The 144,179-nt window shown below is 36.2% G+C and overlaps 1 long non-coding RNA gene across 1 annotated transcript; it reads left to right on the forward strand.

Moving 5' to 3' along the window:
• Positions 1-44,828: 44,828 nt before the first annotated feature.
• Positions 44,829-119,677, forward strand: LOC138141874 (uncharacterized). Its single transcript, XR_011163294.1, has 2 exons — positions 44,829-45,051; positions 118,639-119,677. It is a non-coding gene; the product is annotated as an uncharacterized lncRNA (long non-coding RNA).
• Positions 119,678-144,179: the final 24,502 nt, after the last annotated feature.

Consider the following 144,179-nt stretch of genomic DNA (forward strand, 5'->3'; position numbering starts at 1 on the left):
TTTGACTTTTTATCCTCAATGCCCAGAACAGTCACTAATCTATGTAGGAGCCACTTAACAAATATTTGTAGAATTTAAATAAAAAGTACCTTGGAATTTCATTATAATGAGAATTAATTATCTTAGGGAAATTGACCTAGGGATAAGCTGTGCAATATAACAGTATCTTGTATGTGTATAAGGTTTTGTTTTTTTTTCAAAATACTTTGATATGGGTTGATTCATATCATTCACATAATAATGTTCAAAACAAATGGGATAGTTACGATACCCATTTTAGAAATGAAGAAAACATGGCTTAGGTTAAGTGATTGATTCACTTCATTTAGAATCTGGAAAAGAACATAGATTTTCTCATGTCTTAATCTAGTACTCTTTTCCATTCACTGTGGTATGGTTGGGGGGAATAAGGGGAAACAACCCAAAACAATAACAATATTTTTTTTTAAAAACCACCTCACTTCCTACCATAAAGAAAATTTCAAATAACATGGGGCAAATTTAATAATCCCAAGCAGAGCCAGATAACTGAATGGAGAACACCCACCCACCAGGATGCCACCAGAAGAGTTGTTGATTATTCTTATTCTGAAAAACAACAGATCCCAAATGGAAAATGGCCTGCCACCAAAATGGAATTGAAATTGGGTGCCAAGGACCTGAGGCAGTAGGCCTCAATCTGTCTCTTTAATTGGGGTTTCACAGAACAATAGGACATCCTCTTAATGTGGTCATCAGCCACTTGAAGTTTTGAAACTTAGCAACATGAATCTGCACTTCTACATGGTCGCAGATTTAATGGGTCGCCTTTTGTAGTGTGATTTTTTTCCCCATCCTACAGACCTCCAACTAGCTTCAAAAGGAACCCCAGAGAGACTGGAGTGGGAAAGAGAAATACTATTTGAAGATGAACAAGTTTTGTTCAGTAGAAGAGCACCATGGCAAATCCTTACAAAATATCTGATCTGTTATTTTTCTCTTTTTATACTATGAGGGTTTTATTTAATTATTCATGTCTGAACATTTCCAGATACCAGTGAGAGGATTCCCAAAGACTATCTCAGTGTGCTTACCTGTCAAATGAAATGATTGGGCTAAATTACCTCCAAGGACCCTTTGGTTCTAACATTTTATGGTTCTAAATGAAAAGACCTTATGACAAGATGACAAAGTCACAGGGTAGGAAAAGGGTCTTTCTAGCAAAGGGATTCTCCAGATAAGTGCATCAACTGTAGAAAGCAATACTCCAGACCCTGTTACAGTAACATCCAGGTTAAATTGTTATATACTGGGCAATACCCTTATCTACTTCTATATGCTACCCAGCCCTTATGAGGTATTTGGCCTTAACTAAAAATAATAATCATTTATATTTATATAATGCTTTATATTTTGCAAAACACTGCCCTGGTAAAATGAATGTGAGGTAGACTACCCATATTTTACAAATGAAGAAAATGAGGCTTCAAAGGGTTAAGTCACTAAGGTACAGTCTCACCTAGTTAATAAATGGAGAACCTGGGAATGTTCTGTTTCCTTGCTCAGGGAGAATTGCACTATATCTTATTGATACAAATGGTCAAATAATGCATAAAATACTCAATTGAATGCAATTAGGTTTGACTGAGAAGTTATTTACCAGACAGGGACTTAGTAATGCCTCTTGAAAATGAGATTGCAACCCTTTGCTTTAAACTTCATACCATAATTGTTCCTTTAGGCAATAGGTAAAAAGAAACTAGGTTCAACTACAGAGCTAAGCTTCAGAAATCATGTGAAAGGACAACATAAACTTACACCAATTTTCTATTCTAGCCAGCTCACTGAAGTGTAGCCTTGGAATTGGAAGGGTCTTTGGAGCACTCCTAATCCAACTCCCTCATTTTATAGATGATGAAACTGAAGTCACGAGGGGGTAAAGTGACTTGGCTAAGGTAATGCTGCTAAATGGAAGAGAAGTAATTCGAACCCAGGTTCTCTGACCAAAACTGAAGCAGCTAGGTTGCAAAGTGGGTACAGCACTGGGCCTGGAGGTAGGAAGATGGATTTAAATCTTGGACACTTACTAGGTGTGTGGCCCTGGGTAAGTCACTTACTTCTCCTGACTCAGTTTCCTTCATAACAACAGCAACAATAATAGCATCTACCATCCAGAGCTGTTGTGAGGATAAAAGGAAGCAATATTTGTAAAGCACTTAGCAGAGGACCTCACACCCAGTAACACATTTAATAAACAACTGTTTCCTTTCTTCCAGCACTTTTCCTATTGTATTGATTCCTTATATCTTAATTTCAAACATATATCATTTACCTAGCTCAGAGAAAAAAGTCAGCACCCTGAACGTTAGAGAATACAAACAGAAGTTACAAGAAGACAAAAATACAGAGACAATAACACAGTTCAAAAGACAAGGCTTCCAGCTGTCTGACCATCACATACATACAGTGTTAGTTACCAGAGAGATAAGCACCAATACCTGGGTTTTCAAAGCCAGGGGTTTCAACAGCTGCCCAGAGTCTCATCTGGCCAAATCATACAACTCTTCCTAAAGTGAGCCCCCAAAGCAGAACCTCACCTCAAGGTAGCCTTTTCCAGGATCAGAGAACACCCCAACCCTCCTGACCCATTGCCCAATCACAGAGTAACAAGGTGTGGGCGTTCCTGAAAAACAAGCCTCCCACCACAGGCTCCCTGTGACCACATTTAGCCTATTAGGGAGCAGAGTATATTTTCAAATCAAGGAAGGTCCTCAAATTCACTTAAGCCTAACAAGGGGCCAAGGGGCAGGGAAGATCTTCAAATTCCCATTCCCATCACCCTCCCTCATTTTACCCATGAAGAATCTGAAATGCAGATGCTACATAGTTTAATAGTTGGTAGAACTGCGATTTGACATCCTCTGCCTCTAAATCCAGTACTCATTCCAATGTACCAGATTGTCACTGTGGCATTATTGAGGAAGGTGACTGAAGTTGAAACCCTTTATAGCCTTTCTCATGTGGCATAGTTTTAATCTCAAATTTGTTTGAAATTACATTTGGCAGGTGTTATCCTTTATAGCTTCCATTAGAATAGGGCCCTTCAGAAACAGAGCTATCAAGCCTTGGGGATGTTTATCTAGATAATTGTGGAAAAAATAGTATGGTCTGTTTCCTAGATTTGTTTATTTTTTTTAAAAGTCTCTAATCAGGCAGGTAAGGCCCCAATAGGAAGAAACATATTACATTTGAGCATGTAAGGGATAAGATTTTGGGTTAACCGAGGCTTTGCTGTAATAATTAGATTTACCATAATCAATAAAATGTGTGAGCCAAGTTTATTGAAGTGGCTATTTCCCATTGCATAATTTCCCTAGGGGACTTTTATTTTTAATTCAAAAAGAAAAATGGAATATTTGCTGTACCAATGCCAATGAATGTGTGAGGTTAAGTAAAGCACAAGCCTTCTTGCAGAAATCAAAGAGAGGCTTAGGACAATCCCCATATTGCCCTTCCCATAGTCCCCTATTCCCATAGTTGCATGTTAAGTGTGGAATATTGCAAGAGCTGGAAATGTTCACGATCTACACTGAGTAAGACTTAGTTATACATTGAGTATATTTTACTGGGGGATATTTGGTGAGTAAACTGGTAGTAGAAGGTGATCAGTTTCATCTCAAGTTTACTAGTTATTACTAGCATTTCTCTTTATTTGCTAGTATTATTTGACACACATTTATTAAGTGCCCACTATATACAAGGAACTGTACAAAAAGCACTGGGGATACAAATAAAGGCAGAAATAGTTACGACTCTATGAGTTCACATTCTAATGGGAGAGACAATGTGTAAACAATTACGCACAAACAAGACACACACACAATAAATGGGAGGTAATCAACAAATTTTCTCTTGGAGCACACATTTGCAGTGTCCAACAAGAACTTGCAGTTAAAAAAAAAATAATGACTTGTGGAATAGCACAATGGTTACCCCAATGACCTTGTTATATCTGTGGTGATTAGATACAGTATGAGGAGTCCCAAGACAACTGGAATGACTAGGGCCTGAGAAATTAGATGGCACAACTAAGTCCTGAGTTGAACCCTAATAGGGATAGGGCTAGAGAATGAATCTATGGTTTCAAGGACGTAGGAAATATCTACAAATGCAAATTGACTCCTCTGTAACTTAATCGTTATCCTAGACTTGCCCAGGATCACATAAGAGGCAGAATTGGAACACAGGTCTTTCACAATAAAACTGGCATTTATATAGAACTTTATGGTTAATAAGTGCTTTACATCTCTTATTTAATTGGATACATAATAGCTCCGAGAGGTAGGTAATGTTGCCTGTTTTCCTATGTATAAGGGTCCTGGGCAATAGAAAAGCTCAGTGACTTCCTGAAAGTTAGACAGCTAGGAAATGGAAAATCCAAGGCTAGAATTCAACTGTTTTAATTTCAGGTCCAATGTTCTTAATGACTTCCTTCAATAGAAAGCATTAGATACATTGCCTGACCTTAAAGCATTGACAACACGCTACTTCTGGAATTTGGCTTCATATTTGACTGAATGAACATTTGAGAATATATCAGAGACAATTGTGCAAATTACTTGTGACATGGGGGGGGGAGGAAACTGCACAATGAGAGAGAGCCCCATCCTCAAAGTATGCTGCCACACCACATGAGGAGTCTTGGTAAGCCTCCTTCAGGAGGTGTAGAATGTCACATAAGGAAGACCCTTGTCCCCACTTTAAAATATGCATAAACATGACTGGTTCTGTTCCTCTAACTACATGGTAAAGAAACAGATTGTTGACTCAGAACTAGAAGAGTATGTAAAAACTTGCTTTGGGGTCATCTCAGTCCTTTTTCCTTCCCTGGTATCCAGTGAGGGGGACGAATAGCAATGGGTCTTTGGGTGGGGGTAATACCTTGGCACTATTGTTGCTGAGAGGTAGTATCAGTGTTGAGATGAAGCCATGAATGAATTCATGGCCTTGACATTGCTACCGCCCCTGTTGTGCCTTTTCTTTTCTGCCTTGGATGAAGGAATATTAGAGATGGGCTAAGCTGTGGCTTTTTGAGTTTTGAAATGCTGGGACTAGAGTCCAGACCAGAGTTTTCCAACAGAAACTGGTTTGTCAGCATAGCCTAGGATCGAGCCCAACAATAAATTGACCCAATATACAAAATGCCAGGTCGTCCATATGAAGGATCAACTTCATTGGCCATGCTGTATGCAAAAATGAACTTGGTGGGATAAATATTTTATAGCTAATGCTTCAAAACTGAGCCTACCTTCCTCAGGGACCAAGGTGATGCAGAAGAGGTGTGCTCCAAGTTGGTGAAAGGAGGATGTTTATATTTGTATTTTTGTTATATCTTCTCAGTAAATTTTCCAGAGTGAAGGTCCAGGAGATACCATGTTAGCAAACCAGGGACTGAGTGATCTTACAAAAATATGAATATTGGGAGCCACATAGCCAAAGTGAAAGTAAGATCCAATCATAAACTGGGCAAGTTTAAGTATATATGGTATTCAGTGTGGAATGGCAAAGCTTTGGAAGCTTCATGAGGAGTGAGGAAAAAAAAATATGCAAATGATCAGACCCAGTAGCAAGGAAGAGAGTTGTGATGGGACCATGAGAAGGATATTATATACTTTTCAGCTAGCAGAAAATTGAATCGGAAGTCTCAAGGTTAGACATACATGGTGGTAGCAAGATTTTCATTGTCCAGACCTGTCATTGAGTTCATTTGCACTGATCCTTGAGCAATAAGCTTGTTATAGTGAAAAGCAGTTAGAAATCTATAGCAGCAAACACCCCAAGCATCCCCAGGGTTGATGCCACCACAGGTTCTTGGATCTGCCAATCAACATCTAGGTTTCAACATCTGGGTTTTTCAAAGCCGAGGGGGGTCTCTCAAAAATGGCTTCCCAGAATCCACATCAAATCACAGAACACTTCTCAAAGTGAGCCCCCAAAACAAAGCTACACACCAAGGCTTATATAGCCTTCTCCTGGCTCAGAGAATGTAGCAACCTTTTGGACCCACTGGCCAATCAAAACGTATCAACTGAAAAACAAGCCTCCCACCCCAGGCTCCAGGTGCACTTTAGCCTAGGGGCAGGGAAGATCTTTAAAATTTACATTCCCATTACAAAATCCCTGCCCAAAATAGTTCACTGAATATAAAAGTAAGGTCCTGAGGTAAGGCCTTCAGTCTGTAGCCAATCCTAAATTCATACTACATGCTATGAATTCTGGGTCCAGAGCCTCTGAATCTTTAATAATTGACTACAATGGGTAGATTAAGTTGAACATCATTTGGGAATGATGTTATATGGTCTACATTTCTTTACTTATTCATAGGAGAAGCTATAGGTGATGAAACAAATCAATCAGTTCCTTTCTAGAACCTCTGAACACAAAGCAGCCTATGGCTAGGTTTGGAAGTAGAACTGCCTTGGTGTAAGAGAAGCACATGCAATTCACATTTTTGATATATGCCAATTTCTTTTTTTTTATGACAAGGGCAAAAAACTACATGCAGTTGATAATGATTGGTCTTGTTTTTGTGGGGATCAATTTTATTCTGCTGAGGCCGTGTAACCAGGGCTTAGTCAAATAAAGCAATTTCAAAGAGGAATAAAGCTTCTATTAGTATGGGAACTCTGCTGATTATATTTTGGAAAATTCACCCTATCCATATTCCTTGGACAGATGAGATGGCAAAGCCTCCAAAGAAAGGCAGAGGTGAAGGATAGAAGGTTGTTCACTAAGAAGCAAAGAGAAGTTAGTACTTGTCTAGGACTGAGGGTCATCACAGTGGAATTTTGTAACCACCAGAGTAAGCAACCAGCTGCCAGAGTCTGATCCTTCCTACTAAATATGATCAGTTTAGTGGCTAGCAATTAGCCCTAGTAGTTAAAGGCAACAAGTACATTTTGTAAAAGTACATTTTGCTTTAGGAAAATCTAGGAATGGGGAGACATATTTGTAATCAATATGTGGACAGCTTTTTTCATCATTAGGCATGACCCAAGATGTGGCCCATTAGACATGGAATGGACTGTCTGAAGAACAAGGTATGCATTACTGGATATTTTCATGTGGATTAGTAGAAGGGATATGTGCTTTAGGTAAGGGTCGAATTGGATAACCCCTGAGATCCCTTCTAATTCTGAAATTTAAGAATATTAAAGTGCCATCTATATCACTAGAGGGAACATTCAGATCTATGAGATCACAATTTATTATTGGATAATAAAAGCAAGAGTTTTGATAAAAAATATTGATTGTTACTATGTGAATAAAGAAAGCATCTTTTTACAGAAGTTAAGAATATGATGACTCAGGCCAATATAGCTTTGTGATGAACCCTTAAGAAATCAAGGCATCATTGACATTTCATTGCTTGACTAATATTCTGTTGTCTAGTTTTAATTCAACTTTCAAATCTAGATGATTTCTTATTGCCCTTGAAATGTTGTTATTAATAAATTTCCTCACTATCTTTAGTTGCCCAATACTCATCAGATCCCAAGTATGATGGAGGGGAAAATTATCTGAAAAAACGTCACTTAATATGGTCATATCATCAACAACATATATTCCTAAAAACAAAGCGGTCTGGTAAATTGATAATTTTTTGTGAATATGAATCAATGTCTTTAAATAAATTCATGGAAATACGACTAACATTATCCATAATTTGTCAGGAGCAAAATTACTCATTTAAAAAAAAATTCTACAAGTGATACTGTCTGAAATTGTAGTTTTCCCAAGTTCATCCTTCATATAAAGGCAATGAAAACAAATAAATTGTTGACATCATGTTTATATAGGTGTAACAAAACATTTTATTTACTTTTTAGAAATCACATTTGTAAGATGGAACAACATGTCTTGGCAATTTGGGTGTTACTGATGTCTGAAACACAGTTATTGGCATGTAGTAAGTACTTAATAAATGCTGGTCAACTGACTATAAACTTATTACAAGTTCATTTCAAATCCTGGGTGGTTTAAGTTTGTTTACTTCTACCAGATATATGGTATCCTATTTCTAGGAAGAAAGGCATAATGAAGGTTCCAGAAGGGGAAAAAATATACTTGGGCATGAAATAGCTCTTACAAAATAATATTTTGATGCATTGAGTGTAAATGAATTAGAAACATATTGATTGAATTTTCCATCAAGTACTTAGTGGATTACTCATTAAGGGAAAAGGTCCTTGGCTAGAGGGCTTTTTTTTTTTTCCTTTCCTAAGCCAGAATTTGTAGAAGAATTGTTTCAAGCCTTCAAAGCTCCCTCCTCTCTTCTTAGGTTCCTTTGTGTAAAAATAGAAATAGGGTTGGGGTCAAATTGCCCTTTGAATATCTTTGACCTAATGTACCAAAACACTCCATTAAGATGATAATTATAATTTAGCAACAACATAATGTTATTCATTCATATTTTTATTTTGATCTTCTTAAAATAGCTCTTTGACATAGAAATGGGGTGAGTGTTATACAGAATCTAAGAGTTGGAAGGACCTCAGTGGCCATCTAATTCAACTGGTATCTGAACCATAATCCCTCCTACAACATACCCAGCAAGAAGTCATAGCTGCAGATCTCTAGAAAGTAGGCAACCTTTCTACATCATAAGGCAGCCCTTTGCACTTTTGACTACTTCTAAGTCTGAGCAATCTTTCCCCCCTTACATCAAACCTAAACACAGTTCTCTCCAAAATATATCTTTCGGTCCCAAGTCTGCCTTCTGGAGATACTTTCAGATTAGTTACTACATTATATAACTTTTAAGTTTTTAACAAAAAAAAATCTAAAATGAAAACAATGGCTTAGGATCAGAATTAAGTGAAATAAGGATAACCATCAGCTCCATAAACTATGTATGAAGGGCCTTGGGTTTGTCTCTTATACCTCTGATAAAAGTCATCAAATCCTTCTCTAAGATTTACTTAAGTCACCTCTGTATGTATCTTGCATGTGGCTATTTATTCACATATTTACATTAGAATATAAGCTCCTTGAGGACATTTAAAAAAAACTTTTCTTTGTATCTTAGACATACGACACTGACTAAAACATGTTCGGTTATTTAGTCATGTCTCACTCTTTGTGACCCCATTTGGGGTTTTCTTTGCAAAGATACTGGAGTAGTTTGTCATTCTTCTCCAGATCATTTTATAGGTGAGAAAACTGAGGTAAAAAAGGTTAAGTGATTCACCCAGAGTCACAAAACTAGAAAGTATCTTGAGGATTGATTTAAACTCAAGTCCTCTCGACTCTAGGCCTGGTGCTCTACCCACTGAGCCACCTAACCACAGCCTTTAATAAATGCTTGTTGAATGACTAATTTCATTTAATTGGACAGCTCTTTCCAGACAATAGTAATAGTGATAGAATGGAATACTTGTATTCCTTACACAATAGTCCAACTACCTCCTGGATGCTTTTGCACAGCCTGGTCCCTAAATCCAGAATAATCTCATTTCTTGCTGCCTCCTATGGGAATCCCTATCCTTCAAGTCTCAACTCACATTCCACCTCCTCCTATATGAGTCCTTTCATGATCCTGTCTAGCTGGTAGCACTCTCATATCTGGAAAGTACTTTACGGTTGTTTGTATATATTTTGTATTTGTTTATCTGGGAATGCTTTGCTTCTCCAAGTAGGATATTAAACTCCTTGAAGGCAGGAACAGTTCTGTTTTTGAGCACCTGAGTAGAATGCTTTTCTTTTAGTAGGTGCTTAATAATTACTTGTTGAATATAATTTGATTGAATTTAACAACTAGTGATTTTGAGGTAAAGACTGTCAAAATTATTTCACCTTTACTTACTAATGAACACTTTTTAATTAAACTAAATACTAATCTTGAAACTTTACATATCTCATTATATACTGTAATTAGTGTGGAGCCATGTGAACACTGTAAGTATAATAAGAAAATTTTCTTAAGTCCCTTTTAGTTTTGTGTGAGGGAAATTTGGAACAATACCTTATTTTCCTTTTCTTCCAAACCTAAAGCCATTCTTGTCCAAAAGACATTTTTTTTCCACTTTGACTTTTTTTTTAGCCATTTAAGATAGAGCAAATATTCTTTAGAATAGGAATCCTTAACTCTGTGTGCATGTGTGTGTGTGTATTGTGTGTGTGTGTGTATGTATGTGCATGTGTATTTTGAAAAGGGCACTCTTGGCAGTCTGGTTAAGCCTATGAAGTCCTTTTCAGAATGGTTTTTTAAATGCACAAAATAAAATAGCAGAAAACAGTTTTATTAAAATAGAAATGCAATATTTTTCTCTTTATCTATGCCCTGAAATCTGTTCATGGAGAAGAACTCTTGCTTTAAAGGATGTAACAATCACCTAAATTTGTGATTTTTCTCTTCTAATGATATATCAATAAGATTTTTATAATGACACATTGACAATGTTGAAGTGAATGTTGTCTAATAAATTAAAGTGATAATCTGAGGAACTGCCATTGAAGATCATGCAAAGGGCAATGGATAAGGAATGGTAGGTTTGACCAGACTCATTACAAACAAGGGAATGCAAAGGAGAAGCAATGTAATGGTTCTCATCAAAGGAATGCATGAGCCAAAAAGATGTACTGGTGATTTGGAAAGGATAAGTGATAATTGATGGACAAACTTTGTGGTCCAGTGTCATCCTTTCAATGGCAAGAGAGAGTCAGAAAAGATCCCATTTTTTGGTGGGCAATTGGGGTTAAGTGACTTGCCCAAAGTCACATGGCTAGTAAGTGTGTTAAGTGTCTGAGGTCGGATTTGAACTCAGGTCCTCCTGACTCCAGGGCCGGTGCTCTATTCACTGCGCCACCTAGCTGCCCCTGTTGTGATAAAATTGTGGAAGGATATGAACAAAGATGACAGAGAATGGGTAGTCATGCAGTGTTTGAAATCACCATCAATGAGATAAAAAAATATATTTTAGTATTTTATACTTTGAAGACAGCCTAAAAGGACCAAGGTATAATAATAAGTCTGCCATCTTTAATTTTATTACTACTCAATCACTATTTCATTTATTTAATAGCTTAAAGCAGGTGACATAGTAATCTAGCAAACAAATTCTGATGCAATTCCATGTATTCCTTGGGAAGGGCAAAAGAACTGTAGTCCTATAAAATCCTCTGAATTCAGAGGTTCAAAATAGTCAGCTGTAATCCTTTCTGGTAAATTTGCAAACAAATTCTATTTGCTATATTAGAAGAAAGATTGCCTCTCTGATTAAAAGTGAAAGCAAGGTTATGCAACCCCCTGTGATTAGTTCACTCTTACAGATAAATGCCAGTTATTTTGTGTTTGAGTGACTGTGTACATTTTTAAGGGACCTCATGATTTTCAGAGTTGCTTCCTAAAGAGCAGTTTAATTTGCTTAAGTGATTAAGTTTAATTGGGATGGCTATATGGCCCAGAGATAAGGAGATATGATTGTTTCCTAGGCCATGGTTTGTAATTTTCAGGTTTAAACCTTCTGTGAGTACTTGAATGTATTGGTGATTATAATTGTAGCTCACAACCTGAAGAGTTGAAAAGTTCTGAGGAACAATTCATTCATTGTCTTGTTCACATCTGGGTTAATGTTTTCTTCTTGGATTAGTCTGTACCACGATGTTCCTTTGCTCCTTGCCCCAAGATAGCAATGCCAATTTCCCTCTGTTTACTTGGAAGCTCTTGGAGCTGATGTATGGGTGCTAGCCACAAATTAATGGAATTCTTTCCAGATGCAATGTCTTCAGATATTCAAACAATAAGCCAAAAAACACTGAGCTGTTTTGGCTATTTTTTCTCTTAACTATGTGCCTTTTTCCGAGATGATGTAAACACAATTACTGGATACAAGGGCCATAACATTTAAGACATTTCAGAGACAGGGATGAGGTTGTTGTTGAAGGTAGGAGGTCAAAAAAATAAAAGCAAAACCAAAACAAAATTCTTAACCTGAAACCATGGAACACAGAATCCCGGGAAGGAAATTTAAAAAGAAAAAAAAATGCATGAAAACAAATGGAGCTAAAACTAAAAATTGGTCTGGGAATGTTGGCATATACTTGTAAGCCTTGTTACTGGGGATGCTGAGGCTGGTGAATCACTAGAGCTCAGGAGTGTTAAGAGGTAGTATGCTAAGCTAATCATGTATCCTGAGTATGGCACCAATATGTTGAGTTCTTGAGGAGAAGGGGTGAGCACATTAGGCTCCCATTGAGGGGTGAACTGGCCCAGGACAGAAATGGAACAGGTCAAAGCTACTATGCCAATTAGCTGTGGGATCAGCCTGTGAGTGGCCACTGCACTTTCAGGGAAGGTTAGGGAGATCAAAACGATAATAAAAATAAAACAAAAATCCCTAAATGAAGGAAGAGGGCAGGATGTGAATTATGGAATCTACATTCTTTTTTTTTCTATAATAGTTTTTTAAAATAGTATTTTATTTTTTCCAGTTATATGTAAAGAAGGTTTTCACGATTCACTTTTATAAGATTGTAAGCTCCAAACTTTTTTCTCCCTCCCCAACATGGAAAGCTTTCTGATATAGCTTATTCTGTCATAATTATCAACATAATTTTAGCATTATCATTCAGCTAGCCTTTGTGAACAGGATATAAAATGTATTAAACACTGATGGACTACTTCAGATGGAGAACATGTTTGTCACTAGGAAGCATCTTGGGACATCAAAGTATTCAATCAATTCTCTAAAATATGTGGCAATCAGAAATTCAATATCCAACTGTCAAGCTAGATTGTTTTGCGTTATAAAGACTAAAGCTTGAATAAATAGTGGAAAGTTGCTCAGAACTCACTGGATATTTGCCTGTAGAGATGGCTTATAGTGACCAATTGGTTCTGGAATATAGATGATCTTGAAGTAGTCTAGCACTGATGTACTAAAAATGACTATCAGTTGAGTTTACACATAGGCTTTTTTTTTCCCTTTACCTAAACCAGTAATCTGAACTTCAGACTGTGTGGCTAGGACTGAGATTCTTTCTGCTATTTGAGAGAATGATAAAAATATAGACAGAATTCTAAAGTTACTCAAAAGTAAGAACTACTGGGGTAGTGAGGTGGCGCAGTGAATAGAACCCCCGACCCTGGAGTCAGGAGGACCTGAGTTCAAATCTGACCTAAGACACTTAACACTTTCTAGCCATGTGACCTTGGGCAAGTCACTTAACCCCTATTTGCCCTGCCTTCCCCCCTCCAAAAAGAAAAAAAAGATTAAAAAAAAGAGTAAAAGTAAGAACTACACTGTCCCTTATATACCCATATCTTTTGGAATTTTGCTTTGATGCTCCTATTCCGTAAAAATCTTCCTTCCTAAAAATATCACATGACTATGGGTTCTGTTCTCCTAGAGGAATGATTGTAATAAATAAAAAGTTCCATTAAAACATTTGAGGGATCCTTAAATAGGAAGTGCATTGACCTGTGCCTATCCTTAAATAGGAAGTGCATTTACCTGTGCCTAAGTATAATAGAAAGACTAGGTCTCTAGTAATTTTTAGCATATTGATACAACTCAGTATATATTTCACAAAATCAAAGACTTGTAGACCTAGAGGAACTCTTGGACATCAACTGATCAAGTCTCACAGAACCAAAATATTTTAGAGATGGAAGGGGCAATGGTGGCCATTTACTCTAACATGTACACAAAATAAATTCCCACTACAATATGCATGGCTATCTCCAAGGAGAGGGAGCTCAGGCAGCCTATTTCACTTTTGGACAGCTCTAACAGTTAGGCAGTGAGATGGCTCAGTGGATAAGATGCTGAGCCTGACATCAGGAAGACCTGAGTTCAAATTTAGCCTCAGATATTTACTAGCTGTATGACCCCAAGGAAGTCACTTATCCTTTGTTTGTCTTAATCCACTGGAGAAGGAAATGAAAAACTACTGTAAGATCTTTGCCAAGAAAACCCCATCTGGGGTCATAAAGACTCAGACACAACAACAACAATAGTTAGGAACTTATTCCTGACATCAAGCCTGATTTCTTTGCAATTTCTACCTAATGTTTCTGGTTTTTCTTTCTGGAACCTTCAAATATTTGAGGACAGTACGAGGTGCCCCCCTCCCACAATTATCTTTTCTCAAATCTAAACTGGAGATAAAGTTACTTTGTGAGGCCCTCACCATTCTGGCTGTCCTCCTTTGGACATCCATCCATTCATCAATGTTCATCATAATTGGTAGAGCCCAGAACTGAGCAAAATTCTCCAAATAAGGTCTGATGAGGACAGAAAAAAAGTCAGAGTATCTGTAAGGGTTATGGGATTTAAAGATCTTCCATGCCCCATTGGACTTGCTGATGTAGCAGGAAGGGGTGGGGCAAGAGGAAGCAGAAGCCAAGCTAGAGTTCCTGCAGTGACTAGCAGTGGCATGACAGCAGCAGCGGCAGCGGCAGTGGTCGCGGTAGTGCCGAGGTGGAGGTGCAAACCCCTTTTTTGAGCCAGCCAGAATTTCTGCTAAGGACTACTGCTGAGGACTGCCAGGGGCCAGAGCTGCTAGGCGCATGCTTCCTGGATGCTGAGTAGTTGCTGTGAGTGGGGAGAGGAGGACCTTTGCCTGAGGTAGCCTGTTCTGTTTTAAAGGCTTGAGAATGTGGGTGCTTTCTACTTTATCTATCTGTGCCAATTTCATAACTACTCTGATGGCTTTGACTTTCTGGTTTTGGGACTCAGTCATTTGGTGTTTTAATAAATGTTCTAGCTTTATCCCCCATATAGAAAGTCTGATATATTTTGTGATTAATAACCACATCAGCATATTTATAATTTCCACAGGCATTGTGAATATTGCATTGCTGATACAGTATCACATCCCTATTCTTGGAAGGGAAACCCTTTTAATGAAACCTAAGATCTCAGTAACTTTTTTGGTTGTCACATGTATTGGCTCATTTTCAGCTTGTAGTTCACTAAAACTCCCAGATTGTTTTCAGATGATATATTGGAATTAGGAAGTTTATTTTTTTCACCCAAATATATGACTTTACATTTTTCTCTGCTAAATCCTCTTTTTAGTTTGAACCCAACATTATAGGCTGCCAAGAAGTTTTTGGATTCCAACTCTCTCTATCATGCAGTATGTTAGCTACATAATTGTGATTTTTGATCTGCCTTAAGTAACATCCATGAGATGTAGTTATAAAAATATTCTTTGTATTTGGTCTTTTACATTGCTAATTTCCAGAATGATCACAGCTTAAAGGGACCTCAGAGTTCACCTCATGCAACTTTTTCATTTTAGGAAACATAGGCCCTGAAAGGCTGAATGGGTTGTCCCAAGTAACAAAAGTAATGAAGAAAGGATTCAAGGATTTGATTTCATGTCCAGGGGATTTTCCAAAGTACCATGCTTCTTTCCATGTCATTTTGGGGTAATGCACAAAATATGTACTTTTTTAATGAACTGGGCTGTGGACCCTTAACAGAAGTATCATTTACTTCTCATACAATATGCCATAGGACCCAGCTATGTTAAGATCAAAGAAAAACTATCACTATTGTCATTTTCTGCTGACAGAAATGAACAGCGAACGAGACACTAGACTTTCTTGTGACAGTGATATTAACCTCTCATATTTAGACACCCTCACCACTATAGTGTTTGGGGGCAGCAAGATACTCTGCTATGAAGGGAAGGACTGCAACATCTAACAACAAAAACAGCTTTTGTATTACTTTTTTTAATATGTCATGTTTTTTCATTTGGTTTTGGATAATTATGAGGTAAACTTATTTCCCAAAGTGCTCATTTCTATTGATTTTAGGAACAATAATTTTTAGAATGAAATTCCATTTTCCTGTTCAGATCTTGCCTTAAAAGGTTGATCTAACATATATGGAATGACTGATGGTATATCCCTTTCTGACCAAAAATCCATTCTGAGTCAAATGATATATTTAGTGGCCAAAACACTATGGCACTTGGTATAATCAGAAACTATGTCCTGTGGTTCTCTACTGATTCTTGAACAAAATACAAACTCTTTAGCCTGGCATTTAAATGGCTCCACAATCTGGCTCCCTCCTACATTTTAGGCTCATTTTACCTCATCCCCCTTCACAAACTCTTATGTTCTGACTGCATTTTAGCCTACTCAACATTCTTTACTCATCTGTGTGCATTAGTAAAAAATTTCTACCATACCTGGTAGATATCTCCCTTTCCCCTTTGCCCCTTAGAATCTTCCTGGCAAGGCTCAGCTCAGGGGCCACCTCCTACATGGTGCCTTATGTCCTGGTTTGTTCTCAGATTCTCAGAAAGCAAGGATCTCCATTATTATGTTTGCCTTGCTCTGAACATGCTTTAGCTTATTCAACATCTTTTGAAAAATGATCTACACTGAACAAAGCACTATAGATGTGTTCTAATTAGGATGGAGTATATCAAGATTATAATGTCATTATTGGAAATTTATCATGTTAGAGATAGTTATTCCTGAGTCAGTATATAGGCAAAATTAGACCATGTTCTCATCAGAGCTAAGATCACAATTTATAATATACAAAAAGGAAAAGTAATAATGAGAATAATTATATTACATACAATTAATATGGAATTTTAAACAGTATTGAAAATGAAAAACAAATGGGGAATGGACAAGAAAAATGACATTGTTACCAACTGTAATAATTTCCTCCAAAAGTTAAACCAATGAAAATTAATTGCTGAAGTGAGGAGAGCAAAAGAGTAAAAAAAAAAAAACCTGCCTTAATCATCAAACATTCAACTTCCTTGCTAAATGAAGAGATGAATGCCAAAGGCAATATCAGGTTAGATTATAAATCCATTTAAAAAATCTGATGATGAAGAATGATAGGATGATTAAGTTTCATTCCATAAAGCAGAAAGAAGGAGGTAGGGAGGGTAAAACCAGTAAAAAAGAAAGTTTGGCAAGATACGGATCTAAGTGAAATCATAACTGGTACAAAGGGCAGCTAGATAGTGCAGTAGATAGAGCACTGGGATTTAATCAGGAAGACTCAACTTTGTGAGTTCAAATTCGGCCTCAGATATTTGCTAGTTAACTCTGTTTGCCTCAGTTTCCTCATCTGTAAAATGAACTAGAGAAAGAAATAGCAAACCATTTAAGCATCTCTGCCAAGAAAACCACAAATAGGCTCAGAGTCAAACAAGACAGGAAAATGACTGAACAACAACAATGACAATATTATTACAAGGGTATTCAAGGATGAAAAGAGAGATAAAACTCCACAGACAGAAGGGGGAAAAAGAGCTTGTGCTTAAACTCTAGGCAAAGGGAGTCATTGACTGGGTTTTTTTTGTTTTTGTTTTTAGAAGGGAAGCTACTTTTCATCAGAAAATGTAAATAACAATAGGGTGAAGGATAGATTGCAGAGGTGAGAAACTAGAGGCAGGTAGATAAATTAAGAGGCTAACACTACAGTCTGGGGAGCTAGGTGGCATGGTAGATAGAGTGCCAGGTCTAAAATCAGGAAGACTTGAGTTCAAATTTGGCCTCTGATGCTTACTAGCTGTGTGACCCTGGGCAAGTCACTTCACTCTGCCTCAGTTTCCTTATCTATACAGTGAACTGGAGAAGGAAATGGCCAACCATTTTAGTGTCTTCACTCCAAACACCCAAAATGGGGGTCATCAAGAGTTGAGCACAACTGAGATGGCTGAATAACAACAATATTGTAGTCTAGGAGAGCCTGAATAGGAGGGCCTTAACTAAGGTGGTGGAAATGGGTGATACAAAGGAAGGGACAGATGTTAAGTTACCAAGAAGACTTTACAACTGAAAGGATTTGCCAAGAGTGTGGTATAGTCAGGAGGAGGGAAATTTCATGCTTTCTTGATTAGGAAAATTTTAATGTCATCAGCAGAAACTGGGAAGTAAGGAGAAGAGGTAGGCTTGAGAAATAAGATAATTTAAGTGATATGTGTATACATTCATATATGTGTATCTATAGGTGTACATATAATACATACATGTATGTACGGCTTTATATACACATATACGTGCATATGTATATGTGTGTATGTGTGTGCGTATTCATGTATATTGGAAGTGTTGGTTACATATCCAGGTAGAAATATTCAGCAGGAAGCTGGAAATGCAGAACTACAGCTTCAGTCCTGTGCTGTACGTAAGGACTTGGGAGACATCTATACAGATTGATGGGAAGCTACAGAATCACCACAAGTAGAGAACCATGGAACTGGGCCTTGACACTAGCCAGGGTTTTCGTCTATTATAGCTCTCTTTTTTAAGACACTTGCTTCTCTTTTTCTTAGGGTTCTGCTGTAAACATGGCTTTTGGCCTACTCCTCCCCCCTTCATTACTGAATTACAAAGCCTGTCCTATTCTCCTATCCTCATCTGTTCTATATTTCCTTTTACCACTCCAATTGACTTTTTGAAAAACCCTTTTAAGGAACATCTTAGAAAGTACTATGAGTGTCCTAAGGATACTTGGATTGAAGTTATAAAGTTATAAAGCTCTCTCTTGAAAAAAAAATATCACTCATTACTCCTCCAGAGGGAAAAAAAGCAGAAGAATAAGCTAACTATACAAAAAATGTTCCCTAGGTACAAACAAGAATTTTGTGGTGTGTTGGTATATAACCTGGGCTGGCCTGGGCATGACCAATTTGACTAATGGTGGCACAATTGAGGAACCTTTAGAGCATGTGAGTACCAAGTTGACATCAGGTCCCAAATTTCTCTAGGGATAGCTCTATGTGGCTAGGGAAATTCAGTGTGAACCAGCTTTCTGTTACAAATAGATGCCAACTTTCTTTGCTCTTTCTTCTCCTTGTGGATTAAGAAAGGTGCTTGATGCATAGTAGATAGAGTGGTTGCCCTGGAGTCAGGAATAACTGAGTTCAAATTTGGCCTCAGACACTTAGCTGTGTGACCCTAGGTGATTCACTAGCCATGTTTGCCTCAGTTTCCTCATCTATAAAATGAACTAGAGAAGTATCTTTGCCAAGAAAACCTTAAATGTGGTCACAAAGAGTCAGATGCAAATGAAAATGACTAAACAACAAGAAAGCAGAATCTAGTAAGCTTTTTAAAATGTTTCAACTTTTGTTGACTGACTTAGAAAACTCTATGAAATGGTCTTTATTATGTGGATCTTGATGAATTTGTATTTGGAGATAATTGTGATTTTCATATGTACAGGTCATATGGCCTATGATAATGTAACACTGGCTATTTGGAGACTTTATTAAATGTCACTAGGGCAGTAAGTGAAAGAACTTTGCTTATGCCTCCTCAGAGACCATAGAGAACTGGTCTGAATTTGGGATGAAGACTGTTAAAAAAAATACCTGTGCCCATCTGTCAGGGATGGAAAATTTCGAAGGGGGCGGGGTGGGATGTGTAACCCAGAAAAATCTGGGCATGCCCAGTTCAACTAATGGAAGTGTCCATTGGGGGGGAGGTTTGGAGCATTTCTAGATTATCTAAAATGGAAGCCTCTACATCCCCTACCTTTGGCTGGGGGTACCCTCCTTTGCTTGACTGTCTGCATCTTTAAAACTAACAAGACCTTTTGGTTTCATTCTTCTGTCACCCTCTTTCTATTGTTCTCTCATAGGCTATATCCAGAGGGTGAAGATCCCAGTTCACCCACAGTGAAAATGCTATGACCTGGTGAGAAGGAAGTATTTTCTTTCCCCTTTCTCCTTTCTTTTACCCCAGCTCTGATTATGGGGGTATTTGTGTTCTGTGTTCTTTATTCTCTTTAGTTTTAGTTATCCAAGGTGATTCCTCTAGGATCCAGGAGTTTGAGCCATGGTGACCTTGGAGTCAGAATTACAGGTAGGATGATACAGCTAGCCAGCCCACCCAGCATGGAATCCTGGAGAAGTCAGGGTACCTGTGACTTGAGCCCAAGGGGGATCCTGGACTTGGACCTGGGACTAGGCTCTATGGAAAATGAGCAAAGTTATGAAACTAATCCCCTTCCCTCCCTAGAGATGGCATTCAATTGGTATAAAGGCAGGAAGATTATGCCTCCCACATTTTGGGGGATTAAATTTGTATATTTGTGATTATACCTTCTGAATTAAATATTCACTTGTGAAAGCTAATGTGGCTATCAGTGGTTAAATGGAACTAGGGACACCTTCCTATGATTGGGGGAACACTATCAGTTGGGGCTAGGGTCATTGGCAGAGAGCCTAGACACTTCAAGCTCCCTTAAAGGTACCAGAGAACCTTAAGGGCAGAGTACTATAACTTACCTGGCCTTCAGGCAGTAGTGCAAGACAAGGTAGTTACTTTGTTACAGATATAAGTACTATATTTGGGATCAAGGAAACCTATGCTTTACTCCTGGCTCTCACACTTTGGACAAGTTACATAACCATATAGCAAGTCCTGGTTTCCTCATATGTAAAATGAGAATAATAATAATTGTATTATCTGTTTGGCAATGCTGTGGGGAAAATGCTTTGTAAACCTCAGCACACTATATAAATATGAAGCAGTAATAACATTAATAATAATATTAACAACAACGGCAACAATAATGACAGGTTTGAAGGCCAATTGGATCATTTCCCACTTCTTATTAGTAGTCTACAGAACCCTGAAGGCACTATGAACTCCCTTCTTCTCAAAAATATTACTGACTCCCTGGAGAAAAAAGAAAGGAATAGAAGTTGCTGTAGGTTTGTAATATATTAGTGCTAGAAGATCCTGTGTTTTTCACATGCTAAATTTTCTCACCTAGAAGAGAATCTTTCCTGTTTTTATAAGTCACCAGAATTTAGTGCAGGTAAATTTCACAAGCATTTGTGAATGCCTACTAGTACAAAGCACTGTGTAAGGTGTTGGGGACCTAAAGATTGAAAGGAAAAGATTCCTCAACCTCGGTGCACTTGCATTCTGTGGGGAAAGGTTTCTATAGCTACACATTTTTATTAGTTTCCATATTTATTAATAAATACTGCCGGAATCCCCCCCCCATTTCTATGCCACATAGAAAGCTCATTTCTTTTTTTCTTTCTTCTTTGTTCTTAGGAAATAGGAAATACTTGGTACCTTCTTTATGAAGTCTTCACCATTATCATTACAATAATAACTTAGATCTTTGCTTTGATATGTTTTCATATATTCATCACAATTACTTCACCAGAGGAAATAAAATGTATACAATAATTAAAATATTATAGTAAATTAAGCAAAACATTTATTAAGCACTTATTATGTGCCAGGCCCATTAAATAACATTACTTAATATATTATAAATATTATTATGTTGTGGTAGTTAAGAATAGATTTTAATAATGAATTATTATTATGCTTCTAGGCATATAGTGGTCTAGAATGTAGGGAAACAGATAATGCATAGATGTGATACAGCTTTAAAAACAATGAGGATATAATTTTGAAGGCATTTTAAGGAGGGAAATACATTGAATGACTTAAAAAAAAACATCACTGACAGTATTTTACCAAGAAAAGATGATCAAAAGAACATTAATAGCAGCTAAGTTAATCAATAGTCATATAAAATACTCAAAATCACTAATAATTAGAGAAATGCAACTTTAAATAAATCTGAGGTATCACCTCATACACATCAGATTAGTTAACATGACAGAAAAGGAAAATGACAGATGCTGGAGAGGATGTGGAAAAATTGGTACACTAATGGACTGTTGGTGGAGTTGTCACTGGTCTAATCATTCTAAAGAACAATTTGGAACTAAGCCCAATTTAGAACTAATACCCTCTGGTCCAGCAAGACCACTAATAAGTTAATATCCCAAAGATATGAAAGAAAAAGGGAAAGAAGCAATATGTACAAAAATATCTACAACAGCTCTTTTAGTGATGTCAAAGAATTGGAAATTGAGGGGATACCTATTAGTTGGAGAATGGCTGAGCGAATTGTAGTATGATTATAATGGAATACTAATGTACTAAAAGAAATAATGAGGAGGAATATTTCAGAAAAACTTGGGAAGACTTATATGAACTTATGCCAAAGGAAGTGAGCAGAACCAGGAGAATATTGTAAACAGTAACAGTGAAAAACTACTCTGTTCAATACAATGATCCATAACAATTTCAAATGACTCATCCAGTGTCAGAGACAAAATTGATGAACTTTGGGTATAGATTAAAGTATAATTTTTTTTCACTTTATTTTTCTTGTTTTTTTTTTCTTTTTGCAACATGGCTAATTTGGGAATAGGTTTTATATGACTTCACATGTATAATAAGTATCAAATTGCTTGCCTTCCCAATGACTGGAGAAAAGGTTGGAAGGAGGGAGAGAATTTGGAACCCAAAACAAAAATAAAGTTATAAATGGAAAATACCATCTATGATTTTTATGTGCTATGTACTTAATTATGTTTATGTCATACTCACCCCCCAATAGAATGTAAACTGCTTGAGGACAAGGACTGTTCCATTTTTGTCTTGGTAGGCTCAGCACTCAGATCAATTCTTTGCACATAGTAGACAATAAATATTTGTTAAAACATAAAATAAATTTACAAAACAAAATAACTACTAAGATATATCTATGTTATCATCCCTATAAATTGATATATGATTATGGAATAGTCTTCATAAAATATGATTAAAAACAGGAAATTATTTTCTTTATCAGATGAAATTTTTAGCCACACAGTTTACTGAGAGGTACAATGAATATAGTCTTTCCATGGATTTATTGCTTTTTTTTTTCTTGAAGTTTGACTTTGTAGAGCAAAATGCAACCTTAAAAACATGCTTCCAATGAGGTGGAAGCATTTATTCACATCAAAAAAGATTCTTTGATAATTGCAATCACAGAGGTAATATTGCTTAATAACTGATTATCAGTAACAAACAAAACCTAGGACCAAGAGATATATGTTTACCAATGGTATTTACCACTCTTTTAGAGTCTGCCCTGTACAGAGTCCAAATGGAATAAGGATTCTCAATAGATAATGAGGTCCTCCAGAAGATAGCTTCAAAACCACAACCTCTATGCTTTCAAAATTGCATCATAAACACTCATTGTCTGTGAATGTTTGGATTACGTTTTTGAATGTCTTTTCCATTAAACATGAACTCTAAGGCAGTAATAAAATGAAATTTTCATTTATCCTCTTTACAATAATGGAGTTTTAACCTATTCATAATACTGTAGTTAGGCAAAAGACTTTTTTGTTGTTTTAATAATTTCCTGTTCATAGTCATTAGGTCTGCAGAGGCAACATGGTGTAGTGGAAGTGTCACCCTGAATTCTGGGGACCTGAATTCAGATCCTGTCTCTAGCACTTATTATCTAGGTGACCTTGACCAAATCACCTGGTCAATCAATTGACAAGCTTTTATGAAGTTTTTATTATCTGCCAGACACTGTACTAATTCCTGGGGATTCAAAGAAAGTACTAACCTCAAGAAGTTTACATTCTATTTAGTTTCCTTGTTCTTAATTTCCTTATTTGCAAAATGAGGTCTTTTGAGATCCCTTCCAGCTATAAGTCTATGGTCCTATGGATGTTGACTATGGAAAATAATAATAGTTAAACTTTTTTTTTTGTATTTGTATTGTTCTTTATTAATGCAAATCACTTGTAAATGATAGTATGCCAGGCCTGGAGTTAGGAAGACTCATTTTCCTGAGACCACATCTGGCCACTTACTAGCTGTATGACCCTGGGCAAATCACTTAACCCTGTGTGCCTCAGTTTCCTCATCTGCAAAATGAGCTGGAGAAAGAAATTGCAACCCACTTAAGCATCTCCTGCGAATGAGGTCACAAAGAGTTAGACACAACTGAAATGACTGAACCACAACATTATTAACCATATTTTTTTTTTCAGATGAGGAAATTGTGATTGTTCATTCATTTGTTCAAAGTAACAGAGACAGGAAATGTCTGACCCAGAATCCAGAGTCAGGGCTATAACTCTCTAGTCTGTGCTCTTTTTGCTATGATCCATTGTCTCCCTATTTGCTAGGTCCGGATTAGTTTCATAAGACCATATTATTCCCTTACTCTTTCCTTATCTATACTGAATAGTCCTAGGTTTTTAAATATTCTCTCATTAAGTCTTACAGTGCTTTTAACAACAGACTATGATTTCCATTAATTTCATCTGAATTCTGGCTAGTAGAGGCCATTCAGTAGGCCATGCATTCCCATTCCTTGAAGCCATTTTAGTAAATGATTAAGTACATAGTCTACTCTCACATTCAATACAATTTCTTTGACCTATGAAACAATAGAACTTGAAGTGTTTGGGTTCTATGAATCTATCTAAAGTAGAATAAATGATCAAAAGTCTCAGGGTAACTTAGCCCCTTTTTTATTTGTAAAGGGAAGAATGAATATGACTGTGAGAGAGAAGGAGAAAAGGGTCAATTTCAGATCTTAGCAGACATAACTTTTGAGTAGGGGCAATAAATCATATCAATATTATTGGACAAATGTCTTTCACAACTAAACCCGACCCAAGAGGAGGAGGGTTTTAAGAACATTAATTAAAAAAAGATAAATTTTAAGTGAATTTTTCAAAATGCAAGGACTAGAATAAATGATACCTTAAATTGCTTACATCTCTAGATTAATGATCTGTTGATTAATTAAACAGACTGAGGCCAAAGTTAAGTGGCTTGCCTAAGATCACATAGCTAGTGAGAAGTGAATCAGTCTCCAATCCAACACCTTGACTCCTAGCCCAGTACCCTTCTTACTACATATGCTAAATGATACATTTTATTTTGAACTTCCTTCTCTCTTACTTGGGACTGCTATATAATTCTGCTTTTTTAAAAATTATTTTTAGGACACTCTTTATTAGTACCTGCTGTGAACTCATAGTGAGAGACCAAAGCCTCGTTTTTCACTTAAAACAAATTGTCAAGACTAAATAATTCAAGGACTGGGTTCAGTGAACAAAATCATCATTTGTTTTCCTTTTAAACTATGTTTTTCCATTGAGATTTTTACTTAGTCTTGTGATGTAAGTAAGATACAACAAATATTCCTATGGGTGTGTAACTTAGATAAAATTACAATACTAATGAATATGTTCCCAGACATGGAAGTTTGGAAAGGAAATAACCTCATTCATTTCTAGTTGTATGCATGCATGCCATCAGTTAAAGCTAAAAAGATTTGTGAACAAAGTACATTAATCAGTACTATTTTAAATCCTGAATATCTTTGACGGTAACATTGATAGTTGGAATTCTGAAAGACAGATTCCCTTAAAAAGTAATTTACCCCGGAATGATGGTGGAGTGTGAAACAACCTAGGGGGACCTCTTTCCCTACCATCCTAAATAAACAAGTCAGCAGTCTTGCTAAAACAGAATCAACAGTGACAGGAATAGAATAATTTAAAGAAGCTTACAAAAGGTAGCTCTCACAGAAAAAAGGAACGAATATAAAACTGCACAGATTTTCACACTTAACCATTTGGCAGTTTTCCAGGTACTACCAAGGCAGCTAGGAGGCAAAGACAATAAAAGGCTGGGTCTGGAATCAGCATTTTCTGAGTTCAAATTTAGCCAAGTCACTTACTCTCTATTTGCCTCAGTTCCCTTGAGTGTTAAATGGGAATAATAACAGTATCTACCTTGTTTGCAAAGCTGCTAGAGCAATTTCTAGATACTATACAATAGGCCCTTTGTAAATGCATAGTCTCTCCTTAACTCCCCCTTTTAGGGGAGTCCCTCCACTCAGAGCAGGTTGAGGTGCATTGGACTCTCCTGGTGCTTCCCTCCCATACCTAGCCCACTGGTCTGAGTCACCAGACTGGTTTTTGTGGGTTTCTCACTGTGGCTATCAACAGTTTTTGGCAGACATTTACAGTTAGTTCTTTAGCTGTATTGGGGGTAGGGATTCCATGCCACACTCAAGGTAGGTTGTAATGAAAACCCTGAATCAGACTAGACTTGATGCTCAAGAATAAAGAAAGCTGGCAGCTGAGCAGTGTGGATGCCCAGGAAGAATTTGTTAGAGGAAGGAAGAGAGCAGAAATACACTCCTTGTCATAGCTGCTTGGTACAGGTGGAGACAGCAGACAGCAGAATGAGTGAAAGATGGAAAAGAGACACATTTGCAAAGGCTCCTTGGCTATTCTTGGATGTTATTTTTTGTTTCTTTGGAGATAGTTATGTTCCACGTCTCACAGTCTTATAACAATACTGATCAAGACTTTTTTTTCTTGAAAGATAACCCATGTTTCTAGGAGAAATTTGAGGTAAAGTGTGTTTTTTTAGAAATAATTTCCAATCTAGCTTGCTCCCTGTCTCCAGTTTCATTATGGGCCTGGTTTCCTATCTAATTGTACTGTCTCTTATAGATATGCATACTGATGGATACATAAATATAGGCTGTTCATCCAATTGCATGTCATAATCTGCGCAATTGATATTCTTCATCTACTTTGTGTAGATGATCAGGACAAACTCTTTTGAATGAAATTCTCTTGCAAGATATTTCATAATTTTCTGAGGTTGCATCGAGTGAGCACAATATTTTCTATAAATAGGAGCATCCAAAAGATCTCACCATCCACAAGGACTCCCTCTTCAACTTGTACTCAGCTCTGAATTTCCTCTATCATAGTACTGAATAACTTTGACAAGCTTGTATCTCCATGTTTTATGCTTCACCTAATGTTTAAGTCAGAGGACAATTTTTTCTATTGTTTTATCTTTCAAGTAATTTTGAATAATCTTGACCTACAAAAGAGAGCCTTTAATAACATTTTATAATTTTTTTAATGGTCAACAAATATGGGATTTGTTGATATCCCATCCATCAATCCAATGGGATCTCAGAGTCTCTATATCTTTCAGTCCTTTGTGTGATGGTAAAGATATCACTCACTATGGAATACTGTTTTATGAGAGATTATTAGTTACTAATACCTTCATTGAAAACATCCTTAATGCAAATAAAGATGGTTCACACAGAAATTCATAAAGATGAGAAAGTAGCCTTATAGTTTGGAAGATGTCTTTGTTCTCTTGGCCACTATTTTCAGAATTAATACAATCCAAGTTTTTGGTTTTTTTTCCCCCATCTTTGGTAACTTCCTTTCTATCTGATCCCTTGTGAATCAATCTCACATTGCCTTCATGTTTATTTCACCACCAGCCCAATTCTCCTCCATTATACCTATTTTGTCTCCATCCCAGATTTCCACTATTCCATTTGCTTTAATTTGGTTTTGTATCCCTTTGTTCTCTGAGGTGCCATTTCTACCTCCTACGTAAGTATATATGGTATGGTGATGCTAATGTCTAAATGTCTTCTCTCTACAGACCTTGGTAACAAAATCAATTTGTTATAAAACTCATGGCAAATGTTTTACATTTTACTTCTTTTTTTTGGCTTCCTTCCATTTTGATCTTTAAAAGATAAGAGAGAGAACAAGCATGTTAAATACCTACTATGTGCCAGGCATTGGGCTAAGTACTTTATAAATATAATTTTGTTGATTTTCCCAGATCTTTAGACCATAGGTCATTAAATGTCCTGTGCTAATTTTACTTAGTTGAGTCTTTATCCAAATTTCTATTCCAAAAACTTTCACCTTCCACAGTCCCTCTCTTGTTTATAACGTGATACCTCTAACAAACTTCTTCATAAGATTGAACGAATGAGTTTATATTCTAAATTTATATTGATTTTGGCTTATATTTATTTCTTCTTTGGAAGTAAATGAATTATTTTCTGGTTAAGGCACGTTTTAGTGCTTTTCTCATCTCCTGTGACAACTGACATATCCCTTGACCATATACACAATTGTGATTTATAGTGGTTTTTATTATCCATTAGCCTTTTTTATTATCAATATCTTGTTTGAATAGGTTCAGATTAAATTATTTTAATTGTATGCTATATTTTTCTCATCATTACTTTTTTCTAGTTTTATACAAATTATCTTTGCTTTAACAAGATGGTGGTTTGACTATAAAGACAGATGATTCAGGGATGAATTCCACATCAGTAATGAGTCTCTTCCTGCCAGAAAACTATGTTATCTGTAGTCCAGGGAACCTATTCCTAGTAAATTTCTTGAGTCATGCAGATTTTGGTTCAGTCATGAAGTAGTGTGATCTCTAGAAAGAAGGAGAAGGGAAGGGGCAGGGGTTCAAACTTAAAAAAAAATTCTTTACTTTTTTGCTCATTCTTCTTTTACTCCAAAGACCAAGGAAATCTTTTAAAAAACTTAGGGATGGTTCACATTTAAGGTCTACCTAAAAGAGATGACCAGGATCCCTCTTAGAGAAGTTGTTTAATATGGAAAGTAATAGTTACCTGATATGGCAGCTTATTTCTTTTAACAAAGAAGAAATGCATAGAAAAAAGCAAGTGTGCTTTGACAGATACTTAGAGAACATAAACTATAACCTATTGCCTATATTTTACTCTCTGGAGAGGTAAAGACTCCTGCAAGACTGCTGAGACTGTTTAACAGCTATTTCAAGTTCACCTCAGATTTATAATGTCCAAGTAGCAACTCAAAGTCTGTGCTTTCTGTTCAACCAGGCACACAAGGCTCATCTTCCCAGTAGTGGCCATGTTCTCATTTGAAAAGGGTAGAGTTGCAGAAGCACATACAGAAACATGTAATATTTAATCCAAGAACTCTTGGGCTCACAAGGTATGTAATCATGAAAGCTTTTGGTGTGGGAGTTCTGACTTCACTGTCTTCCTCCTGTTCCATGCTTTGATCCTTTTTGTCCCCAAAATAGGAGTGTAAAGTTGTGTTGCTCTGTTTGCTTTGCTTCCTTTAACTGCTCATGTTGCCACTCAATTTCTTGACTTTTGGGCTTTTTGCCACAGTAGGACTCTGTTACCAGACAGGGAAGCTTTGTCCCAAATATTGGGGTTTTCTCAGCTGCCAAAGGTATTAGTTGGGTGCAAGCTGGTCACATACCCTAGGACCTCCACCCTAGACTGTAATCCAGATCCAAGCAGGTTAAAGCAAGAGCAATTACTCCTCATGCTGGTTTCTTGGTTCCCCTACAGTTTGCAGGCCAGGAGCTGAAGCAGCCACATGGCAGTGGCTGCAGGGCTGGGGCACCTCAGCTGCTTCTTGCCATAGGGGCATAGGCCAACCGCACTCCCAAACTAATAGATCCCAAAGTCCACACTGCACTGACCTCTCACTTTGTCCTTAGCATCTATGTGTTGATAATTCTGGAAGCTGCCACAGCTGCTGGTGATCTGAAGTCCCTGCAGCCAGTGGCTGGTCAGGCCTTCCCTGAGGCTAAAACCTCTGGCTCAAGCAGGGCTGGGGTCAGTTCCCAGAGTGCTGTGCTGGCCACTTCCTGCTGGCCTGCCGGGCTGTTCTCAGTGGGAGGTTAGCTTCTCTGTGTCATTTTGTGGGTTCTGTAACTCCAAAGTTTCTTCAGAATCACCTTTTACATGAATTAGAGGAGGTGGGAAACAGAGCCCCGCAGAAGTCCTGTTTCTACTCTGCCCACAAGGTATGTAATCATGAAGGCTGCAAAAGTCCATTTCTCAGTATTACTGTTTAGTCACCTTTAGTTAATGAAAGAAAAAGCAGAAGAGACATCCAGAGATGTCAGTTCCCACTCAGGCTAATCTAAATAAGTACATATTTTTTTCTGTCCTGTGCAGATATATACATATATACATACATACATACATACACACACACACACACATGGAGTCTGGAAGGATCTGAAGGGACATATTCAAATGAGTTGGAGGAAAAAATAGAGAAAGACAAAATTTTTGTTTTCTCCTTTTTAAACCAAATAAGTAGCCAAATCTTGCTGGCTCAATAGCAAATCCTTTTTGACATTAACCTTTTTCTTTTATGGGAACCAGGGAAGAAACTAAGACTTATTATCATGCTCATCATTAATTTTTGACATTTTTATTTTTATATAATTTACATTTTCTAAGTATTTCCCTTTTTTCTCCCATAGAATTAACTTTTAAACAGAGAATATAAAGGAAGAATAAAAAGGAAAAATGGCAGTTTAGCAGAACCATCCAATATAGTAAAAAAATATGACATTATATGTAATAATCCACATGCATAGTTCCCTACCTCTGCAAAGAAGATGAAGGAAGTGCCTTATCATATATTTTCTTTGTAAGCATATTTTTAGCAAATGCCAGAATGTATGTGACTCTGAATGGAGCCAAAGTATGAATGCCCAGCTCCATGAGAAGTTGTTCCACTGCTACAAAAGTGATCAATTTCATTATTTGGCTTAATTATTTGGTACTTGCCATATAAATGCCTGCATATTATTTTATTTTGAAGGTAGTATACATGATGTAGAAGCATGAAGCTTCTGTGTAGGTTATACATATTTATCCTTTCTGATTTCTTATTACTGCCCCAAGCTTTCAAACATATATGTCACAACTGTCCTTAAATAGTCCCATCATTTCACTGAAATTTCTGACTATTAATGCATATGCTGATTTAATTTGGAGTGTTGCACTCACTTTTCAAAGACTTTTTGTACTTCATTCTCTGCAACCAATGTTGGTGCATAAGCTACAATTATTTTCATATGGACTTTTTGCATATATGTATAATTGGCTCTCAATCTGAGATGAAATAATGTAGCACAAGAAAAAAGATTTTTCATGTTAATATTGGGAAAGTAATAAAGCAAACTCTGCTAGCTACTTGCCTTTTCTCTCTAATGAGTATTTGTGAACCATTCCTCCATTTAGTTCATTCTTCTGTCTTTGTTCAGAGTACAAATATCAAATTTTATGTAATTTAGTCCCTCCAGTAATAGATCTATTTATTAATCATATCAATAGCTAGTACATATTCTTTAAGATGTTAAAAATATTCCACAAATGTTATCTCAACCCACACAACAATACTATAAGGCAGGTGTTATTATAATCCCTATTTTACAGAGGTGGAAACTGAGCCTGAGAGAAGTTAAGTAACTTGCCCTGAGTGAGGTAGGATTTGAACTCTGCTCTTTTTTGATATCAAGTCCAGTACTCTAGTCAATCTGTTACCTAGAAGCTAGCATCTCACATTTAGAGTACCTTTGTTATTGGCACAGACAATAAAGTTAATAGATAGTTTAAAAAAGTGTGAATCTTATTATATTCTAACCCATTTTTATGTTTTTGGACCGTTGTTGCTCAGAAAGGGAGTTAGACAGTGAGGAACACCTAGGAATGATCTATCTAGCTATCTATCTAGTTTGTTTATTTCACAGATTGCTATAATGAAAGAACTCATGGACAAACTACTGTTGATGAGCCTTTCTGCGTTTAACTAGGTTGTTACTCAGAAAGCTGACTCAAGGTCATAGTCAATGCCTTTTCAGCATGATAGAAACTGAGACAGTTTAAACCTGGTAGAGGTTTTGTGAACCTCAGTTATACTCCATGCAATTGAAAGTGGAAAAGTAGCCTCTCTCTCTCTTTTCAGTTTCAGAAAAAATCTTTGAAGATTTATATGAACTCACGCAAAGTAAAGTGAGTAGAACCAGAAGAACCTAGTGCATACTGACGGCAATATTGTAAGTATAATCAACTGTCAAAGATTTAGCTACTCCCATCAAGCCAACAATGCAGGACAATTCCAAAGGGTCCAGGATGAAAAATGTGATTTACTTACATTGACAGAACCTATGAACTCTGAATGCAGATTTAAGCATTTGGGGTGGGGGTGGGTTTGTCTGTGTCTTTTTTTGCAACATGACTAATATGGAAATATGTTTTATATGATTTCACATGTATAATAAATATCAACTTGTTTGCTTTTTCAAAGGAGGAAGAGAATGAGGGAAGGGAAGAATTTGGAACTCAAATTTTTTTAAAATGAAAGTTAAAAAATTTTACATGTAATTTGGAAATATTTAATAAGACAAATAAAAATATATTTTAAAAAGGAGGCTTAGCAAGGGTGAAGAATATGAGTCTCATTGTAGTATGCCTTAGTCAGATTGTACCTGGAATAGTGTGCTCAGTTTTGGGAGCCACTTAAAATTGATATTGATAAGCTCAGATAACACTTAGAGAAATGTAGTAAGGATACTGAAGGGCCTCAACTATGTGTTATATAATTATTGGTTATAGGAAATAAGATTATTTAGCCAAGACAGGAAGACTTAGGGATGTTTTATGAAGAAGAGATTAGACTTTTCTTTGTAATAGGGATATAACTAGGAGTAAAGAGTAGGAGTTATATAGAAGCAAATATAGACTTGATGTAAGGAAATATATTCTAACCATTAGAACTCTCCCAAAATGTTGCTTTAAGAAGTTGTAGGTTGCTTTGCATTAGAAGTATTCAAGTAAAGACTGGGGTGGACCAAATAATTGTTTTTCAAGTGTCAGTTATAGTATGTAAGGGTAATGGTTGATCTAGTCAATACCAGTTCAAGTAAGTAACAAGATGCTACACCTTGATACCTTTGTCAGGGAAGAACTAATCAATCAATCTATGGCTTTAGATTAAATTTGGAAAAAATTTTGGTCATTTCAGAAGTCACTGAAAGTCATTTGATGAAAAGAGATACATGGAAAGTTTATTTAGTGTTGGCTAAGTAACACATTCACTTCCAGGTCAAAACCTAGGAATTTAAGATTTAGGTGGACGCCTGCAGCCAAGTCTCTGAGGAGTCACTTGGTGGAAATGGGGTATGGGGAGGGTAAGAAGCAGCCTCAGCTTCAGTCTCTTTCCTGCTTCCCTTTGGCAAGAGAAGGACCTTATAAATTTCAGAACTTTGAAGGATTTTGGACTTTCCACTGAAATCCTAGTCTCATCAATATCCTCAGAACAGCTGATGTGTCACGTGAATTAGGAGCCAAGGACAAACTAGTAAACTAAGGAAAGGAAGCTACAAGACTATACACAGAGAACCAGTGAAGGTATATCATGCCTAAAGGAAGTAGTTAACAAAGAAAAGAATTTTCAGCAATAAGGAGCTCTGTGAAAAGGAGTTTTGCACATTTCATTTAAGTGTGAAGTCATTCCCCCCTGGATTCCATTTGTACTGAGATATTATCACTGTTCCTATCATGCCATTTTGGTAAATACCACTCTGTAAAAGTTAATTCTGTCTGATGAATTGATATCAACTGGTAAACACAATGGAAGCACACAGATGGGGGTTTATGAGCTACAGCACTAGCATCACCAAGCCCCAAGTGCTACTCCTAGAATCCTAGAAGGAGATATAGCAGCCCTACACATCCTTTTAGTGGGAGAAGGCAGAAGGATGGTCTACAAATAGATAGCCACTGAAATCACTTCTGCCTCTGATAGTCTGTGATTCTTCAGAAATACAATTTTTGTCTTAAGTACCAATCCTAGCAAATTTCAATAACTTAATAAATAAAGAACTTGAGATTGAAACTTATTTACTCAAATTGATTGAATTCCTTTATAGGAATGACACTGTCATGAACCATAAGCAATTAAATTGAATTGATCAGCAGAGGAACTGAGATGAATACTTTTTTATGTGTTTTTTTTTTAAATCTAAACTGTTTCACTAACAGGGAAATATTTTCCATGAAATATCCAGTATTTGTAAATGATGTTCTTGATTTTAAAGGTAAGGAAAATGGTAACATCATCATCATCAATAATAACTCCCTAACTATTGTATAAAAGCACCTATTATTTTCCACCAGGAGTAGCCAGAATCATATATAAATATAGATATAGATACGTACACATATATACATATACATACACACATACATATGCATGTGTGTATATTAAATAGATATATGCATATATGGTTTAGTAAACTTGTAACTATGAATATTACCACGATAGTCTTTGAGAAAACATAAAAGTAACAATAATACATGAACAACTCATGAATGTTTTAAGATAAACAAAATCTTATCAGCTAAACATTATGAAGTGTATTTGGGAGAGGGCAGCACACTTGCAGATTGGTGGTTAAAAAGAAACTTGATCTCTGATGCATTTCAAATCCATGTACCAGTGCCCATGTCAAGCTTTTTCAAAACTCCACATAAAAATAATTAGATTTTATAGCTTTTTTGTGGAATATTATGAAATACTAATTTTACAGGTGCATTATAGCAAACTACAGTTACAAATATCAGAATGCCATTAAACATAATGTACTCCTTATGCTGGAGTAGTTAATTTAATATTAAATCAATAAAACATTTACTAGGCTGGTCACAGACTTGCTTGTTGACAGCCGGCCGGGTTACTGCAAGCAATACTCTCTTTCCATTTGCTGGCCAATTTTAGGCAGCTGCGCTCCTCTGGAAGTCATGCCTTGTTGAATCCTGCTTGACTTATGACAAATAGCCTCTCTAAGCTTTAGTGACTTTGGAGAAACTCAAAATATTTAGGAACATTTATTAGCAAGAAAATGTAAAAGATTTAGTTTAACCACAGCTCTAGACTGTGTTGATGGCTAGGTATGGTTGGAATTGTTTCTCACTGGGTTGTCACTATTACTTATTGCTGCAATATATGGTGGAAGAGAAATAACCTGCGGATATTTGTAAAAATCTAATTATATAGAAATTCTCATTTTGATCCATTAAGATGATGAAATAAAAATCCTTTTCTTCTTTTATGTTCATCTATTAACCATTATCAGACAATATTTATTCAGTATTTCAATGTGTAAGATTCTGTGCTAAACTCAGGAAGGTATGAAAAGACATTATGAGACATGTATTTGCCTTCCAGGGAATTAGAATCTCATTAATGGATGAATTAGAATTAATTAGAAATTAATTAGAATCTCATCATTTACATAAAACAATACAGTATAATCCACCATAGCATGTATTAAATACAAAATGGGTGATATAGGTATGTACAATAGCAGGGAAGAGGAAGGAGAGATCCCTGTGGGTTGAAGTAATCAGGAAAGGCTTCTTTAATGAAATTGAAGAGATTTGGATCTTTAAGCCTATATAGGTCTTAGAAAATGGGAGTGAGGAAACAGGGAGAAATGGACATTTTATTTTATGAGTTATTGTTCATAGAACACAGAAGAATATATTAGTATGAAATACAATTTAATTAAATAATTTAACAAATATTTATTTAGTAATGCTACATGCAGTATTGGATTTTATTAGAACACAACATATTATAGGCAAGGAATTATGGAGATGACTCCTAATAAAAGACATTATCAATGAAATATTTGAGCTTAAAAGAAAATGGCCTATTATGTGGCTAGAGTAAGGGTCAGTGAAAACCCCACTGGTGTCCTCAAGATGTCAAGATGAAGTAAGAGCCCAGAGCATAATGAGTGACATCCCATGTTGTAAAATTATGGTAGGACACAGAACAAAGTTACACAGGATGGATAGGGATGAATGGGTTATATCCTGCATCATTGGAAGGAATATCCATATTGATAAGACCACAGATCTTTGTGAGTATTTGGGTATGTACAAGGTTTAAAATAATAATGATGATGATGATTACACTTTAAGTTTTGTGAAGTTCTTTATGGATACACCATTTAAAAAATTTTATTTCCACAACAACCATAGGAATTAGATGCTATTATCATTCCCCTTTTTAGTGGAGAAAACTGAGGCAGATGATGGATAAACAACTTTATCAAGGTCTCATAGTTAGTAAAGTATCTGGGACTATATTTGAAGTCAGGTCTTCCTGATTCCAAATCTGATGCTATGTCTATAGAACATATACCTACCTAAGAGCTTGGGGACAATATGAAAAAATAGTCCCTGCCATCAAGGGTAAGGGGATGAAATACTTCCACAAGTCAAGTCAACAAATATTTATTAAATGCCTACTTTGTGCATTCTGATAAACATTAGGGTTACAAAGAAAAGAAAAATTAGTCCCTTCCCTCAAGGAACTTAACAATATAATGGGAGGAGATAATATTTAAGCAGCTATGTACACACACGGTACACAAAGAATAAATTGGAGTCTTCTTGTAGAAGGTGGGATTTTAGCTGACACTTGAAGGAAGTCAGGGAAGCCAAGAGGTAATGGTGAGGAGGGAGAGAATTTCAGGCTTGGGGGACAGTTAGTAAAAATGAAAGAGATGTAGTATCTTGTGTGAGGAACAGTGAAGAGGCCAGTCATAGTATCTGTGAGCATCTAGAGGGGAGTACGATGTAAGAAGACTGGAAAGGTAGAAAGGGGTCATGTTGTGAAGGATTTTGAATGCCAGAAATAAGATTTTATATTTGATCATGGAGGAAATAAGAAGCCACTGGAGTTTATTGAAGTCAGATCTATGCTTAGGAAAATCATTTTGATAAATGTATGAAAGGAAGCTGACCAGAAGGCTGTTGCAATAGTCCAGGTGTGAGGTAATAAAGGCTTATACCAGGGTGGTGGCAAGGTTAGAAGAGGGAATACACATAAATTACTATAAGACAAATTAAACAATCATTAAGGACAGTGGAGAAGCCAGAGTGGCATTAGGGATCCAAGAAAGGAAGAATAACTTCCAACTTGTAGAATTTACATAAAAGGTGGCATCTGAGCTTGGCCTTGAGGCAACAAAAAAGTGTGTCAAGTGATGAAGTGATGAGGTAGAAATGGTTCATTTCAGGTAAGGAGAAAAAAATGAAGCCATCAGAGGACAGTGAGAGATCCAGAAATGTTTAGTACTCCAGTTTATCCAGTTGGTCTGGAACAGAGTACACAAAAGGAAATGCTGCGAAATAAGGATGGAAGACCATTGTATACAAACTGTATTTAGGAAACAGCAAGGAACCACAGAACATTTTTGATTAAGGGAATGACCCGAATATTAGGAAAATTACTTAGGCAACATTATGAAGGATTTTTGGCAACTGATTAGACATAGCCTGTTCAAGACAATGAGTAGCCTAGTTAAAACTGGGAAGTTCATTAAGGGAACTAATTTAGTTTGAGATTGAAGCAGAAGTTCTGAGTGAAAGAGAGCCCTAAATAAAAACTAAACTCTTTGAACTTTTTATTCTTTATGCTATCGATAGGCATCGAAGATTTTTGAGAGAGAATAATGTGTGCAAAGGGGTATTTTTTGGAATATTAATCTGAAAGTCCTACACTAATGGCCTCCTTCACTGCCTCATTGTGATGTGGAGTTGACTATGGGTTCTCACAGACTAAGTTGCAGAAGGCAAATTCTTAAAAGTCAAAAACTCATAGAATTTGAAAGTTCAAAGGGACTTCAGGGGCTATCTAGTCCAAGCCATATATGAAACCAATCCCCATGGTAACAAAACACAATTCACTCAACTTGAATGAGAGAGAATACACTACCTTGTAGAACACCCTGAAGTATCTGCCTTTTAGCTACTCAAAATATTAGGAATATTTCATGAGTCTAAATTTGTCTCTTTGCAACTTACCAAGGTCTTACCAAGCTGGGAGAAAGCAAAAACAAAAAACTTTAAACAAAAAAAAAAACCCAAAACAAAAACTTTAAACAAAAAAAACCAAAAAACACTTTCTATCATTATTAAACGAATTCAATTCAAGTTGATTTGTTTACTTGGTGAGGATTTTTTTTTTTTGCCACACAGATTCATGAAGAACAATTGTAAGATACAGAGTTATTGTGACCTGCTTCAGTGGTTGTGTGTCTCCACTGAGGAAATCATTGATCTTTGAAAGTTTCAAAATAAATAATTTTTCAGCAGTGTATGTTTTGGAAATAGAAGAAAATAGAGATTGGAAGATATTATTGAAATTGTCTAGGTATAAAGAGATGAGTGTCTGCATTGGAATTTAAAAAGGAGGAATGGTAAGGATGGTTTGAATGGAAAAATATTATGAATGGAGGATCAATATGATTTGGTGGTTGATTAAATATATTAACAAGAGATGAATCCGAGATGACTCAAAGGTTTCAAACTCAGCAATTTGAAAAACATGTTGGCAGTCACAAAAAAGGAACATCTGAAATAAGAGTTGGTTTTAAGGGAAAGATGGTGAGTTTGGGTTAAGACATACTAGATCTGGGGTGTGAGAGTAGGACGTTTAAGTGAAGTTATCCACCAGGGAGTTAGAAATCTTTACAGAGATCAAAGAGATTGCCTGATAGAGATCCTACCTGATTCACAAATCCCCTTTACTATTGTCAGTATTCCAAGAATAGTCTGGACAAGAGGTCATCCAGACAGTGAAAAGTACCTCCAGTAACCAAGAGATCCTTTCCTAATAAGGCAGCCCATTCTATTTTTAGACAGGTACAATTCTTATGAAATCATTGCTTGTACCGAGCTAGAAATATGTTTCAATCTATTTTTCATCCACTGGTCTTCATTCTGTTCTCTGGAACTGAAGACAGGATGAATAAATTCTTATTTCTCTAATTCTCCAAATAATTAATTCAAAATGGTAGCTAATTTCCCCCTCCCCCAACACACATATACACACATGTGTGCACACACACACACAGTCTTTTCCATTCCAAGCTAATGTTTCAATTTATTTCCCACATGCCATGATTTGTGGATTCCTTATTTTTCTTCTTAAAGAATTATACATTTTATTGATATCTTCATTTTTATGACATTGTGATTTCCCAATATATCCATCCCATTTCTCCTCCCAGAGAACCATCTTTGCCTTAAACCTAAGAATGTACAACAATTTCAGTGGTACTTGATTTCTCTGGATGTAACCCTCTTTGTCTCCATCTGAAAATGGTAGGTCTTCAGGGTATTTATTATAACTCATAAAGTCTTAGGTACCCACCGATAAAAAAGAACAAAAATAATTTAAAAAATTTCAAACTAAGTTACCAATGTATTAAAAAATTCTATATGCAGTTTTCCTGTCTTATAATCCGCCCCCCCCTATAAAAAATGTGAAAGGGCTTTCTCATATTTCTTCTATGTGACCAAACTGCTATTGTAATTTTGCTGGATTCAGTTTTGATTGATTTGTCCTTAAATATTAAAATTTTGTGGTCACTTAAAATGTTGTGGTCACTGTGTTATTTTCCTGGTTCTGCTTATCTCACTTTGCAACAGTTCACATAAGTACTCATATAATTTTCTGTAGCCATCACATTCATAATTTCTTACAACACAGTAGTATTCAATAACATTCATGTGCCACTTGTCATTCCCTGGCTGATGGTGTATACTTCATTTTCAGTTTTTTTGGCTAATACAAAAAGTATTTATATAAATATATTGGGGACATTTCTTTATGTCATTGAACTCACAAGAGTATACACCTACAGTAGACTCTCAGAGGCAATGGCTCCTTAACTTTTTAATGTCCTTACCTTTCTAATTGTGGTACTCATAACTGAAGTCATAAATACTCCTTATTCAGGTTTTCCAGGGTACGGCACAACTCTGTTATCATCTTCCTTACTCTGTATATTATTATTTCTATCAATGTAGCATGGAAGTGGTTAGACTTTAGAGGTAACTATATCCCATTTTTCATTCACATTGAACTTGTAGTCAATGAACATATAAATGTCTTTTCCCTACATGCCTACCTACTGACTTTTGCTTATGTATTCATTTTTTAAAGATTTGACTTTTCAATTTTCTACATTAAATTTCATTTTGTAGATTTGTTTAAATCAATATGCATTTAATTAAGCACTTAACCTCTGCCAGGCAAAGGTGCTAAACACTTTCAACATAAAGGCAAAAAACAGTCTCTGCCCTCAAGGAGCTTACATTTTAATGGGGGAGACTATACAATCAACTATGTACATACAAGATGGATAAATTAGAAGCAATTTCAGAGGAAAGATACTAGCATTAAAGGGATCAGAAAAAAAAAACTCTTCAGAAAAGTGAATTTGAACTGAAGGGAGCTAGGGAAGTCAGATGGAAGAAGAGGGCAGAGGGAGGGCATTCCAGGCATGGAGGATAACCACTGAAATTGGGAGACGGTATGTCATTTTGGAGAAACAGCAAAAAGGTCAGTGTTGCTGGATCATGGATTATGTGGTAAAGTAAAAGGAAGACTGCAAAGGCAGGAAGAGGCCACCTTGTGAAGACCTTTAAAAGCCAAGCAAATGATCTCTATGGATCCTGGAGATCATAAGGAGTCAGTGAAATTTACTGTGTAGGTGAGCAACAATCAGACCTGAACTTTAGGAGAATCACTTTGGCGACTCAGTGAATTACAAGACTCAGTCTTGTGTAAGGAGAGACTTGAGACAGGGAAAAACAAACCAAAAGCAATTATTTCAAACTATATATATGAATGAATAAATATTTGTTTACCACTTATTATGTATTATTCTAAGGCCTGGTGATACTAACACAAACATGAGTCCCTCTGTGACTTGAAAAAGCTTAAATTCTAATAAAGGAGTCACATACCCTTCCCTTGGGTAAGGGTGGGGGAGACCTCTGTAAGGGAAAGATATTTTGGCCTGTGAAATCACTCAGCAAGGTGAGTAGAGCAATAAAGTAAACTACTGATGTACTCCTTTCAGAGATAGGGTTGATTTAATTACAATTCTCAGAGGAAAAGATAAAAAAGAGATAGTGGTGGGGGAGGGATAAATGCTGAGCATTTGCTGCTTAGCAGCAGGAAGAAAATGTCCTATGTGAACATAAGGAAACAGCATTCAAGGCAGTATAGAAATGAATAAATTTAGTTCATCCTAGACACATCTCTGGTGATTCAGACTGGAAGTTAGAACAGGAGTAGAAGCGATGGTAATGTGTTTAAGTTAATAAAGCTTAAGGAAGCTTGAAAACACTTGGAATATCCTGTGTTTTTGGATTCAGATTCTGCTTCTGACCATATTAGCTATTCCTCTCAGATTTTTTTTTTTGATCTACAAATTTGGTAAGGTGCAATAATTGTGTTTCAGGAGGGAGCTGAGGACTAAAGCTATGAATATGGAGACTATCAACATAGATGTAGGCAATAGTTGAAACCAGGAGAATGAACAAGAAATCTTGGAGAGACGGTAGATCACAGAAAGGAGGACAGAGCCTTGAGGCATTCTTTTACTGAGGGAAAAGGAAGTGGCATCAGCAATGAAGACAAAAAAATGAGGTCAGATTAGCAACAGAAAAACCTAGATGGCACTAAGAAAAAAGGAGTTTCAAGGATGAGGAGGTCAATAGCATTAAATGATAAATTAGAGCTAAAGAAAATAAGTGTATTGGATTGGATGATAGGGGAGGGAGTACAGTATGGGGTAAATAAAGTATATTGAACTTAAAAGGCATATATTTAAATTCTGCTCTCCTATATGCTGGGTGACATTGGGAAAATCCTTTAACCTTTTTGGTCTTCATTTCCTTCATTTGTAAAATGAAGATAATAGTATTTGAAGACCTGCCTTACCAGATTATTGTAAAGAAAGCACTTTGCAAACATGTAAGTACTATAGAAACAAGAGCCATTATTCTTCTTATCTGTGTAAAGAGAAGAGAAGACTAGATTATTTCTACTGCCTTCCTTCTCTAAATCCAACTATGCTAAGGTGCTGGGAGAAATCAATTTCATCAAAGTGATTAGGATATAAGCTCAATTATATCAATTTTAAGAATATGTTGGTGGTGAGGAAATGGAAGTAGTAAATGAAGACTATACTGTTGACAACTTTGGAAGTGATAGGGAGAAAAAAAGGATGGTATTTTGAGAGGATAGGTCCAAATTGCTGGAATTTGTACTGTTTTATTTTTGTTGTTATTCAATCACTTTTCTGTGGAGTCTGACTTTGTGACCCCATTTGGGGTTTTCTTGGTATAGGCACTAGAGTGTTTTGCCCAATTTCCTTGTCCATCTCATTTAACAGATAAGGAAACTGAGACAAATAGTGTTAAGTGACTTGCCCAGGAGCACACAGCTAGTAAGTGTCTGAGGCTAGATTTGAACTCAAGAAAATGGGTCTTCCTGACTCCAAGCCCATCACTCTAGCCACTGTACCACCTATATAACTCTATCTCTGTCTCTATCTATCATCTATTTACATCTATACTTAAACTTATCTCTCTATACACATAGATACACATTTGGATATGGTAGACATCTATATGATATAGATAGAGACAGACATAAATATATGCATATGTATATATAAATATATGTATATCTATATTTACATATCTATATCAGATAATTTATATTTTCCTCTATTTTAGCTATATACAGACACCTATATAGATATACATAGAAAGATATATGTCTGAACCTATCCATTTATTTGTAGCTATAGATATGTAAAATATATTTATAATATTATTAGTTTGCAAATCTATATGTATTTATATATACATGTAGATATAGAGGTAGAGATAGATATATAGTTATATAAATATATTTATTTAGAGACAGGTGTAGTATATTTCTACATCAATGTTTATATATACATTTGAATATAGGTAGGCATTTACATAGTAATAAAAATACAGACATGTAACTATATACTTGTGCACATATATATATTTATATCTATGTATATATGTGTATAACCATGTCTTTACATGTCTATAGATACAGATCTGAATATAGATATGAAAATACAAATTGACATAAATCAATATATTTCTATATGCATATCTGTATCTGTATATATATGAAGTATGTGTACATATTCATATATAACATCATTATATATGCATATATGCATAAGCAGGTATAGATATAAAGCTAGACATATGTCTATGTCTGCATCAATGTCCTTGGCTAACTCTGTCTCTATATATTATCACTATTTTTTAGTGGAGGATATTTAGGCAGGCAGAAGATAAATGACTTGCTTAAGTCACATAGGTAATAAATGTCTCAGGTCTTCCTGACTCTAGGTCCAGCACTCTATCCACTCTATTCACTTAGCTGCCTATCATAAGAGAAGAGAGAAGAAAAAGCAAATGACTGAAGATAAAGATTTTCTTTTTTTTAACTTGTTTTTTTCAGCAATAGAAGAGAGTGTGGCTATAGAGATATAATAGAATCTTAATATTAGAGATCATCTAGTCTCATTTGAAATGTGGACTTTCTATGAAACCCCTGACAAATTGGAAGGGAAAATAGTAACAATCTATAGTTACTCTCTGCTAACAGGTTCCTTTTCCATTCCCCTAGAAAACCACAACCTTTTGCTGCTCAAATGTGTATCATTACAATATGCTTCCTCTCTCTGTCTCTGACTGTCTCTCTCTTCACCCAATGAAAAACAATCTCTCCCTATTGTGTATTAAGACAATTTTATTTATTCCGTTGACCCCAACAATCCCCTCTATATTGTGGACTCCAATATCTATATCTTTAATCTGTCTCCTATGCTCCAGTCCTACATATACAGACAGATGCCTACAGTAATATTTATCCCTCTACAATGTCTTGTCAGAATTTAAGATTTGATGTGTTCAAAATAGGACTCATCATCTCCCACAAACCACTATTTTTCTATTTATGAGGACTTAAAAACTTGGATTTTTTTGGTATTGTTTTACTATTCCATCTCCTTTGCTTTTCCACACTCAATCAGTTGTCATAGGGATTAATATCTCTTACAGCAGCCCCATCATTTCCATTTCTATTTCCATCACACCAATTTAGTCTGCTATTTCTTCTCCCCTTCCTTTCTATTAAAAAAAAAGAACAAAAAAGAATTAAATGTCTACTGTATGAAAGGTCCTTTGAAGACAAAGCTCCTTCTTCTTCCTCCCTTATGTGATAGTTATAAGTTTATAATTCATAGAATCAAATATTTAGAGGTTGATAGGACCATAGTATTTGTTTAGTTTTACCCACATTGAAATGAAATTATGTACTCACAAGTCATCATACATTTACAAAGGGATGTATACTTTGCCCTAACTATAACTATCACTAACTATAACTACACTTTACCCTAAACTCTAACTAACTTTGCCCTAACTATAACATACAGTAAAAATTCAGTGGCACTTAGTTTCTATGCATGTGACCTCTGTTTCCATCTGGAAATGCACCTTGGTCAGTAGATCTTCAGGGTATGGTGACTCAGGAGGTCTTGGGCCAACACCAAGTCTGAGAGGAATAGACTTCATGTGGCTCGGACATTTTATGCACCTAGATGACCAGAAAACTGACAAGGAAGCTGGAGTCAATTAAGTCCCAGGGGCAGCTTTATCTCCTTTTAGGTAAATAAAGCCTCCTCATGATGTGAGTAGGAGGAAATAAATTACCAGGGTAATGCTGGTCCTATCATAATAATATTGCATTTGTAATCCAATCACTAAATTCCACAGTTAGGGGGGAGTTAGATGGCCAAACTATACCTGAAAAAGTCTTCTACAATATCCCTTACTTGTATTCATCCAGAAACCACCTAAAATTCTCTGGTGATGGGGAACTCACTGCTTCCTTACAAGATCCCATTCTACCTTTTGGGCAAGTCACGTATTAGGCAGATGAATCAATTCATTTTTGAACTCCACAAACTGAATTTTAGAATTACAGGTATACCTCCATAAATGTGTTTTTCCCAGTAAAGTCTTGGAACATATAATTTGAAGGCTGAACCTTACCTCATGCTGGAAGTAAGACTGAGTTTCAAAGCGTATTAGAAGTAAACATGCTCATGTAATTACTGCTTGATCCTCAGCTTTTATGCTTTTGGCAAATACAATCTATCAAATTGGGATCTGTACTAAAACAATAACAACACATCAGCACAGTCTGTGTCTGAAAGTGATACAACTAACTCTATTTCTTTAAGACATACTTTGTAACCCCATTTTATGCATAAATCAAATAGTTTTCTCTTTCCCATCACGGAAATCTAAGTTAGGACATTTTAGCAAAGCTTTTGTTAGTATTAACACTTCTGCATAGAAGCCTCTGGTAAGTCTTTTCCATCCATTTTGCCACCAAAGGGGATACACATAGGAGTTCACTCCAATCCCTTGAACTCTTGACTCAAAATTCCTAACCCAGGGTTTGTCATAAGGAGCACGGATGTCAAACAGAGGCTTTCGGCAGGGATAAAAGCAAGAGCCCATGTGTGAGCTGGCTGAGAGGCTGCACACCAGCAGTCCCCACCCACGCTGAGCATACAGACCTTCTCTTCCTTCTACCTCAACAATTAGATTGTGGAGAACTTCTAAAGTGGTAAGAGGGGTAGAAGTTCTTTTATACCTTTTTTTTTTTCAGAGAGAGAGAGAGAAGGAGGGAGGGAGAGAGAGAAAGAGGGAGAAGGAGAGGGAGAGAGAGACACACAGAGAGAAAGAGAGAGAGAGAGAGAGAGAGAGAGAGAGAGAGAGAGAGAGAGAGAGATGAGGTGATTTTGACCAATATTTCCACACTCTTTTCATAGCTTTATTTGCACAGATGTTTTCTGCCAAGCCCTGTCATCAAGAAAGGGCTGCATTTAGTTTTCTTTTATTTCATTTTTTCCTTTTTTTTTCTTTTTGCTTAAGACCAAACAATTCAAAGAAATTATAAACAGTAAATCTGGTAAGCTGAAGGTCAAGCCCAGTGAATTGTAGAGTTTGTACTTTTCAGGTTTAATATTAGGATCTTATAAATTTCTAGTTATTTTTAACCTTTTCATAAAGGCAGGTTTGAAAGAAAAACAATTTCATCAAGTCTTGCTAAATAAATCTTTGAGGTGTTTTGTTATATATACTTTTTCATTTTATTGGCAAAAATGTACACCCAAAAAGTCACAATAACCTACTGATTTTTCTTTTGAAAACAGTCTCACCACTGAAAGGTTAAGTTACTGGGCCCAAAGATAAAGTTCCTTGAGTTAAAAGACTTCAGGAAACTCCAGTACTTCCCAATGATACTGCTCCCCATGCATCAATGCCAGATGTAACTCCAGTTTTCTGGGGTTTTTTTGAGTACGAATTCACTTGATATCTATTGAAACCAAATTCTGCAGCCAGACTAACACCACATTTATCATTGGCAGGTATAAATCTTAGAATAGTCTGTCAGCCCTCAGTTAGGTTAGTGAGTGGCTTGCAGTTAGTATTTTTTTGTATATTATATATAAACCAAGGAAGTCTAAGATTAGAAAAAGGATGTTGCCTCAGGATAGTTGTTTACACAGTCTTAACTTAGGGCTTATGGCAATGTTTTCTTTGCAGCCTTCAGTGTTGTTCCCCCTGGACACATAGAGGACACACCTTCTGTACCCTCTCCCCTGCACTGTCCCCCAAAACATTCTTCCCACCCGTGGTTGTAAGTGGATTCATGTTCCAACTTCTCCTAGAGCTTTCCTTCCCACACTTAGAGTTCTGAATTCTTGCAGAGCAGCTCACAGTTGTTCTGTTGGGCAATTAGTCACATATAATTTTCTTAATTATAGGTTAAGCTCTGACATGTGTCTATCGAATGAAGGTCGTGTTTTTATTTATTTATTTAGTCCTTAAGCTAAGGTAGGAGGGGATATTAGGCACCACCAAAGTCTTCTGTTTCACGTAATCCTATCCTTTACCATAAAAGCAATAGCGTTTTTAGTAAATATTTTCTGGACTCTGAAGGTTGGACTTTTGGTTGGTTTGTGGGTCACTTTAAGAATAAATGTGTGTATTTTTAATATCTGTATAGCTCCTTAAAGCCTATAATATGTTTTACATACAACACCTTAGCCAAAACTTACAACCACCCATTGAATTAAGTACTGTAGGTATTATAATCTCTATGGTTTTGATGAAGAAACTGCAGCTAGAAAGTTTAACTTGCCTAGAGTAATACTGCTAGTAAATAATAGAGGTGAGATTTGAATCCAAGTTTTGCCTTATTCTAAGGCTGGCATTCTAACTACCACACCATACTGCCTCTCGAGGCAATGGTGCAGTAACAATTTTCCTTTACTATGATCACAATCGAAAGTTTTTGCTAATTTATGTTGGTCAGAAAGGATTTCAAAATGGTCTCTTCCAAAAAAAAAAAACATTTTAACAAATGCTTACTAGGGAAGGCAAAGACTCCCTAGATGTTACCTAGGTAAACTTTTAATGGAAGTGATCTGTCTTTAGCACAATTTCAGTGATCCTTTTGGTGATTCCCTAGATGTTCAATCCACATGGTACAGGCTATACCAGAGTATAGAAAATACATCACAGTTCTTCCCTTATCCCCACTGGAAATTATCCATCCTCTACCAGGCGTGGGGAACCTGTGGTTTTGAGGTCACATGTGACCTTCTAGGTCCTTGGATGCAGCCTTTTGATTGAGTATAAATTTTACAGAACAAATTCTTTTGTTAAGAAGATTTTTCCTATGAAGTTTGAATCAGTCAAAGGACCACACTTTAGGACCTAGAGGACCACATGGGCCTTGAGGCCATAGGCTCCCCATCCCTGCATACCATGGCTTCGGAACTCTGTTCTCTCAATGTGATAATAGGTACATAATAGGTCAATTTGAATAGCATCTATGAAGACATATTTTAGTGGATCTGTGATCTCATAAATGAGGTTAGTTACTCCATCCTCTAGAACAGATTGAAACCCACCCATTCCTTTTCATCTTGTCTGATTCACTTCTATGAATCATTGTGAGAGGATTTACTGAATTTACTAGAAGTATTCTTTACTTCTTTTCATATTTTGTGACTCTAGTATAGCTGTCTAACTATTATCCCTAAAATTTTGCAACTTGACTGACAACAAATATTCTGGTTATACATATCCTAGATCAATGGTGTCAAACTCAAATAGAAATGGGGGGCACTAAATTGTACATAAGAATTAATGTTAGCCACATATTGACTTAGGAAACCCCATATTAACATTATGTTTTATCATATATATACATATATAATATATATAGCCTATATATATGTATATTGTTAACTATTTCCTAATTATATTTTACTGGTTCAGGCTGCACTTGGAAGTGTTGCAGTCTAAAATGCATGCCATGGGCTATATATTCAACATATCTATCCTAAGTGATAAATTTTATGCTATTTTTTGAATATAAATTATCACTATTAATAGTCTTCTACTTATTTAGAGCCCTCAAGAGTCTTTATAGTTTGAGTCAACTGCAGTACACATAAAATGAGTAAACCATTGTCATAGAGTAACCATGTGCTGTATGAAGTTCAAATAGAAAAAGGATTCCCATGGGGTGGAGCCAAGATGGCAGAGTAGAAGCACGAACTTCCTGTGGCTCCGGCTTCCACCTTCCCCAATCCATGTAAAAAGGGGACTCTAAACAAACTTTGGATCTGCAGAACCCACAAAATGACACAGAGAAGCTAACCTCCCGCTGAAGACAGCCCGGGCAGGCCTGCAGGAATCCAGTGCAGTGCTCTGGGAGCCGAGCCCAGCCCCACTCTGAGGCTTTAACCCCAGGGGTGCCTGACCAGCCACCAGCCAGAGGGACTCCAGAGTAGCAGCAGCTGTGGCCTTTTCCAGATTTATCAACACATGGATGCGAAGGACAAAGTGAGAGGTCAGTGCAGTCTAGACTTTGGGACCAGTAAGTGGGAGTGCGTGGCTTTTGCCCCCCGGGGCAAGAAGCCACTGAGACACAGCCACAGCCAGCCAGCACCATGTGGCAGCTTCAGCTCCTGGACTGTGGGGTGTAGGGGAACCAAGCACCAGTCTGAGGGGTAATCTCTCTTGCTTTAACCTTCTTGGATCTGGACTGCAGTCTAGAAGTGGAGGTCCTGGGGTGTGTGTCCAGCTTGCCAGGGTGTGTGGAGACCTCAGAGAGAGCACCCATTTACCATGTTTCTCCGATAATAAGATACTGTCTTATTATTTTTTTTGGAAAGAAAAACACCAGAGGGCTTATTTTCAGGGAAGGGCTTATGTTGTCCTGCCTCAGCTCTCCTCCGGGGCACTGCTCTCAATGGCGCTAGCAAGCAAATCACTGGGGAAGAACAGGATGACGCGCTCACTGCTGCAGCTCTGATTGGATGCAGCTCTGAGTGCAGCATGCGTTTCACAGGGGGGGAGGGAACGGTGCATACAGAGGGTACCGTAATGTAGCGTGTAGCACAGGGGATCGATCACCTTCACTACAGTAGCAATCTCAATAGGGCTTATTTTCGGGGGAGGGCTTATTTTAGAGGAATCTTACACAGTAAGGGGAGGGCTTATTTTCGGGATAGGTCTTATTATCGGGGAAACACGGTAATACCTCTGGCAGCTGAGAAAACCCCAGCATTTGGGACGAAAGCTCCCCTGTCTGGTGGCAGAGTCCTACTGTGGCAAAAAGACCAAAAGTCAAGTAATTGAGTGGCAAAATGAGCAGGCAAAGGAAACAAAGCAGACAGAAGATTCCAACATTAGATTCCTATTTTAGGGACAAAAAGGAGCAAAGCATGGAACAGGAGGAAAACAGTGAAGTCATAACTCCTGCACCAAAAGCTTCAAAGGAAAATACAAGTTTGATACAGGCCATAGAGAATCTTAAGAAGCAGATAAGAGAAGTGGAGGAAAAATTAGAAGAGAAATGAGAACAATGCAAGAAAATTATGAAACGAGAGTCAACAGCCTGACTGAGGAAAATAATACCTTAAAAAATAGACTGACTCAAATGCCAAAAGAGGCTCAAAAAGGCAATGAGGAGAAGAATGCCTTAAAAAGATGAATTTGCCAGATGGAAAAAGAATCTCAAAAGCTCACTGAGGAGAAATATTGCTTCAGAATTAGATTGGAGCAAATGGAAGCTAATGACTTTATGAGAAATCAAAATGCTGTTAAACAGATCCAAACAAATGAAAGAATAGAAGGCAATGTGCAATATCTCATGGGAAAAACCACTGACCTGGAAAATAGATCCAGGAGAGACAATTTAAAAATTATTGGACTACCTGAAAGCCATGACCAAAGTAAGAACCTAGAAATCATCCTCCAGGAAGTTCTCAAAGAAAACTGCGCTGATGTTTTAGTACCAGAGGGCAAAATAGAGGTTGAAAGAATCCACCGATTACCTCCTGAAAAAGATCCCCAAAAGAAAACTCCTAGGATTATAGCCAGGTTCCAGAATTCCCAGATTAAGGAAAGAATATTACAAAGCAGCCAGGAAGAAACAATTTGAATATTGTGGAAACACAATCAGGATAACCCAGGATCTGGCAGCTTCTACACTGAGGGATTGAAAGGCTTGGAATATGATATTCTGAAGATCAAAGGAGCTGGGATTAAAACCAAGAGTCACCTACCCAGCAAAACTGAATATCATGTTTCAGGGGAAAATATGGTCATTCAGTGGAATAGAGAACTTTCAAGCATTCTTGCTGAAAAAAAAAAAAACCAGAGTTGAATAGAAAATTTGATGTTCAGATACAAGAAGCAAGAGAAGCATGAGAAGGTAAACAGGGAAAAGAAATCATAAGGAAGTTATCAAAGTTGAACTATTAACATTCCTACATGGAAAAACAATAATTTTAACTTATGATACTTTTCTCAGTAGTTGAAGGGATTAGAAATATATATATGAGGGTATATGGGCATATGAATACATATGTGAATGTGTGTATATATGTTTACAGGTACACATAGATAAAGGACACAGGGCCAATTTAACAGGAAGGAATGATACTTAAAAGGTGAAATTAAGAGGTGAGAGGAATATAATGAGAGGAGATGGGGAGAGACAGATTGGGGTAAACTATCTCATACAGAAGAGGCAAGGGAAAATGGCTACAATGGAGGGGAAGAATAGGAAGGCAAAAGGGAGTGGGTCAACCTTATTCCCATTGAATTTGGCTTGAGGAGGGAATGAAATACACACTAAATAGGGTATCTCACCCTCCATGAGAGTAGGGGGGGAAGGGGATGAAAGGGGGGATAGGAGGGAGGGAAATATAGTCATTCTTTTATAATATATCTACTATGTTATTGTTTTGCATTAGCCACACATGTACAACCTACACTGAACTGCTTATCTTCCCAGTAAGCATGGGTAACAAGGAAGGAAGGGAATGAATCTAGAATTGAAAGTTTTAAAATCAAATATTCAAATATATATATATGTGTGTGTGTGTGTGTGTGTGTGTGTATATACTATTATTAATACCATCTTACATGTAATTGGGAAATAAGATATACAGGCACTGAGGCATAGAGATCCACTGGAAAAGTCGAAAGGGGTATGGGAGAAAATATGGGAGAGGTCATATTGGAGGAGGGAGTCCTGTGAGACTGCTATTTTGTGGTGGTGGGTAGGGGAAAAACAGGAAGAAAATTTGTAACTCAAAATCTGGTAGAAACAAATGATGTAAATCAGAAGTTAATAAATCATTAAAAAAAACAAAAAAAAGAAAAACGATTCCCTATTCAAGGTTAATGTTCTCTACATATATTGATTCATGGACAACATTATGTTGCTCACATCAAGCCCAGGGATATGATTGGTCATTCTTAATGAGGTCCAAGTCTATTTAAACCACATCAGTCTAGCCATTTATAATGGAAAAACAAAGTGAATGAAAAGACATATTGCCCAGCTAATGGCATTCTTTTGAATAGGTGACTCATTGAGCTAATCCATTCCTTGGACATACGGACAATGAATTGGTTGCAGACTTGAATTAATAGAGATCAAGTCGGATTGAGTTTAGAGAAAGTCACAGAACTCTCAATACTCAAGCAATTTGATGCCATAAAAGTAAATGTTATTAACATCAATGTAATCCTAGTTATGTTACATTGCTGTGAATCACAGAACATCACCAACTCAGAAGAATCCAAGTTGCAAATTAATTTTAACTCACTTGAAGTGCATGTTTTGAAGACTCTATGACTAATAATGGTAGAATTTTCAAGTAGAAAATTGGATATATATGCATAATTAGATAGGTTCTGAAATTATTTCATGGATTTAGTTGATGGTCTACTTTGCCTAAATGAAGGCCTAATAAATTCTTAGAAAAGTTAATACAGGGACAGCTAGGTGGCACAGTGAATATAGCACCGGCTCTGGAATAAGGAGGACCTGACTTCAAAAGCGGTCACAGAGTCACTTAACCCTAATTGTCTTCCCTTCCTCCCCTGCAAAAAAAAGTTAATACAGCTTCCTGAGCTATTAATTTATGTCCAAGAAGCAGCTTATTACTAGGAGAGTCTGTAGTTCTTAATTGCACAGATAGCTCTGGTTGGATTACATATTGAAAGGATGAAATGAAATGGATGAAGTAAAAGAAAATTTTTTAATGAGCAAAGCACTGTGCTAAAGGCTACAATAGAAAAGAAAACACAAAGTTAGTCCCTGTCCTCAAGGAGTTTATATTCTAGGGAAGAGAAAACCAAAAAGGGTAACTGTTCAGGGAGTAGCACTTTGGTCCATAAAATTACAGATGTTAGAAATGAGGTCATAGGTCATTATGTTGACAAATCTCATTATGTTGACAAATCTCATTTAGAGATAATGGATTTGTCCCTGGTTCCTGGTTCCAGAAGCGGGAAGAGAGAAGGAAAGGACACAATGGCAGTGGCAAAGTGGCTGGCAAGGAGGAGAGAGCCAGGAATTTGGGAGAGAAGTGATAGCTTAAGCATGGTAGTGGCTGGGGCTTTCTTGAAATAGTAGTCAGGGAGAGAAATTCGCCAATTAAGAGGGATAGGGAAGAGGTTTCTCCAGAGTGATGAGGAAAAAATTTCTAGAGAACAGAGAGAATAGGGAAATCTTCTTTTAACAAATACTTATTAAACATTTCCAATATGAATTACATTATGTTAGGCATATCAAAATTCAGGCATGCAGATGCAATCGACAGATGAAAAATAAAAACAGCTTATAGATCAAAAGAACAAACGTTATATCCTTCCCAATACACTATCAGACATGAAGAAAGCACATCATAGTACACAGATCAGGAGCCTTCTGTTCTAGTTCTAGTTATCTGACATTAGGCAAAATATTTCCTCTCTCACCTCTGTATCCTTATCCACAAAAGGAGATTGAATTTAATGATCTCTACATTTCTAGTATTCTCCGAATGATGGAAAGGAGTTATAACATTAAAGACCGATATTCTCTTTCATTCCACTCTGGTAGATTAGATATCCATTTACCCTATGATACACTTGACCATATTTTTGTTTTACCCATGGCAGATTATGGAATAAAACAGTCAAGAACACCCCTGAGGAGATTTACTTTTGCTGGCAGGATGTCAAAATTGCATTGATGAATTATGATGCATAATAACATTATACCAGGGAAGGAAAATGCTTTACCATATGGTTTTTTTACCACAGTATTGCATATCTCATACTGTGAACAAGATTTTTTCCCCTTAAAGAACTGGAGGGAAAAGAGGTATCTATTGCTGCTTTGTGCCAACTGGCTTTTGCTCCCTTTTCACTTTCTCCTAATTATAACCTTTTGCCTGTTCAGATATGCATGATCACAATCTATGTCAATACATTTTGGTTCTGCCTCTTCTCTCCTGTCTCTTTCTCTTGTTGAAAATAAGCCTCACTATTGTGTATTAAGATAATATAATCTACTCCTCTCACCTTAACAATCCCCTCTATGCTGGTCATCCAAAATCTATATTTCTAATCTATCTTCTATGTTCTAGTCGCACATTTCCAAATGCCTGCAGTAATATTCATTTGTTGACAATGTCCTATCAACACTTCAAATTTGATATGTTCAAAATAGAACTCATCATCTTCCTCTGCAAACCTATTCCTTCTGATTTCCTTATATCTCTTAACGGTATCAATATCCTAGTAGTTATCAGAGCTTAAGAACTTGGAATCGTTTTGACTATTCTGTCTCCTTTACTTTCCACACTCAATAAATTGTGCCAAAGTTAATCTCTCTTATAAAAGTCCCATCATTTCTATTTGCACTGCCACCACTCCAGCTTAGGCTGTCATTTCTTCCACTTCCCCCCATTCAAGAAACTAGTATTAAATACCTAGTGCATGCAAGTTACTTTGAAGACAAAAGTCCTTCCTTCTCTCCCACAATATGAGATATAGTTATTAGTTTACAATTCGTAGAACCAAATATATAGAGCTAGACAAGACCCAAGAAATTATTTAGTCTTATCCACTCGTCCTATGGATGAGAAAACTGTAACCCATGGTACTTAAAACCCAGGTACTTAGATGCTAAGTCCAATGCTCTTTCCATTGAACTATGCTTGCCTCCCCAAATAGCAAATGTCAAAGCATAATACTGCTTTCACTTATGTGATTTATATTAATTTATGCTGTTTTGTGCATATGTAAAACAACATAAGTCCAACTGCTCTTTCTAATTAGACCATAATGTATATGGCCATAAGGCACACGTATATGTGAAAAGAAGTCAGTAATATGTCATTGTTTCTTGCCTATGCTCTTGTAACTGATCTCTCCCAAATGGAATATATCTGGGAGTATGCTGGTATTTAACACCTGGCTTTCTAAAACAAAATATACATATAAAAATGACATACTTTTTAAGTTTAAGTGTATTTTTTTTAGCATTTTCTCCATGGTTTTCTTCAGTCTAGACAATGAAGAAAACAATAATTAAAGATGTGGTTTGTTGCATTTGCTAATTTCCAAAGTATAAATGCTCACCATAAAAATTAAACAATCATCTCTCTCAACATGGCATAAGTCAGATTTAGCACATTACTGATCTATCCTACAACAACATTGCCAATTTAAAATTCTAAAAATTACAGCTCAAATCATATCACTTGCCTGTTCAAAAACACAAAATCAAATCAAAACAAAAACATTCTCTGTGGTAAACTAAAGTAAGAATCTTTGTTGAATTATCTTAGGGAGAAGATCTCCCCTCAATCACTGGCATCAGGAAATTTGCTCCCCAAAATTTGGAGACAGAGTTAGCAGATCTTCAAGATATTTGATTATCCCTTGTTTCAGAGTGTTCTAGGAATTAGACCTTAGTGATCATCTCTTAATCTCATTTTGAACTTTGTTATGATACTCAGTTATGTTTTTGAGTTGATTAAGTTGTGAGTACCTTGACAGTTGTCACCAGATTTAATTTATCTCAGCTTCTTCCACGGTGCTCTGAAATACACTTTATAAAAGTTTATTGTGTGAATGAATAACCCATAGTTGCCATGTGGACTCATGCCTTCACTTACTCACTTTTCCTTACTACTGGGCATCTGGTAAGCATGCCGGTTTACTAGTCACAATCACCACTTGTCATAATCACCTGTTCCTGCCCAGACTGCCCACTAGAAACTAATAACCCCATTAATTATTATCAATATCTTGCCACTCTACAAGTAAGCCCACTGAAAAAACTGCCTGTACCCAATACCTATATTTCCTCTCCTTTTACTCTAGTTTAAGCCACCTATAGGCTGGTTTCTGACTTCATCATTAAACTGAAACTGCTTTCTCCAAAGTAACAAATGAACTCTTAATTGCCAAACCTACCCTTTCACTTGTTGATTTCTTTAACTCCCATGGAATCATTTATTATCACTATGCAGATGATTCCTAGGTTAATATGCATAGCCCTAGTCTCTCTCTCTCTCCTGAGCTCTAGTCCCACATCACCACTACCTACTGGACTTTCAAAACCTGGTGTCCCATAGGTGTCTCAAATTTGAGGTGTTAAAAAAAGAATTATCTTCACTACTTCACTTTCTCTCCATTTGAACTCTCCTATGATGGCTGATGGCATCACCCTACTTTGAGATCCTTTGACATCCTTGTTTCCCTCTCCAGAGGATCTGTCAATCTTTTAATATTCCTCCTAAAATAGGGCTTTTTGGAGTGAATAGAATATTCCAGGTATGGTCCAACCAAGATAGAGTAAAGTAGGACTGTCACCTCCCTAGCACTTTTTTTTTAATGTAACCTAAGATAAATTTCCCCAAGAAAACATCCATGGATTTTGTTTTCAAAAACAAATGTTTTTCTTCTTTACAACATGACTTATGTGAAAATATGTTTAATATGAATGTATATGTAGGGCCTATATCCAATTGCACACTGTCTTGGAGAGAGAGGGGGAGAAAATTTAAAACTGAAAAGCTTGTGGAACTGAATGTTTTTAACTAAAAATGGATTAAAAATTTAAAAAAAGGCGTTGAACTGGAGGCTACTTGAATATTACTTAGCAGCATAAGTTGTTTCTTCTGATATTAGACATAATTGATATTATATATTAGTACATATTCAATTCTTCTTCCCAATTTCAGCTTCCTAATTCCTCCACCAAACACTACATGTCTTACATTTTCCTCTGTAAGCAACTAATTGCTTTTTTTTTCCTAAAGAGATGAACACCCAGTTATGATTTACATTTATATAACACTTTGCTGGACAGGTATAGGGCAAATTTAAGGACAGTGCAAGGTCTCATCTTTTTAAAATATTATTTATTTATTTATTTTTAATGTTGTATTCTTCTTAATTTTGAGTTCCAGACTCCCTCCCTCCCACAGCTCCACTACCCACTGAGAAGGCAAGCAATGTGCTGTCACATACATGTGTGAAATCATTCAAAACATGCTTCCATATTAGACATATTGAAAAAAAGAGAAGAAAAAGAAAGTGAGAAAATTATACTTTAATTTGCCCTCAGTGTTCATCAGTTCTCTCTTTGGAGAGGGAATTTTTTATCATGAGTCCTTTAGAATTGTCTTGGATCACGGTATTGACCAGAGTAGCCAAGTTTTTCACAATTAATCATCATTACAATGTTGCTGTTACTGTGCATAATGATTTCCTAGTTCTTTTCACTTCACTTTGCATCTGTTTATACAGGGCAGTCATGTTTTGTTTCGTTTTATTTTTCCTCTTTCCTTCATCATTTCATATAGGATAATAGTACACCATCATAATCATATATGCCATAATTTATTCAGCCACTCCCCAATTGATGAACATACCCTCAATTTCTAATTCTTTGCCACCACAAAAAAGCTACTAAAATATTCTTGTACATTTAGGTGCTTTTTCTTTGATCTTTTTGGGGTACAGATGTGGATCAAAGGATCACAGCCCTTTGGGCATATTTCCAGATTGTTCTCCAGAATGGTAGGACCAGTTCACTACTTCATGAATAGTACATTAATATACATATTTTCCTTTATCCCCTCCTGCATTTGTCATTTCTGATAGATGTGAAGTCATATCTCTAAGTTGTTTCAATTTGCCTCTCTCTAATCAATAGTAATTTAGAACACTTTTTTTCATATGACTATAGATAATTTTAGTTTCTTCTTTTGAAAATTACCTGCTCTCATCCTTTGACTATCAATTGGGGAATGACAATTAATTTTAAAATTTTGACACAGTTCCCTATATATTTGAGAAATGGGGGCTTTACTGAAGAAACCTGCTATAAATTTTTTTTGCTAATACTTCATTGTTTAAGCAAAATGTAGTTTCCTTGATTATCTCTTTCAATTATGTATATTTTTGCTATTGCTTTGTCTGAAATCATGATTGCTATCCATGACATCTTCACTTCAGTTGAAGCAAAACAGACTCTGCTTCTACCCTTCATTTCAAGTCTTTTTGTGGTTTTCTGTTTCAAATGTGTCTCATACAAAATATATTGTTGGGTTCTGATATCCAATCCAATCTACTATCACTTCTTTTCTACGGCTTAGCTCATCCCATTCACATTCATAGCTATGACAACTAACTGCTCATTTCCTTCTATCCCATTTCCCTGTTTATCTTTTTTTCTCTCTTTTTATCCTGTACCTCCTTATAAGTCTATCTTACTTACAACCACTACCTCCTCCAATCCTCCTTCCTCCTCATAACCCCTTCCCATATATCTTATTCCCTTCCTCTCCTATCTCCTTATTAGGTAAGATAGATTTCTATATCAAACTAAGTGTGTTTATATATTCTTTCCTCTTTGAACCAATTCTGATGAGAGTGAGGTTCAAGCACTGCTTGACATCATCACCTCTATTATAAAAGCTCTTCCCTGTATACATCCTTTACAGAAGAAAAAATTGCCCCATTCAACTTCTCCCTTCTGCTTTCTCTCAGTGCACCCCTTTTTCTCTCCCCTACATTCTTTTCTGGAGATCATTCCAATATAATTTGACTCACACCAATGCCCTCTATCTATACCTTCTAACTGCCCTAAGAATGATAAAGTTCTTAGGACTTAATATCATCTTCCCGTATAGGAATATAAACAGTTAACTTCATTGAGTCCTTTTTGATTACTCTTTTGTGTTTACTTTTTCATGGTCTTTTCTTCTCTTTGAATGTCAAATTTTCTATTCATCTCTGACTTTTTTTTATTAGGAATGCTTGGAAGTTATCTATTTTATTTAATATCTGTTTTTTCCCCTGAAGGATTATACTGAGTATTGCTAGGTAGGTGTATTCTTGGTTGTAATACTAGCCCCTTTTCACTATGGAATATCATATTCCAAGCCCTCCCTTCCTTTAGTATGGAAATTGCTAAATCTTATATGAGTTAGACTGTGACCCCATGATCTTTAAAGTGTTTCTTTCTGGTTATTTGCATTATCTTCTCCTTGACCTGGGAGCTCTGCAATTTGGCTGTAATATTCTTGGGAGTTTCCATTAGGTGATCAGTGGATTCTTTCGGTTTCTATTTTACCACATGGATCTAAGATATCAGGGCAGTTTTCTTTCATAATTTTGTGAAACACAGTGTCTAGGCTCTTTATTTAACCATGGCTTTCAAGGAGTCCAATAATTCTTAAATTATCTCTCCTTTCTCTATTTTCCTCTTGAAGAAAACTTTCCACCCACCCTCCTTACCCAAACTAAAGCTTTGCCTTTGATATTACCTTCTATCTAGTTGGTATATTTCATTATGTGTATCTGTTTTGCATGCTATAGCCCTCATTTGAATATGAACTGCTGGAGGGCAGAGCCAATGTTTTTTACTTTGCTTTATATTTCCAGTATTTAACCCAGTGATCACTTAATAAATTAAAGACTGTTAAAATAATTTAAGTGAGAGTTGATGAGGGTCTGGACAAAAGTTATGCCTGTGTGAGTAGAAAGAAAGAGTTGAATGGGAGAGATATGGAAATAGAAATGGGAAGATCTGCCAGTTGATTAGACAAGTGGGGTGAAGAGAGGAAGGGGACAAGCATTTATTAAAGGCTAATATGTGCCAGGCATTGGGCTAAATGATTTATAACTATTACCTCATCTGAGCAAAAGAGTGAAGAGTTATGGATAATGCTGAGGTGATAAGCCTTGGAAAATAGAATGGTGCTTCCTTTGGAAGAAAAAGTAAAGTCTGGAAGATGGGTGGGCCAAAGGGAAAAGATAATTAAGTTCTGATCACAGAATTAAATAAGTGATAGAGCTGAAACTGGAATCCAAGTTCTATGAAATAAATACAGATTTCTTTTCCAGTGTACCATGCAGCCTTGGATAGTTAATATATTTGTGAAGAACAAAGAGGGGATATTTACCTGGTAAGTTGTGTTTTATCAGATATCTAAACAAGAGAATGGTAAGAACACTTATCACCTTCGATAGCTAGAAAAAGATCCAGGAAAGTTTAGGTTGTGTTTAACCACGGCAAACAGCATATTGGTTAGTCCAATTCCATGGAAACAAAGTTCTAAGATTAAGTTCTTCTGAACCTTGGTTTAAGCCTCTAGAAAACTAGCTATTTATTTTTAAGGTAGATGTTTCTTGAAAGTGGCTTAAACTGTATTGTCATTTATCTAGGAGCCTGGAAATGTAAAGGAAATGGATTATCACTCAAAGAAAGATGAATTCTCAGATTCTTCTATTTCAGCTGGTGGCAAAGGAAATCAGTTGATGAGTGATTAACCTAAAATATAGTTATAAATTCCAAATCGTTACATTTAATAGTTTACATGGCTAATTCTTTTAAAATTTTTAAAACAAAATGAGAACATTTCTGAAGCTAAATTTTCCACCTGGTGAACTTTCCCATAGGTTTCGAGTTCACAAAAATAAATAACCTAGACTGCAAGAAAAAGGTACTTTGCTGAATGTCAATCAGTTCAGAAAATCACTGAGAATACATAAACCCTATTTACAAGGATTTGTAGATACTGTTTACATGTAGAGAACTAAAATGGAGGTTAGCCCATGGGAGTTATTCTAAAATAATACTGTAGGTGAACAAGGCAAGTTGTAATTTTGGTGGATTCCATCCCAAAGTTACGTAGTAATGTGATTTTATTTTGGTGGAAGTATAGATGACATTTTTTTTGCTTTTCAAAACATCCCTTGAATTTCACCTCACAAATTCATTACTTTTAATTTGATGATTATCCTAATAGTTTCTTATTTTTCCTAAATATTTTCTTGTTCTTTTATCTTTTGTAAAAAAAAAAACAATTGCCATACCATTGGTCATTTATGAGAAATAAATGATAATTAAAAACTGTGGGTATCTCTGTTACATTTAAATGACAACATTCATTTAAATATGTATGTGTATATATACACAGACACACATAGGTCCTCTCTCTATATGTGTGTGTGTGTGCATATAGAGGTACATACATGAATACCTCTATATGCACACACATACACAAATATATCTGAACTCTAGAGCTAAGAATCCTTTTTTACTTCACAATGCTGTCCCTAATAGTACAGAAAGTATCCAGGTTAGGCCTAATATTAAGAGATGGGTAGAATTTTCACAGAAATTAGGTAGTAGGTGAGAGCAAATTCCTCCCTACTTCTTGCCCCTCCAGATAGAGAAAAATTTAATTGATGGAATTGTGAATTGATTCAACTGTTTTGTAAAGCAATTTGGAACTATACTAAGAAAAATAACTACAATGTTCATACCCTTTGACCCAGAGGTCCCACTGTTAGGTCAAATATGGAAAAAAAGTTCCCGAATATCCCAAGATATTTGTATCAACACATTTTGGGTTATTGAAAAACTGAAAGCAAAGTAGTTGTCAATATATTGAAGAATGACTAAACAAAGGTGGCATAGCACTGGGCCTGACGTCAGAAAGACCAGAGTTCAAATCTAATCTCAGACACTTACTAGTTGTGTAACCATGGGCAAGTCACTTAACCTCTGCCTACATAAAACTGGAGAAAGAAATGGCAAACCACTCCAGTATGTTTAAGAAAATTCCATGTACAATTGGTCCATGGGGTCACTGAGAGTTGGACAAAACTGAATGACTAGGCAGCAACAAGGTATTGGAATATTTCTGTGCTATAAGAAACTTATATAAGTGAACTTATCTACAGTAAAATAATCAGAACTGAAATAAATATCTATAATTCAAATGAGAACAATAACAACAAAAAGAAACTGAATGGTACTTAATCATAATGACTTGTTTCTTGTTTCTAAAGAAGACATAAGAAATGCCCATGCTCCTTTTCATTGGAAAGGAGGGAAACTACAGGTGTGGAATATATACTGTCAGGCTTATTTGATGTGCTGATCAGTTTTGCTGACCTTTTGAAAAATGTTTTGGTCAAGGGAATAATTCCTAGGGAGTAGAGGGAGGAAATATCCTGAAATAAAGGTGATTAAAAGCCAAATATGTCAACACAAATTAAAATAGTGAACAGTTAAGCAAAAAGTATACTCAGGAAATGGTAAGTAGTCTACTTTGCTTACACAATAGGGTGAATGTAAGGGAACACTGATAGATATGATTAGAAAGATAGCTTTGGCCCTGATTGTAAGGAATTTTGAATGCCAAACTAAGGAGTTTGGACTTTATTAGTAGACAATAGGGGGCAGCTGAAAGTAAAATTCCTAGAGGTGTGCCTTAGAAAGATTAATCTATTGGGAGTATATAGGATAAAAGAAAGGAGGGAGATATTAGAGGTGGTGAAAATAAGAAAAGGAAAGCAAGTGATACTTTAAAAAGATTTCATGGATATTGTATTAACTAGGCTTAGTGATCATGAGGAAAGGGAAAGGATTGAGTATGGTTTCAAGGTTTCCAGCTTGGATGAGCGGGAATATTTTTAGAAATAGATAAGTCCAGAGGATAAGTGGACAAAGAGGAAAATATGAGTTCCATTTTAGTTACACTGAGTTTGAATTGATGTTAGATCATCCAAATAAGAGGTACAAATGAAGCAGAGAGATAGAACCAGAGTTCAGGAAATAGATGAAGGTTTCTTAGCCAGGGATCAATAGATCTTAGGGGATCCATGAATTTGAACACTAACTTCTAACTGAAATTTAGCATTTTCTTCCATTGTGATTTTTTTGATATAATGAGAAGGGGTCCATAGGTTTCACCACACTACCAAAAATGTCCATGACACAAAGAAGTTAAGAATCCTTGATCAAGTACAATCCCCTCATTTTTAAAGTGAGAAAATTGCCAAGGAAAATAAGTGATTTGTTTACTAAGTTGAACAAAGTAGGTTTCTATGAATATCCTTTCTTATGAAGATCTTAAAAAAACTCTTCTGACCATATCCATAGTTTGTTTCGTATTCATTTTTGCAAGACAGATGGAAATGATTACTTGAATTTTATAAATGGCAGAAGTGAATGAATTAATTGAATGGAAATCATAGGAATACTGGCACAGTCGGGAAAGGCCTCAGGAGATCCACCTTATTTTGTAATTGCCAAACCATTATTTTATTTTATTTTATTTTTTGAATAAAAAATACTTCCTTGCAAATTGGAACAGGATCAGGGTCATCATAGGGCCATTGATGCTATCGTCATCCCTTTATTAATCCCCTATGAATTATTCCCTAAATAAATTGACAATAGCACATTTTGAATCTCAGAAGAAACTTCCCTTGAGAGTATATACAATTCTGGGGATTCCAGAAGTTAAGAAGTGTGCAGAGTGACAGGGAGAGGGAAGATTAGGCTTCAGACAGATGAGAATTCAATGACCCCCTTGATTCCCCTTTGGTATATATGTAGGAAGCAAGCATTAATTCTAATGGAGGGTCAAGCAAATCATAATTACAAAAGAAAATCATAGAGTTCTGGACTTGGAATCAAGAAGATTTGATTTCAAATTTTATCTCTAACACTTATTATCTTTGTTAATATGGAAAAACCTTTATTCTCTGTAATCTTCAATTTCCTTATATATAAAATAAAGAACAATATCTCACAAGGTTATTGTGAATCTCAAACGAGATAAGCTTTGAAATAAGCATTTGATAAATGTGCTTTCCAAAATTTAAGTGTTATACAAACATTATTATATGATTCTCATATTTTCTACTAGGTTCAGATAGAAATAGCCAGAGGACAAATCACTATTCTATCATTATTCTTACATATTTAATGTTCTGAAGGGTTATTTTATCGGTAAGCAAAATATTTACTTTCTGTAGTTTAATAAAAGAAAATTAGGATGTAAATTTATTTTCTGTACATTCACTGAAAAATATCCTCAGTGTGTCTTTAGTAGTAGACATGATAAGATAATTGAAATGTATCTTTCCTTATTCTTACTTCTATTAGCTTTCTCTATCTTTTGAAACCTTTCCTTGTATTAACTTAGAAATTGAATATTTTGGTATAGTAAAAGCTATTTAAATATTATTCCTAAATTTTTATGTATAAATACTATGTCTTGGTGATTACAGGTAACAGTGCAGTCTGCAATAATAATCCAGTTCCTAATCACATAGTTGGTTGAGTCCTCAAGGGTATTTTGAAATGTATACTTGTGATATAGGATTTGTTTTCTATCAGTTAATGAAAGTTCTGATATATAATTCCAGCCCCAGATCATGTCTTGTTAGGTATTCAGTAGATGGTAAAAAATTTTAGCCCATAATTATTTGTAACACAGTTTCTATCATTTCCTTGCATGATCTACAGGGATCACTAAAGTTCAGCCTCTTCAAAGATAATTCTTCTCTAGTTATTGGAGTAAATGAGACCATCCTACATTGCCATCTTAAACTTCTCAGTTTCCACAAACAAATCCACATGATTTAGTCATTTATTTGATGATCTTATCAATATATCTTTGACAGTTCATGTGACTGTTATTCATGAAGGAACTTTTTATTCTATTCTTGGATCTTCACCATGGAGGTAAACCACTTTCAGATATTTTTGCCAAATCCATTGACATAGGGTGATTATAAGATTTGACTATCACTTGGCCAAGTGATAATTGTTTCTTCCAACAGTATTTTTACAGGTTTTGTCGTCTTATTAATGTTCTCTAATATCAATTAATCTTTTTCCTCTTCCTTGATGATTAAGTACTTATCTTTCTATAGCTACATTAGAGTGACAAACCCTGTGTTATTAATGTATGGGGTTTTTGGTAGGATACTTTTTACATCTCCTATGACCCTGAGTTCTAAAAGTGTAGAGAACATTGACATTATGTAGTTAATAATTGATCTAAATATATTTTTTTCTATTCAGCTTTTTTTGAAAGTTTTTTTATTTTGAATAGCAAGCTTATTAACATATTCAGTCATAATTATCTCTTTCTCATTACTCTCTCATTACTTAATATGTTTTATCTAGAGGATATCTGGAAGAGAACAAGGTACAGTACTTGTAGGCAATACTTTTATTTATTAATACAATGTGACCTTGATATCCAAATTCAAAGCTTTCAGTCTCCTTGCAATATGTTGAGACTTTTACAATTGTTGAATACAAATAACATATTAATATCATTTATAAAAAAGACTCCATGGGATGAAAAGCCTCTTTAATAAGTCTTTTGGCAGAGTCATAGATCATGCATGGAAGTCAAATAATAGACTCTCTTTAATTTTGAAACCATAGCTCTTTTTAGGAGAGATAATAATGACCTTGGACCTAAGCAGAACGGCAGTGGTCTTAAACTATCTCTTTTGGAAAAATAACACTTTTTCTGTCCATTTTTCTTGACAGTATGATTTGGTGGCATGTTTTAAAAGGAGAATATCTTTCCATGTGGACATCAAACAACTTAACATTGTCACTATGCTTGGGTCCATTTTATTTGTTTGCAGTACATGAATAAATCATTAGTGTGGAACTAAGTCAAAAGCTTTGTGATAATCATCAAAAGCAATATAAATGCTGTTTTCGTTATTATTCCTATCATGACTTTAATTCTTGTCATCTTTATTTTTGATGGAATTCAGATAGAAATGATTGTAGGACAAAATATTAGCCTATTATTTTTTTATACTTTTTTTTTTAAAGCAATTGGGGTTAGGTAACTTGCTCAAGGTTACATGGCCAGGTGTTTCTGGGTGGGTACTAAGTGTCTAAGCCCAGATTCGATCCCCAGGTCATCCCAACACTGGAGCCAGTGCTCTTACTTGCTGTGCTACCTGGCCGCCCCAATATTATCCTATTATTGCTTTACTTTAGTATTGGGCAGAGAAAAAGTTTGTTCAGGTGGATTAAATATTTTTTTGTTACCTTCAGGATCAAATATAAAATTCTCTGAATTTAAAAGCCTTCATAACTTGGTCTTTTCCTACATTTCCAATCTTCTTACATTTTACTTCCCTCCATATATCCTGTGATCAAGGAATACTGTCTTCCTTTCTCTTCTTAGAACATGACACTCCATCTCCTAACTCCAAGCATTTTCACTGGATTTTCCTTATCCATGGAATGCTTTCCCTTCTCATCTTCCATCCTCACCTCCTTCAAATCTCATCTAAAATTCCACATTGTACAAGAAGCCTCAGTACTCCTTAATCTGAATGTTTTCCCTCTGAAACTTCTTATAATTTATCCTGTATATAGCTTGTTTGTACATAGCTGTTTTCATGTTTTCTTCCCCATTAGACTATTGAGAGAAGGGGCTATGTCTCTAGTATTTAATAGTCCCCAGCATATCAGAGGTACTAGTTACTAGACTAATTGAATGAAAATTTTGGATATAAGCTTGTCTTCAACAGTTTCACTGCTGTCCCTGGGAGAACTCTAGTAGCAGACAAGACAATGGAGAAGATATTTACTTCTTATTATATATGATTTTGATTGTTTCTGTTGGGTTTCTATATTTTGACAGCTTTTCATTTTACACAGCATAGATGACATGAGTGATCAATATGACAACATCAATTAAAATATGATTCTTATTTATTGTGGATTGGTGTTATTTTGAGGGCAACTGTGGACAACAAGTTTGTCTGCAATAATACTTTAATCCTACTACAATTTATTTGTTGAATCCTCAAGAATACATTAAGATACATGTTTGTAGTATGGGATGTCAGTTTCTCAGATATACCCAACATCTACTGTATAATTCTAGTCATTGATTGCGTCTAGGTATTCAGGTATCCAATTTTTTTTGCAACTTCCATTAAAATCAGTTTCTGCCATGTCCTTGCAGAATTGAAACCTACTTATATTTTGTAGTTTAGTTGTTTTTCAGTCTTGTACAATTCTTTGGGACTTAATTTGGGGTTTTCTTGGCAAAGATACTAGAGTGGCTTAGCATTTCCATCTCCAGATCATTTTACAGATGAGGAAACTGAGGCAAACAGGGGTAAGTGACTTGTCCAGGGTGATATAGCTAGTAGTGTCTGAGGCCGAATTTGAACTCAGGAAGATGAGTCTTCCTGACTATACCTTGAACTCAATCCACTCCTCGACCTGGCTGCCACTAGTTATACTACAACCCCTTTCAAAATCTACTTTTTAAAGATAATTTCTGAGAGCAACCATTGTCAAAAATCCCTTCCTTCCTCTAAACAAATCTACTTGACTTAGTCATTTGATTAACATTTTGTGGATATGGTTTTTGGTTTAGTTTCTATAGATGGGCCTTTTGGCTTCATTCTTGCATCTTTACTATTTCTGTACACATGCATGCAGAGGATATGGGATGTGTTCAGTAATGCCCTAATGTCTCAAAAAATAGTATTTTGTGCATTGGTTTTGGTATTTATAAGGCAAAACTTTGCCTTTAATGTAGATACTTTAGTTAAGTTTTACTTTATTTTGATGAATAAAAATAATGTTCTTCTTAAAAATTAAATATTATTCTCTGGGAACACACCCTAATGAATCAGTTTTACACACACACACACACACACACACACACACACACACACACACACACTCCACTGTTTCCATCTGGTGCTAAACCAATAATAGCTACATTTGATAGATCCAGAGGCTTATGCATATCACAGGCATATCAACCTTCACTACCTCCTTGAGAATTGGCATTCGGGTGTTTAAGAAGTATTTCCATTAAATTTTAAGTTTTTTTTTTATCATGCCATCTGAGAATGTTAATCAGTTCTTTCTCTTTATCCTTGGGAAGTGTTAATTTTTAAAAGCTGTCTTGGAGTGTTTGGTCCTATATTTTGTTAATATTGCTATTTTAAAATAAAAATATGTAATCAACTTCCCTGTTAAATGGATTAAAAAATTTTTACCTGATAACTAGTCAAGTTGATAACCATTTATTAAGCACCTACTATGGGCTGGACACTATGCTAAGCATTGAGATACTATACTAAGTGCTGGGATACCCTCTGGGATTATCCAGGTCTCCTTCATATACATGAATAAATGAATGTAACCTGTAGTTAACTAAGAAAAATCAACGGAACCTCACAAAGATAGTTTTCTGGAAACTTCATTTATCCAACGATACACCTAAAACTGGTTTTCTAGGTGAAAATTCTCTCAATTTGGCCATAGGAGAGAAAAAAAGTAAACCTTTTTTTCCTGTTGAAAAGACTAGATTTCAGAATCTCTCACACCTCCTCCCAAGAGTGCCCCATGTCATTTCCTCCTCCTTTCTTCCCAATATATCAGGTTTCTATTTTGAGATCTGTATACCCATGATTGTTTAAAAAGCAGCTCAGACTTCCAACTCATAAACATCACTTCCTCTGTCTCCTGAATTTATTTTAATGGCTGATATTTGAGCCCAGGGGATTGTTTAAACTAACACCATTGAGTCAGAAGGAATCACTTTTTCCCAAAGCTACCCTTAGGTCAATAGCATGAGGCAAGACCCCTCAAATTTCATTACCTCAGGATCAGATCTCAAGTCTCAATCAATCACTTCCCAACTTCTACTCTCTTGCCCCTCGTAGTCTCTCACAGATGATTCATATGGTGCCAAATCAATGGTATATTTGCTTTTCCCCTAGCTCATTGTTTTTATTTGCTTACATGTTCTCTGTCATCGTGCAAATCAAAAATTGGCTTTGATTTATTTTTTGAAAGTTTGGGTCCTTTTCCCACTGCTAAGAAAGACTCCCAGTCCTGTGTACCTTTGACAGGTGGAAAATGTCTTAAGTACATGTTGGATGGGACCATTTTTTTTCTAACTTAAAGACAAAGTAGTATTTATTTATGGCTTAAACTAATTCCAAAACAAAGTAATAGTCCCTGCACTGAATTATCTCCTTATGATACTCTGCTTGTAACAGATGGTTTTATTATTTAAGTTGAAAATGTAACATTGAAACCATTTCTAACTATTAAACTCATGCAACCGATTATGGGGGGAAAATGTTCCCTAGACCATTTATTTTTAACAGACCTTTTCCTCTCACAGGCTAACCCAATGCCTGTCAAGACTAATTTCTGCTTGGAAAACTTTAAGTTCGTCTACACTTATACAATGAACTGAAGGATTTCTGGATTCCATGAAGTGTACAATGACCAACAGTGTCCTAGAGAAGGAGGAGGTTTTATGCAATAAGAAATCCAGTTAGAATCAGCACACTATAGATACCTTCTGGTCCAGTCTCCTCATTTTGCAGATGAGGAAACAGAATTGCAGAGTCAAGTGACTAGTTTATGGGAACCAAGCTAGCCAGTAGCATTAGAACCCAGGTGTTCTTGACTTTTCTTACTACATGTTGCTTCTCTTGTTTTGCATCTTTTTTTTCTCCTTTCGTATGCTTTTAGAGAATATCTACCTTCAGGAGAAAAATAACTTTTATCTCCTAGTGTTTTTTGTCCCCTTGGTACAACTGAGATATTCACACTTGCATCCTTCCACCTGTATTCTTTTAAAAATTCAGGCTTATTTAATTTTCAGTTCAAAATTCTCTCCTTCTGAGCTCCCTATTCTCTACCTACTGAGAATGCAAGAAAAACAAACCCCATTACCAACATGTATAGACATGCAAAATAAGCTCCCCCATTAGTCATGTCATCCCCTCAAAAAAAAGAAGAGGAAAGGAAAGAAAACAAAAGAAGAAGAGAAGGGAAGAAAAAGGAAGAGGAGAGGAGAGGGAAAGAGAAGAGAAAATAGAGGATAAAGTGGAGGGAAAGGAGAGCAGATGAATGAGGGGAGGAGAGGAAAGAAATGAAAAGAAAAGAAGGAAAGGAAAGAGAAGTGATACTTTCATCTGTACACTGAGTGTATCAGTTCTTTAACTGGAGGTGGAGTATACTTTATCATAAATCCTATGGAGTTGTATTTGGTCAGTATGTTGATTAGAGTTACTAAGTCTTTCAGAGTTCTTTACAATATTGTTGTAGTATAAATTGTTTCCCTGGTCCTGCTCACTTCAATTACCAAAAGCTAATCCAAGTCTTCCTAGCATTTATTTTCTTCCCTGAAATTATCCCATTCATCCTTTCTTACAGCATAATAATATGATATAATATTAATATACTTAACTTGTTCAATCATTCATTAATTGATGAAAATCTCCTCAGTTTCCATTTCTTTGCCACAAGAAAAAAAAACAATTTTAAATATTTTTGTACATATGAGTTCCCTTTCTTTGGTATCTTTGGGGCATAGATCTAATAATTGTATCACTAGGTCAAAGGGTATGCTGACTTAATAGTTTTTTGGGTATAGCTCCAAATAGCATTACAGAATGGCTGAATCAGTTCACAGGTCCACTAACAGTCCACTGAAGTAGCTATTTCCCCACAGCCCTTCCAGCATTTGTCACTTTTATTTATTTTGTCACTATAGCCAAATCTTATGGATATAAGGCGGTAACTCAGAGTTGTTTTAATTTACATTTCTTTATTTGTGATTTAGAACTTTTTTATATGCCTATTGATGACAGTTTGAATTTCTTTCTCTGAAAACTTTTTCCTTGCCTTCTAACAGATTTTTATTTATATCTCCACAACTTAGCATAGTGCAATATGACATTAATATGTGCATGATAGCTTGATGTTAGATATTCATTGGAAGGCCAAAGTTCATTGAGTAAAGATACACTTTGGCATATTTTGTTGTTTTGTATGGATACAAGACATGGAACACAAAGGCCTCAGCAGAAGAATTGAAAATGAATATCACACAGAAGGCAAAAAAGAGTCATGTGGTAGGATTGAGAAGGATGTAACATATAGCAAATGAGCAGCTTTAAAAAAAACTGGAGTAAAAGGTGTATTCGGGAAAATGTATGATACTATTAGTAATAATAACTGATAATATGGCATTTATTGGTACTTAAATATTTTCAAAACATTTTTATAAAGATGATTTTTTATTTTCACAGAAATCCAGGGAGCTAGGTGCTATTATTACCATTTTACATATGAGGAAACAGCTGCAGACTTAGGTTAACCAGTGATTTGCCTAGGCTGACATAGTGTCTGATGCTAGATTTTTAAAAATCTCTTTTTTGTTTGTATTTTTTGAGGGGGGAAGGTAGAGCAATTGGAATTAAGTGACTTGCCCAAGGTCCCACGGCTAGTTTTGTGTTAAGTGTCTGAGGCCAGATTTGAACTCAGGTCCTCCTGACTCCAGGGCCAATGCTCTATTCACTGCGCCACCTAGCCACCTCTGAGGCTAGATTTAAACTTAGATATTCCTGATCTAAGTCCAGTAGTCTATCATTGCACCATGTAGCTACTGTTGTATCTTCTTAATAGTACAGGAAGATATATTGGTGATGTGATAAAGGCAAGCAATCCCACGGTTCTACTGGTATCCTTGTGATTTCAGGTGAAAGTAAGGGAGGTCCCCAGCATATTAGTAAGTAAGGGTAAGAAGGGAAGAAATGTTTATTAAACACCTACAAGCTGGTGGGCACTGTGCCTTTAAAATATTGTTTCATTTGATAAAAGAAGATGCTCTGTGGTGAACTTAAGGGATGTTGTAAACAAGAATCACATAGAATGAATAGGCATGCATGGGTTATGACATGGATCATTGGAGAAAACATCAAAGATGAGATCAGAGATGTATCAGATTATTTAAAAGTGGGATGTAAGGTTGAAAGCAAGATCACTTTTATCATGAAGGAAAACAATGATCAATTTTCCTAGTTCAAAATCTTTTCCTCAAATTTTATTTTAGAATAAAAATGCCAGAACACAAATACAGAATAGAGAAAAGAAACAAAAACATATCATGAACTTAAAATTGGAAATTAAATACAAAGTTAGAATGAAAAAAAAAAGCATATCATGTGCATAGCAGCAAATAAGAGAGGATTCAAAATAGGTAGCAATAAATTTTCATCTCAAGAAAGCCTATATGATAAATACTGCTTGTGTTGAAAGAACTGTCCATGTTTTCTTTGCTTCCTTGTGAATTTTATTCTATTCTCCGCTGTGCACTTGTTCTTTTTTTCCCCTCCTCCCAATCCCGCATCCCTGAAGGCCACAATAAAGTTTAGATGTGTTTCTCTATAGCTTTAGATATATTCATATCCTCCACCCTCCCCCAGAAGATTACAGTAAAGTTTAGATATGTTTCTCCATAGCTATAGATATATACATACACATATACATATATATATATATACATATATAGACATACTTTCCCAAACCTATTCTACTCCTGATCTTTGTTTTTATGTATGTCCATGTCTCTTGTTTCCTATCCCTCCTGCCTCCTCTACTTTACTTTTACCCACTACCTTGCCTTCCTATGACTTGCCTAGCCCCCTCCAAGGATCCCTCCCCTACCCTCTCTTTTCCATAAATCTAAACACCCTTCTATATCCCTATTTATCTCCTCCCCTCTAAAGATCCCTCCTTGTCCTCTCCCCCCATGCCCCTACCATTTTATTTCTTCTGAATTTAGAAGATTTTTATAGTGTTTTAAACATATATGTAATGTTCCCTCTTATACCCATTCCCAATGAAAGTAGGTAACCAGAACTACCAGCCTTCTTCCCCTATCTAATTCCTGTGTATTAATTCTTCCTCTTGCACCTCATCTGTGTAAAATAATTAATCTTTTAAGCTATTCCTAAATGGTTTTACTTTTTAAATTCATATCGTACTAAGGTTTACCCCAATCTTTCTTATGAACTACCCAACTATTAATAAGAATAGACATACATTTTACATATATAAAAAGTAAATAGTCTGTCCTTACTGATCTCTTATAATTGGTCTTTGCTATGTTCCTTATATTTCTATTGGCTCTTGTATGTCTAATCATCTATTAAGTTCAGGATTTTTTTAAACAAAGTCTTGAAGGTCTGAGAGTTTATCAAATGTCCATTTTTTTGTTCAAGATAAATTTGCAGGGTATGATATTTTTGGTCAGAGCCCCAGTTCTTTTGCTCTTCAATATGTTGTGTTCCAAAACCTGCAGTCCTTTAATGTCTCTGCTGCTAGGTCTTGTGTAATTCTAATTGTGGCACCATCATAATTAAATTACTTTAATCTTGATGCTTTTAATATTTTATCCTTGACCTTGGGATTTTGGAGTTTGACTATGCTGTTCCTATGAGTTTTCCTCATAGGATCTCTTTTAAGTCGTGATCAGTGGATTTTTTTTTTCTATTTCTACTCTACCCTCTTGTTTTAATGCTTCAGGACAATTTTTTAAAATCATTTCTTGTATTATTGTATGAAGATTCTTTTTTTATTGTAATTTTCAGCTAGTCCAATTATTTTTATATTTTCTTTTCTTGATCTATTCCCCAAATATGTTGTTTTTCTGATAAGATGCTTCACTTTCTCTTTTATTTTTTCATTATTCATATTTTGTTTAATCATTTATTTATCTCTTACAATTTCACTGGTTTCACTTTGCACAGTTCTAATTTTCAAGGTGTCATTTTCTTCCTTAAGATTCTGGATCTCCTCTTCTAGTTGGTTTACTTTCCTTTTATACTCTTCTTGTTTTTCATGGATTATTCTTATTTTCTTTTTTAGCTTTTCTTCCATCTCTGTCATTTGATTTTTAAAGTTTTTTTTAAAGATCTTCCATAAATTCTTTTTGGCCAGATGACCATTTGATGTTACTCTTTGTGGGTAATGCCAAGGAAAGGTAACTTCCCAAGGTTCAGAATACCAGCATAGGTGCTCTCCATTTTATTCAGTGACAAACCAAGAACAGAGAAGGTCAAAACATGACATCATTCCAAATACAGCATTTACTAAGTGTGATTAAATAATCTCCAAGGACTACCCCACCCCAGGACCTTCCATTCATTCAATCAATTACAAAGTCCCTGTTCTAAATACTTCTCCACCCCTAGGCTGTACCTTCATTTAGTCCACCACTTTTCAAATGGAGATTAGTTTCCAACCATAAGTAAAGTACATTCATTTGTTCAATCATAGAACACAAAAAGGTCAAAAGTTCCCCACCCCTGGATCACAACTGAATCTACCCCAGAGTTACATCAAGTTTAAGCACAGCACTTAATACCCAAATGGAGATCTTTTCTTCATCTTGACACGAGGTAAGTTCTCAGCAATCTTAGTTCCTGGGGAGACAAGGCTTAGCAAGGCCACAAGATACATTGCCAGTCTCTTCATTAATTCATCCTCTCTCTGCAGAACAGTTCTAGAACCCCTGAAAACATTAGCAAAACCCTCTCCCAGGATTTCTGTAAACATACAACAAGAAAATCCTTCTTCAGGGCTTCTGAACCAACAGAAAGGTTCCCAGACCCTGCAACAACAGCACTGTCCTTCACCAGTGGACAGTATTCACTCTGTGTCTGCAGGACAGTCTCAGGAGCTCTTAGCCAACAGCCAGGTTCCAGGACTTCTTCAACAAAAGGACTGTCTTTCACCAGTGGACAAATCTGGCAAAACAACATCAAAACAGACAAAGTACCAGCAAAACAGCCATGTGTCCTCAGTCCTTGGAAGCTCCCGGGGCAGGAGTCCAGGGCAATTCAAAGCGGCCCTCAGCAATCCTCTCAGTCTCTCTCTGCCTCCACGAGGGTGCTGCTTCCAAAAAGTTCTTCTGCCTCTCTCTTGTCTCTCCAAATCTATGTCACCGGCTCCTCCCAGTTCTTGTCTCTCTTTTTCAAGTCAACAAGTCTGTCCCACAGGTGGGATTAACAAGCTCTGGGTTTTAACACAATCAATTTGAAAACCAAGACAATACAGGGGGATCTTTATATTCCATTACTATCACATCTTCTGAAGATGAACCCCAGTCATCTCTATTCCCATAATATGTTTCTATGGTTAGATTCTTTCTCCTTGGCCTGTGCATTTTTTGTGGTGATAGCTTAATTATTTGTAGTCACCTCTATCCCTGGGGTATGGGAAATGGTGCTTCTTGCCCCAGATCTTCAGTTCTTCCCTCTAGCCTGGAATCAAAGCCAAACCTCCAACCTAAGTGCCCACAGCTGAGGGCTTTCTGCCCCACTGCTTCTGCACTCACCAGGCACATGCTGGCTCTTTCTCATCCCACCACTCTCCTTAGCACAGCTGGGTCTGGTGTTCCTGGTCAGCAGAGGTTTCCTTCACCTTCCCAGGCTCAAATGCCCAACTCTGCTCACTATCCTGAGGATAAAAGTTCCTGTGGCTGGGGCCAAGGAAGCTTCCCAAACCAACTAATCCCAGGGGTTGCTGCTTGTTGTTTAAGAGGCTTGCTGCTTGTTGTTAAAATGAAACCTATACTGGAGGTGTTTACTCTTCACAGGGACCAAACCTCATCCTGGGCTTTTTCTTCCAATCTTCTCAAATTGTCCCTGGAGGACCCTGGTTATACCCCTGTTCTTATTTATCTCCACCCACACTTTGTTTGCCCTAAGGTGCTATTTTAACTCTTTTGTGTGGGAAAATCTTGAGAGCTTGAAATTTTCTAACCTACTCTACCATCTTCCCAGAATCCTCTCTGTTCAAACTTTTAAAATGTGTGTATGTATATATGTGTGTGTATGTGTGTGTGTATGTAGACACATATTAGCACAAGCTATAAAATCCATGTAACATGTGTTCCTAGCAGCCTCCAACACATAAGATCTTCTGAAGAACCCTAAAGCTATGAGCTACCATAGGTAGCACTGTGGGAAAGTCAGAAGTCTTACTCACAGGGAAGTACATATCGTCTTATTACATAATTTGTGCTCAATAAATACTTTGCCAAACTGCCCAATTATAGAACCTATTGGTCTAGCCATAGGTCAGTGCCTATGAGTAGATGCTTAAAATGTCCTTTCTTTCATCACTGTTTTTTGGAACCTTTCAATCAATCACTCAGCAAAGATTTAATAGATGCTTATAATATCCTAAATTGGAAATCCAGTAGAATTTCACCTCAGATTTTATTAATTTGGTCAGGAGTTTTTGTTTCATCATAAGATTCAGAACTGGAAAGACACTGACAGATCATCTAGTCCAGTTCCCCCTCATTTTACAGATGCAGAAAATGGGTCTTAGAGAAATTAAGGGACTTGCCCAAGGTTATAGAGCAGAGTCATGAGTTTAAGCCCAGACCCAGTAACTCTCAATCCAGTGTTCTTTCCATTGTACCACACTACCTCTTCGTTAGCTCTAACTTGTCCTGTTTAATTATGGTTTATTAAATAAGAATAATCTAGATTCAACTAAAGGGAACCAATGAAATTACTTTCAAGCATCTTCAATTCTTTTAAATATATAAAATATTATTCTTTTCTAGTCATTAATCATTCCAATAATATAACTAGGAGACTTTTTTTCTGGTCAAGTTCCACTTTTAGTCATATGAAAGCAGCAGAATTTTATTTAATTTACTTACTATGTCAGCAATAATTTACTAAGTGTCTATTATATGCTAGGACCCGCATTAAGTACTGAAGATTCAATGAAAGGTACAACTAGCCCCGACCTCAAGAAGTTCACAGTCCAGTGAAGTGGCAGTATGCAAACAATTTTGTACATCTAAGATAACTAGATACAGGACAAATTAGAGGCTATCAACCAATTAAAGTATTAAGGAATAATAACAAGTATTAAGGAAGATTGGGAAAGTTTTTTTGAAAAAGGTGGGATTTTAGCTGGGATTTAAAGGAACCCAGAAATGCTAGAGTCAGAGATGAGGAGGGAGAGCAATCCAGGCATGGGCGAAACCAGTGGAGAATGACTTGAGTTGTGTGATGGAGTATCTTGTACAAGGAAAAGGAGGCTAGTGTTAGTAAATGAGAGATTATGTGGGCATAAGTAAGATGTAAGAAAGCTGGAAAGGTAAGAAGAAAGTAGATTATGAAGGGATACAAAAGCCAAACAGATGACATGTGTGATCATAGTCGTAACAGGTAACTACTGAAGTGGCATAGTCAGTCCCATGTTTTAGGAAGATCACTTTGATATATGAATAGAGAATATTCTTGTAGGAGGGAGAGATTTGTGTGGGTGGAGAGAATAGCTTGAAGGCTATTGAGACAGTTTAGACACTATACATATTGTTGTAACATTTAATTCTTTAGTAGATCATAAACTCGTTGAAGGCAAGGGCATTTCCTTTTTATCTTTATATACTGAGTACATAGCATTATTTCTTATTTTTAGTAGGCACTTAATAAATATTAAATTTAATTTTTTTGGTATTTATTAAATTTATTTGTTACTGGAAGATGGTCATGCATCTAAGAGCCAGCGTGGCTTCATAAAGGACCAAAGAATGATTGATAAGAGTCTTTGCCACATGACAAATCCAGGATAAATGCTAGAAATAGAACAGAGGTTTTTTTGAATAGTATTTTATTTTTTCCAATGACATGTAAAGACAGTTTTCAACATTCATGTTTTATAATATTTTGAGTTCCAAATTTTTCCTCCTCTTTCCCACCCATTCCCTTTCCCCAAGACAGCAAGCAGTCTCATATAGGTCATACATGTGCAATCATGTAAACATGTTTCTACATTAGTCATCTTGTGAAAGAAGAAACAGAACAAAAGGGAAAAGCCACAAAAAAGTGAAAATAATATGCTTTGATCTGCATTCAGACTCCATAATTCTTTCTCTGGATATGGATAGGATTCTCTGTAATGAGTCTTTTAGAATTGTATTATATCACTGCATTTCTGAGAAGAGTTAAGTCAATCATAGCCGATGATTACACAATATTGCTATTAATATGTACAATGTTCTCCTCATTCTGTTCACTTCACTCAGCATCAGTTCATGTAAGTCTTTCTAGGTTTTTCTGAAATCTGCCTGCTCATCATTTCTTATATCATGTTAGTATTCCATGACATTCATATACCACAACCTGTTTAGTCATTCTGTAATTGATGAGCATTACCTCAGTTTCCAATTCTTTGCCACCACAAAATAGCTGCTATAAATATTTTTGTACATGTAAGTCCTTTTCCCTTTTTTATGATCTCTGTGATATATACCTAGTAGTTATATTGCTGGATCAAAGGGTATGCAGAGTTTGATTGCCCTCTGGGCAAAGAAGAACAGAAGTCTGTATATAACATTCACTTATCTGACTATGGTCTTTGATAATGTCAGTTGTGAGGACTTGTGGAAATTCATGGCAAAATCTGGTTGCCCAGAGAAGTTCATCATTATTGTACATCAATTTCAAGACAGCATGCTCACACATGTTCTAGATAAATGGATGATGCTCTCAAGCTTTCCCAGTCACCAATGGTGTGAAGCAGGGATATATCTTTGCTTTTTAACATGATGTTTTCAGCAACATTGCTTGATGCCTTCAGTGAGGACAAAAATGAACTCAAGGTCAGGTACCACACTGAAGATAAATTCTTTAATTTGAAAAAGTTATGACAAACCTGAAGTGGAGGCAAAGTTGGTGTGTGACGTTTTGTTTGCAGATGATTATGCACTCAATTCAGGCTCTGAGGTTTATATGCAACAAAGTTTGGATCCATTCTCTGCTGCTGGTACTAATTTTGGCCCAACAATTAATACCAAGAAAACAGAGATTCTCCACCAGCCAGCACTGCACCAGCTATACACCAGAACCATTGATTACAGCAAATGGAGAAATTCTGAATACTGTGAATAAGTTCACTTCCCTTGGCAGTATACTTTCCAGGGATGTACATATAGATTATGAGGTTGATGCATGCATTGGCAAAACCAGTTCAGTGTTTGAGAGGCTCCAAAGGAATGTGTGGGAGAGAAGAGTTAGTAGATTGCCTATGAAACTGCAGGTCTACAGAGCCTTTGTGCTGACCTCATTGTTGTATGCCTGTGAAGCCTGAACAGTATACCAGAATTATGCCAGGAAACTGGACTGTTTCCATTTGAATAGTCTTAGAAAGACTCTGAAGATTACCCAGGGTACCAGAAATGATGTCCTTTCTCAAGCTGAACTGCCAAGTATTCAAACTTTACTGTAGAAAGAGCAACTCCAATAATCTGGCCACATTATTTGGAAGTCAAATATACCTTGCTCAAAAGAATACTTTAAAGCTAACTCACACAAGGCAAGCGTTCACACGGAGGTCAGAAGGAACAATAGGACACTCAAGGTCTCTCCGAGGAACTTTGGAATCAACTGTGAGACATGGGAGATGCTGGCACAGGACTACCCAGCATGGCATGCCCACATCAAAGAAAAGCGCTGTACTCTATGAGCCAGAGGAAAATTGCAGTAGCTCAAAAGAAATGTGAGATGTTCAAATTTATAGACATCTCTGCTCGAAATGTTCACATGGACTATAGGTGCCCGAACTGTGGTAGAGCATGTTGAGCTCATATTGGCCTAATCAGCTACAGTCACACAAATTGTACCTTGTCCCCAACATAGTGATATCATTTTGTCCATCTTCAACAACCATTAAAACTGATAGTATTCTATAATGTAGACTACTTCTAATTGAAATTGTTTCTTTCTTGTCCCAGATTATTTAAAGGATGTGTTTCTAAAATCTGCCTTCTGAAGTGGTAAAAGGAACTTCTGAAGTAGTAAAAGTAGTAAGGAGACCTTGAATAAAATGCCTCATGTCTCTGTGACTCGATTTCCTTAACTGTAAGGACTAGCCTATCTGTAAGGTCCCTTCTGGCTCAAATATTCTGATTCCTGGGTACACAAGGAAGTTTCTAAAGGGCTTTTTCCTTTAGTCAACAAAAGGTATATTTCAAGTTTTTCCCAGCAAATTTTCTTTGAAATCTTTGAAACATATAAATATGCATGTATGTGCATATGTGCATTGCTGATTTTTGGGCAGATGGCAATGCCATCATTATCCCATATGATATTATTTATAGTGTGCCAACAAAGTCACCCCTGTCCCCAAATTTAAGATTATCTCCAATTTATACTGTCTATACCTTATTCATATATAATTATTTGCATATACCCTCCCATATTCAACTGTGATCTCTTTAAGAGCAGGGACTTATTTTATTTTTTGTCTTTCTTTGTATCTCTAGTACTTAGGACAGTGCTTGATGCATAGTAGGTGTTTAATAAATGCTTGTTGACTTGACTAAAATATTGCCCCAAATGTTATTAAATTAGGCCTAAAACTCTATCAATAGAAATCATTCCTTCACATTAAGGTATGGTTCCCTGATAAAACATAAATATCTCTGGGCAGTATATTGCATTAAGGCTTATCAGTCATTTATATCAGGCTAGCAGCTTACTCTATATACTTAAGGAGGAAACAAACATTCCATCTTAAGAGTTGAAATAGTTTATCAACTCTAGCTGAGAGCAGGTATGGAGTTTGGGGAAAAACTTTCAGGGAGCTTGAAAAGCATTATGTTTGTGAAAGAGCACATAAGCACCCCAGGGGAATGTTTAGTCTCTGGAGGAAGATATTTTTCATTTTTGTCATGGTATCCCCTGGGTCTTCTCCATCGTTGGTGCTTTATAATTTTTTGTTTAATTAAGCGGAGGTTGATTACTAATGTTATGTAAAACATTTTGCAAACCTTTCAGGACTATATCCATGTGTAGTAAAATATTTATATAATCATCACTGTCATCATAATTAACGTTAGTGGTATTAGCAGTAGTAGTTGTGATTGTCTTCATTATCATGGCAGTAGCAGTAGACGTAGTATGGGTTGTTATGATTGGATCTTGCAAAGTATCAAAAACAAACATGGCTTGTGTTACCAAACAGGAAAGTTGTTTTCTCCTTATTAACAACTTGGAATCCTCCAGTGACTCCTAGGCTTCCATCGTTGCCTTGAATTGCATGGCATATCTTTCTCTATACTCCTCTAAGAATTTGTACTAAAGATTGGCAGTTACTGAAATTAATTGAGAAAAGCCAACTGAGGCCAAAGAGGCAGAATACAGATTCACTCCTGACCATTAATTTAAATGTTCGGTGAAAAGAAACATAGCCTTGGCAAGATCCTGAGAGGAAGAATCGGCAGAAGTGTTCTCATAATAGTTCCATGGAGAATTTTTTTCAAGCTAGCAACCATAAAGGCTGATAATAATGGTTCTAGGTTTATTACTTAGCATCACTTCTGTATGGAGGGAGAAATGCCATGTTACCAATTCACAACTTATTTGATTACAGTACTCACTCCCTCCCTGCCTAACTCAGTTTCTTTAAATTCAACTTTCTAGTGTCACTTACTGAATGCTGATGTTTTCTATATTTCTCAGTGAAGCTTGTGTGCACTTTGAATTATTTATATAAATGAAGTTGACTGATTAGTGCTCACCAATTCCTGGGATATGCTTCTCATTAGGTTTAAACTCAGTGATCTGCTGCAGGATAACTGAAGCTCAGTCAGATTCTCTCTCTCTCTCTCTCTCTCTCTCTCTCTCTCTCTCTCTCTCACTGTCTGTTCACTCTTTTAACATTATGATCAATTACTTAAGGAAACAGTCTGCATTCTGATTTTTGGATGATGAAATAATTTATTGTTAGAAAGATATTAAATTGAAAGACAACAAAGTGGCCCAAAGAATGAAGTCTAACAGAATTATGATAAGCCTGTTTTAATCCTGATAGACCCCAGGCTATGAATTTATACTAGTCCCTGAATAGTTGATTAGATGTCATATATTTGTGTTTGAAACTCTGATGGAATTTTTATGTATAAAATGTCTAATGAATTCTCCATGAAAGTCCTACTCTTATGTTTTATTGGGGCAAGGGGGTGACTTTGAGTTCTTGAAGACTATGCCAACAGAATGAAATTCTAACCTGTCCCTATCAAACTGGAAATATTTTTAATATAGTCCTGTTGGGGGGGCAGAGCCAAGATGGCAGAGTAAAAGTAGGAAATTTCTTTAGTTTGTGCCCCAACCACACCCAATACCTGTAAAAAAAAATGACTAAACAAATTTTAGAACTACAGAACCCACAAGATGACAGAGTGAAATATACCTCCAGCTAAAGTCAGCCTGGCAAACCCAAAGGAAGGGTATATCACACTGGGCTGGGTGTGGAGCACAGGCCAGTGTGGTCCAAGGGCACAGACCTATAACACAGACTGGCCAGAGCAGACCTCAGGGGAATTAATCACTGACAGTTGTAGTAGTTTCCAGACATCTCAATCCATAAATGCCAAAGAGAAAGTAAAAGGTCAGTGGGGAAACTCTGTTGGATCAGGGTAAGAGAAGAGTATGGTCTAGCCCTTGACCCCCGGGGTAGTATGGTTGCTTCCAGAGCTACAGGTCAATGGATGGTGGGTTGACCAAGTGCTGAATGGAGGGCAATTTCAGGAATCTCTTTTCTGGTGCTGAGGCAGGATTCTTTTGCTTTGCCCTGCTCGGATATGGGTCTTAGTCCTGGGTGAGAGTCCTAGGGTAAGAAGAAGTGCTGGTATGGCAGAGCTGATGCTGGATGTGGAGAGGGAATCCTCCTCACATTTCTGAGGCAGATGCCTAGAAGTAGCTCTGACAATAGTTGCACAAAGCCCCAGAAATTTGAGACACCACTTTCTACTCTGGAAGCAGAATTCTACCATGGTAAAGAGCTCAAAAGTCAAGTAATTAGCTGACAAAATGAACAAGAAGAGGAAGATAAATCAGACTATGGATTCATTCTTTGGTGACAAAGAAGATCAAAACATAGAACCAAAAGGAGACAACAAAGTCAAAACTCCTACATTAAAAGCCTCCAAGAAAAATATGAATTGGTCACAGGCCATGGAGGAGCTCAGGAAGGATTTTGAAAATCAAGTAAGAGAAGGAGAGGGAAAATTGGGAAGAGAAATGAGAGTGATGCAAGAAAATCATGAAAAATGAGTCAACAGCTTGCTAAAGGAGACCCAAAAAAATACTGAAGAAAATAACACCTTAAAAAATGGAATAACTCAAATGACAAAAGAGGTCCGAAAAGTCAATGAGGAGAAAAGTGCCTTAAAAAGCACAATTGGCCAAATGGAAAAGGAATTCCAAAAGCTCACTGAAGAAAATAATTCTTCAGAATTAGAATAGAGCAAATGGAAGCTAATGACAATATGAGTTATTATAAAATTTCCAAAAAGAATGAAAAAAAATGGAAAACAATGTAAATATCTCATTGGAAAAACAGCTGACCTGGAAAATAGATCCAGGAGACATCATTTAAAAATTATTGGACTACCTGAAAACCATGATAAAAAAGTCTAGACTCCATATTTCAAGAAATTATTAGGGAAAACTGCCCTAATATTAAAGAACTGGAGGGAAAAAACAGAAATTAAAATAATTCACTGATCACCTCTTGAAAAAAGATCCCCAAAAGAAAACTCCTAGGAATATTATAGCCAAATTCAAGAGTTCCCAGGTTAAGGAGAAAATATTACAAGCAGTTAGGAAGAAACAACTCAAGTGTTATGGAAGCACAATCCGTTTTAACTCAACATCAAGCAGCTTCTACATTAAGGGATCAAAGGACTTGGAATATGATATTCAGTAAGTCAAAGGAGCTAGGATTAAAGCAAGAATCACCTACCCAGCAAAACTGACTATAATACTTCAGGGGAAAATATGGATATTCAACGAAATAGAGGACTTTCAAGCATTCTCAATGAAAAGACCAGAGCTGAATAAAAAATTTCACTTTCAAATACAAGAATCAAGAGAAGCATGAAAAGGTAAACAAGAAAGAGAAATCATAAGGAATTTACTAAAGTTGATCTGTTTGTATTCCAGTATGGAAAGACAATATTTGCAAGTTATGAGATTTTATTTTCAGTATTAGGATATTTGAAGGGAATATATATATATATATATATATATATATATATATATATATATATTTGTTTATCTGTGTGTATGTATACATAGACAGAGGGCACAGGGTGAATTGAATATGAAGGGATTATATTTTTAAAATAATATTAAGAGATGAGAGAGGAATATATTGAGAGAAGGAGAAAGGGAAAGGATGGAATAGGGTAAATTATCTCACATAAAGTCAAGAGAAAGCTGTCACAATGGAGGGGAAGAGCAGGGAGGTGAGAGATAATGAGTCAACCTTACTTTCATTGGATTTGGCTTAAGGAGGGAATAACATACATACTCAGTTGGGTATTATCTTACAAGAAAATAAGGGGGAAGAGTGTAAGAGGGCAAGAGGATAGAAGGGAGGGAAGATTGCAGAAGGGGGTAATCAGAAGCAAACACTTTTGGAAAGGGACAGGGTCAAAGGAAAAATCAGAATAAATGAGGGGCAGGATAGGATAGAGGGAAATATAATTATTCTTTCACAATATGACTACTGTGGAAATGTTTTGCAGAACTACACATGTATAACCTATATTGAATTGCTTGTCTTCTCAATGGGGGTGGGTGAGGAGGGAAGAAGGGAGAGGATCTGGAACTTAAAATTTTAAAAAACAAATGTTAAAAATTCTTTCTACATGCAACAGGGAAATAATATATATATAGGAAATGGAGTATAGAAATCCATCTTACCCTACAAGAAAGGGAGTAAGGAGGCAATAGGGAGGATAGAAGAGAGGGAAGACTGGGGGAAGTGGTAACCAGTATGCTTGACATCTTGCGGTAGGGGATAGGGGAGAGATGGGGAGAAAATTTGTAACTCAAAATCTTGTGGAAATGAAAGTTGAAAACTATCTCACTTTAACCATTCTTAATTTAACCTCATATCATCCTTTTTGTTGCTGTTTTCAATTATATTTATGTGTTTCGTCTTTGTATTGCATATATTTACAGATTATTTCAAGTTTGTGAGAGGTCTCTTGTAGCAATGTAAAAGAGTTAAGTAAAAGTAATAAATGGTAATAATATAGTGATCTCATCAGAAGTTCATTTTATATCTATAGCACTACCCTTTTCTCTATTAAAAATAAATAACAGGAGTTTATTTTCTCTCTTTCCCACTCCCAACCCCCACCCCTTGTAATGGTAATGGGAATTTGAAGATCTTCCCTGCCCCTTAATAGGCCAAATGTAATCACATGGAGCCTGTAGTGGGAGGATTTTGCTGAACAAGTGGAACAGGAAGGGCTAGAGCAGGAAATTATTCAGAACAGTTAGTTTGGAGGGAGAGAGAGGATGCAGGCAAGGAGACAGCTAGGCTTGTGAGTGTTTGTTTGTGGGAAGGCCCAAGAAAGGGTAAGGCTTTGGGACAGTGTTGCTTCCTGCAGTGATAAGGGGTATTAACTTCTTTGTTGCTATGATGGATTCAGTTTTCTGGTGTTGGGTTCTGGCTTTCTGGTGTTGAGATTTGACTTTCTGGTGTCTGAATAAATGTTTTGCTTCTGTCTTCTATATGGAGTGTCTGTTACATTTTGCAATTCAGAGCTATGCTGGCATATTCATAGTTGCCTTTTGTGCTGTGAATATTGCCTTGGTGATTTACCACACTCCCATAAAAAAAGAAACCAAAATTATTTTAATGAATATGCATAGTCAGGCAAAATAATTTCCCCTTATGATGGTACACAAAAATATATGTCATTCTATATTCCAAATCAACCACCTGGCTTTAATAGTATGTTTCCATAATTGGTCTTCTGAAATAATGAATACTAGATTAACATTGTATAAAGTATGGTATAGTGGTTTAAATCCAATTTCTCCTGTACTGCAATCCAGTTGTCCTAGCAATTTTTGTCAAATGGTGCATCTTTATCCCAATATCTGGGATGTTTTTGTTTACTATAGTATTAGATTATTTTGTGTTTTATTCAACTGATCTCTCTATTTCTTAACCAATACCAGGTTGTATTAATAATAACTGCTTTGAACTATAGTTTGAGATCTAGCATTGTGAACTAGGTCTCCTTAATTCCTACTTATTTTGATTATTTCTCTAGAGATTATTTACCATTTGTCTCCTTCCTTATGTTTTTTTTCTTGTTCTGTATAAGAATCCTTTGGTAATTTGACTCATATGAGATTGACTAAGTAAGTTAATTTTTGTAACTGTCATTTTTGTTAAATTGGCTTGTCTTTTCCATGAGCAGCTATTATCTTTTCCTAACCATATAGGGATTTATTTCTGTAAATAGTTCTTTTTTCTCCCACAGTTGTATCAATCAACTTTTTGTGTGCATGTAATTGCTACTTCCACAGCCTTTAGAGTAGGGGACGAGACGGTTTTATATCTGGGCATCTACAGTGCCTTACAAATAGAAGGTTTTTGTTGTTATTGTTGTTTTTAAATAAATTTGTTCAACTCATGAAAGTTAAAATAGGTAAAATCATGACATATGCACAATAAATATAACAATGTACAACAACCAAAAGTTGAAAGTGAATGCTAGAAAATTATTATGTAAATCTTGACTCTAAAGAAGAGATATGAAAGTACATTTCCATCCTGGTTCATTGAAAGGTATGTTAACAACGTTGTGGAACATTCAATATAACTTCAACTTTTTTATATGCATTGGTTAGTTTTGTTCAACTTTGCTTCTTTTTTATTATAAGGAAAGAATTACATAGGAAAGAAAATTATGTTAAAATGATAATAAAATCTTATTTCAAATAGTAAATAAATGTGGATTGAATTGAATTGATTTGGTTAAAGGGGAATCTTCAAGACTCAAAACCATCTGAGTCATCTATAAGGCTTCTAGACACACTTATTGAAACTGATTCTTTTCATTGCTTAATTTTCATTCACTCTCTTTTAACACACTCCCAATTTTAAACTACTCTTGTGCTAATTAGTGTACTAGATTAAGAAAAGAAGATTATTGCAATGTCGTGACAACTTTCGACTTAGTCTACCAACTCATTATTCTCTGATTTGTTTATTATACATAATTAAACACTAAAATTTATTGACTTTTCATCTTGGGTATTTTTCAGGCATCAGGGTTAACTACACAAACCATGTCTGAAGCTAGAATATACATTTTTTATATAGGTAACAATGAGGACTTATATCTAATTTCTTAGCTAATATTAGTAATGCATTATCAATTATGTATCCATAAATATTTTTAAAGGAAGAGCCAAAACTCAGTTATAACATAATTATTGAAGAGTATATGTTGCATAGTTATACGAAACTTTCAAAGGCTATTTAGAGAGTATATGTCAAAAACACAAAATTCTAACAGTTAAGAAGATGCCACTTATATGAATGAAATCCTTACCTGGAGCATCCAAGTCTAACTCCAGACACATACTCTGTTTCAAATGTGCACCATTCATACTCGCATTACCAGGGAATTTAAATAAATCTCTTAGGAAAGAATTTGATCCAAAGATTTGATTACCTTAATCTCTAAGATGACAGGGTATACATACATACACACATACATATATGTATGCATATCAACTGTCCATGGAGTCAAGAGGGCCTAGGTTCAAATGTCACTTCTGTTGCTTAGTATTTGTGTAACTTGAGCAAATCACATAATTTCCCTGGGCCTCAGTTTTCTCATCTGTGAATTGAGAGGGCTAGACTACAGAAAGAATGCTAAGGTCCTTTTTAGTTTGAAAAGTATGGTCTTGTGATCTATAAAGTTGGTATCCCAAAAAACAAACATAATTACTTCTTTGGAGAGTATCCATTTGTGTTACTAATTAATTGAAATATTTCTATTTCATGTTCATTCCTATGCTGAATTTTCTAATTGTAGATTTCTGCAGGTAGCAATTCAAACTTCCCCTTCCCTGAAAATGTTAGCTCTCAATTTAGAAATAATTTCTTTCCTTTCCTTTCTAGCTAACTATATACTGTGTTATCCAAGGATTAGATAAAGGAAGTGGGAGCTGAGACAGTTTGGCCTAGGGAAGTGAAGATCTTAGGAAACACATTATAACTTTCACCAAATAGCTGAATGGTTTTCAAGTGGAATGGAATTATTTTCCTTTTCTATTGCTCACAAGTCTGGGAACTGAATCAATGAGTGGAAACTCATAGAAAGGTAGAATAAGTGCTGGATAATAGAAACAGACTTGAACATTAGGCAGATCTAATACAATGGCACTGAACAAAGATAGTGCAAAGTCTTATGTTTGGGTTAAAAAATAAAGTTCACAAGTATAAGATGGGTGAGTTGTTTCTAGATAGTTGTTTATATATAAAAATATTATCTTTGGGTTTTACAACTCAAGATGAGTCAAAAGTATGATGTATCAGCCAGCAAAACTAATGTGACTAAGACAGGAATAACGCAGAGACAAAGGGAGGCAATAGTTTTATTGAATAGTTTTACTCTCTGGTGAGACCACATCTTGAGTATTGTGGTCAATTTTGGCACCACATTTTGAGAAAAAAAAACATGGATTGACTAGATAACATCCAAGGAAGACAAGAAAAGTTATTAAGGTCATCAAGATCTAACTATAAGTATGAGCTGAAGCAACTGGAGATTTTAGTGTGGAAAAAAGGAAAAAAAAAACTTATTGGGAGCTCAGTAGCTGTCTTCAAATATTTTAATGATTGTAATGAGGAAGAACGTTAGACTTGTTCTGCTGACTCCCAGAAGGCAGAATTAGAAGTAATTTCAGACAGATAATTAAAGTCAATATAAGGAAGAACTTCCCAACAATAATGGTTGTTCCAAAATGGAATGTGCTACCTTAGGAAATAACAGTCTTTCTTACTAGAGGGCTTGAAGGAAAGGCTGGATGGCCATTCATCAACTGTGTTATAGAAAGGGTTCTTGTTCAGATTAAGATTGGATTAGATGACATCTGAGTTCCCATTCAGCTCTGTGATTCTGTGGAGATACAAGAAAGTGGATTAAAGCTATCCATCATGGAGAGAGCTTCTGAATGAGATACTGAGCTCATTGCCATTGGAGGTCTTTCAAGTGGAGGCTGGATGAACTCTTCTCATGTGTGTTGCAGAAAGGATGTTTAGGTACAGATTCAATGAGATAGCCTCTAAGATCATTCTGTTATGAGATTCTACAATAATTCATGTCTTGGAAATACCATCATCAGTGACAATGTCTTTTCAAACTTGGAATGCTTGCAGACTTTTCTTCCCAAATTAATGTATTTCAAAGCACTAGACATGTTGTATATATCTTAATTACAGCCTTTCTAATTAAGCATTAAATTGTAAGGGAGCTCCTGTCTACTTGGAACATGCTTATTCACCTAGGCGTGCTCCTGCATATCCTTCAACAGAGCAGAGAGCTTTGCCAAGAAATTCCATTTAATTAATTGTTTCCTCAAAACTTTTTAATGTTAACCATGCATTTCAGTGACCCTTTGACTCTATTTGAAATGTATGTTGGGAATCTAGTAATAACCAAATAGACAGATTTTAGAGTGTGACCATATGGGACAAGTATACTTGACTGATGAAAACCTCACATTGTGATATTCAAATAAATAAATGATTAATGGATTCAGACCCAGACAAAGGGTCAAACATAATTTTCACTGATATATTTTAGGAACCAAGAAAAGCAAATGCTAGGATAGGTCTGTTGCTTGTCTAGGCCCTTTAGTTCTAGTTATAAGCAGGGATGGGCTAGATGTCTGGGTAGATCCTTATCCCCTACCAGAGTCTGCAAGATTGAAATTGTCAAGATGGAGGCAAGTTGCTAAAAGAGCACTGGATTCTCCACTTGGATTGGCTAACAGTTGGCCACATGGCCTTGTGGATGATGCTCAAACTCTGTGTCTCTATTTACCCATCTGTAAATGAAGTTACTAAAAAAAAAATCTGCTCTGCCCACTTCATTGGTTATTAGGAACAAAGGACATAAATGATGGAATTTCATTATGAAAGTATTGTGCATTTTTAAACTTTATTTTAAATTATTTATTGAAGGAAAATCCTATCTTTTAATCATTTCTACAATGCTCTCAAGAATCCATGCTGGGTTTTAGGTTAATTTCTGGAAGATGGGTTTGTCAGTTATGGTCTTTTTCAGCCTGTCCTTCAATGACCAACTCAAATGATGAGTGTGGGTTTTCTGGAAGCAAAGGAATCCGTGCTGCTCTCCACAAACTCCTTGTTGGATTCAGACAGGAAAATCTGGACACTAAGGCAAAATACCAGATGTGCGGTTACTTAAGAAACATAAATTTGGTAAACCATCGATTTGGTTTCAAGCTTCCTGTTATTGAAATAGTCATACCAGCTATTTCTCATCAGGATAACAGCTGTCTCTCCTTGGGTGCCAGCACTAAGTCCCAGGTGTCTTACTGGGGATGGCTAAGTGTAGTCCTTTTTATATGCAGGCAAAATTAGTTAAATGACTTTGCAAGGACCCTTACAACTCTATGGTTGAATGATCATCCCCTGTGTATTTGAGAAAAGTCATATGAATCTTACTGGAATGACATCCTATTAGTGGAATATGCTTAATTTCTAGACTCGAAAGAAACATTTCAGAAAGGGCAACTGACATGTATAGATCATGTAAGGGTTTTGTTGTATTTCCTAATTTGGTCTTCATAACCTTGTGAAATACTAATTAAGTTATTTGCCAAGGTCATGTATGTGATGATTAAGATATGATTTGAACCCAGTTCTGTCCTGACACAAAAACGTAGACTAAGAATAGGAAGAGAACTCAAGGGCATGTAGTCCAAACCCTATCTAAACAAGGAGTCCTTCTGCAATGTACCTGATGAGTAGTCATCTAGCCTTTACTTAAAGATCTCCATTGAGTGTGAATCAACTACTTCTTAAAGCAGCACTTTCCACTTTGTGAAGCCTCTAATTATCAGGGAGGTTTTCCTTGTATCAAATTTCAATCTGCTTCTTTGCAAATTCTACTGTTCTTAGTTCTACCATTAGAAGCAAAGGAGAATATGTTTCTTCTCTTCCACCTTGTTCTTTCAAATGTTTGATGACCAATCTGACTTCTACTCCAGGCAAAACATCCTTTGTACCATTAATTGAGCATGAGAAGATTTCTAGGATCTTCATTGTCTCTGGAATTTCTGCTTATTGCTTATTGATGTCCCTCCTAGACCATGGTGCCCAGAATCCAGTACAGTATTCCAGGTACAGTGACCCTATCACTTCCTTAGTCCTAAATCTCATGCCTCTGTTAATGCAGTCTCAAGTCACATAGGCATATTGAATTTGTAAATTGCTAAGCCCAACCCCCTCTGTTTTTTAATTGGACCTTCAGCTTTTCCACACTTTCTTCATCTTAGGCTTGTGACATTGAATTTTTGAACCAAAGTACAATACTTTATATGAATTCTTATTTAATTACATCTTATCAGGTTCAATCCCAATTGTTGACCTGTCAAGTGAGATCTTTCTGAATTCTTTCTCTGTAATCTAACATATTAACTATTCTTTGTAAATGCAGTGAACATATCATCTATATCTTTATCCAGTCCATTAATAAAAAATGTAAAGTAGGGCATATCTCAGATCCATAGGACAGTACATTAGAAACCCCTTTCCAAGGTCATAGTCATCTAGACGGTACTAAATATTATTTGAGTCAATCTAACAATCATTTTATTTTATACACACATACATGTATTGCATACATACATATACATGTAAGTGTGTATGTATGTATGCATATATGGTATGTATGTATGCATTTGCTGTCATTCAGTCATTTCAGTTGTGTCCAACTCTTCTCGACCCCATTTGGGGTTTTCCTGACAAAGATGCTAGAATGGTTTTTCATTTCCTTCTCTAGCTTATTTTACAGATGAGGGAACTGAGGTAAACAAAGTTAAGTGACTTGCCCAGGTTCACAAAGCTAGTAAGTGTCTGAGGCCAGATTTGAACTTGGTGGCATGTTATTCTTCCTGACTCCAGGCCTCTTACTCTATCCATTTTGCCACCTAGTTTCCTCAAATATGTGGACATACAAACATTACACTATATAGTACTTTAAGGTTTACAAATGGTTATACTTATGTTATCTCATCAGCTCCTTACAACAACTCTGTGAGGTGGGTGATGCTATTACTCCCATTACGTAGATGAAGAATTTGAAGTTAAGAAGATCATTGCCTAGGGTTACACAGCTAGTAAGTTTTTGAGGGAGCATTTTCACTCAGGTCTTCTTTTTTTTTTAAGCAATTGGGGTTAAGTAACTTGCTCAAGGTTACACGGTGTATCAGCAAGCACCCCAGCGTCCCCAGGGTGGCTGCCAACACAGGTTCTTAGATCTGCTTTGTTAAAGGAAAGCAACTCAAAATGGGTTACCAAGCTTATTTTAATCAGTTAAATATGTATCGTTTACCTAGTTCAGGGGAAAAAGGTCAGCACCCTGAACTTCAGAGTATTCAGACAGAATTATCAAGACAGAGAAACAGATCAAATAGACAGGTTTCCAAACTGTCCAACCATTACATCCATACCAAATCAACATCTGGGTTTTTCAAAGCCGGGGGGCTCTCAACAACAGCTTCCCAGAGTCTCATCTGATCAAATCACAGAACACTTCTCAAAGTGAGCCCCAAAACAAAACCTCACATCAGGATATATATATAGCCTTCTCCTGGGTCAGAGAATGTAACCACCCTCTTGACCCACTGCCCAATCACACAGCATCAAGGTGTGGGCATTCCTGAAAACCAAGCCTCCTGCCACAGGCTCCATGTGACTACATTCAGCCTATTAGGAGGCAGAGTATATTTTCAAATCAAGGAAGGTTCTCAGAGTCTCTTAAGCCTATCAAAGGGCCTATGGGCAGGGAAGATCTTTAAATTTGCATTTCCATTACACACAGCCAGTTATTTCTGGGTGTGGTGCTAAGTATCTGAGCCCAGGATTCGATCCCCAGGTCATCCCAACACTGGGGCCAGTGCTCTTACTTGCTGAGCCACCTGGCTGCCCCGCACTCAAGTCTTCTTAACTTCAACTATAGAATTCTTATCCATTACACTACCTATATGTAAACCAATAAATCAATAAACATTTAAGTGCCTTGCACTAGGGATACAAAAACAAATATATAAACATGTATTGTTCTCAAGGAATTTACCTTCTATCAGGGGATACAATATGTGTAAACATAAGAAAATATAGAATACGCAAAAATGAAATATAATGCAGTAGCATCTAGGGGTGGGGGCTTTAGAAAAGGCCTCATGTGGAATGTTGTTATTTGAGCTAGCATTTGAAGGAAGCCAAGAATTCTGAGAAATGGAAATGAAGCAAGAGTGCAAAGATATAGAGACCAGAGATGTAATGTTGTATGTGAAGAACAGTAATTAGATCAAATTTGCTGGACAGTAGGGTATATTGAGAGGAGTGATATATAATAAAAGTCTGAATCCAGATTATGAAGCATTGTTACTGCCAGAGAAGAAATAGGCAAGTGGGAAGTACTGAAGTTCTTTGAGCAGTGGAATGAAATGCTTAGACTTGTGCTTTAGTAATAACAATACTTTTATAATTTGTGGAGAATATAACCAAGAAGCTGAAACAACTGGAAGAAGGGGGACAAATTAGGAGCATAATTCAATAACAAGCAACAGGTGTTGAATATCTGAATTAAGGTGAAGGTGGTGGTCATTTGAGTGATGAGAAGGGAACAAAAATGCTGTGTATATAGAATTGCCAAGCCTTGTCAACTGATGAGTTATGGGGGAGGGATAGAGAAAGGAAAGAGTTGAATATAATTCCAAGATCACTGATCAGGTAACTGTAGAAATTAGGAAGATGGGAAAGTCAGGAAGAGGGCTGCTCTTTGTTTGGGGGGGGCAGTAGCTGGGGTTAATCCTTTTTTGGAGATGTTAAGTCTGAGATGCCTACAGGTCTAGAAAAGCATTATGTTTCTGAATAATTAGTTTTTGTCTAACACATCTTTCCATAAGAATAAAATAGGAGAGTTTAACAAATGCTTTGCTAATTCCTTTAAATTTAGGCAAATACGCCCATAGCATTCCCTTGACCTACCAGTTTAGGAACCCCATTAAAAAAGGAGATGAAGTTAGTCTGGCATTACCTGTTCTGGACGAAGCTATGCTGACTCTTTGTTATCATTGCTTCCTTTCCCAGATATTGACTAATAGTCCCTTTAATAATACATTCCATGATTTTTTCCAAGATCAGTGTAGTTCACTTGCCTATATTATGCAGAATTCCTTGCCTTTCTTTACTCAGCACCCAGTGTTGTTTTTATGATAACATTATCAATTATATAATACTTTATCCTTTAATAGGAAATCCGTCACCTTCCTTCTTTGAGATCTCCTTTTTTTGGGGGGGTTCCCCTGCATTAATATAGTAGCTTCTTGATTATTAGTGCATATGCTTCTTTATTTGTTTAACGTGTAAGAGGTTGGAAGAAATAATAATAATAATTTCATGTTTATATAGAACTTTATCATTTTAAAAATGCTTTTCCCTTATTAATCCCATGAAAAAGATAGTACTGTATTCTTATAAGCATTCTTACACATAAGCACACTAAAACTTAGAGAATTTAAGGGCATAGGGTTATAAATTATTAATGAGTTTTTAAATCATTATTAATGAATTTAAAAAAAAAATATATATATAAGTATATATTTCTTCACATAACCTTTGCTATGCATGCCATTTCTCAATCAATAAACATTTCATCAATATTTGCTAGGAGGCAGCTAGGCAGCATAGTGGATATAGAACTGGGTTTGGAGTCAAGAAAACATGAGTTTGAATGCTCTTGTAGACGTTTGCTAACTGTGTAATCCTGTGCAAGTCACTTAAGCTCTCTTAGCCTCAGTTTCTTCACCTGTAAATGAGGAAAATATTGTTTGTCCCACGGCGCTGTTGTACAGATCAAATGAAATGTCATATGCAAAGATGTCTGCAAACCTTAAATCACTATATAAATATTAGCTATTATTGTCATCTGCCAGGGACAAGTGCTTCATAAAGCCCTCATGGGAACTTTTATCTTTTTAAGGATGCAAAAATAGCAAATCATATATAAGTCAATTAGAGGACAGATAATGCTACTGTGTCTCAGTCCAATAAAAATCCATATAATTATACAGTACACTGTGGAAGGCACAAGGAAGGCCAGAAGGAAGAGGTGCAGTTTGAGGAAAATCCTTTTTTTTTTAATTTACTTTTAGTTTACAACATTCAGTTCCACAGTCCCTTGAATTCCAAATTTTCTCCCACTTCCTCTACTCCCCCCTCCCCACCTATGGCAGCATGCAATCTGATATAGATTCTACTAATATCTTCACATTAAACATTACTCAAGTTGTAAAGGATTATAACTGATGGAATGAACAACAAGAAAGAAGGAACAAAACAAAACTGAAAAAGAGAGAGAGCAAGTAGTTTGCTTCAATCCGCATTCAGACTCTCCATAAATCACATAAAGGATGTGGAAAACCTTTTCTATCATGAGTCTTTTGGAGCTGTCTTATAACCTTGCATTGCTGAAAAGAGCCCAGTCTATCAAAGTCAGTCATCACAGATACTGTAATTGTGTACAATGTTCTCCTGGTTCTGTTCCTCTCACTCAGCATCAGTTTATATAAATCTCTCCAGGTTATTATGAAGTCTGTCTGCTTCTCATTTCTTTTTTTTTTTTGGAGGGCAATTGGGGTTAAGTGACTTGCCCAAGGTCACATGGCTAGTTTTTTGTTTTAAGTGTCTGAGGTCAGATTTGAACTCAGGTTCTCTTGATTCCAGGGTTGGTGTTCTGTTCACTGTGCCACCTACCCACCCCCATGATCCTCATTTCTTATAGCACAGTAGTAATTCATTACATTCATATACTACAACTTGTTTAGCCAATCCCCAATTGATGGGCATTCTCTTGATTTCCAATTCTTTGCCACCACAAAAAGAGCTACTATAAATATTTTTATACATACGGGTCCTTTTCCCACTTGTATGATCAGTTTGAGGTAAATCTGAAATGATGAACAGGATTTATATTGAGAGAAATAAGACTAGAAATACCACGAGCAAAATAAACAGGATAAAAATATCACCACAGCACAGTGAATTGACCTACCTTGATGGAATAGAGATTTTGTACTGAGGAGTAGTGGGAAGAAAGGTCAGAGAAATAGCAAGAAGCAGGTTGTAAAGGACCCTGAAAACTAGTCCGAAAGTCTGAATGTGATGGAATAGGAAATCACTGTAGATTCTTGAGCTGGGGAGCAACACGAAACCAAGCAGTGTCCTGAGTATTTAGGAAGGAATGGAAAGATCATAATTAGAGCTTTGAAGGGGCCTTAAACTCCATTGAGTTCACCCCACTCATTTTAACATGAAGAAACTGAGGCAAACAGACATTAATTGGCTTGTTCAAGGTCACACTATCCATAGAATAATGCTACTTCTCAAAGAGGGGCTTAAGTCAGGGAGACTAGTTAAAAGACAATTTAGAAGCTTGAGAAAATCAGGATTAGGGTGGAGACAAGTGGAATGTAGAAGAAAGGATGAAATGGGAAATTCTTTTAAAATGGAAGAAACTGTGAGGCTTGATCATTTTTGCTGATGGGTCAGCTATTGGAGCTTAAAAAATTCCATTTGTCAAACCAAGAGGTAATGGTTCCATATTGTGAAACTGCCAGTCTTTTGGGCTGCAAATAGACTAAAACTCCAGAATCTGTTCTTCTTCTAGTTAAGGTAGGAGAAAGTCTAATGTGAGTTGGAACTACACCAAAAAGGCAATTGAATAAGGGTACATGGGCTGCTAGATAACTTGTATATTTCTTACCTGCTTTTAGAGTAAATCTAGGTAGTAGCAGAGACTGTCCTACATGGGTAACAGGACAGTAACTTGACATTGGAGGAATTACCTGATCTTCTTTGGGACTTTAGCTTACTCTCTGTTTGACAACAGCAGGGGCTAAGGAACATACATTTAGAGCTATGTTCCTGTCTTTCCTATTCTTGGATGTGGTTAAACAGTGTTTATGTATATCCAGCTGTGTCATGCCCATAATTTTGGGTTTGAATCCAATGGTAACAGGCGGTAATAATTAATTCATTTATTCTTTACTATGCAGAGTAGGTACTGGGGACTTTGAACTCATGGACTAGATATGGAGATTTATTCAAATGACATGCAAATTAACATGCTGATCCAACTCCCTCATTTGTTTGCTTTTTTTGAAGAGTGTTAGAAGACTGGTTCAGAGAATTATATCATCAGCACTGACCCTTATTGGCCTTTATGCCCATGGGATTAAAACTGGATTCCCTGTTGCTTTAGAAGAGACACCAAATTAACCCTTAGTGATAACAAAAGCTCTTCTAACAAATGTTAGCCTGTCACCTCTTGCATTGGTAGTCCTCTGTCATTCCTTAGCTCAAGTGTAAGTGGTTTCATTCCTCTATCGTTCTGTCCACATATTGGCAAAAGTGTGAACACTCAGAGAGCTTCAGAAAAACAAACAAAAAAAGTGAAGGAATAAATAGGAACCATTGATTTCCTTCAACAGAAGAGCAAAGTGAGGGGTTTCTGTATCCTTTAGTATGACATTTTTTAAAAGAGATAAAAATAATGTTGGCTGAGCCATTGCCAAACATCCACTTTTAAAATTTAGTTCGAGTCATTTTCAGCTAAGCAATTTTGGCACGAAATGATGGTTGCCTATGGACAGAGTTTATAGTATGGGATGTTTGCCAAAATCCTATTACAACTTGCTTTGAGTTTAGAGTTCTTACCTTCTCACCCTCCAGAAAAAAAGGTGAAGCAGACTTTCAGCATATAGCACCTGACTTGCTTCTCTTTTCCCAGATTGTGCTGTGTACTGTGCTGTATGACCCACTGGGATTAGACTTTAATAAGACCAGGCACAAAAATTTGAAAATGTGATAATTCCTTTAAAAAATGATGAGAACACAAGTTGTGTTTTGTATTCCCCCCTCTCTCTTGTTCTTGCTCTCTTCCCAATGAACTAGGGGTTTTGACTCCAGGACATTTCCCTTTATAGGGCTTTTAGTCTATCATTACTGAAAACCTGATTTATGCCAAAGTTAAATGAGTCAGACAAAAGGAGAGCTCAACTTATGTTGATTCAGACTGGGGTATAGGATGCAGGGAAGTATTGTAAGAAGTCCCAATAAAATAGCTTTCTGTTCACCATACCAAATGAAGACAGGGTGAAATAGGTCAATGCTTACCTCACCTCTCTTCACCTCCCTCTCCTTCTTTCTGCATGTGTGTTTCAAAGGAGTGGAATTGTGGGTGGGAGAAGCAAGAACTGCCCTGTGAGCTATAAATACGCAAAGCCAAGAAGTGAGAGAAGAAAAAAAAAAGAAGAAATTTTTCTCATTAAATCCCATGCATGGCTTCTGCCACATATTAAGAACATCGAGTCAATATGTGGCAGGCCTCAAACCAAACCCCCAAAACCAAAAAAAAAAGGACCATAATAGAGATGTTCCTTGATAGATAGTCTCCTCCCTTAAATTTCCGGAAAAAATAGTTATAGTCAGTACTAACGTGGACCAAAAAAACCATGGAAAGATTGATGGAAATTCATTAAAAAGCCACACACATGAAAATAATTTTCACAGGAGGCCTCCTGCCCCACAGCTGTTCTGCATATTTACTTTGGATCTACTCTTTATGAAATGTGGTACCCAAAATGGCCTCAGCTTTGCTTGATAAGCTTTGTGTAATCAAATAACTTCCCAACACAATACTCCTCTCCCTTACAGGTCGCCATTTGGGTAAAAGGTAGATCATCCTCAGTCTCCCTTTTTCTTTAGACTTTATTTTAAGAACAGGCCTCCCTCACATCACTCATCTTCTCCAATTTACGTAACTCTTGGCCCTAACTCCACACCACAGAGATATATCTATGGCAATCACAGATGGAAGAAGGAAGCTGAGAACAGGCAGGGTCATTGCTTACACAATGCATTCAAACATAGGTGCATTCATTTGTTCTGGGGGAAGGACATAAAAAAAAATTAAAAAACACCAGCCAAGCCCATTCCTTGGTAGAAATATAGATGGATAAAAGTCATAAAATTGCATTCTGCAAAGAAAAGTTGCCAAGCCTCAGACCACAGAAATCACAGGATGGACTTACAGCTGCCTTGATCCTCAGTGATTTTCCTATAAAACACCCGAGCCAATATTAACCAAGTGGTTTATGTGTGTTCCAATGCACCTTGCAGAGCGGGCTGTCTGTCCCACCTTTAAACGTTGTGAAGCTCCATGCTTCACAGGCAGCCAACACATGTGCAAGGGTGTAACGTTTATTTAATGAATTTGGAGTCTCATGCCATATAAGGATGTAATCTGGAGTTTCTGGTGCTAGGATCATTGAAATATCCCCTGGCAGAGAACAATCTGGAGACTAAAACAGAAGAGCTAAGCTAGCTATTGTGAAAGGCATGTGTTCATGAAGGTCTGATCCATAACTTAGTTGTTAATTTTAATAATCTGCAAGGCCAGGTTTCTTCTTGTCTATATGAATGACTGAAGTGTTTCCGGGCCATTTCTGGCCAGAGAGGGAATTTGGTCCTTTGTGGAAGGTGAATTATTATATATATATATATATATACATACATATATATATATTTTTTTTTAGGACACTGCTATTGCCTATTCAATCACCTCCTAAAGGTAGCCCACTTGCACCCAAAGAATAACTTACTAATTGGACCAGACAAAACTTCAGGAAAGCCCTATTGGGAAGGATGTACTGGTGACATGATTTCACAGTCCCTTGCACATAATTTTAAATAAATGTTTAAGCAGAGTTATGATGCCCATTGATAGAAAAATTGAGTTATACAGAGATTTAAGGAGTCAGGTTCCACCATTATGAATAATTAAAATGAATATTAGAAATGAATAGGGCATTAATGATCTATATGAATAATTCACATTTTCTTCTCTCTCACATACATGTACAGGAACATACACAAATCAAAGGTTCTGGGTTTAAATTTTGTTTTTTCCATATATTACATATAAATATTACAATATTTGAATATTGAATGATTATTTTTACTTCTCTGGGGCTCATGTCCTTATTTGTAAATTGAAAGGGCTGGCTTAGAAATGTCATTAATGTCCCTCCCCACTCAAAATCTTCCTTACCAAGACTAATAATAATATTTTTTCTTCCTAATAAATGTTGAAAATGGTTCTATGTTTTAGGGAATCACTAATCCTTTAAATGATTCACCTTCTATACTGATTGCTGATGGATTGGAAGTAATACTTTTCCTTTGCATAGCTCATATCAACTATATTAAATCTTTAAAAAAATCCTTATGAAGAGTTCAGTAAAAATCTTTTTAAAGAGCTTCATAAGAATATTTATGAATTAGTCCAACCTTTCTGGAAAATACTTTGGAATTATACCAATATAGTGACTAAACTGACCGTACCCATTGACTCAGATATCTCACCACCCCAAAAAGACCAAATAAAGATTATACAAACATACATACATATGCACACACAGACATATGCACATGATTATGTGTATATATGACACACATGTGTGTATGTACATATACACACGTATGTTTATATCTATATCAGAACTTTGGTAGTAGCAAAAAACTGGAAACAAAATAGCTACCCATAAGTTGGGGAAGGACTAAACAAATGACTATGGTATCTACTCTATTGTGAGAAATGATAAATGCAAAAATCATAGAGATATGTGGAGATTTGTACAAAATGATGCAACATTGAGTAAGCAGAACCAGAAAAAGGACATATAAAATTATTACAACAACATTAGTGAAAATTACAACCAACATATGGAAACTTAATTCTGCATAATTATAATTACTTAGCTTAGTCCCAAAGAAGAGACATAAACATATACCTCCCTTCTTGACAAAAGTGGGAAGTATCAAGCATAGAATATACTTTTGGACTTGATTAATTTATTGGTTAGTTTGGTTGAAATGCTTTTGTATTCTCTTTTTAAATTCATCAGGGACAGCTTTCTGGATGGTGAAAGGAACAGGAATGGAAAGATATAAGGGGAAATTAAGGTGACAAAATCAATTTTATTTTCATTTTCACCAACAAAAAGTGTGTGTGCCTACAGTTGAATTTACTGATACTATATTACATTTTACCAATAGTATTCAGAAAAGCACAATGTAAAACTTGCTGAGAAATAAGTTTGCTTTCTGCTTCTAGAGGATCCTTAATGGAATTGATATTTTACTTCATTCAACATGGCAACAATTAAAATAGATGGTGTTTGCAAAGCAAATGGAGGTTTGAAAGTGCTTCACATACATTTTCTCCTTCTGTCTTCACGACCAGTGATGTAGATGCCATTATAAAGAACTTGACTTTGAGAGAGGTTAATTGATTTGCACAGGGTTACAGTTAGTATGGATTGAGGTAAAATTTGAATCCAGGTCTTCCTGATGCTAAGCCAGAATCATGTGGTTCATCATCTAATGCAACTTTCACTTATAACACTAGGATTTGTTTTTAGCTTTCATAAAACATTTTAAAAATAATTTTTAAAGGAGAAAAACAAAAAATTGACTTGATATGATCCTGAACAATTTGTCCTCTCCAAGGGAGATAGAATGTATGGTAAATAAGTCTTGTTTCTTCTTATGAATTAATCATTTTATTTTTGTAATTAAAAATTATGATACAGATATTTACACAAAATTCCTAAATGAACTCCTTTTTTTTTTTTCTAACTTCAAAGGGAAACACATTTGTTGAAAATGTTATTTTTCTAAACAGGGAAAATATGTGTGCATTAGGCCAAAGTAAATAATATGTAGCTCACATAGCTTTTGATCAGTTTTTTAAGGAAACACCTTGTGCCTATATCCTAAAAGGTCCTTGAATGATCTGATGTAAAACAGCCATGAAAATAAGCCTTGACCCTGAGGTCCACAGCAAAAAAAATAATAATAATAAATTATAGAATCAAGTTACGCTGCCACCAGGTGGCAGTAGATTCCTTGGGGTTGATGAATACCAAAGATAATGGGTATGACAGAGATTGAATATGTTTCACCTCTCTTTCCTATTCCTTCTTATTATGGATTTCATGATATTCTTTGTCACATGAAAAAGTTTTGAGTGTATGAACTGCAGTCATATTTTCGTATATTCCCAGCCCAATGATAGGAGGGATAGAGGTAAAAGGGTATTGTTTTAATTAGCGAAATTGATATTTTTGTGGCATTTAGGATCAATATCCTTAGAAAATTATTCTCATATTTAACTTTTAACTGAAAAAAATTAATTTCTATTCACTCTGTAATTTATTTTTAAGGTAATTAGGGAAAAGTAACTTAAACGTTCTTGCCTTTTGTATTCCTATATATATATATATATACACATGTGGTAAGGGGAAGGATAATTCTTGCCCTCTGAGTAAGGTTTGTTCTATGGAGTATCCCAAATTAATTACTATGTATTGGACACAGATATGAACTAGCGTAGCGTAGAAATATATTTGGTAGTAGTCTAACCCTAGTGGTAGCAATGATCTGTTAGAAAGCTATTGAGATCATACCATAGTGAGGTGAGTCATAGTTGCCTTGGTTTACTTAAAAAAGTCAGGACAAATAAAGCCGCCTTCTACATGAAACCTTCTCTTATAAACCATTTAACTTCTAGGGTCTTCCTCCTCCTGAAATTACTACACCTTTTCATTGTATGTGTATAGATACATATGTATGTAGGTATATATGTGCGTATATACACACATACACACACACACACACATATATATTTATATATATATATATATATATATATATATATATATATATATATATATAAAGGGCATTTACTATTGTGATAGAATAAAAACAATTGTCACATACACCCTGGCCCACTCTAACCCCCCCCCCCCAAATATGGACATACGTTCTTCTTGCACACACAGATTTAGAGAACACAGGGGTTAAAAGGGTAACTGATAGCTAGCTCCTTTTTACTGGAATTCTTTTTCTCCCTTGTGGCCTCCTCATGAAGTTACTCTTTCGGTATATTTATAAGCCTCTATGGTCTCCATCAGTCAATGTTCTTGTAGAGTCCTGAAGTCACCTGTCCTCTCTTTGTTTATTGTGTCCTTAGGTCTTGATCCAGATGCTATAATCACCATCTGTTATTCTGGGGGTACTACTAATGATGCCAGTGGGAAGTCCATATCTTCTGACTTGTCAAATTTCTTAAGGTCATCTTTTGACTTTGGGGTGGTAGGAAAAGAGTGAGTTCTGCTTTCTTTGAGTAGTTCTCAGTATCTTAGATTGTAATACTGAGTTGGGCTGTTATTGAAATAATGGACTCCAAACTCGTGTGCTATTTAAATATTTAGATAATATCTAAAGCCCCAAAGGTCACAACTCATTCTCTTCAACCAAGCAGAAGACATTTCCTACATCATGTTATATGATTTCATTCAAGGATCCAAGTACTTCCCTTTTCTCAAATTGATTAAGAATTTGTGAAGCCCAATTTATACCTTCAATTCTACAACTCAATTAAATTCCCCCAACCCAGTTTAACATTTATTGTTCTCAGAGTTCTGTTGATATATATTTAATAACCAGTTCTCTGGGAAAAATGTGTATATCACATACTTTTAAGTTTAATCTTCATTACTAACATTTTCTGCATCACTTTTTTTTACCTCTAGACAATCAACAAAACAATAAGTCAAGCCCTTATTTTGTCGTGTTTGCCAATTTGTGAAGGATAAATGATCACCCTGAAAATTTAACAATTGGTTCTCTGGACCTGGATGTGGCTCCAGTAACCCCCTCTCTGTCCTGATCAGTTGAACTGGAGTGTGTTTGCCAAATCCTGTATTCTTCTCTATTGTCTTGGGAAAGCTCAGCATTATCCTTTTTAAAATGTCTTCCCCATTTACTTATAACAAGAGACCTAGTAAGAGTATTTTTGGAAAAATTTAAAATCAATAAATTAATATTCTTTCATGCTTTCAAGTACGTAGTGATGTCCACTATATAACATTGTAAACATCAATAAATATTAGATACTTGGTTGGATGGGCACGAGAATTTGAAGAAATCAGGAAAGGCTTCATGTAGAAGGTATTACTTGAGAAAGAAGAATTATAATGAAGTGGAGATGAGGGGGAGTGCACTCCAAGTTGGGGAATAGCCAGTATGATGACACAGAGCTGGGAGATGGAGTGTTGTGTGTGAAGAACAGAGAAGGCCATATTGGCTGGATCACAATACATGAGTAATGCACAATCATCTTGGAAAGATTGCTGTGGCCAGGTTGTGTTGCTTTAGAAACTTAACTAGAGAAGTTTGGATTTTATTCTAGATACTATAAAGAGTCACTAGATTTTATTGAATAGGGGAATGATAATTATTCCTTAAAAATCATAGAATCATAGCACCTGAGAGCTGGAAGTGACCTTATAGATCATCCAGGTTGAAATAGGAAAATCTGCCAACTACTGATAGCATCTTTCATTGCCTTTAACACATGTCTATTGAATGTTGAAATATCAACAGCACCCTCAGAGGGATCTTTGTCAAATGATCTCACTGCTTGCCATTGACCTGAACTACCACCTATTCTGTTCCAAATTATTTGGGTCCCAAAGGGTATGGTGGTCATTATGGAAATCTCACAGACCCTAAGTCTTAGCTTAATGATGTGTGTGGCCTGTTCAAGTTTCAGTTCAGCTGTTTGACTACACCCTCGCCTGCAGCTGGACACCTGGGGCTTCTGTCAGCCACTGACCTGGTGTAAGTTGGTGATCTCACTCCATAAATAAATCTAATAACAAGTTTTAAGTCTTGCTGTCAGTTTGGAGTAAAGGGAAAGAATGACCTCTAGCTTTACTGGGTAGTTGGGGAGGGGATCTTCTTACTCTAGGCAAGCACCAGGTGACCCTTGAAACACCTCAGAGTCTATCAAAAGATTATTTCTGATAGCTTCTTTGTGAATCAGCAAGGATGGCAGATCTGTAATCAACCCATCCTTGCTTTCCTCAGGTGTTAAACCCTCCAGCTATTCCCTCTCTCTGGAAACATGTAACTTAAACCTTCTTAACCTGTCCTTATTTAAGAATTTGATCACCTGGTGCCAATGGTGTCATCCCAGTGGTCATGAGTCACTTCATAGTCATGGGAAACACATGAAAATAGGTGTTCTAAGAGAAGTCATCAAAGGGTAATCACCTGTTAAAAAATGAGGAGACACAAATTGCTTTGCCAAGTGAAACCTGAGGTATTCTACATTTCTTTATCTATATTCTCTTCCAGTTTCATCTTCTGAAGTCTCATGGACAAATGCCAGTAAATAAAAAAGAAATTAATAGCACAACTATCTGATGGATGTTATTTACCAAAGTATTCCTAATGATCATATTAAGATATATAGGAAGACATTCATCCAGAAAATGTCACGGCTTTCTCAGGTATTATCTTTCTACTGTGGCAAACTCACAAAAGAATCAAGACATGTAGAGTTACTCAAGCAGACTATGAACACTGAGCACACACAATGACTCCTTCAAAAAGCTGCAGAATAAAGAAGTCACTGAAGCATTCAGTTGAATCAATCTTCTCACACCACCCCCTCCCAGTTTCTTTTTAGAGTTAAAATGTAGATTAAGGATCATAATGTTAATTAGTTGACTATTTGTTAGCCCTTTGGTGGTTTGCATCAAATCCAGGAAGACCTATGATTCAGTCTCCAAAAGGACTTAGGTAAATGCTAATTGTTCAAAAGTTTAAAAAAGAGAAAAAGAACATTGCCTTTTCTTCATTAAAGAACTAAATACTCTTCTGTGAAGGTGCTTAGGTAGGGAAACTCAAGGTCATAGGCCTGATCTTTGAAGGAATAGAATAGCCATTCAGGCCTGGCAATTTCCATTTGCTACTCAAGTCTTCCTATCATCTACCCAACCTCTGATTCAAGGAATTTATGTATAAAACACTAAATCTAAACACCGGAAAAATGGCACAATACCCTAAGCTTATCCATATATTTCCTCCTCGTGCAGCTGTACATATGGAATGTTTGGCTAAAAACACTCCACATTATAATTATGATCTGGTAAAATGGAATTGTCAAAAACAAAAAAAAGAAATGGATGCTCTCCTCCATGGACAGGCCATGTGGATGGCTCTTCCCGTCTATTAAAAATCTAATCTTGAGACCACAACAGTATCCAAAAACACTATGCCAAATACTCTGAGGTTTCCAAATTTTGATATCAAATCAACAAACATCTGGTTAATTATTGATTTTATTTCCAGCTGAATCAAAGAAGCACAGATTTGGAACTGAAAAGGGCCTTAGAATTCATCCAGCCCTGTATTTTCATTTTTCAGATGAGGAAATTGTGCCTCACATAGGTTCAGTATCTGCCCAAGGTTATATAGGCAGTAAGTAGCAGAACTAGGATACAAACACAGGTCTTCTCTTTTAGTACATTTTGTGCTGAGCCAGCATGCTTCTTTTCTCTTACAGATGACTCTATCTATGTATAAAAGCTGGGGTAGTAAACTTGTTGGTCCTAACTGAAATAAACCTTTTTTAAAAAAAATTCTAAGGAACCAGAAATATATATATTTTTTTTCCCTCAGAGTATTCAATACCAGTGCTCAGAAATATGGAATGAATGAATGAACAGATGTTCATTAAATGCTGAATATGTGTCCAGGAAGGGATATACAGATTTTGAAAATTACAGGGAGGGCAAATGGATCCATAAGGGAATATACTGACACATACCTAATGGGAACAATGATAACTGATTTCATTAAAGTTTTAGACCCAACAGGTGAATAAAGCAATCCTGACAGCTGTAGAGTTAACATGGGATATTTATAATGAATTCCTATAGGTGGTGCGGTGGAAAGAATGCTGGGCCTGGAGTCAGGAAAACTCCTCTGTATGAGTTCAAATCTGGCCTCAGTCGTGTAATTAGCTATGTGATCACGGGTAAATCGCTTAACCCTGCTTGCAGTTTCCTCATGTGTAAAAGAGCTGGGGAAAGAAATGGCAAACCACTCCAGTATCTTTACCATGAAAACCCCAAATGGAGTCACGAATAGTTAGTTGAACATAACTGAAAAATGACTGAACTGAAAAAAACACAAAACATTTTATCTAAGAAATAGGGAATATCATTACAAGGAGTGATGGGAGTGAAGGTGTGAACAAGGAAAGTAAGGTTAATCAGGAAACATCATAGGACCACGGAAGTTTTAACCTGTGTTTTAAAGGAGAAAAGGAAAATAAATTTCTCATTCTCAAATTATTATTTCATAAAATGCTAAGCCAAGAGAAAACATGTTCATATATATGAATTGTTCAGCCTTGTGAATTTCCCTAATCATATGCTTGTGCCAATTATAATCATTATTTACAAAAATGGACAAAATAGCCTCTAATTGCCATGATTGCTCTATTCATTTTGTAAACAGTTGAAATTTACTTACCATACTAGGATTAGAATGGTGGAGTGTAAGCTCCTGAAGAGCAGGAACCGTTTCATTTTCTGTCTTTACAAACAATTAGCATGTCTCCTGGTACAATGTAAATACTTATAACTTGGTTGTTGAATTAAATTGCTTAAGTCTTAGAAGAAGGATGAAAGTTGGGATCTGGGTGCAGGATCCTAGAACTGGAAAGACCATTTGAGAGATCATCCAGTCCAACATTTTATAGAAGAAAAAATGAGGTTCCTTACTATCCTAAAGTTACCAAATCTTTTTTATTGTAACAGTTAATAGTTATAGACTCTGCTGCTTACTTTGGGAAAGTCAGTTAACCAATCAAGGCCTTATTTTCCTTCTCTGTGCAATGAGATTATACTATGACCCCTATGGTACCTTCCAGCCCTAAATCATAGGATGCTCTGAACCTAGACAAGGAAAGATATTGAGAACTAAAAGCCACATCCTATGCTATTCCTCCTTTAATAAGGAAACAAAGTCTTACATATGAAAGCTTAGAGGTAGGCCAGCCACAAGTACTATTTAAAGACCTTTCAAGAACAAAGCATATTTCAAAATTGAAAACCAATACCTAGGATCCTTTTGGCTCTTCAAACAATCATTGCTCAAATTTAGTGCTGAAATATACTTAGAATGGAAAGAAGTGAGGAAAAGACCCTTTCAACACAGAACTCATATTTTCCCTAGTTAGTCATTAGCAAGAGATAATAAACTGCATTGTTAGTCTGATATTCTAAGCCAATTGGTCTTTAACCAACCCAGCTGTGAACTATAGCAGAGATTAATACAGTGATGACTTATGTTAGGCTATGTGCACGCATGTCTATATATACGATATATGTATGAATATATACATGTATGTATTCATTTATTGTCTTCATATATGTTTGCATGGCTGTATTGTGCATGTATACACGTGTGTGCATTTTTAAGTGAGTCCACATTTTTTATGTTTTAAAGAAGATGATTGCACGCATTAGGGGAATAGTAGAGCAGAAAGAATGGCAGGTTCTGTATACTATTTGATTGTAAAATCCCTGAGGTGAAAGATTAAATCTTCTCTTTTCTTTATATCACCTATCTTTCAACAAGAGCTACCTTTATACTTATGAACGTTTTACAGAGATTTGGCAACACACTCATTTTCTATTTTTTATATATATCCCATCACTCCTTGTGATGATATTCCCTATTTCTTAGGTAAAATGTTTTGTGGGTTTTTTTTTCCTTCAGTTCAGTCATTTTTCAGTTATGTTTAACTAACGATTCATGATCCCATATGGGGTTTTCATTTTATAGCATCATATAATAGGTTTTACAATATGACAAATTCTTCAAAAGATCATTGGTTTTTATCAGTGTTGCTACTTCCTCCCCCTCCCCCCATTATTACAGATCTCAATTCCCTCACACCTTAACATATTTTTATAATGAGTCACTGTGGTCATCTTTCTCTTGATAACTCTGAATCAATATAGTTTAGGCTTCACATCACAGGAGATCACAATGTCTCCCTAGTTTGGTAGGAACTGCAAAAACATGTGCCACACTTATTTAACTTTGGAGAATCCAAGGTTAGCCACATACCAAAGAAAGACCTGGGAAGAGGACTTTAGGGGAAGAGGATCTATAAAATGCCTGGAAAATATCTTTGAATAATTGAAGGAGTTAATTTTTTTTCAATTATTTTCTTTGGATATCAGGATTAATTAATTTTATCAGATGGGTAATGATTTTTCCTTAAAAAGCAGGATTTGTGTTGTGGTACTGGAGAGAGGGAGATTAGGAACTGTTTTCAATTCTACCTTCACCCATCTATGCAAATTTGATGGCAGCACAATACATTTTAAAAAAATCATCAATAAGGAATTTATTCTGGGACCATGCTGGAGTTACTGGGTTTGAACCTGGTCTCAATTTGGGAAATTGGAGCGTACTGACTTGGAAATAGGAATTGGTAATGGAAACGAAGACATACTTAAAATATTAAAGCTTTGGATGGAACCCTGCTTCTGTACTGCACAGGGAAGTCCCACTGAAGTCACAGGGAGTTTCCTGTACACAGCTGGACAGTAGCAGTCTATAGTCTTCAGTGAGGATGTCAGTTTTGATGGCTGTGGAGTGGGGCTAGTGAACTCATTTGTAATAAGCAGTGAACTCCTTTTATTTTATTTTCCAGGGCAAGATTAGATCATTTTGGAAAGGCTCACCAAATAATCCTATAAAAAGAGATGAACTCACTCCTGATTTTCATCAGAAAATTTTGTTTCAGAAACAAAAACTCCAGTATCCCTCCTCAGGCTACTGGAAACAAATTTGCATTGGGCTCTTAGGCACATAAACATTTCTAGGCAAACTTCTAAAGGGGAATATTCTTGTTCATTCTGCCCCCTAAGGAAATTCACCTTGTCAGACTATTGTTACTTGATCAGTGGAGAGCATAATACCCTGTAGGCCAGATGAGGTAAAGAGCTCCATATGTAATGACTTTTTCTATTTGTAAAAAGAGTCCAGGCTTTTCTCTGAGCAGCCTTGTTCTGCAGAGGTGAAATGATTTGTTTATTTTGTATGTCAGGTGTCCAAAGACATAAAATATTGAAGTAAGGTACTTTTCCCTTAAGAAAATTCATTCAACTGTAGTAAGAATCTCCTTGGGAAGGTGGGGTGTCATTAACCAAGGCCAATATGCTCTGTTTGTCATTGTAAAGAGGTCAGAGTGCATGGTTGTAACTTCATAGTCCCTTTCTGAAGTCTTTTGAATTGATTTATGATTTTTGGTGAAAATTAAATCCTTACCGTGATCCACAGTCTAAGTTTGGAGCCAATGCAAACTGACTGGGAAAGCTGATTGTTAAATTTTCAATGTGAGCATTTATACCTTGGGCATTGGCAAACTTTACAAATCAGGACTTGAATTTTCTATTTTCCTATATTTAAGAAAATGATGGTGAAAGTATTAAATTAAATAATTAAATTTAAAAGTATGTGCTGTGAAACTTTTTCTGCCCTCTAGGATGCTTACTGTTAAATATTTACTAGCACATTACTATCCATAGATCTTTTACGTTGTGTTTTCTAGTTCATTTCTTGATCCCATCTTGCAATGGATAGGCTTTCTTGACCAGAGTAAAATAGGACCTTAATAGAATTGCCAGAAAATTCTGAGGGAAATACTTCTTGGCCTGAAGTATCTAGATAATTACCTCATTAATACACTTTACTTTGGCTTTTAACAGAAGGCCTACTATATGAAGCATTTGGATGGTATTTTGGCCTTCATTTTTTTCAACTGTGAGATGGTTGAGGCTTAAAGTACTTCCTAAATTTTCCCAACCTTGGTAATCTGATCATTAACCTTTAATGAAGAAGATACTTCCTGAGAGCAGAAGGTTCTCCTTTGAAAAATAATTTGTTTTCAGACTATCACTGATGAAGCATAGTAAATCATTGCTCCAGGGACCTAATGATGTAGAAGAACAGAAAAAGGAGATAAAATGCCAGTGTAATAAAGATCGTGGAAGTACCATTCAATTGGCATCAATATCCACACATCCTAGCCCCAACTCATCTACTGAAAAGCACAGCTCACAAACTTGTGTCAATGCTTTAAATTTCTTCAATCAACCAGAGGACATAGCTCATTCAAAGCAAAGACATTTAATGGAACGTAGTAAGAAAAAGATGTGGAACAGAATAACCGTAGGTAAGGAGGAGCACACACATAGGGAACAGATGTAGCCAAAGGAAGGATATAGAGGGGTGCATTTGTTGGGAATATACTTATGCCCAGAGTTCATACATACAGGTTAAACCTGTGTGCTTAGTGGGAGGAATTCTGTATTCGAAGTCAGAGGTGGTTGTTCAATTTCAGATTCAGTTCTGAATCTTTGTCACCCCTTTTGGTGTTTAATTCATAAAGATATTAGAGTGGTTTGTCCTTTTCTTCTCCAGCTCATTTTACAGATGAGGAAACTGAGGCAAACAGGGTCAAATGATTTGCCCAGGGTCACACGGCTAATAAGTGTCTGAGGCTGCTCTATACACTGTTCCACCTTGAGTCGAAATCCCAACTCTGCTTCTTACTATCTGTGTGACCTCAGGCAAGTCACTTAACCTTTGAGTTGTCACACAATAGTAATAATGACAATAGTAACATTTATGCTTACTATGTGTCAGAACTATGTGTCTGCTAATCATTTTACAATTATTATTTATGTTATCCTCACAACAACCCCGGGGGATAGATACTATTATTTTCCTCATTTTGCAAATTAGGAAAGTAATGTAAACAGAGGTTAAGTGACTTACCCAGGGTCACATAGCTAGGAAATATCTGAGGCCAATTTTGAACTCGTGTCTTTCAGACTGCAGGCTCAAAGTTCTATCTACTGAGATACTTATCTGGGCTTCAGACCATCATTTCCTTCTGGTTATATTATCACATTGCTCTTACTGGCTCTGCTCTCAGTTATCTCATGTTGTGCACCCTCTGAAGGGTGTAGAGTTTGTTGGATGTGTGAGTTTTTGTGGTATGTAGTCTCTTCCATTGATGATTCATGTTGGTCATGTGGGGTTACTCTTGGAGGGTGTTTTTCTAGGTCTTTGGTCACTGCTGGTCACTGAGTAGCATAGCTCGGCCCTAAAGGGTATAGCAGCGACGACGATGACAACAACTATGACTACTACTACAACTACTACCGTGTTTCCCCGATAATAAGACACTGTCTTATTTTTTTTTTTGGAAAGAAAAACACCAGAGGGCTTATTTTCAAGGGAGGGCTTATGTTGTCCTGCCTCAGCTTTCCTCCGCGGCACTGCTCTCAATGGCGCCAGCAAGCAAATCACTGGGGAAGAACAGGATGACGTGCTCACTGCTGCAGCTCTGATTGGATGCAGCTCGGAGCGCGGCATGCATTTCACGGGGGGGGGGGGGGGGGGGGGGGAACGGTGCATACAGAGGGTACTGTAATGTAGCGTGTAGCGCAGGGGATCACCTTTACTACAGTAGCAATCTCAATAGGGCTTATTTTCGGGGAAACACGGGTACTACTAACTTTGCAGAAAACCAAACAAACTTTTCAAAGTGTGTATATGGGAGAAAGGAGAAATAAATTATTATTTGAATTATTTCAACAAATATGTGCTACTGCTGATAATAATGATGATGATGATAGATAGATAGCATTTATAGAGTACCTACAATGTGCTAGGCACTAAATTAAGCTCTGTATGTGTGATTTTCCTTTCTGTACATAATATTGTAACCAAGATGGCCCTGGGGTCCTCACATAACATCCCATCTATTTCCTTGCTTTTGGAGGCTGGCTGGCTCTCTTGCTTCAAATGTACTCTTGCCTCACCTGCACCTCTTGGAATTCTTTGCTTCCTTCATATTTTATTCAGCTGAAAATTTCTACAAAAATCCTTTCTTTTTTCTCCCAGTTGCTAGTACCTTCCTCCCCATTCTCTCCCCCACTGCCCCCTTCATTTTTTTTTGTATTTGTTTATTTTGAATATACTCATGGTCATGCTGTCTCTCCTGAGTATAGGCTCCTTCAGGGCAGGGACTGTTTCATTTTTATCTTTTTATCCTTAGAGCCTAGCGCATAGTAGGTACTGAATAAATGTTTGTTGATTGATCATAAATTTAGAGACACCTCAAAAGACATCTAAACCAATGCTCTTGATTTATTAATGAGAAAACTGAGGCCTAAGAAGATTAAATGATTTGCCCAAGGTCAAGGTGGCGGACATAGGATTGAAACCCAGGACTTCAGATTCTAGAAGCAGAGTTTCTTTCTCCTGTACCACACTGTCCCTTATATTTTAGTACTTACAGGCAATCTTATAAATTACCCAATGAAATTAAAAACTCCTCAAAGATAGAGAACCAAATATATAGTACTGTTCTACCCACTTATACAGTGTTAACAAAGCAATTGCACATTAAATGTAAATTCAAATAATGATGAATTATTCCTCCTCTACCATTTTTGTTGTTATTCAGTCACGTCTGACTCCTTGTGGCCCTACTCAGGGTTTTCTTGGTGAGGGTATTGGAGTGGCTGATCATTTCCCTCTCCAACTTATTTTACAGGTGAGAAAACTGAGGCAAATAAAGTTAAGTGACTTGCCCAGGGTCACACAGCTAGTATGTTTCTGAGGCTAGACTTGAACTCATAAAGAAGAGTCTTCCTGACTCCAGGCCCAGCACCCTATTCACTGTACCGCAAGTAACTTTTCAAACTATGATAGAAAATGGTTACTTGGATTAAGATGACAAGACTAAGGGAACTAAAGTCTCTCGACTTTAGAGCTCATCCTAATCCGAATCCTTAATTTTATAGATGAGGAAGAGAAGCCCTCCAGAGAGGAAATAGGTTGTCCAATGTTACATGAGGGGCAAGCAGAGGTCTGAATTCAAATCTATGTCTTCATGTCAGTTACCTTGATCTTCCTAATACAACACACTACTCTCCTAAACTAGAATTTTTAGAAATCAAATTTCAGTGTTCCTCTTGTTTTTCAGATTATTTCTTAGAGTTCTTTGGTTTCTAACTTCTTTTAAGTCCTGATCGCGTGCATCTGTCTCCATGAGTCATCATTAGAGGCTTAAAAACTGATCACAGAATTATGGAATTTTAGAGTTGGAAGGAATCTCAGCAATGATACAGTCCAAGCCATACATGCAAGGAATGTCTACTGTAACACACCAAACAGCTAGTTACTTGGTTGTTGCTCAAGACCTCCAAAAAGGGAGAATCCATGCCCTTTCTCTTAAGGCAACTGCTTTTGGACAGCTCTAATTTTTAGGATTTTTTTTTTTCTGACGTTAAGCCTAAATTGAAGTCTTTGCAACATCTGCCCATTGTTCCTGGTTCTTCTCTCTGGAGGCAAGCAGACTAAGGGAAATCTTTTCTCTACATCATTTCCTTTCAAATACTTGAAGACAGTTATCATGTACCTATCTCCTCACACACCCCGCCCAAGTCTTTTCTTTGCTAAGCTAAACATATCAGTTCTTTCAACTGATCCTCATATGACATGAATTCAAGACCCTTCAACATTAGTTGTCTAAGTGGTATTTTTATTTCCATTAGTCATCAAACATAAAAGTTTCTGTAGATATCTAAAACATTATAGATATATACACATATATGTTTATACTTGTATATTCACACACATATATGTATATACACATGTATGCATATGTTTACACATATATGTGTATATATATGTATATGTAAAACTTGACTGTCAGACCATGTTAAGAGTTTGGTTCTTCAAATTGATGGCTAAATTCTTTAAAAAGAAAAGAAAAAAGGATAGCAGCAGAGAACTCACAACTCTCCCTTTAAATATGATTTACAAAAAAATGCAAGAATATATAATGATTTACAGAATTGCCTGTTATAATCAAAAAAGGTTTTATGAATTATTGGATCAGAGATTTTTATCTGGAGGCCATCCTGACCTTAGGAACCATCTATTCCAATCCCCTAATTTTATAGAAGAGAAAACATCGATTGAAAGACATGAATTGACTTGCCCAGGGTCACACAGGTAGTAAGCCAGGAGCCAAATCCAGAATTTGAGTTTCATCCCAATATCTCATTGTGAGGAAACTGTGGCCCAGAAAATTTCAATTAAACATGAATTTATTAAGCATCTGCTCTGTTCAAGACACTATTCTAGGTGCTAGGGACATAAAGAGAAAAAAATGCAACTGTCCTTGCCCTCAAGAGTATATATATATATATATTTTTTTTTCCTAAAAGAATTTTCATTCTTTTGAAAATAAAAAGCCTTAAATATTCAATGAAAAAGATGTGGCAAAATTTTGTTGTTAACCACTTTCTATGGCTTTCATTAAAAGAAGGTTAACCTTTAATTCAGATTGTATAAAATCATCAATGGTGCTAATTCCAAGACTGAAATTCTTAAATTATTATTCTTATTATATTTATTATATATTACACATATAATTATATAATATAGTATGCAATATTTATTAATTAATATATTACATTTTTATAATGATTAGAGGACTAGTGTTGGAGTAAGAGAGATATAGGCTCATATCATGCCTCTAATATGTGTCTGCTGCTAACCTATGGGCCAGTGAGCCAAAAAAAAAATAACCTTTCAGTGGCCCAAACAACTCTGTAATACCACAAGTTAAATACTCTTAAGATAAATACTCAGATCTGCATTAGGAGAAGAAATTTCTGTTTAAGGATTTCCCCACACTAAATAAATCACAGGCCAAGACCAGATATCTAGCATATGGTCTAATAATTTGCTACCATTGTACAAGGGGAAACAAAGTGTGTATTCATAATGACACAGAATTAATTGAACTTGAGACCTAGAAAGGAGATCTGACATTGGTCAAATTTACCTCTTTAGAACAGTCTCTTACACATTTTATTTCCATGCCTATCTGAGATTTTTGTAGGAATAAGAAATTTGCTTGCAGAATTTCCCCCTACAAAAATTTTCCCCCAACAAAGCCTTATAGTTTATAGTTATAAAGAATTGACAGGAACACTAAGAGATCAAGACTCATTCAGGGTCATCTAACCAATAAGTTTCAAAAGTGCTTGAGCCCAGAGTCTCTGATTCTAAGGCTGATTTTCTATTTATTAATCCACACTTTCTTTCTTACACACAATCAGCATGCAGTAAGTGTTTGCTGAATTCATTTAGCTTTTAAACTGGAAGTCTAGAGAGGTTAAGTGGTTTGCCCAAGGTCACACTTCAAATGAGTATGGTAGTGAAAAATGTAAGATGTGAATCAGCAACCATCAGTCATTTGCCTTATGTAAGCTTTGGAGAGGTGTAGTCCCAACTTTTCAGTTTCTGCAACATGTTTTTGTTGCTTCCTTCAGGGAATCACCTAAAATGATTTTGACTGGAGTTTTACATGAAAAGGCTTCAAAGGATTATTTTGCCAAGCCACAAATAACGTGTTAAAACTTTTCTCAAAAGAGTTTAATATAGCAATCAGTCTTCCTGGAAAAATAGCATATTTTCCCCCTATTACTTGGCTTCTTCACTTGGACTTGTGGTAAACATAATCAAATGGCTTCAACCATATTTAACTGCTTAATGGCATGTTTGACACACTCTCTATTTCATGTTGATGGGATGTTTCTTAGTTATACAGGTATCCACCTTATATAATCATACAATTTATTTGGAAATATAACTTTCATATAATTATTGCAGCTTTCTAAGATGAATAATTTTCTATAGGAAATCATTGCTGCCTGATTTTTCCCCCTTTATACAACTGGGTTTTCATGAATTGGGGTTTAACCAGCATTTTAGTTGAAGCAACCAAAAAATGGGCTTATCAACAGTTTCCTGGAAAGTTTTGTTATGAAGCATAGGTTCCCTTCCAAAGAGAAGTCTAAATTTGTTCATTCTTCATTTAAATCTTTTTTTTTTTAAAGCAATTGGGGTTAAGTAACTTGCTCAAGGTTACACGGCCAGTTATTATTTCTGGGTGTGGTGCTGAGTATCTGAGCCCGGATTTGATCCAGGTCATCCCGACACTGGAGCCAGTGCTCTTACTTGCTGAGCCACCTGGCCGCCCCTCATTTAAATCTGGAAAGCATAAATATTGAACATAAGTATCTGAACCCAAGGTCTTATTGGTATGGTTACTTACAAACCAACACATTAGGACAGAGTAAATATAGAGTATTCAAGTAGCTAATGTGTAATGTAGAAGCTGTGATGAGACAAGTTGAGTCATACAGTCAACTCGCCCAACATGTTATATCTGCTCTGGCTGGTATTGACTTTCCAATGGGAGACAGCATGACTTAGGTTGAAATTTTTGAGCTGCTTCTTACTTCTTTTGCAACCCTGGATGAGGCAATCTCTGAGATTTAGTTTCTTCATCTGTAAAATGGAAAGGCCACAGTCATGTCCTCTAGAGTCCTTTCCAGCTGGAAATCTATGATCCTTTGTATCTCAGCCTCAGCAATGACTTTTTTATGCTTATCTAGGCCACTTGGGTTTAAACACCCCTAACCACCCACTCCCAGCCCTTTCAATTGAAATTTGTGTGAAATTCATATTTAGCTTTCCACTCTTCTTCTTAGGTATTCATCTTAATCATCAGATTTGACTGTCTTTATTTTTGGGGGGGGGGGGTTAGGACAACATATATTTAATTGTCAAGTAGTGTTTGGATGCTTTCCTATGTGTCTATAGTAACAATGAAGACCACAACAATTGAACAAATGACCATTAATAAATTAATGAGACAGTTCTAGATTTTTCTGTGGTTTGTCATCATTAGCATTTCTATAGTATTGCTTTATTTAAATAGTTTGAACCTGCCATATCGTTTTAGGTGGTAAATTTCACACAAAGACCACATGGATTTAATAATATTTCAAGTCACTTTAAATTTTGCATTATGTTATTATATCTCTGAAGATTATAAAGTGGGGAAAATCTGGGTCTTTCACTTTGTTGACCCAGGTGGGTTTGTCTTCAAAGGAAGTATCCCTTTCCATCTTTCCTCTTTAGTTTTTACTTCTTTTGTTTTTCTCTTACCCAAATTCAAAGTGCAGCTATCTGAATGCTCATCTATTATACTAATTTGCACTGTCAGTGGTTTATAATGGGTTGATATAATTCTGGTCTAATCCATATAGTGTATCTCTACTATCACAGTAGCCTTCAGTGATCCAAGAAACTGACTGATTTTAGCTGCAAAGTTCCAGCAGTAGGCTGACTCCTTGTGAGTTGGGAGGATACCCTTCAGATGACAGCTAACTCCCCTCTGGGGCTAACCATGATTAGTATGCAAACAAATTGAACCAAAGAACTAATACATCGTTTTCAACCCTGGCTCCAAATTTCCCTATTCAAAAGCAAGCTAAAGATATTTCTTTTAAAATTATACTAGTAAGTTTAGCTCATCTTAGAAATGGAGCATCATTTTAAAAAAATTGTATGTCCTATCAGAATCAGTGGTATTTTTCTAATTTCCTTCAAAGCTCAGCTAGAGTCAGTTTCTAAATGAGACTTTTTCTGGTTCTCTCAATAGGTAGTATCTTCCTCCTTAAATCACTTGGAATAGATTTTTAATATATTGGGCACATACTTAACACATATGCTTGTTTTAAGTTCCTTGAGAACAGAGATAGGATGTTGTCACTTTTATTTGTGTGTTCATGGTGTGTAGAATAATGCCCAAAGCACAACAGGCACTTAATAAATTCATGTTGATTGTTGAGTAAAACATGAAACAAGTCATTTACCATTTTCCTTTTTCATGAATTAGTGTTTTTTTCTTATTCCCAAAAATAATGACATTTTATCTGTTCAGTATAAATCCATGATTTCCTAGAGATTCTTTCACACTATATGAGTTGCCAGAATTTTGTCTCTAACTGAACATTCCACATTCATCGGTGAGCTGGCTTCCAGGGATGTGCTTAAAAGTTAGATACCATGATGGAGTGTAATGGCAACCAAAGAAGTCCTTAGCACCTTGTTTCAGTTCAAGTTTCTTTTAAGCCTTGTCTATGATTATATCAAGTCCTTGTTAAGAAACAGAATTTCGAACCCCACGACTTGTGAACCCCTGTTGCTGATGAAACAAGAAGGGGTAGAACAGGAAGGAACTAATGACTAAAGAGAAGCCCAAGTTGGGAGAAAGCAGAACTGAGAACAGAACTTGTGGTTGCAGAACTGAGAAGAGAACTCTTATGGTGGCAGAGTTGAGAAGGAGAAAACTTGTAGTATCCCGGCAATCTATGTTTGTCTGTTCTGTCTGCATTGATTTTTGTTTGTGATACTTTGTACAGAAACCTTGGGACCTTACTGGAAGTCCTGGAAAAGGATTTTCTGGTTGTCTCTTTACATAAGTCCTGAAGGAGGGTTTCAGAGGTCTTGGGACTTTTCTGATGATTTGTGTTGGCCTTTCAGACCTTGTTTATGGGTCTGTGTTGATTTCACAGACAGATAGTGAATTGATGATGGTTCCGGCAACATGTGTAAATATTAATGTGGCTCTGTCAAACTTTGTCTTCCCAGAAACAGAAACTGTGAAGGACTCGAGGTGGACTGGACACTGTGAGCTTCAATATAGAATGGGAACTGGATGAGGAACTGGATGAGAAGCCGGACAAAGAACTGAGACCTGCCTGCCTTTGAATCCAGGTGACAGATGGGTAGATTCAGGCAGGAGCTGGGACCATGGAAGAGGAACCATGGAAGCTGAGAACCAGCCTCAAGTCAAGATAAAAAGACCTCTTCTTTGGTACTTGATACTGACTGAGAAGATCATGATTAAGACAATGTCACCTAGGGGTGGAGAACTTTGACCTTTGTCCTTTGTGTCCCTTAGGGAGGCTTGATCCTTAAGGATAATTGAGTTAAGGACTTACTGGATGATATCTTTTGCTTTAAAATATGTGGCTGCTTTGGTGAAAATTACATGGCCACTTTAGTGATTGATAACTTGTTATAACATTGTGAATGCTGTACTTTGGTTTCTATCTATGTTTTGTCTTAGTTTGTTACTGAATAAATAGAGAGTTCACTATTGTATGTAATCAGAACCTTGATGCTGTTTACAGCAGCAGTCCTCTAGAAAGCTGCTTGTGCTTGGCTTTACATGGAGACAGATAACTCAATGGTACTTTAACAGCTTGACAGAAAACATTTGACTTCAGTTCATTCATTCCTGCAAATATTGGTGTGTGTGTGTGTGTGTGTGTTCTTATTGACAAATGAGATTCATTAAACGATCAAGATGAAGAAATGACTTTCCTTGTGAAATACAGCAAAAAAAGACCAAGAACAAGATAGAGGGACTTGCTATGTGATAATTTGCAACTAGTAAAGGGGGTTGGAGGATAAGTGGTGGGGTGGAGAGCATCCCTGGATCAATTTCTCAAAAAGGTATGAAATGACCCCAGTTTTCTTCAAATGTTTCTTCAAAGACATATTGGAAATACACCCAAAGAAGCCTTCTGAATTATGGGACCCTGAAGAAGATGCTCCTTCTTCTGATATGTCATAGGAAAAATCATGAATGAGTTATAAAGTCAAATAAAATATTTGAACAGTATACTATGATACTGTATCATATGAGATTCCATGTGTTTTATTACTGTGTTAGTCTAAACAATGTGGTGCAGTTATCAGGTTCTTTATATGATCTCTTTTGTTCTTTGTGCGACAGAAGCGTAAGCATCCACATTTACAATGAAAGAAAATGCGACTATGGTAGTATCAAATGATTTGTCTAGAGTTAGGTTCATGCTCATTTCTATACACAGTATATGGGTATAATATACTATGGATTAAAAATTGTTTTTCTTTTTTGTCATCATACATTGAAAAAATAAATGCTGGACATCAGGCACATAATTTCCTAATACAGTATTATTTCTTTGGGAAAATCATGTTCAATTTTTATCATTTAGATTTATTTACTTTTTTTTTCTAGGAATCTAACCCTCCCAAAAATTTATGGTGCCTTTCAGTGTGATATACTGAATAAAAAAGCTGGCCTCAGAACCAAGAAGATCTGAATTCAAATACCACCTCTGGCATACTCTGGGTGTGTGACCCTGGACAAGTAATTTTTAACCTCTCAGTACACTAATAGAAATAGGGATCACCAACCCATACATAAAGATCCCTATGGGTCACATATTTGTTGTTTTAAAATGTAATATTATCTATGTTTCTTTACTAAATGTTTTCCAATTATATTTTAATCTGGTTGGGGCCCCACTTGGAAGTTTTATGGGCCTCATGATTAGCACTTCTGTTCTAGGCAATTCTCTATGATGAGTAAGAGAGAAAGTGCTTACTTACATTGGTAGAAGGATTATCTTCTTCTGGGAGTTTTGTGTTAATAAAATCTCAAATATTATCCCCTATCTCTTTCAGTTTTTACCCCACAATCATTTACTCTTAAACACTCCCTCTCTTGCCCTTAAAGTCATCCTTTGTAACAAATGAAAATATTTCAGCAAAATCAAGAGATGTGGTTACTGTGTCTGACAGAATATGGCCTACTCCATATAAACAGCTGCCCATCTATAGAAAAAAAAAAAGGTACGTTTCATCATTAGCTTTTTGGAACCAAGATGGGTCATTACAATGAATCAGAGGTTGGATGTCTCTTGGTGTTGTTTTCATTTACATTGTTGTAATTATTGTATAAATTGTTCTCTAGAGTCTACTTTCTTCACTCTATTACTTTAAACAAGTCTTTCTATGAATTCCTCATGTTTGTTGTTTCTTGTGGCACAATGATGTTGCATTACATTCATATACCACAATTTGTTTAGTCATTCCCCAACTGATGGGCACCTATTCTATTTACAATATTTTGCTACCACAAAAAAGGTCTAGCCCTCTGTAAGAATGAGTAATGCCTGTATACCTCTTTCACCACAGCTCAGACTCATGGCTGAGCTTAAATTGCAGTCTGATCTATTTCAGGTAGATATGAGGAAGCATTGGTCCTTACTGAGGTGATCCTATGAATCAGTAAATTAGTCAGTCATCCAATTTTCCCCTTCTTTTCTTCCCAACAAAGCAGGCAATAAGTACTTATTATGTGCCTGTTCTTTGATAGCATGACCAGTAGTGCACTGAGTTCTGGGAACACAAGACAAAAATTAAAAATGTTGCTTATATTTTATAAGTGGAACATACATTCCACTGAAGAAGAAAATATGTACACATACATGTATATACAGAGTATACAAAACATGAACAAAATAAATAGTGATTTTTGGGGGTCCACCAACAGTGGAGGGATCAATAAAAGCCTTATGCTGGAAATGACATTTGAGCTCAATTTCGAAGGAAACTAGGAATTCCAAGAGGCAGAGGTGAGGAAGGAATGAATTCCAGGCAAGAGGTGGGAAGAAAGGGTCAATAAAAGCAAAGAAATGGTAAATGTGGTTTTCTATAAAGTGGCAATAGTAAGAATGCCAGATTGGTTGGACTGAAGAATGTATGAAGTGTAATAATGTGCAAAATGGCTTTAAATGCCAAAAGAAGGAAATTATATTTGGTTCTGGTGGTAATATGAGCACACTTGAGTATATTACACATAATGGAGATATTTCTAAACCTGTTCTTTAGAAATCTTACTTTGTCAGCTCTATGTAGAGTTGATGGAAGAGACTTGAGATGAGGGTACCAATCAGGAGGCTAATGAAATGGTCAAGAAGAGAAGGATAAAGACCTGAACTAAAGGTGGGAGCTTTGCGACTGAACAAGGGGACAAATGTAAGAATTCTACAAATGTAGAATCAATGAAATCTGGCAATTGATTATGAAGGTTAAGGAAGGTTTAGGAATCAAGGATGATTTCAAGGTTGCAAACCTAGGTGATGTGTTGTTTGTCTTTCATTCTCAAAGAGGATCATGAAATCAGGAAGATGATGCCATGACTTGCAAGTGAATTGGATTCTAATGAGGGAGGGCTGTGCAAAGTCACCAGCCTCACTTTCTCCTCCAGAGTCATCTGGGTACAGTGACCAGACTGCTGGAGATAGCTCAGCAAACCTAGGTGATATTCTTTTGTTGAAGGCACCACTATCCTCTCAGTCAGCTAAGTTCATAATTGGTTTTGTTTGGGATATACAGGGTAGCTCTAGTTTAAAAGATCTAATAGACAGTTGGTGATATACTGAACTGCAGAAAAGAGAGCTCGGTTGAAAATATAGATTCTGAAGTAATCTGCATAGAAACAAAGATGAACATATAAGAGCTTATGAATTTACCAGTAGAGAAAGTGAAGAGAGAAAAGAAAGCCCAGGGCACAATACCCTTGGAAATATTCACATTTAGAGTGTGACATATGTATGTGATATTGCAAAGGAAAGTATAAAGGAACATTCAGCTAGTAGAAGGAGATCTGTGTGAGAGAGGTGTTGTAAAAACCCAGAAAGGAAAGAGTATGTAGGAGAAGATGGTGCAGGAAAGTAAAGAATGATGGAGACAAGTATGGTGTAATGATACAATCAAAACTCATACCCATTTGGCTTCTCTGGTGGGGAGAGACAGAGAGAGAGAGAGAGAGAGAGAGAGAGAGAGAGAGAGAGAGAGAGAAGGGCAAGCATGGAATAAAAGAAGAATTGAGCTAGGGAAGAGAAGGGAAATATCAAAGAGGGTCTGGTTCTAAGGGTATCACAGAAAGGGAGGATCCAGCCTGATAAAAGTCTGAAGAGAAGATTGGTTCTTTCCTCATCTTCTCCTGATATCTGCCCATTTGAACATACTAACAATATAATCTACTGTTTCATTACCCAAATGTTTCCAGTAAACTGAATTTTACCTTAGCCATAGAGAAGAGCTTACTAGAGATAGATGTAAATGCAAGGCTAGGCAGAGAACCCAACTTGGGACTATGAACAGCTATGACTAACTCACAACTTTTCATCTAAATTAAATTCTCTAAAGTTAAAGAGAAGGAAACCAAGAGAATTTTTTGGGCCATTAAATTGCCCCTGTAGTCTAAAATGAGCTAATTTTAAAGAGAGTGTTACAATATTGTCAATAACTTTAAAGAAAGCAGTTCCAAATGAGAAAATGAGTTTGAAAGCCAGATTTCAAGAAGTTAATTAAGAGAGGGTAGAGACTATTTCCTTTTTTTTTTCTTTGTATGCCTAGAACTTGGCACATAGTAGATAATGAATAAAATGCTCATTGACTGATTGAAAACAACTTTCTAGATTATTAGCTGTGAAAGGGAGGAGATATGTAGTATAATAATATAAGCAGATAATAACATTTAATCAAGTTTGTTGTTTTGTTTTTGTTTAGATGAATAAGACTTTTGTTGTTTTGTAGGCAAATGACAAAGATCCAGTACATAAGGAGAAATTGAAGACTGAAGAGTGGGAATAATTTGAGGGGAAATCTCCTGGAAACTACATAAAGGATGGCAGCTTTGGTAGAAGTAGAATTGACCTTTGTTAAGAGAAGGATCAGAGAAAAGGAAATTATTTTGGTGCTGTTGTCAAAAAGGGATTTAAGATTTAGAAGAGAGTAGGGGATGCCCATCAGTTGGGGAATGACTGAACAAGTTGTAGTATATGAATGCAATGGATACTATTGTGCTATAAGAAATGATGAGCAGGCAGACTTCAGACTTATATGAACTGATGTTGAGTGAAGTGAGCAGAACCGGGAGAACACTGTACACAGTAACAGCCACATTGTGCGATGACTAACTTTGATAAACTTATCTCTTCTTATCTATGCAAGGATCTAAGATAACTCCAAAAAATTCATTATGGAAAATGCTATTCACAATCATAAAGAGAACTATGTAGTCTGAATGTAGAGTGAAGCATAATATTTGTGCTTTCTCTCTCTTCTTTCTCATGGTTTCTCCCATTAGTTCTAATTCTTCTTTACAACATGACTAATGCAAAAATAGGTTTAATACAAATGTATATGTACAGCCTATATCAAATTACATGCCATTTTGGGGTGGGAGGAGAGAGATGGGGAGAAAATTTGGAACTCTAAAATTTAGGGAAGTGAATGTTGAAAAGTAAAAATAAACAAATAAATGTATTTTTAAAAGATTTAGGAGAGGGAAGAAAATAAGGAACTCTAACTGAACAGCTTCTATTTTACCAGTGAAAGAATAAATCAAGGTCTTTTTGGTGACACAGTGAGTAGAATGCTGTTCTTAGAATCAGGAAGACCTAAGTTCAAATTCTGCTTCAGAGATATACAACTATGTGATATGCATCACTATATGATTCTGGGCAGGTCACTTACCATCTATCCTATCTCAGTTTCCTCATCTGTTAAATGAGGAAGTTGGTCTCAGTGACCTTCAATTAGGGTCCCTCTCAGTACTGAATCTATGATCTTCTGATGACTGGGAAGGGGTATATAAGAGACTTGAAAGTATGGAATAACCAATAGAGTGGGATAGAGAATTAATTATAGAGAACTGAAAAGAATGCCTTGCTATAATAAGAGCCCAACTAAGGTTATATAACACAAATTTGTAGTGAACTCAGAACAGTTCTATGAATTTTTTTGCACTGTTCAGTAACATGTGAATGAGTAGAGGAGAAGTAATATAGAATTGAGTTAGCACCCACTTTCCCAGTTACTGTGTATATGAATGTGTGACTATGTAATTTCTTCACTGGCCTAGCATTTATAACACTTATTCTTTTTAGTTATTGTATTATGTCTCCAGAAGTCTTCTATTAAAATGCAAATATTTCTGGGAGGAAGGATTGTATTAATCATCCTTAGTCATTAGTACTTTGAATTATTAATTTATTGAAAGAGTTTGCTATTACCCTGGAAGATAGAAAGTTGGACCTGAGTTGAATGAAACATCAGAAAGGTAGGTTTTGGTATCTGGAGCATGGGAAATAGGTATCCTCATAAATGGCTGAGGGTTACAATGAGATATAAAGACATAGACCCTCTCTTATAGGGGCTTAAAAAACAATTGGGGACAGAGGATGTATGCACAAAGAGATTAATAACATGAAAAGATATCAGGGCTTTATGCCAAGTGAGAGCTATAAGCCCTGCTATAATAGTTCAGAGAAGAGAGATCACTGTGGTTTGTGGCAATTAGGATAGACATCACAAAGAGGCTGGGGACTGAAGGCAGGTATTGAAGGAAGGATAATGCTCAAATGAGTAGAGGGAAAGAGGAAAGACATTTAAGACAGGGAGGATTGGACAAGGGAAAATGATTAGGTTGGAATGCTAATGGTATGATCTGGAAATAACAAATAGACCTGGTTAGCCTAACCAGAGTATTCCTAAGGAGGTTCCTAAAGAGGATTAGGGGAGAGAAAATTGTAAAGCAGACAAAGATCAGATTGTGTATGGTGTTTAATGCTAGACTAAAGTGTATGGATATCAACCTGGGAGAAATATGGTTTGCTTTTTTTTTTTTTTTGCTGCAGTCAATTGATGTGTGGAAAGCACTTTTTTGGGAAGGCTTAATCCGCCACAGTGTTCAGATTTATAGCAGACTACGGGAGGGGTACCACAATGGGAAACTTCAAGAAGCTAGTGTGGAGATGTGGCCAATGAAAGGAGTATAAAAATTAGAGATGTCAAAGACCAACCTGGCCTTTTAAGTACTTTTTATACTGTTCAGCATTGTAGCGAGCTGTTAAAGGCTTCCAAAGAGCATCTTGTTTATCCCCATTTAAAACAGGATAGGGAAGAGTAGAACATAAAATCTGAAATTCAGGTTTAGGAATTGAGCTCAGAAACTGCCTGACAATAACAGTCTCTTTCTATTGTTCATCATTTGTTTTTGAAGAGGACCGATAACTTCATGAGGTGATGTTCTGCATGTGAATTGGATTTAAATGAGGCAGAGTTGCACAAAGTCATTAGCCTCATTCTTCCAGAGTCATTAAATTCCAGTGGCAAGACAAAAGTGGCAAGACTGGCAATGGCCCAGGATGTAGTGGATAACCTTGGCAGTTTTGATGTCTGACCAGGTTCTAAGAGCTCCACAGACCCTGCTTCAGGCCCTTCATGACATTTGGAACAAATGTTTCTCATCCACTCATTCCCTTTGGGGAAGTCTTCACATACTTGGGGGAGACACCCCCCTAACTCAATGACGGGTTCAGTTACTCTCAGCCTGGTTTAGCTTGTCTGCCTATTTGGTTTTACCAGGGTGTGGCCACTGTACATGTCCCTGTTTCTTGGAGCTATAGGTGATAGCTGGGTAAGAAGTGGACCTCATAGCTGAATGAGCAGCCCTGAAAAAGGTGAGGCCCTCACACCAGTGGTGTTTGTCCTTAATACCTCGTAAACTCCAATTCTCTTCTATACCATAACGCAAATGTGGTAACGCAGCTTTTACTTAAACACTAATTAATCGTGAGAGAGATTCCGTTCTCACCAGAAGGTCCCTTCCACTTTCAGAGAGCTCTAAATCTCTAAATTTATCTTTTTGCATCTTCCAATTATTGCTCTTATCCTTTGGGGAAAAGCAGAATAAATTTAACTGCCCCCCCTCCCACAAAGCATTCCTTCAAATATTTGAAGACATCAATTATGCTCCTACAAATTCTTTTCTTTCCTAAACTAAACATAAAGTTTCTCCAACCAAGCTTCATGTGTCATGATTTCAAAGGCCCTCTCCAAAACTAGCTGACCGCCTTTTGACACTTTCAGCATCTTTCTGGAAATGAAACACCCACCAAAGAATTCAGTTATATAGGGTGTAGTCTGACCAGGGCAGAGGACAGAACTTAGTCTTATAGATTATATAATTTGGTGTAAAGAAAACTGAACTTGGAGTCATAGCTCTTTGAATCCTGACTCTTATACACAAGGCTTGTGTGACCTTGGGCAACTCACTTTACCATCCTGTGCTTCAGTTTCCTAATTTTTTAAAAGTAGGAAGTTGGACTACATGATACTAAAATGATTTGCCACTTTGAAAGCTATCATACCACATCATTAAGATGAGAAAGAAGGGGCCCATGTTATTCAGGTTGCTTTTTTGTGACTTGTTTCTTCCTTGGATGATGTACCTCTGTTCATTTTAACCTGATTTCCTCTGTAATAAATTTTAGGTGTAGGAAAGGGGTGCCTGAGAGAATGCAAATTCCTGCTATGATGTAAGTTCTTTGAGAGTAAGAATTGTTTCCTTCTTTGTGTGTATGACTTCAACAATTAGCACACTTGGGACGGCTAGGTGGTGCAGCGAGTAAAGAGCCAGCCCCCAGAGTCAAGAGGACTAGAGTTCGGTTCCGGCCTCAGACACTTAACACCCACACAAAAAAACTAGCCGTGTAACCTTGGGCAAGTTACTTAACCCCAATTGCCCTCCAAAAAGGCAAGAAAAAAAACCAAAAACAAAAACCAAAAAACAATTAGCACACGTCCCGACCCATAAAAGTTTGTTGATTGACTGCAGGGAAAATATAGAAGGGCAGGGGGAGCCTATAATATTTTGCACACCACTTATAAAAGCTCAGTCTTTCTGCTACTTGAGATAACTGTCCTTACTAAATAAAATGGTAACTTTACCCAGGATCTCTCTGGATTCTTATGACAAAGCCAATAGAAAACATGAGAAACATTAAAGATCCTTGAGCCACAAAAATATGTAAACAATTGCTGGAGAGTGGTCTACTTTGACAGCAGTGGCACAGCTGTAGCATGTTTTTGCTGTCAAGCTCCAGAGGTCCCAGGTGGCAGTGATGGAAGCAGACCTCGGATTGTGTTAAGTTCACATTAATCATCAGGGAAAGGGAATATATTTCATTCTTTGTTATGGCTTTCCATGAGAAGCATACAAATGCCTTAATAGAGAAATGGAAGACAGAATTTGGAGTGTTCATCCAATGCTGACACAGCAATTGCAGCCTTGACCAGGATAAAAGGAAATTGTGTATTATTCAGGCTGGTCAGTGATTGTAAAGAGGAATGGGGTGATAGTCTAATTAATTGTGTAATTAAGTAAACCATATGGGGATCCCTCATTAGAATTCAATATAATTAGTTGGAAAGAATGCATTTTTTTTTTTTTTGCTGATTCAGGAAGGCAGATCAGGATTCAGCAGGTTAACTGGTTATCATATAATGCACCTTGGTTATTGTTATCCTGTAGATGTGAATAAATGCCCCTCATTAGGGAAAGCTGATTGATGGACTTCCAGTAAAACTTGCTCTTACTGGATCTGACTTTTTTTTTTGGAGGGGGGAAGGCAAGGCAATTGGGGTTAAGTGACTTGCCCGAGGACACATAGCTAGTAAGTGTGTCAAGTATCTGAAGTCAGATTTGAACTCGGGTCTTCCTGACTCCAGGGCCAGTGTGCTATTCACTGTACCACCTACCTGCCCCTGTATCTGACTTCTTAAGAGCATGTGCTGTTTGGCATCTGCCCCCTTTACTTCGCTTGCTACCTGAGAAAAGAAGTTGCAGTAGCAGCAAGCACTCAGAAGAAGAGAGGTTGGCAGACATATTTTCCTCTGTCTCACCTTTTTGCCAAGTATTGCTTTAAGGGCCCTTCCCTTGGTGAGAAAAACCAGGGCTTTCCTTTACTAGTCAAAGGCCCTCCACCCCCTAAGAGTCAGACTACTGCCTTGAAACAAGCCAGGCAATTTAATGTTGCCAGGTAATTGGCAATGCATCAAGGGCAAGGGTATGGAAAGGCCCTATTCCATTATATATAATATATTTTCACCTGAAGCCAGCTATTCATCCACAGTCCAACACACCTAATTGTACTTCTAGGGAAGAGAAAGGCTGAGGCTTTGTAGACCTCTTTTCATCATTCTCCCCAGCTTCATCACCCCTTCACTCACATCTCCTTTCTCCTTCATATTCTAATTTACTTCCCTTCTCAAATGTGTTTTGTCTTGTCCTTGATCCACTCCCTTTTATACACAGCGAGTGATTATATTATAATGAGGCTGATTTTCTGTCTTATGAAAGTCCTAGCTATGCTTTACATATACATTTGTATCACTGATCAATAAATTATTCGTATTTTGAAAATGCTGTTTTCCTATACATGAGCTGCTATGCTGCTAGATTCTTTTGTGACTTCCTAAATGAAGATAAATATTTCTGTCAATTGTGAAGTTAGTGGTTAATAATATGAACTTAGCAATAATGAAATATTATTTGATTTTTCTTTCAAATTATGTATTGCTTCATTGATAGATGTATTTCTGCAAACAAAGCTGAATGCCTGACCTGCTAGGTTATGTTTGCAGATTGACTGGTGATTAAATTAAAATGGTTTGCTTCTACATCGCCAGGTTTTTTATTTTTAAACAAATTCCATCATAGATTTTCCTTTAAGCAGGAAAATGGTCATTTAACAGCACAACAAACTTATGTTAAACACCTAAATTTTTAAATGTAATTGTCTTTTTTGATAATTGAAAAAATATTTAAATTCAAAAAATCAATTTAAAAATTATTAAGCACCTAGAATTGCAAGGCGGAATGTTAAGTAATGGTGATAAAAAAAAGGGAAACATTTTTTTCCTCTATGAATATTATTAACATGTTAATAGATAAGTAAAACCAAAGTAACTGGAAAAGCAGAGTAGATTAGCAATTAGGTAGGGATGATGGGAAGCAAAGAAAAATTAGAATGGCCAATGCTTTCAATGAAAAATAATTCAAGTTTAGGTAAAACCGAATCCCTGCCTTCATGAAACTTGCAGCCCAGTAGAAGGTAAGAATCAAGCACAGAAGATTCTATGCAGAGGGTATGGCCAAGAGTCCCTGAAAAAAACCTCCTCTTCTTTCCAGACAGGTGCCTCCACAAATTTGATTGTTCTTACATATATGTTGTATTCTCAGGTAGAATACAGGCAGTGACTGTTCCATTTTATCCTTTTATCTCTAGCACCTAGCACAGAGCATAACTTTCCATGATCAATTATTGATCTTTTCTTTGTATTGGATTGTCCAGAAGTCCTTTTCTCTCTCCTGGAGGCTTGTTTTAAGACTTTTCACTATTGGATTTCTGCTTTCAGTAACTTCTTTCCCTCAAGCCATGTGGTTCCTTCTTCATCTATTCCTCTGCTAGGAACTCCTTCCTTCTGTTCTTCCCTCCTGCTATCCTGAGGCTGGGAAGTTGTGGGGATGGTGGTGGGGACTGTGTGAACAAGCAGATCCCCTTACTACACCACCAAAGTAAATCTACTCCATGTACAACTCTCCCTCTTCTGTTTGTGTGGGTGTATGCATGTCTGTATGTTATATATGCATATATATATATATATACGTGTATACATATAAACATGTTTATATCCCCATCTTCCACCTAAACAAATGAGATAATGTAAGCAAAGTGCTTTTAGAGAGCTACAAAACTGCTTGCTACCATTATCTTTAGTTATTATTATTATCTTTCAACTTTGGTTTATGGTCTATCCTCATTGATAGATTAAGAGGAAACTGTAACTAGTCATGAACCCCATTATGGATTGACTTCTTCCTATGGTACTTTCAGGGATTTAACCATTTATATGTAGTACTAAGTGGAGTACTCTAATTTTAAATCCCCTTCAATGTTACTTATCTGTAGGGAGCCTAGAGAAATACACAAAAATTGGAACTCATTCAGTCTGGCCAATAAATTAAACTTTTATTTGAAATCTACTCATAATGTCCTGAGATAGATAATTTGATAAAAAGCTACAGTCAACTCCTTTGTTAAAATTTATGCATACATCTCAACAGCAAATAGCCACCAGTTCCTTTTTCAAAAGTATATTATGATGAAAAATAGTCTCAGTGTTCACTTTAAAAGAGTAGATTCAACTCTAGTATCAGTCCCAAGGCCAAAAAGTTTTCAAGCTCCAAACTTCCATTGAATGACTCCCTCCCTCAATCCTGTGAGAAATGATAGATCCTATTGCGTATCTGAAAATCTGAGTTGTTTATGTGCTCTAAATTGGATTAGGTAGGAGTTAGTGTGAAAGTCACAGGAGAAAGTGGCGAGATTTCTATTTCTGCACCTGACAAATACTAAAAAGTGCCAATAACATGCCCAAAACAAGAAGGTGACTGGGGCTTCTCTTTTGTTTTAAGAGTATAAAAAAACCAACAAAATACCCAAAATAATAGCAGGCCTCCTCACATCAAGTTTTGAGCACAAAAAAAATCAGACTCATTTGGATACCATTTGAAGGATTCTGCTTTGACCCTTAGCATCATATTCTTAAATTTGGGAATTTACAAAAGAGACGGATCTCTTCATCATTTACCATATCCAAACTCCAGCATTCTCCAAGTCTTACTGGTGGTTTTACTCACTCCCTCTCTCCTTTCCCTTTCCCCTACTCTGCATGTTCTTTTTTTTTTTTTAAATCCATCTTATTCTGCTAGGACACTGTGATAATGACAGAGGATAGATCTAAATCAAGCTTGTTTAGAAAACCTAATTTGTGAAAATTTAAGAAAAGACATTATATCAGCTAACACTGTATACAAAAGCATTCCACTCAAATCAGAATTATCCTACTGCAGGCATAATAACAGGTATTCAATGTCTGCTCAGAGTTGTTTTTCAAACAGATGAGCCTTAATTTTATGAATTCTCCTAAGTTTCTGCAATGCTCATTCAGTTTCCTTGATTCTTTAAGTATCTTAATGAGTAACTTGATATGAACTTCAGAGTTTATGGACATATAATTCATCTCGATTCTAAATGGGGGACATTTGTTTCTGTTTGACTTCTCAATGTCCTCTCCACAGAGACAATTAGATGATTATTTAACAGCCAGTTGAATTCCCAGTTCAAACTATCCAGGTCTAGATCTCTAATTGCCTAAAATGTTTTCCAACATACCACTTTTAGGCATCCTGTCGGGTCAAGTTCAGTTGAAAAGGATCACTGGTCTAGCCTAAATAGACTTTCTATTGGGGAATGTATGAAGGGAAAAGGGAAACTCATGGGCATCTGGAAACAATGGGATCAAATCTAACATACTGAGAAAACTCTGAATTCAGAGAGGAAGAGTTGTTGAAATATTCGTAGTTAGGCTGTACCTAGTTACTTCAATGACAAGTAAAAACTCATTTCCTTGGCCATAAAATAGATAATTACAGAGTCTCTCTAACAACCCTCAGCCACTTGAAGAATATTGGCAACATCTCTATATGTTCAATTTAGATTTTCTATAGACTCAAAAATCATAGATTCTTAATATAGGGCTGGAAGAGACCTGAGAAGTCATATTATCTTGCAATATATCTAATGTTATCACTGTCTCCCAAAACACCTGATTAAATACCAATAAACAATTAAGACATGGAGATTCCAGAGTCCCTTTTGCTATAATCGAGTATTTGGAAGATGATGTAAAGAAATGAAATTTTGTTTTACTCTTTTTTCCTTTGGTAAGATTTCATGAAGTCTATTGCAAATGCTGTGACCTAGCTGGAATAATCCTCAGATAAAGAGTACAAGTTACACTTTGTACTTTGCTCTATCTATATCAGTGTTATAATGGCGAAAATGGAACACTACAAAGCCACAGTATTTGAGAAGGCTGGAAGTTTTGCAAAGTTGGCATCTGGCTTTATCAGAAGCTGACTCACCAGCATATTCTTCTCTGCAAACACTCTGCAATTTCAAGACAATGGTGCTTGATTGCCTGTCCATGATTACTGAGATGGCCATTGTACTCTATTTCATGTTATGAAATAAAACCCCAAGTGGAGTGCATGCCCCTACTTCCGTCCACATGGGAGGACATGTTCTAAAACTAGCAGATGGAAAATGCATTTTCCCCCTCTCTCACCATTAACAAATTATATGTATTCTGTCTTCCCAAAGATATTGCTCATAATTCATTGATGTAGAGGCACTTTTCTCAGTGAGAATTCTTTGCAAGTTTAGGAATATCTGTCAGAAAGGAATAGTGCCAAAAAATAGAAGTTAGTTTACTAAAACTTACAGGGATAGATTTACAAAATTAATAATTTTGATCTGAGACACCTGGTCTATCATTTGCATACTTTTGAAATTTCTTTCTCAGAAACTTTTGAGATATATTTATCAGTGACTTACTAAATAGTGTAAACAATATAGACTTAGAAATAATCTGAGATATCATGTAAGTCTAAAACCCTATTTAAGGATGAAGAAACTGAGCCCCTACAAAGCTGTGACTTATTAAAGGTCATAAATCTAGTTCACAGAAACATAGAATGTTAAAATTAGAAGTGATATTATAGGTAGGAGTCATGTGATAAAAATTCTGCACTTTGGAAATTTAAAAAACAACAACAACAACCTTGAGTGCTAAAGAAGTGACTTGCCCATCATCATATGTGTTAGTAACAAAGCAGGAACTAGAACTCAGATCTCATGACTCACGTTCAATATATTTCCACCATACTCTCCCTTCTCATACAATGCCTGCTCTTTTCACCTCTACCTTCTGACTTCCTCCAAGTTCCAACTAAGATCCTAGCTTCTACAGAAGCCATTCTTGACCCCTTTTACTAGTGACTTTCCTCTGTTAATTATTTCCTATTTATCCTGTATATAGCTTGTTTGGGCATATTTGTTTGTTGTCTTCCTCTACTAAATTGTAAACTCCTTGAGGGAAGGAACTGTCTTTTGCCTTTTTAGCACGATGCCTAACACATAGCAGGTGCTTAATAAATGTCTACTGATGGACTGACATATTATTAATCACCTATAATTAATCCTTCACTAATGTCTCTCCTCTCTCTGTCCCTCAATCTCTCTGTCTCTCTCCCCCCAAACTAGGACTAAGGATAGTTAGCAAATTTTCTCATTTTACAAAGTGCCAGAAAAGAATTTCATCATGTGAAATGTAGTGATTTCCTTTGGGGGAAATAAGACAATTGAAAATGAGGTTTAATTGATTTGTCCTTTAAATGGACACTTTTGAGGAGAAAAGACACACTTAGCAATAAAGTTATTAAAAATACTCAGTTTCCTCATCTTTACAGGGGTAAATTTAGGCTTTATTAAATTGGTCTTTGGGGAAACAACATTTGTCCTAAGATATAGCTTGTCAAAATAGAGATTTATCAACTCCAGAAAATAGTCAGGCTCTCTTCTGAAAGGACTAGACACTCCCCAAATGGAAAGCTCAAACAGTGGAAATGAATGAGGGACCTGCATAATGTCATCCAGTTATCCTTTAATGTGGGAGGAAAGCCAAAATAGCAGATATAAACCTATTTTGAAATCACTTAACCATGAGACTCAAAGGCTAGAAGATGGGAGTTCTAATCCTAGAGCCAACACAGACTTCCTCTGTAGTCTTGAACAAACTCCTTTGCTCATATCCAAATTTGTATAATGAGGATAATTAGTCATTGTTTCCTCCTGCAGCCTTTGAAGTGATTAATTAGCTAATTGTTTCTAAAGAACATTTTATTAAAAAGTTTAAGCTATACTCTTTAAGGCATTGCTTCTGATCTTTATATTTCAGTGTATTTACTTTTAGTGCAATTAATAGTCCATGATAGTATTGGATTTGTATGAAAAAAGTGATGAAACCTACTGGCTGACCCATGTGTTGGAGAGTCATTCAGAATTCTTTCCCTGAACCTATCATGACCCCCTGGGGAACTCAATTTCCCCATCTTTGAGTGTATCATATTTATATTGTTAACTAGTTTTAATAGTGATTTATCATGTATAGTCCCTGTGCTGATGCAGAAATCATACCCTATATTTTGACTACCATAAATACCCAAATTAACTATAAAGAACATATAAATAAAGATACTATCTGCATCCAGAGAAAGAACTGATAATTAGAAGTATGTATACAATAATTTTACAAATTATGTATACCTATTTGTGCCTAATGGTAGCCATCTCTAGGATGGGGAGTAGGGGCAGGGAAAAAGAAAAAAATTTAGATGATAATTTTGTTGTATATTTGAAATGAATAGCATGTCATGCATAGTAAATTTGCAGTTTTCATGCATAATCATCTTTTTTTATTGTACTATGTTACAGAAATGTTTGTTTATTCCATAAATCAAATCAAATAAAAAATAATACCCTAGTGTCCTGAAAGAGGAAACTCACCTACAAACTGCGTAACTAATAACTGAATTGGTTATTAGACCATGCCCTATGTTTAGGTCAGTTAATTACCAAACATTTATTTAACACTTACTCCAAGTCGATGTAGAGACAACGAGGAATAGATCCATTTTAGAATACAGACTCGGGAAAAAACTGACTTTGATTATCTTCTCTGGTACTGCGTAACCCCAACATCTAGAGCTGTAATCTGTACTAGTGGAAAGTGTTCTCCTAACAGTGAGTTACCTACACTGATGATAGACTGGAAAAAAGCAGTTTCAGGACATAAGAAACTAACAGAAAACCCAGGTCTACAGAATACTATGTTGATTCTCCCAATTTTGGCATGAAGATGTGGAATCTAGATTCTGATCTGTAAATTTACCAGCACATAGTAAATATATTCTTCCAATTTGAGGCAACCTAACTCCTAGCCTCACTTGTATTTCCTTCCTCCTCCCTCGCCCCCCCCATTCTAGTGTGAAGTGGAAATTGTATTCCTTTGCAAAATCAATCAAGTGATCACAGATGATGGAAGCAATGGTTGATGTCTTAAGCATGGCCAGAACGAATTTCTCAGCTCTAATTTCTGCATACATTATTAAGACAGGTCAATTATATTTTCATGCCATGTTTCCCTTTTCTGGGAACACTACTGTTAGGTGATGTAATTTCTGAGGGTCTTGCTGCAGCTGTCTCCAGGCCAGACTTTTATTTCTTATAGCAAACCAGCCAGAGATGCCAAGCAAAACCTTGAGCTGACTCCTCTGATTCAGTGTGCTGGTATCAGCAAGAGAAATACAGTACCTTCAGGTATTATTTTGCTTTGTGAATTTAATGGTCTTTCCCTCCAGCATTCTTGTTCTCATGGGTTGTGTTAGAAAAGGGTCAAAAGTTTTGTCTGGGATAGACTGGAATGGAATAGAATATTTAAAGCAATATATGTTCATAGATAAAAAAAATCAACTCAATTACAGTAGAACTCAGGAAAAGCATTATAGAGAGGGATTCTACTTTTAGTCACTAAGTTCCTGACCTGTTTGCATATTTTTTGGTTTCTCTGTCTTCTACCCTCAGTTTTTCAGTATCAAAACCAATTCTGGTTTTACAGTAGTATTTAAAAAGACAAGCTACTCCCTTCCAGCCAATAAAAGGAGATATTTTGTTTTGTTGTTTTAAAAATATATTCAAACTACCAAGGAGTAGAACAAATGAGGCACTGACCTCCCACCAGGGAGGGTAACTTTAGTTCAAGCCAGCTAAAATAATGGTGTCCATTATTGCTTCATGGAGTGGGAGTCATTTATTGTAGGATGAACAGCTGCTGATTACAAGGAGAAATTTATTCATTTTCTCAATAGAAATACTTTTGATACAGCCTCCCATATGTGTATATACATGTCTATATATTTATACCTGTGAATATGAAAAAAATAATAAAAAATAATGTGTGAAAAAATATAGTTTTCCTATTGAGAAAATGACTAACATATGATTTATAAACATTATATTATGTATGTTTACATGTTATAAATATTTATATTAACAATATATAATATTGATATTGGTCAGCACTTACTTTTCCTTGGTGTGGCCAGCAGCTAATTTAAGCCTGCAGCTCAGGTCCCCTGATCTTCGATACAGAAATTTTAAAATAATAACAGCTAGCTTTTATGTAGATCTTTGAGGTTTTCCAAGGACTTTATAAACTTTTTCTTTTTGTTTCCTCATAATAACTTTGGGATATAGGTGCTATTATTATCTCCATTTTAGAGATGAAGAAACTAAGGCAGAAAGAAGTTAAGAAACCATTTGCCCAGGGTCACATAGTGAGTATCCAAGGTAGAATTTGGACTCAGGTCTTCTTACTAACTCCAGGTCTAGCCCTCTATCTACTCTGTCAGCTACCTTAATTTGACAAAGTAACAATGCTGACTTACAATTAGATAGCTTTGATTGTAATTATGTGATTTAGAAACAGTCTTATAACAAAACATATCACTCATTAAATTTAAAAGTATTCATAGGAATAAAAGATGATGAAAATGGTCTAAAATTATTAAGGAACAGTATTTATAATCAAGAAACTATGAAGTTTTTTTCCAGTATGTTTGGAGGATGAAGCAAGAATTCCCATTGCATCCACTCTTACTGGAAATACTGCTAGGCATGCTAGCTAGAACAATAAGACAAAATGGGAAATTATTGGAATAAACATCAACAAAAACAATGAAGAATTACCTATCACATTACTCTTTCTCATACAACCAATTGCAGACAAACTGGTTTACTTACTGTTCTCTGTGCCCAACATTTCTCCTCTCTTCCATGCTGGTGAAAAACCTGTGCCTCATATCAGCTAGGAGCACTTCACCTCATAGAATCTTTAGTTTTCTTCAAAGCACATTTCAGTTTCCACCCCCTCCAAAGGAGGTTTATATATAATATAATACATATAAGCAGTTAAGTGTTATGAGGGATAGAGTCCTAGACCTGAAATCAGAAAAGCTTACCTCAAATTTGGCTTTAGATGCTTTTAACCTGTGTCCCTCCATTTCCTCACCGGAAAAGGGGGATGATAATAGCTCTTACATCCCAGAGTCATTGAGGGTAAATTGTGATAATATTACTAAAGTTCTTTGAAAATTTTAAAGTGCTACATAAATGTTAATTATTATTATTAGTAGTAGTAGTCATTATTGTTGGTGCATACACATTTTTTTCCTCCAAAGAGACTGAGAGCTACTTGAGGTCAGGAATTGTTTAGTTTTTGTTTTTTTTCTCTCCAGAGCCTAGCTCATATATGGCACTTTTTTTTTTTTAATCCTCAGTGCTTAACACAGTACCTGGAACATGGTGCATACTTAATAAAATCTTATTGACTTATTGACTCTGTAAGTGTTTGTCAAATTGAATTGAATTATTTTTTTATAAGTCTTAGAATATCAGTGAAATAAAGAAAAATGAGAGCTTCACTGAAGTAGCAGGATATAAAATAAATCCACAAAGATAATCAATTATTTGTGTGTTACTGCCATAGAAGGAAGAATAAGGAAGAGAACGCTCAATTGAGATAACAATGGTTTTAATACCTAGGATTTAAACTTTCAAGAAATTTGTGATTTATGTCAACTACAAGTACAAATTGATTTCTATAAAAATAAAAGGTTTTTTGAGTAATAAAACAGACAATCTGTTCAAGGGATGTCTAATTAGCAAATTTTTATGTAAGTTTTATGAACAGAAACATATACCTATTTACGAATCTCTAAAAAGCACTTATAAAAATGGCTAAACATATCAGATATGATTGCTGAAAATATGAGAAAAAAACAGGCAGGCTTTTACATTTTTTTTTGCAGTTGACCTTATTTTTAGTATTACAGTTCAATGAAAGAAAGCTATAGAGAAGACAAGGTTCTATGACTTAATGTAACTGTTCATTAATTTTAGTGAGCATTTGACTTGATAAAAGAAATCACACTTAAGTTCTCTTTTCAACAAGGTATTTCATGAATGTTTATATATCTAGGTACCTTCATGCATTCTACCACTGTCAAAAAGGATTTCATGTGCAGAAGTCAAGTGGAAAAAAGATTCCCTAAAACATGCTTCTGTTTGCAGATGGCATTATAGACTCACAAAAATTTCAGAGTGGTAAGGAACTCCAGTGGTCATTTATTACAAGCTATACTTGAAAAAAAATATTCTCCACTACAACCAACCTAACAAGTGATCATCTAGCCTTTATTTGAAGACCTCAAATGAGAGGAAAGCCATCATTTCCCATGCAGCCTACTCAACTTTGGGATGCCTTGAATTGTTAGGAATTATCTCTTTATTAAGCCTCTTTTGCCACTTCCAAAACTCCATTTTCAGCGGCAGATTGGGTCCCCAGAAAAGGCTACCTCTCCCCTCAGCATTTTAAGGGTAACACTGAGGCATTGGAAAGGGTTTTCTAGTACTGTAGCTCATGGGCTCCCACTCTTATGCTTCCTTCCCTATTATTCATTTATATTAATTAGCCAAACATGCTTAATTAGCTTTTAGAAATTAATATTTACTAAGGTAGTTTGATTTAGAGCAGTTAGTCCAAAATTCTTCTCAAACTAAGAGTATACTCTCTCTCAAGTACATTCAAAGTCAAGGGGAAAGTATGCTCAAGGTCAGACAGAGCACATGACAGGAAGAGAATAATTCACAGTCCTTGAAATCCTTTTGTTAGAAGCCTTTCCCTTCCTGATGATGGAATCCTTATGATGTCCCCCTTTGGTATGGCATAGCTTTCTTTTGGGCCCAAGGTTTAGAGCTTTGTAGAATTCTAATACTAATACTAATAATTTCTTTAGTATCACCAATTTGCCCTTAGCTCATGATTTAGACACTGCCTTTAGTCATTACTATTCCAGGGACACTGATAAGGTGAAAAATAAGAAGCCCAAGTCTTTCATTTCTCAAGGTCTTCCTCTGGTCAAGTGATGGAGAGGAGACAGGCTTTTTACCTCTTTCCAAGCAATTCATTGTCAGGGCATGGCTGGAACAGCTTTTACCACTAAGCTGGCCTAATATTTAAATCCTATGTTCTGATTTGGCTTGCTACTTTATATAAGCCTCAAAGGGTAAGACTGAGTTTCTTCAGACAATATAAATTCACTTTCAATGTAATGATATTTCATTTCATCCAGTAGTTTTTGCTCCTTCCAAAATGACTAGGGTTTTTCATATTTAGTATAATGCTTCTGATGGACTGATTGATTCAACAGAGATGTTCTCACATAATTAAATTAGTTTCATTAGGTAGAGTGATTGATTTGGTTCCTAGTTTTTTTTCCCCTTCTGGAGCAAAAGCAGACAAATATAATCTCTTTTTACCAATAATAAACCTTCAGATACTGGAAATTAACTATCACCCTCACCCAGGTCTTCTCTCCTGCAGGAAAAAATATCCTTAGCTACTTGTACCAGCAACAACATTGGCTTATTCAGGATGACAGCTAGCACAGGTTCCTAACTCTGCTTTACTAGGAAAGATAGCTGTTTAAGGGGTCAACAATCTTTTTAAATTACATTCACTAGCTCAAGGGAAAAGTCAGCACCCTTAACTTCAGAGAAAATGTAAACAGAGAAATAAATATCAATAGACAGGGCTGTGACTGCCTGAATCAATTATACACTTTACATATACTCCTGGATTGAGAAAGCCTTGACATCTGAGCAGTTGGAGAGCTCTGAACATATGGCCACTCAGAATCTCAATCAGGGAACATCAAGGTCCTTTTCATAGGCAAGCTCCCCAAAGCAGAATATCAAAATCAGAATATATATACACTTCTCAGAGCCAGAAGGCATCACAACCCTACTGACTCAGTGCCTAATCAGAAATTAGCAAAAAGTGTGAAAACCTTCCTACAAGCAAGCCTCCCCCAAGCAAGCTTCCCTTAATGGGCTCCACATGAGGCCTATTAATGGCCAGAGAAGATCTTAAATCCTATTAACATTATACTACTTCAGCCAATAGTCTATAACTTGAACTCAGGGTCCTATTCCATGGGGGTTGCCCTCCTCATGGTGAAGTTGGGCAGTCAACTGGCCAAGTGTTTAGGACAGAGGACTGGGAGTCAGGAAGATTTGAGTTCATAGACTACCTCAAACACTCCTTAGAAGAGTGACTCTGGACAACTCACTTAACCTCTCTGGGCCTTGACTTCCTCATCTGTCAAGTGGAAATAATTATGGTACCTACTTCACAGGCTTGTTGCAAGGATCCTTTGAGTTGATATAGATAAAATGCTTTTCAAAACTTGAAGCTCTATATACATTCAAGCTATTCTTCTTCTTACTATTATTATTACCCTTCTCTGAATACTCTTAGGCCTATTAAACATGAAACCTTATGTTATTATGAGTTTTCTCAATGAAATCCAAGACTATTAAAAAAAAAAACATTTGCCTAACAATATGGGGGGGAACAAATTCATATAGGTTTAACAGTCTATGAAATGAAGTTGGAATGGCAGCCACTTGAGTTAATATCTCAGTATATATCAGATGCTATAGATAGACACTGTTTTGAGACCAGAATTGGATAAATGAAAGAGAGACAGCTAGGTTGCTTTTGGGAAATTGTCTGCCATTTTCACTGATTCTAAGTTGCTACCTTCCTCAAAAAATTGGCTTTTTAAAAAGACCAATTCTCTCTAGATGCTACTATATGGTTACAGCATGGTGGATAGAGTGCTGGGCCTGGGGTCAGGAAGATCTGAACTCAAATCTGGCCTCAGACACTTACTAGCTGTGTGATCTTGGGTAAGTCTGTGTTGTCCTACCCTGTGTTTCTCTTTGACTTGAAGTATCTGAGTATTAAACTATGAACTTAGTTTAGAGGATCTTTACAAATTCTTCATTAATTCTGCCAATTCTTATATGTGCAAAGATGAAACCTGAGCTCCAGTTATATCCACAGTGACTTCTCATTTTTAACTGTGAAATTTGATCAAGTTTCTATAGATATGTTTCTTACTGTCTGACCAAAAAATGGGATTTCATCAACTACCTTTTAAAAAATCTACTAGCATATTATATTATTTTTTCTGGGGCTTTTTTTTGGAGGGGAGAAGGCAAGGCAATTGGGGTTAAGTGACTTGCCCAAGGTCACACAGCTAGTAAATGTGTCGAGTGTCTGAGGCTTGAATTGAACTCAGGTCCTCCTGACTCCAGGGCTGGTGCTCTATTCACTGCACCACCTAGCTTCCCCTATGTTATTTATTTTTAATTGGTTCTTCCATTTATCTATAACTTCTTCATTCCTCCTTGTATGGCATAGCAAATTTTCAATCTGAATACTTTAATCTGTTCCAATAGTATTATAAATTAATTAGATTTGGACAAAGAAAGCATGTGAAAAGTATCTACAATTAAGTTTTGCAAGTGATCTAAGAATTTAGTACCTTCTATCCCTTTTCCTTCGTGATTTTTCAGAGTGAAAATGGAAGGGGACCATACATTACCTCACTTTAAATTTTTAATTGCTTTATGGATTGCCAAAGTAAAACAAAAACATAACGAAATAAAATAACCGATTAGCCATTTTACAACAGATAACTTTCTATACTTGGATGGGTCATTAGAAAAAGGTAAAATCAGTAACTATGATCATTGTTGATAAAACAAACAAAAAAACCTTCTACAACTTATTCTCACCTCTTAAAACCTTTAAATTTAAAATGTCACTTTCACATCAAAATGAGGCATCAAAATAACACTTGTAGAGACTGTGAGGATCCAGTTAAATAAGATATTTAAAAGTGCTCTGAGAACTCTAAAGTACTAAGCACTGACATTAATCTAACTTTGAAACAAGTAATCCAACTAATCTAGTAATGATGAATGCAGGATGCATTTCATTCAAGTCAGTCAGCCAACAAGCATTTATTAAGCACCTACTGTGTACACAGACCTGTTTAAAGAGATAGCAGGAATATAGTGGGAAGAATTATGGACACATGGAAACAGAATACTGGAATTAAAATCATGGCTCTGGCATTAACTGGCTGATTGGTTGTGTGACTTTGAACTTTGAAAAAGTGACTTTGAACATCTTCCTGAGCCTCAGTTTCCTTGTTTGTTATGTCAATGACTTTCCATTATAGTTTTTTTTTACTTGTCTTATTTCTACTTTTACAGCATTTGGAGGCAAACAGTCTCATTTATTTTTACTCTCCATACTTTTCATCCTTACTGACCTAGGACAGAATAGGTATTTACCCTCTGGCATTTGTTACACCTTCACAAAAGTCCCCAAAAGACAGCTCCACCCTGAGGACAGTTTAGCTACTGGTGATTCCCTGCCTGGATTCACTATATTATTAGAGGGCCCAGCCACATTGCTCACCTGTCACTTCCAGCTCCTCTTCTAGGATGCTCCATTATCACCCTAGTGCATTCTAACTCAGCACTGGCTGCCAGGCATGAACCCTCCTTCCCTCCATGGAAGCTCCTTGTGATTAGGGATCATCTTATCTTCCTGTTTTTGTTTCTTTAGCTTGTTTAGCTACTTAGCTATTGCTAGTACCTGCTAAATAGTAAGTATTTAATCAATGCTTTATCTACCTACCTATTTGGCTGTCAAGATTTATTTAACAAAATTTTTAAAATATTCCTACTGTCTTTCATGACGCACATGTAGTTTATCAAGTCTTTCAAAACTCATTTTTATCCACAGCAAATGGTGATTGTTTTCACCTGAGTAAATGAAGCTGATCTAAAATATTGCTCTTAGATACAAAGGTAGGTAAAGCATTCCTTAAGTATTTAGTGTGTGTCAGATACATCCTGCCTTTGAGGATCTAATTACGCTTGGAATCGGCAACTCTTGAGTTCGAATGTGGCCTCAGATATTTACTATCTGTGTGACCCAGGGCAAGTCACTTTACCTTTGTTTGCCTCTGTTTCCTCATCTCTAAAATGGGGATAATAACTGCACCTATATCCCAAGGTTTTTGTGAGAATAAAATGAAATTATATTGTAGTCTAGTGGGGTGGGGGAGGCAGACAAAAGATGAAGGGCAATTGGAAAGGGAAAGGATATATGAATCTCAGGCATTGTTTAGAGCTGGAGGCCAGAAAATGACATGGAATTCTGGTTCCCGGAAACATAAGGAAAAAACTCATCTATCAGAGGTTAGTTTGGTCTCAGAGTAACGTCTAAGGTTCCTGCTTTGAATGATGGACAAGAGAACAGGATAGAGGTAGCGTGGTTTGGAACTGATGGTCCAGAAGAAATGTTTTTTGAAAATTCATATTATCTTATGGCTAAACGTCCAAAAAAAAGTATGTCCCCTTTAAGAGTCAGCATTCTTCCACGGATTAGAGGTGCCACATTTTCGGACTCTTTTGCTGCATGTCATAACTTTAACTCAGTGGTTTAACACAGAAAGTGCTTGTGAGATGGTTGATCACCATGAGTGGGGTAGTCTGGGGAAAGTCTACTTTTATAAGATATTGATGTATATCTAATTTCTGGCAGGG

The sequence above is a fragment of the Petaurus breviceps genome, unplaced genomic scaffold, assembly GCF_028583685.1.
Source record: "Petaurus breviceps papuanus isolate PSGF00001 unplaced genomic scaffold, PetGlider_PUasm1.0 90504, whole genome shotgun sequence".
Taxonomy (NCBI): Eukaryota; Metazoa; Chordata; class Mammalia; order Diprotodontia; family Petauridae; genus Petaurus; species Petaurus breviceps.